The 117,440-nt window shown below is 44.5% G+C and overlaps 3 protein-coding genes across 7 annotated transcripts; 2 read left to right on the forward strand and 1 right to left on the reverse strand.

Moving 5' to 3' along the window:
- Nucleotides 1-9,207: 9,207 nt before the first annotated feature.
- Nucleotides 9,208-61,089, forward strand: PLS3 (plastin 3). Of its 4 annotated transcripts, none has more exons than XM_062006434.1 (16): nucleotides 9,208-9,283; nucleotides 39,995-40,073; nucleotides 46,950-47,113; nucleotides 49,539-49,668; nucleotides 50,102-50,234; nucleotides 51,408-51,489; nucleotides 52,132-52,297; nucleotides 53,452-53,594; nucleotides 54,896-54,991; nucleotides 55,483-55,678; nucleotides 56,287-56,365; nucleotides 57,022-57,136; nucleotides 57,250-57,383; nucleotides 58,197-58,320; nucleotides 58,810-58,934; nucleotides 59,771-61,089. In XM_062006434.1, the coding sequence occupies exons 2-16, from the start codon at nucleotides 40,007-40,009 to the stop codon at nucleotides 59,901-59,903; spliced, it is 1,887 nt and encodes a 628-aa protein (XP_061862418.1). In that variant the 5' UTR covers nucleotides 9,208-9,283; nucleotides 39,995-40,006; the 3' UTR covers nucleotides 59,904-61,089. The 4 variants fall into 4 exon arrangements, with proteins under 4 accessions (XP_061862418.1, XP_061862416.1, XP_061862415.1 ...); XM_062006432.1 differs by lacking the exon at nucleotides 9,208-9,283 and adding an exon at nucleotides 9,668-9,887; XM_062006431.1 differs by lacking the exon at nucleotides 9,208-9,283 and adding an exon at nucleotides 10,085-10,213.
- A 5,761-nt stretch (nucleotides 61,090-66,850) lies between these two features.
- Nucleotides 66,851-68,137, reverse strand: LOC133626552 (nyctalopin-like). The gene has a single exon (XM_062006292.1). It carries the CDS (start codon nucleotides 68,135-68,137, stop codon nucleotides 66,851-66,853), a length of 1,287 nt encoding a protein of 428 aa, XP_061862276.1.
- An 8,560-nt stretch (nucleotides 68,138-76,697) lies between these two features.
- On the forward strand, nucleotides 76,698-88,331 carry AGTR2 (angiotensin II receptor type 2). Of its 2 annotated transcripts, XR_009819657.1 has the most exons (4): nucleotides 76,698-77,233; nucleotides 78,946-80,299; nucleotides 86,657-86,722; nucleotides 88,288-88,331. XR_009819657.1 is itself a non-coding variant. In XM_062006720.1 (2 exons), exon 2 carries the CDS (start codon nucleotides 79,019-79,021, stop codon nucleotides 80,135-80,137), a length of 1,119 nt encoding a protein of 372 aa, XP_061862704.1. In that variant the 5' UTR covers nucleotides 76,698-77,233; nucleotides 78,946-79,018; the 3' UTR covers nucleotides 80,138-80,566. The 2 variants fall into 2 exon arrangements, 1 of the variants encoding a protein (XP_061862704.1); XM_062006720.1 differs by lacking the exons at nucleotides 86,657-86,722; nucleotides 88,288-88,331 and having other exon boundaries at nucleotides 78,946-80,566.
- The last annotated feature ends 29,109 nt before the right edge of the window (nucleotides 88,332-117,440 follow it).

Here is a 117,440-nt window from a genome sequence, read left to right on the forward strand (position 1 = left end):
GAGGACAGGTAACGCTGCAACAGCAACAAAAAGAGTAGGAAGAGAGCAAAACTTTTCACGCTGACAAGTTTAAACGTGAGATGAGATCTCTGTGTTACTCTGTCCTTCAGAGGAGCTTCTTATTCCATCTGGTGCATTTGCTGCTAGTAGCTCTTAGCACTGTGTGTTGTCTCCATCTGGAGCCTGGGAGATGCTGAGGTTGTGATAGCTGTAGCTACAGACACCACTGGCCCAAGCTAGCTCCAGTGCCTGGAGACAAAGGCTGGTGAGCACACAGCACCTCCTGCAAGTGTGGCCCTTGGAGATGTCTTGAGCATTCATCCCCTGTCAAAAAAAAGCTGGATCTCTAAAGAAATGCAGCTTTGGGCTTTTCCATTAGAGCAGTTGTTGGAATAGAGACACAAAAGAGATGCAGAGACCCAGCCTCTAAACCTTGGAGTGATAAAATGGCTGGGGCAGATGCTTTGCAGAATATCCTTGGCTTGGTGAGGCAGGGAGCAGAGGCCCACAGTGTCCTTCTGAAACCAGTTTACCCTTTCGGTACAGATCAGTATGACCAGGACCTGGATGTCTCAGGTATCCTCCACATGTGGGAGCTGAGGATCTCTCACTAGTTTGATTGCCATCCTTCAATGCCTGCTGCAGTAGCAGGGAATGTGGAGTGTCCTTGCTTGAGGACAGCACAGCCTGTTTTCTAATTCTGCTTGTGCCCAGCCCACTAGAGAACTCTTTCTTTCCTCACAGGAGTATTATTTTCTTCTGTTTTTAATCCACATTGCAGCCCTTCCATACCACACATCCCTATCAGCTCTAACAAAGGGAGTAAGATGGACTTCTGGGAGGAATTCATTTCTGGAGCTGATGCTGAGAAATACTTTTTATGAGCTGTTTACTGTCCTTTGCCAGTAAATGACTCTTTTTATAGAGCATGTTGGTCAAAACCTGCAGACTATTGTCAGGCTGACATGTGAAATGTCTGGACAGGGTCCAGTTAAAAGTTGCTGTGATGGAAGTTAGATGAGTGCAGAAGAAAAAGGTTTCTGTTCACCCATCTTAACTGGCACAAATGCTCTTCAGTGTCAGTGAATATCCTGCAAAACATGCTTTGATGTGAATTCATACAGAATTGCCCATCTAAATGAATTTTTTACTTTATGCAGCTTCTTTGCTGCTGAGCATTCTCTCCTGGGTCAGGATGAGGTACAATCCTGCTCTGGCTGAAGAGACACGAGAGCCTTCTGTGAATTCCTTTCACAGCCTGTCCCAAGGCTGCACACTCCTCGGAGGTGTCGTTGAAGTACTGTCTGCAGGACTGGGCTTGCTCTCAGAGCTGACAGCTGCTTTTAGAGAAAGGTTTTATGTTTTCTAAGGTGACTGTCATCACAGTAAAGCTGTCAGTTTGTCCTCATCTCATCCTGCCTAGGAAACATTAAACATTAGCTACAGACTACTGGCTGAGGAGGAGACATATGGAAAAGACTTTCTGCACTACTGGAAATAAGTGTGGTAATGATTCCAGAATGCAGACCAGAGGGAAAATGAGCTGGGCTCTTGCCACATGAAGGCCAATCATTTTACAACATAGAAACGAAGTTTTCTTGTTCTTTTTGAAGGAAATATTCCTTGTTTTTAAACAAGGGGGTTTGATGCTGATTAGTCATCATTCCAAACAGGTCTTTAGTGGGTTACCAGCCCGCAGCCCAATGCAAATGATTTCAGCAGCTGACAGTCACACACTGCAATGACCCAGCTACCTAATAACCTTGCCTAGAGTCAGGCACCAGGAGAAAAATTAATTTTAATACGTCTAGATCAGCGAAAACTAGAGCAGCAAGAGCTAAGCACAGGGAGTACAGTGGTGGGGTCAGGAAGGAGGAAGCATTGCTGCCAGCTGGATCCAGCACTCTGCACGCTGCTGCCTGGAGGACTGATCCATGCTCCTGTGCTGGGGGGATGGCTCTTTTTCTGCCAGAGGACTTTCCAACCAAATATCCCCAAGCCTGTAGTTTTGCCTGGGGTTGTTGTGGCCCAAGTGCGGGATCTGGCCCTTGGCCTTGTTGAACCTCATACAATTGGCCTCAGCCCGTTGCTCCAACCTGGCCAGAGCCTTCCTGCCCTCAGGCAGATCTATGCACCTGCCCAGCTTTGTATCATCTGCAAATGTATTGAGGGTGCACTTGATCCCCTACTCCAGATAAAGATGTTAAATAGAACAAGCCCCAGCACTGAGCCCTGAGGAACACCACTGATGACCAGTCATCAACTGGGTTTAACTCCATTCCACAGCACTCTCTGGGCCCAGCCATCAGCCAGTTTTCCACCCAATGGCAGGAGATAAGGCCAGAAGGGCCTTGGAGAGAATAACTAGGATGTTCCTTGCCCTACAGTGTGATGACTTGAACCTAGACTGATTTTTGTTTGCCTTGTCTCTGCAATTCTCAAGCAATTCCTGTGCTCTCTGGCCTGTTTCATGTATCAATTACCACAAAAGTCTCATTATTTTCAGCCAGTTCTTTCTTTCCTGCTGTTACTGTAGCAATAAAGCTGAGGGAATGAAAAGAACTGATCTGTAAATGTTGGCTGATGTATCAGCACCAGTTGAAGCACTTCCCCTGCACTGTGGAGGCTGGCACCCACCAGAGCCTCCTAGTTCTGATGCAGCAGGATCAGCCCTGCCTCAGCAGCACTCAGGTACCTGCAAATTCTATGCAGACCAAGAGGGCAAGGCAGCTCCCTCAGGTCAGCAGATCTGCCTCTGCAATGCCAGCCTGCAAGACCTAGCCTGAGCTCTGCTCTGCAAGATGCAGGAGTAGGCACTAAAGCCTTGCAGTTACTAGATCTGTAAGAGAAGCTGCTCTGTTGGGTTTATCCCGGACACTGCATTGCATTTTGTGCATGCTGGGCCCAACTGGAGCTACACAGGGTGTTTAGTTTGGCAGGTGTAGTGCAGCCTGGCCTCTGAGCTGGGAACAGTCACCCCCAGCAATAGCCTGGCTGCAAAACTACACAGCAACTTCTGTGCTGGGCACGGTGCAAAGGGGCTGGGCATGTGTCACAGGTATACTTCAACACTTTATCCTGCTGCCTTTTCCACCCAACCTATGGCTGGGTAGCGAGATATGCATTTAAGGATAACCTATTATTTCTCCTTGGTAAATATCCTTATCCAGAAACAGCTTAAGGGAATTCTGTGAGTCTTATCTTGTTCTGCAATTTTCCTGCTTTACACAGTCACTAATAGCTCCCTATTTATTAGCACTGGCACATATCCATGCTGTCTCCCAAGCCCTGGGTTTGCAGGAATGCAGACAGCCCTGCTTTGCTTCTGCTCACTGTGGATTTTGGAGGCTGTGGGATGGCTGAGTTTTGTAGGAGCTGAGAGAACTTTGTGCCAGCATGATTGAAATGGAGGAGGTGGCAAAGGGTAGAGGGGCAAAAGAAAATCAAGAAGAAATTCAGAGAAGGCAAGAATATTCACAAGTATATTCCAGACTAGAACTACAAAGAAGTCCAAATTAGTTACTAGTGAATGGGGAAATATTAGTAACACTAGAAACAGTGTCCTTGAGCAGCAAGAATGATTCCTCAGTTATAAAGCACAGCCTCCTGCTCTCAGCCTGTAGCAGATTAATGTTATTCATTAGCTGCCTTACAATCTCTGTGTAACTCATTTTAACTTCAGCTGAGCCCAGGGAAGAGGAAAGCAGGCTCATTGCTGGCAAGCCTGACTGGCATGAAGATCAGCACTGTGCAGACAAGAGTCCTCCTTGGAGGCACTGTACACTTTCCACTTCGTCCCATCCCAAGCTCTCTATACCCCAAGCAGAATGGCTGCGTCAGCAGCTTTTTTGTTTCCTGCCTCCAGGCGTGTCCCAGAGTAGAACCTCCTGCATGAAATATCAACTCAGTCCTAATTTGCCAAACCACCAGGCTTTCCCCCCTTCAAACTCTTCCTAAAAACTCATTCCAGGGTAACATTGTCCAGCTCTGAGGGCATTGCCAAGATTTAATGATGAGAAGCTGCATGCAGAACATCAAGCCACAGTAATAACCAGGTTACTGCATGCCAAATTGTCAACCTAGACAAATGACCAAAATGACCATCAGATGCATGGGCAGTGACTGTATTTTCCACACTTTGCAGCTAACTCTGCTTGATTCTTCGACCTGAAACTACTTGAGTTTGACCTTCTGTGTCTCACGCTCCCTGGAAACATGTTTTTCTTTGGAGACAGTTGTTTGTACCTTAGCTGGGAGAAAGGGAGTGTGGATTGAGTAGATGATGAGATTCCAGTCTCGATGGGTTGATAAATTAAGTAAAAAGAAGATACAAAAGCATTTTCTTATTGCCATACTGCCCTTTTCTTTTTTTCCCCCGATCCACAACAATGGAGGAGGGACGTTCACCCTGTTGATATGCACTGCAAATAAAGTCTCAAGTCACCCACTCTCCTGCATGCTTCAAAGGTCAACGAGTGCTCTGGTAGTTCAGCCCATAAAAAGCTGTAGTTAAAGGTTGTACAAAGGCATGATGTGGATAACTCTGGCTTGCCACTGCTGGGTTGGAACGGCAGAGCACTCCATAGGCTGCATGGGCAATGGCTAAAAACCCCTCCTTGACAGGAAGGAACACAATTTTAAACAAATAAAACTATACTGCAGAAAAGAAGCTGCATCAAACCTCTCACCAAAGCATGAGCTTGCCTTACAGTAGAATAAACAAGAGGCACTGGTGGTTTCACAACACAGTCCAGAGTCCCATGAGGTGAGCTGAGCTGTTATCTGGCAGTCAGGACAGCGAGAGGGAAGGCAGCTGGCAAGCAGTGTGCCTACAGCCTGGTGGGTAATAACTTTGGTGGATAATCTACAGTTGTGTGAGGAGTCTTACAGTCTCTTTTAGACTTTTAATACAGATTCCTTGCATGGGCCAACCTTGCTGGATAATCTTACTGATATTTATTTCTCCAAAGTTGTTCTTAAGCAAAGAAGTGCCCAGAATTATTAGAGTAAATGTTTCTAGCAGGAGGTAAATTCAATTTGCTTTACTTCAAAATGCAGATTTCCATCTGCTTTCTTGCAATGGAAAAAAAAAGAGATTCCAGCTTATTAATCCATTCATAGCACCACTCAGTTGTTCTCCTTGCTTGACGACAAGTGCTTTTGACGTTAATATCCTGATTCTTAGATTCTGTTAATGTTGTGGGCAAGTATTTGCAGAGAACAAAACAAAAGTCTGGTTGACAGCAGATGCTCTCATTCTAATGGAAGAACTTCAGACAAACCCCTTTAAAGCCTGTTTCTTTACAGGCTGCTTCTGAACTCATGTGTTTACCCCTCCCTCAGAATGTTTTGCAGTTTCTCTGTCTCTTTGGCATACCACACATCAGAGACACAAGTTTTTAATTAGCCCATCAGGCTTCCTCCCCTTGTTCCTGATTGTCACCACCCCTCACTTATGGTCTATGATGATCTTAAAGCAGCTAGCTTACACAAGGGACATCAGGCAGACCTTGCAGAGATGCACACCATATGATGTTTCAGAGCATCTCTTAGGATCATTTTGTTTCTTGTGAACCCTTTTCAAAAGGCACTGCCTCCTCTTTAACACACAATGGATGTTATCCTTGTTAGTGGTGTTGGCAAGAACTCTCCATCAGAAATGAGTTAAATTGCCACTGAGAAGACAAGCACTATTTATTTTTATACTCTCCAACTTCATTTTATCTGAGCATTGCCTCAGTGAGACTCTCACAGGTAAGTGACCATATTATTATGATAAAAGCCACGTAGTATTCAATAATCCAGCCAAGAGCAAAGTTGTGATACATAACTGTATATATAACTGTTATAGAATGGAAAAGCAGTACAGGAGATGTATTGCTAAGCTGCCAGATAAGAAGCTTAGTTTTAAACAGACATAATTAAAATTCATTTTACTTCTAGAGGCACAGAGTCACCAGCACTAATCTAACAGTGGCAGTCTGTTAAGGGCCAATCTGACTTCCACTGGAGTCAATGCCAAGGTCATCCTGAAGGCAGGGTCAGGAAAGCCCTTCATCTGCCTGGTGGTGATTGTTACAATAAACTGCATTTATGGAAATTCATACCCTTAGAGTTAAAAATATTTGACACATAAATCCAGCAGGCAGTCCTTCCACTGGGGCTGTACAGCCAGAGTGCTTTCTGATACCTGTTAAAATCGCCATTCTCCGCAGAAGAAAACTGATGTAGCACTGGTTAAACCCATCTTCAAATAGTGTGGCTTATTTCCTTTCTCCTAAGCTGCTATGTGCTAGTGGTTTATATCTCAGTCAGCATCTCAGAGAGCATGTGTTCTACAAAAATCTTTTACTGCACTTCTATTTCAAAGTCATGTTAAATGAAACTACTGATGTCATATGGCACGTTGGAAACACTTGTCACCTGCCTGGCCCTATCCTCTCTGTTAATGCATGCCTTTATGTGGAAAGTCCCTCTGTGCCAACAGGGCTCTTTGTCATTTTCTGAACAGCAATCTTTTTGAAAAGGCTTTTAAAATGTCATAACCAACAATGTCAGGCACTGGTTGGCCCTGATATTCCAGATCCACCCTGTACTTCAGCCTCTGTTTAAAACATCCATGGGATTTTTCGTAAGGGCATTGGTTTTCCCCTGTGACCTTTGCCAAAATGTCACCTTTCCTCCCCTAGCTGCATCACCTGTGGGTGCAGTGAAAGAAGAATCCAATTGCTGCAGTCAGGTGCTCCTGAAAAAGTTTGTTCACTGATTCACGAAGCAGTTATTGTGTTTGTTTTTCATGAGAAAGAGAAGCAAATATCTGTGTCAATGAGGGGTTTTAACCATAAATAATCACCTAAGAATGTGCAGTTACGTGTTTCTGCAAAGAAAGCATTTGCTACTTATGTGTAAATGAATCTCCACATTTTGACTTCTCACTCTGAATGTAGCAATTACATTGAGTATGCAGTAAAAACCTTAAACTGAGCTCCATGACTATATCAGGGTGCTTAGCAGTGGTTGTAGCTGAATTAATGGATTTGTCTACTGCAGCTTAACTTTCTTTGTGAAGAAGACATGGGGGAATCCTAATAAAGAGGCAACTGATAAATGTTCAATATGTTTAATACTTTTCTCCCTCCTTTGGAGAACAAAGAGTTGCCTGTTTCATACTACTCATTTGGACAAAAGCAGGGCACAGAAACGTGTAATCTGCATTCTGTGAATAGTCAAGATCTACAGAGATGATTTCATGTCTCTAGCTCTTTTCTGTTGACATGCCAGCAAAATCTGACAAAAAATAACCTGAGTTTATGGGGTGGATTTTTGTTGAAATTGACAACCAGAATCAGAAACATTCACAGTTCTGTTTGCAAGGCCTTGTAAAGCATTGGCCTAATCTGAGCACAGGACTTCCACCGGAGAGTGGAAAATTGAACTAATCCTTTAAATCAGTATCAAATTGCCACTCCCACTTCCTGAGAGCTTGTCTAATAAACTGATGAATATGGAAGAGTTTCTGACATCCAATGAGAAATCCAACGGTATAAAAAGAATAAAAGCATGAAGGGAAGAGAGTCTAATTCTTCTCAGGAAGTTGCTCTTGCTAATGTGATGAGGAAACTCCCACTGTGAACTGTGCTGCTTCAATCATGTGGGACCACTCTGTGAGACCTTGTCATTTTGTAGCTTTGGAAAATTCACTGCAGAATGATTTTTCCCTGGTGGTTTTGACAACTGAATGTGTTTCGCTTTATTCTGTAATGATTGGACTGACAGTCTTTCTGTAAATAATTCATACAAACAACCATAATGTGTGACTCTGCAATTCAGATCCAGAGATGTGCACCTGTAACATTGGCAACATCAAGACATAAATACCCATTACAATGGATTTCATGGGCAGCTCTAGTTAATATGCCCCTCATTATTTTTTAAAGAGAAGAGGAAGAATGATCTAATACTGGTGTGCAGCTTATCTGTTAATAGTGTGTTAGGTAACAGTTGCCTTTCTGCAAGTTTAATTTTTCTGATAGTGGTGGAAAATAGTTAAATACACCAAAAAATGGGGCGTGTGCTGTTACTTTGTACAAGGGCTAGCATCTTGCATCAATGTCCCTGCTTTTATGTCTGAATTGATTGCTTTGTGCTTTTCACATATTGGCTTTTCTCCCAAAACCAGAAGGTGCTGATAGCTGAATCCATGCTTTCACCTGATCATGGTGGAAGTGGCAGCATCAGGCTACTGGGGAGTGTTTATCTGGGGAAATGTTTCCTGGCCTGGCTGTGCAGTACTGCTCTGTGTCCCTGGCTTCTCTCCATTCACCTCCTTCTTCCCACAGAAGGTTTCTGCATTTTTTTTCCCAGTTCAAGACTTTTTTTGAATTAACTTCTGTTCTCCACCATTTCTATGGAAAAAGTGTCCCTAAGGCCCCTGGTTTCCTGAGCCCTTCTGGCAATTTTCAACATGAATGTCTGTGTGGCAAACATAGAAATTAGGACAGTTATGAGGCCACCTCTCCCAAACTGGCCAACTGGGGTCCAGGTGGGTGGGAAAAGCTGTAACAATCGTCTCTGTCCAGAAGCAGAGTACAGGCATGCAAGGGCCCAGGCACTCACACCCTACTTGGTCCCTGTGGGAGCCAGGCTTGGGACCAGCCCCTGACTCCTCTCTGCGGGCAGCTCTTTGCCCAGTGTGCCCACCAGCACCAGCTTCCTCTGGGCATCTTCAGCAACCACCCAGTGGAGTTGCTTCAGGGGAGACAAGGGGAGATTGTGAAGGGCGTCCAGAGCTCCTCTGTCTGCGTGGCAGGGCTGAAGGAGCCAGAGCTGCCCACGCATGGGAGAAAGGATGCAGGGCAGGAGGGACACAGGGATGCTTGTAGTGAAGAAGAGATGCCTGCTTGGAAGAGAGTTGCATACAGGGGGAGAATCAAGGATGCTTGCAGGTCAGGAGGAATGCAGGCACGGCAGGGGAGATGCGCGCAGGGCGGGAGCCGAGAGACGTGCAGGACACGAGAGGTGCCGCAGGGCAAGGCAGGGGAAGCGAGCGCAGAGCAGCCCGGCGCGGACGGGGCGCGTCCCGGCCGATCCCACAGCTCCGCCCCGCCCTGACTGACTCCACGTCCGCCTAATCGCCGCTCCGGGAGCCCGTGATGGGCGGGCGCGGGGCCCAATCGGCCCGGGGCGGCGGGGCCGGGGCGCGCCGAGCGCGGGCAGTGGGGCTGGGGCACGGGGAGCGCGGCGGGACGGCTGGCGCGGCTCGGCTCGGCACGGCGCAGGGGCGGTGAGTACTTCAGGGCTCTTGCAGCACGCTTCCAACTTGGGCAAAGTTTCCGGCGCTCGCCCCGCCGGGCAGAGGTGCCCGGGCCGGGCGGAGCATCCCGGTGGCGGCGCGGGAGGAGGCGCCGACCGGCTCCGCGGGGCCCGGCCCCGGCCCGGCCTTCGCTGCCGCCCCGCTCCGCGCCCTGCCCGTGGGGCCCCGCGCCGCTGCCTCTGCCGGGGTCCCGGGACAAGGGGACGGGCGCGGAGCGGGGCAGCGGGCGCGGAGCGGTGCCCGCCAGGACCCGGAGTACGTGTCCGCTGCGGCCGCCCCTTCCAGCCTCCCTGCCGCGACGGAAAGGCACTTGTCTGATTCATTCCCCTGGAAAACTTCCCCGCCCGGGCTGAGCCGGAGCGGGCCCGGCGCGGGAGCGAGAGATGCGCGTCCCCGTGGCCGCTGTCCGCGCGTCGGTGCGGCCGGGCCGTGGGCTCCGGCGCGGGATGGAGCGGGGCGAGCAGCGACAGCCCCGACCGCTGCGGAACTTCGGGCTTTGTGCGAGCGGGTAGAAGCGGAGCTCGGCCGGAGGGGAGGGGACGTGCCGGTCCCCGCTGCGAGCTCCCGCAGAGCGGTACTTAAAAGGGATTCGCTTTGCATTTAACGTTTATCTTTTGTGCAGGATGGTGTTCTCAAATGCATAACAAGTGAGGAAATTGGAGCCGACTTTTCATCTAATTGAAGCGGGGTGAAATAAAATGAATTAGCGGGACAGCTGTGGGGGGTTATTTTTATACATTTCTAATTTGGACGGGGAGAGGAAGTGTCACCCCGCTCCCCTGAACAATGACTTCTTGTTGGGAGCCTTCGGAGGGAAGGGGAAGGACAGGGAATTCTTCAGGAGGTGAAGCTTTAGACTTCCCTTTGCATAGGAAAGGCTCGAACACTCTGACACTGACTGTAAGTATCTAATGGATAGCGTCAAATCCTGCTGCTCGGACTCTGCAGTCAAGGCTGTTGTCTGGTTGTAGGTTTTTTCTCTGAGTGGAAACGGTGGTGAGACACGTGGATGGAAATCTAACCTCCCGTTAATACTTGGGACAGGCTGCGTGTGTCTGCTCTGCAGTAGCATCCATACCTTCAAGCAGGGCATCATCACTTGAACTCATGTATTTTCAGGAGACCTGTTGGTATAGCTCTGAGCAAAAGCCATTGAATCAGCCTTCGAGGTTGTTATTGCTGTTACACAATCCCACTGGAATGCATGTGCACACGAGAGCTGGGCTTCCTGTTTTTGGTCAGCCTGTAAAAGAGACTATAAAAGATAATAGATATCTCAGATAAATCGCTTTTGCATGAGAACTTGGAGCCGTTGTTCAAGCAGTAACACTTGTGGCTTCTCCAGTGAGGCCTGGTAACCTGATAAGAAAAACTCCTTAATGCTGGGAGACTTGGTCAGAAGACAACAGCTGGAACCTGGATATAAAGAGGGAATAGTTACAGAGATCAACATATGTTAGTGCTGTGCATAGTGATATATAGAAATTCAATCTGTTTTGAAAAGAAGTCTTGTTCAAAGAGGAGCTGCTGGTAGTTTGTTAGTGGAGGGCAGTGTTTCAGGGGGGATTAGTGGACTCAAGGCGAGTCCCCTGGGTGCAATATTGTGCCGCTGATTTCTGCCCCGAGGGTGTCTGGTGGCCTTCTGTGGGGTGTGTGCAAGCAGAGAGCTTAGATTCCAAATCTGGTTCACATCTCAATAACCTCTTCTAAAAGTGTGTTATAAAATAATTTTGTAAGAGAAATCTTTTTGAAACACTTCTTTTATCACAGCCTGTTAATCTTGCCAAAAGCTTAACAATTTGAGGATGTTGCTTGGTTGTAACCAAGCTCCTTTGAAGGAATTCTCTGCTTGTGAAAGATGAATTACTCATTCTTTGTCTGGGTTAAGAGATCATAACGTGATTATTAAACTCAGTTATTCAATGGTAGATGTAAGGAATTACGCTTAACCAGGGTCTTTGTTCTCTTATCAAAGCTCATCTGACCAAGTTTCCCCTCCTATAAAGCAGGCAAACATCTCCCCAGATTAAAGAATGCCCACAACTCCAGAAACCTATTTACTAGTTTTGGCTAGATTAGCTTCACAGTGGGGAGAGCTCTGGGGATTGGTGACTTCATTAGGTATTCGTCTGCTGGATGCTCAGATTTGGGATAAAGGCAGAGGAGCTCCTTCCCCTGAGGCTCCTTTACTGACTTCTCTGCTCCCGGTTTCAATTGTTGTGAGATTAGGATGGTGAGTGAAGGAATTGCAGCCTCGTTAAATGGGTTTGCTGTTGAATCCACTCATGCAAGATGTACTAAGTCTTTCCTGTGTTTACTTGTCTCTCTAGTGCAGCAACTTATCAGGCTCTGGAAGAGTGGAAATACACCAGACTTAAAGGAAGCAAATGAGAATGCTATTCGATTGATTAAAAAGGATGTTAGGGGCAGTAATTCAGTATTTTTGCTTAAGCAGCTGCCAATGAACAAAATGATCCAAGTGCCTTATGAATAGCTTAAATAGAGGTAAATTTCCTCTTGGAACTACTGTCTTTGTAAGTGCTTCACTCCTTGGAGTCTCAGTGGGTGTGGTGTGTATGTAATGTGTATAGTATAAAGCATCACTAGAAGAGAAATGCTTTTTGTACATAAATGACTGAGTTTCAGGAGACTGTGCCCATCATCTTTCTCTATTTTAGTCTACTTCCTTATGGAAATAGATGGTAGTGATCAGATACACTTGGTCTCTTGCAAGAGCTTCATTTAGCACATGGGTTGGTCTTGGTGGTGATATTTCAGGTGGTAGTAGTTTGTGTGGCATCTCATCACAAACATACCCTGTGCTCCTGGTAGCAACCTGTTTTACATAGCATTAAATGATAGGTGGTGAAACACAAAGGGGCTGTGTTTTCAGCAAAACCAAAGACCCAGTGAGTTCTGCTTTAGAGGACATTCTTCAGTTGTTTTGCTTTGGTTTTTACGTTACAGTGTTTTGCATCTCTTTCCTTTATAAAACTGCTGAGTGCTGTATCCCAGAATCCTCTGGGGACATTTGTCACTCGTTAGGTACAGCCCTGTTAGGTTAATTATTCTGCCTTGGGATGTGCCTGTGGCAGAAGAAGTGAGGCAAAGCAGTGTCTGGCCTGTTTGTGTTATTCCTGGTGTAGATCCAGCCAACGGTGCTCTGCAAAGCACTGTCCCGGCTCACTCTTGGTGTCCCACCGTGGTGCTTGAGGGTGGCTCTGACCTGCTGTGCTGGGAGGCAGGTTAACCCTGTGCAGGGACGTGGCAATGCTTCTGATCAAGAGTGTTAGAAAGCAAATGTGAGGAAGGAAGGACAGAGATGTCACCATCTATGGTGTTGCTTTGGGGTTGGCAGAGAGTGGGACAGGTGACATTTGTGCTGCCACCACTTGGGTTTTACCTGTGTGCCACAGAGTAGCAATAAACACCAAAAGAAACACAGTTTACTGTTTGAGGTTTGAATGTTACTGTTGCCTCCATGAGCAGTAATTCAGCACAGAAAAGCAGATTCTCATCTCTTGGCGACAGCTGTTTAAACACGTGGCTGCTCAGCTATCAACCTGCATGGTGTAATAACAGATATTAATTTTTAACTTGTTAGTTACTACAGAGAAGTTCCTTCTCATATTGGGAATAGCCACAATATGCTGTGTCAATATTTAGTAACTAATTACTGACCTTTGCATACTCAGCACATTTTGAGCTAAGTGCTATTGTGTATTAAGTATTCTGTGCATCTCTTTGGACATTGAGCTCATGGACAAGTTCAAGTTGCTTATTACATCAAAAAAGACAAACATGAATCCAGAAACTTGTACAGGATCTATGTGAAAGGTAAATACTGAATTTAAAACGTTTCCCAAATAATCTTCATGCATATGCAGAGTGAAACATTCCTGAATGTCTTTTCAAATATGTTGCAAAATTGAGACCAACTCTTTTACCAAGGGTGATGCAAGGTTGGACTAAATCAGTGTTTCTTGGCTTACTCGAATGAATGGCACAATATCACCTTTCTCTTTCCTGTCTCTGGTCCACAAACTCTTTGATAGGCATCTGTCACATGCATTCCTGTTGGTGCTTTGGGAGCTGGATTTGTGCACAAGCAGCAGAGGCTGTGTTTGTGATGAGCAGGCCTTGGCTGAGCTCTGCCTTCAGCACTGCTGATGAGGGGGATGTATGGAATGACTATTTCCCCTCAGGCAATTCCAGAATATTGCTCAGGTTCTATCACAGAACCAATTTTCCCTGCTTGTACCATTAAAGCCCTTTTCCAGCCCAAAGGTACCTGCTACTCTTGCTGCTGGTAGATGAGTAGCTGGAAAGGGTGAGAGGTGTGATCTCATGATGGAAGGCAGTTGGGTGTTGGTCTGACATCTGGACTCTAGATCGTGTGGCTGGGAGAAATGATGCTAACAGGCCATCCTTGAGTCCTCTGAGAAGGGGCAACTCAGCTGACAGTGACTGGGCAGCTGTCATGTCTTTCAGTTGTGTGACTGCTGCTCATGAATGTGCTGCTGTTGTGTTCCCTGCTCTGCATGTTCCTGTTTGGTGTCTCTGTTGGATTTGCTGGTTGATAGGGAATTAAAAGTAGATAACTGTGGTATGATCTGTGCTGGGAGCTGGATATGGGGCAGGTGGTGCTTAGTCACAGCAGCATTTAGTATTTCAGTCTTACCAGATGCCTACTTAGTGTTCTTCCATGCTGAAGTTGTAGGTGATGGGTCAGGCATCACCTGAACATCCTCATTAGTGTTTCCTGTCCTGGATGTTCTTCCTGCCTCTAGGTCAGGTTTTTCTGAACTAGAGACTTTGATAACACCTCTTCATCACCTAGTTTGTGCAAACCCCTTTCCCAAGTGAGGGACTAGGTTAGGTGTAGATTACCTCGGCTCTACCAGCAAGCATCACGAGCCTGGCTGGGTGGCATTGCCACACTCTGCTCTCAGCTTGGGGATGGGGAATCCCAGCTCTCAGAAATCCTCCTGCCCCATCTCACTGTGCTGCAGCTCCCTGCCCACCCATTCTCCCTTGGCACATGGCACCAGCAAACCTCCTGGGGTGAGTGTGCTGTGGCAATGAGTGCATGCTGCCTGTGAAGGGTGATGAGTGCCCACCCTTTTAATTGATGATCAAATAGGTGATTTGGTTACAGCCATAAGATGAGACTCATGACTGTTTGTGGCTGCAGAGCCCAACTCTGGGCAGCAGGTGCTGTGTTTGAGATTTCAAGTATTTGCTGTGCCCCTGTGTGATTAAGGTGGTTGTGGTGTACCCTGTGGGATCTGCCAGCCACATAAAGAGCAACCTATCTCCTTGTACCAGCTGAGGAAGAAAATGTGATGAATCAGTGGAGCTGGAAGACAGAATTCTCCACTTAAAAGGGCCGGTGAGTGGGGTGGGAGGAGAGGAAATGTCCATTTGTCCTCTGCTAATACCACATTGTTTGATCCAGAGGTGGTGGCAGTGGAGGTAATCAAGCTCTTCCCTGTGGTGGGTACACCTGACATCAGTGCTGCCTGGACAGCAGGATTGATAGTTTGGCCCAATCTACCCTCATCTGGCAGGTCTAGTCCCATTGGAGGAGTGTGGACCTCCTTGGACATGATACTGAGCTGTGGCAGCCAGTGCTGTGCATGGCCAGTGCACTCAGTCACCTGCTGCTCTCTTGGGAATCTGTAATCTGTTGGCATTTTTGGTAATAGATTAAAAATGCTAAGAATGACAAGCAAGTCCTGTCTGGCCCGCTTGGAAGAATTATTATCATGTGTGCTTCTCTTAACTAGTGTTTCCTGTCTGGGTTTTGTGGGTTAATGCTTGGACTACTCGAAGCAGGTTTTGCCACTATGTTTGTGAGTGGTGTGGTGATGAAGAGGCAGCCTCCTTGTCCGCAGGAGAGTTGCTATCAACAGACAGAGCTATTGAGAACCATTCTCTCCCTTCAGCTTGTTTTGCTGGTTGATTTCTGTTAGTTTATCTCCACCTTTCAGCAGCTGTGAGCCAGGAGGATGACTGCTGCTCATGTAAATGCAGCATTCCTGGCAGATGGGCTGCTTGCCTTGGGTCCCCTTCCTTGTGTCTGCCTGTGCTGGCTGGTCCATCCAGTGTCCTGTGATGTGCACATTCCTGGGGCAAATTGGCTCCTGCAGCATCTGGATTGTCCCTGTGGGTGTGGTGACCTGTGCACTACTGACATTTGGGAATCAGCATGGAAGAAATAAAATAATTACTGGTTTGACATGCATCTGAGGATGTGGGGAGCAAGGCAACTGTCTGAGATGGGAAGCTCTGGTTAGAGCTGCTGTCGATTGCTCATGTCAATCCATATGGGCCATATGCTTCTAACCAGGCTCCTTGTCTCATTTCCTTCTCTGAAGTGCTTACAGCTGTTTTTCTTGCCTCTTCAGTAGGTTTTTTGTTCCTGTAAAAAGAGTGACAGCTCACAGATGCTGCTGGGAGTCCCCACTGCATAACTGTGAAGAGAAGCCATTACTGTGATGTTCAAGAGAAGATAAGGTGTAGTGTCTCTGCAGGAGCTGTAATTTCTGGTGTTTTGAAGTAAGCTTTTTTTGTTGTGTTGTGTTTTTCCTTTTAAAGCTGAAAATACTACCCTTTTTCCCTATGACATGCTGCCCTTAGTGATGGAAGTGAGAGAGCAGGTAGCTGGTAATGTCACTTTCGGGTGGAACAAGGAAGCAAGAAGTGATGTTGGCTAGGAACATGTTATCTAGTGTTAAGAGGCATTCAGCATCTAGTCTTGCTTCTATGCTTATAAGATCTAGGTTGAACTTAAGTGTTGGCCTTTTTTTCCCAAGAAGTCTATGACTGAAATGACAACAGTGCTTGAGGTTCAGTGTTGTTGGTGCTCCACCTAGCCCAGTGTACTGTCTGCTCTGTTCTGTCCTTTTGCATTCTGACAGAAGTAGTTGCTGTCTTCTGTAAAGGAATTAGTAATCCAGCTCTGGTCAGTTGAAGAAGGAGCTCAAAAAATGCAATGTCTATGTGAGTGTTTCACAGTTTATGGATGGGTGGATGGATGTTAGAATGGCATCTGAAGACAGTGAGAGAAGCTGTAGGCTGTAAGTACCTTCTTTTAGACAAATGACCTGTATATGGCAAGGAAGGTGGGATTAAAATGGTGAAGTAAATGACCGTGTTGGCTTGGCTTGAATGCCAAGTTGAGACAGTGCCTATAACCAATAAAAACTAGACATGTGTTTATGTAGGAAGTCTGTGTGATCTTGGGCTCATTTAGATGCTGAGAGCATACAAAACATCTCTAATGTTAACGAGTTGATTGTGTGATGGCCAGAAACCTTAAATGAGCAAAACTTCTCTTATTTTCCAATCCTCAGTTCACTTTGGTGGCTCTGCTTTGCCTTTTTTTGCAGTCCCAACATCACAAGACAATAAGGTATCCCAACATTTGTTCCATTGGTTTCTGAGATAGGAAACCTTCTGTTATTAGCATGTGAGTGCTATGTCTGTGACTGGTGACCGTTTTTCTGCTTGATGCTCTGAAGGATCTCACTGCTGTGCAAGGAGCCACAGGTTGGCTGTTCCTCCTGTAGAAAGTATACCCAAGCTACACTCTTCTCAGCCTGTGTTATAAATGATACTTCATGAACTGCTGTAGGAAATGGAAAGTAAAGCAATTCTGATATATATGTGTTCTTTTGGAGCCCTGTTCTTTAGACCAAAATACACAGGATAAGTCTGGCCCTTCCCTCTATTCACTTTTCATAGCCTCCTTTGTTTTTAATTTATATATCTTTTTATTCTAAATTCCTCCCATCCCCAAAATAGAACAGACATCAGCCTGCAAGCAAAGGTTGCCAGACATTGGTCTTGTGGATTATAGTGGCTTTTTGGCCTGGTTGGAGACTGAGCTCCACCCTACGTAGGCTTGGATTAAAAATAGCCTTTCTTTTCAGCAGGCTGAAAACTGTACACAACTTGTTCACATCTTGGTTTCTGGGGCACTGGCAGCTATGGGAAGCCCTTCAGCTGTTAAATACACCAGAAAATTTGTTTGCTGCTAACTCATCCAAAAAGGTTAGTGACTGGTGTCTGGGAGGTGTACAGCCATGCAGTTATTGTGGGTACTGAATAAAGGTTTAGCCATTCTTCTTGCAGGACCTGGAAGAGTTGTTGTCCACAGGCTCTGTAGTCCAGCAGCCTGGAAAGAGTCTCTGGTCCATCCTTGTTGGTGAAGAGAGATGGCTGGGTGGGATGTAGAGATCAATGGATGTCCTATCACTGAGCCTTGGGGCAGGAAGCAGTAAAGGCTTTTCATTCCTTAAATGCCTATCTTGGCTTAGGCAAAACACTGGCAGAACTCTAAGGCTTTGTTACCTGTGATGGTAACATCTTGGCATGATAGAGAGTGAGGTGTCTCATGGGTGGCAGGAAGACCCTGAGGCTCCTCTCAGGGTAGTGTTTAGAGGTGGAAGAGGTTCCTAGATGGGGAGGTGCTTTCACAGAGGAAAGTCCAGCAGACTCCTAGATCAATAACTAGGAAGGCAGGACAGGGCTCTAGCTGGCTGAAAATACAGGCAAGTGCTTCCTGCATTTACTCTAATACATCGTTTTATGAGCTTGGCAAGGACTTGGATGAGAAAGGGCACGTGTGGTACTCCAGTGGCTGGAGGCCATGTATTCAACTGGAGATGGCAATCCTGGCCTTGAAAACACAGCCTTTTATCTTCCTGCCTTCATATTGACCAGTGTTTTGATGCCCAGCAGGAACAGCAACGTTTTGGGACTGTGTTAGGCTGCCAGTTTAAGTGTGTCCCAGCTCAAGAGCCAGGAGACTGTTCCTGCCCCACAACCTCCATCTCAATCTTGTCCATGCAGACCTGAGCTGCACATTCTTCCCTCTTGTTATAAAACAGGAAAAAACATTAAGGACAAGGAGCTGACTGGTATCTGGTGTGGTGATCTCATTCCCTCACTGCCTCTTGGAAAAGCCAAGCCTCAAACCCAAGACTTCTCAGGCAAGTCCGAGTGGTTGGCCATGGGATAGCAGAAGAGGATCTCTTTGTCCTGTGCATCTGTTTGATGCCTTGTAAACCTCAACTGTTGACTTCTTGCCTTGTTTAATTTGTTGTCTACTGTGAGGCAGCAAGTTATTTTACAGTGTGGTAGGGATTGCCAGCTGTTTGCAGGCTCTTGCCTACTGCATGGGGAGGGGCAGCACTGGGCACGTGGAAGCAGACATCGTGCTGCCAAGCAATCAAAAGCCTCCAGTTTAACCTTAAGCCTCTGCGGTTGTTTAGGGCTGGGATGGGAATAAATGAGGAGCAGAGTGTGACAGGAGGAGGGCAGAGAGGCTCAGCTTGTTGTCTGTGTCACAACTCTTTGTCACTGTCATGCTCAGTGGGCCTGGAATGGTTTATGTGACCTTGCTCAAATGTCTCTTCAGGTTTTGTAGACTCAGCCTTAGCCTGTTCTGTTTCAGGTTTTTCTATCCTAGACCGAGGCTGTAAAAACACTTAAAAATGTGAAATATTGTCTCTCTTATAAAACCTTTGTAAACAGTCATAGAACTGGCTGTAGGAGGATTTTGTTTCTCCCAAAGCCTAGGGACAGAGCTTTCAGCCTTTGTCTAACTCAGTTGTGTGCTTTTACTGTAGTTATGAGTGAAGGGGCTGTTTGTTCCTATCTGAAGTTCTTAAAGTGTAAAAGCTGACTCCTGTGGTTATGTCTTTACTACAGCCATTTTTTTTGCTAAAGGAAACTGAATTTTTCCAGAAAAACAAAGTTGCTAACTAGGCTGCTTTTAAAATTGTCTTAAGTTCCTGTATTTATACCAGGCAATGAGAGCTGTTGCCTGCTGCAGGGTCAGGTCAAGACAAGGAAAGACCTGCAGAACACTGGTGTGAGAAAAAGCCTAAAGAAGAAAATCTGGTACTCTGGGGGATGGGACAGGCTGAATAACATCAGAAGTGCTGCTGTCCTGTATCGGTGTTTCTGGTATCAGATGCTGGATGAGGCTGTGGTTGAGGGAGATGTGTTTTGCTGGAGATGTCGGTGACCGCTGGTGCAGTAGCTGGGGAGGGTTCACCTCTGGCATGTGGTAGGTAGTCCTGCCTGTGACCCAGGTCCCATTAGTGCAGCTCCTGCCAGAGTTTTGTTTGCTAGAACTGCTTCTGTTGCCTTAGCTCCAGATGACAGGGAAACTGTCTTGCTAGGGAGGAAAAAATGAATTAGTCTCCCTTGCCTTTTTGTTTCCTGAACATTGATGTACGAAAAGTATTTTGACAATAGAAGGAAAATAGGAAGGCATGTGATTCCCACTCAATTTATGTATATAGGATTGATTTTTTGCCAGCATGTTAGGAATGAATTTAGGACTTTTCAGAGCTGAGCAGGTTGAACATCTTGGGTAATAGAAGCTTGTACCCTCTGTGGATTAGATGAAAAGTGATGTGCAGTGTGATGTTGCTCAAACAAGGTTGCACAATTGCCTATGTGCCATTTACATGTTCTTCCCTGCCTGTTGTGTTGGAATTGGAAAACCATAGCTAAAGTCTTGCTTTTTCTATATGCCCTTTCCATCAAAGTGTCTTTGCAGCTCGCATTGCAGGAGCTGACTGGTTGAGTGAGATGCATGCTGGAAGTACCACTTAATGCTCTGCTTTGTTAGTGCCAGAAATGGTGGTACTAACACACTAATCACTCAGAAAGGGGTGATGCAGTTTGTGTCAACATAGAGTGGTGGTTTTGCTTCATAAGAGCATCCCATCTCTGATGTACTCATTAATTTCCAATGGAAACTGGAGACTGGAGCACTTTGGGATAGCACTTTGGGTTACCCTATTAGTAGCAATGTGTGTGTGTCTTCTTAAATTTGATCAGACTGCGTTTCTTTAAGGTTTGTATTGCTCTTTGCCCCAGTAATGTTGCTAATGTGTCCCAGCCCTAGCTGCAGAGGCTCAACAGGCCATGCTCAGAATTACAGGTGAGAGGGATTGCTGATCTTCTCTCACTATCTCTCCAATGCTACGAGGTAGAAGAGTGTCTTGCTCTACTTTCACAAACAGTAGGACTGATTTGCTGCCTTTGACTCTGCTCTGCTGGAAGCATGGGGCTGGTGGGTGAGTTCCCATGTTTTCACAGTCACTGTCTCCGTTTTTCTGGGAGTGCTCAGCACAGCCTCTCCCGGCAGGAGAAACTGCTGGGTGAGCACCAAAGCCTTCAGTGTGTCCAGAACCACGCTAACCCAGTGGAAACTTGAATTCAAGCTACCCATCCCTGTAATTGGCATTCATATTTTGTGAAGCAGTGCTTCAGCTCCATTGCTTGCATCTGAAGGATCATAAATCCTGGGTCCTTGTTTATGCTGCCATCGCAATCTTGTGCTCCTTCCTGCTAATCAGCCAGGAAGGGTCTGTGGAGCGTTGTTTGGGTTTGGAGCACAGCTGTGGTTTTGAGATTCCAGGATGCTGAGTCTCATCCCAGGGACAGACTTGGATGCTCTCCTGCCTTGCAGCCTCTGCAGCAGGGCGCTAATGAGCAGGCTGATACTTCAGCCTCTCACTGTTTTCCTTGGGTTAAAACAGTGTTTGCCTTTTGCCATAACTGCTGAGCAGCTGCAGTGGTATATGCATATATATATATATATTCCTCTATAAATCCTGTAGTTAAACATTTGCTTGACCCAGCATAGAACAAGATGCTTGTCTCCAGCTGGTCGCAGAAATGGAGGAAGTAAGTTACAAACCAATACTGCAATTAAGCATTTTCCTCCTGAATTCTGCTCAAAATGTTTTGCCTCCAAGAATAGCTTGTGAGGACTTTATTTTAGGGAATACATGGGGTGTTGTAAGTGTATGTAAAGTTGTCCTGTTATGCACAGTATTGTGCAGACAAGCAAGAAGGTTGAGCCTTGCTTTTGAGAACTGTTTCTGAGAAAACATTTTGAAGGAGATCAATAGAAAACAATGGGAAATACCTTTACAAATGTGTTTGTGTTTTCTGTGCTCCTAGAAGTAATAAGCAAGTTTCTTACTTAGGTAGAATTCACCTTTCCATCAGGAGGGAGGAAAAACAGAGCCTTCTGAAAACTGAATATATTTTGAATAAATGTCTGACCTAAACTTTAGCCTGTTCCTTTCTGCACTGTTTGGCCAAGGTCTAGACTAAGCTTTCCTTGGAGACACGGATGGGAGGTTCCAGTGCAATTCTGCCCCTGCCCTTCTCTTGCCCATTCCTTTGTAATGTTCTTGTTGATCTAATTTCCATCTGGGTTCTTGCCACTGTTTTATTTAAACCAAATGCTCAAGCAAAGGCAGCATGATCAGACTTCTTTTTGAAAACTTACATTGCTTTTGCCCAGTTAAGAAGCTGCTGGAAGTTACTGTAGCTCTCCTGGACAGGTGGGTATGGCATCAGCCAGCCTAATGTAGTTAGATCCATTGCTAATGGCAAGACCTCTTATATCTCCCTCCCCATCTTCCCTTTCCCTAAGGAGTATACACCCTTTTTCTGGGTTATAAGGTGTTGTTTTAGACAGTCCCTTTGCTCCCTGTCTTCTGAAGGTCTTGAGATGGAAAGCCATGAAATGGAGTAAGATTCTGCCCTGTACTAATGGCCTTGAAACCTCCTGTTATGCAAGAGCCTTTGCAACCAGTATCAGTCAATAATTCACTTTAGCAATTAAGGCACTGTGCATTGGGTTGATACCACCTTGGCATAGAGTGAAGTATTGCACTTCTGTTCAGCACTTTACCCTTTCACATGTAGCACTCAGCTAATATTCTGGATCAGCATTTGGGCTTGTGTAATCCATTGTATCATGTAGTGGTGGTGTTCCCAGATGCAGATCCTCCTTATCGACAAGTTTCTTCTAGCCTTCCAGGAACTACCTTGCCTTGCTTAGTCCTGGCTTTGTGTAGGATCTGTAGATGCATATTGAGTTTGCTTTTGAATTTGGAAAGATGAGAGTTTGCAGGTTTTTTTTAATACTAATTCATAAAGCACTAAACTCAGCAGCAGACTTGGGAATATAAGAAATCTGCAGTCAAAGCAAAGACTGGCTTCACAGTATAGAAACCAGTCTGCTACTAGTGACTGATATTTTTTATGGCCTGGAAAAAGTGAGACAGCTTACTAATTAGCACTAATGAGGTGTATGATGAAGATTGCACTCTAGGCACCTGAAGGCTCTGAGTGATCACTTGCAGTGTATGTGTGAGTTGTAATCTGCTACCTCACCTTTCTACATATCTGGAAAGAGTGTGGTAGTTGTGGGAGCCCCTGAAGTTACCCCCTCCAGCAGGTCCATGCTACAGAAGATTTTCTGTTGGTATCTGAGACAAAAAGGAGCAGTTATGGGGAAAGCCAACAAATTCAGGCACGAGCTAAATACCAGGCAAAGCTTCAAGGTCCCTTGATATGAGATTCTGGACTAATCAACACAACTTAATTTTTAGGCCCACTTGCACAACATGATGAGCCTCATGCCAAAATCTTCTACCTCCAGCATCAAGCAGGACATCCAGATGGGACACCAGTGACTCCTTAAAGATCCTCTTAGGCTGAGCTGAGTGCATAGCCTGCTGCCCAGGTTGGTCTGTGACTGTACCAGCTCAGCCTTGACTCCCTGCCCAGCACCTTTCTCCTGGTCAGATTTCACTGCAGGTGGGTTGTGTGGGACCAAAGGGCCCCCCAGTGGCAGTTTCCCACAGCCTCCCCACTAGCCATGAGTTGTTTGCAGCAGACTGGTCTCAACATTAGTCAACATGTGGGTGAATGTCCATTTGCTGGTCAGAGCAGGCTGTGACTGCGGTGGTATAACCCCTTCTTGCGTATAGGTGGAAGATATTCAAGTGGTTCCTGACCTCTGATTCTGCATAATTGCCATTCTTGCTACAGTCCACGGATGTGTTTTTTAAGCCACATCCTTTCTATTGTTGTAATCTTATTTTGAAGAGTACAACAACTTTATTACTAATATAACAGGCTGTTTCTGTAGGGAAGTCACGGTGGTGGTGAGATTAGGGATAGCTCTTGTTTGCTGTGACTTCTAAAATCAAAATAAGATCCAGTGCTTGGCTTCAGTAACATTTACATTTTAGTATTTGGAAAGTGAGTCTTCTCAGGGGGAAAGTCTGTCTTGAGTAGCTGAAAACTTTGAAAAGTTATTACTATTGCTCAAGTTTCAGAGTCACTGACAGAGTGAAAAGATTTATATGAGAGTATAGAAATCTTGTGAATAGAACTGCACTGCTGCCATTTGTTGTGGTACAGTCTGCAGTTCAGAGGTTTTTTTTGATCTCTTAAAACTTTTTCCCCCCCTGCATGTCAGAAGAACTACTTTCCTATTAAATTGCAGCTTTTGCCAATTAATCTGAAGTTTATTTCACGAGGATGCAGTCCACGTGAACGCTTTATTCTCTTCCATTGTAAATGTGTCTAAACTGGATGTTGTCAGAAAATGTTCAGAAGCCTTGGGCAGTCACTTGTGTTACACAAGAGTGGAATTCTAGTATAAAACACTATTTTCTTAAGTAGTGACTTAAGGTAGATAGTTGTCTGGAGTATCTTCTCCAGGTGAGCAGAGGATTAGTCCTTGGCATAGCTTAGGCAACTTGGCTGTTGAACAGACCTGGCAGCTGAGGTTAGAAATAGAAAAGTATGTTTTGTGCTTGCAAGACCCTCCTTCCAGACCTTTCTCCAGTGGCATGATCTGTGCTGTGGCTGAGCTGGTTTAACTGAGGTGCCATGCAAGGGTGATCCCTCTCTGCTCTGCTCCTCCTTCCCTATGCTGATGTCCATTTGACTACACAACAAGATGGGTTGACGGGACTGAAAAGCTGAGGAGGAGGAGAGGGTGGCATTTGGATGGTGTCCTGCAGTGATGTCTGCCCTGTGCCCAGGTCAGCTTTGCTTTGCATGCTTTGTTCCTCATCAGCTTCACCTCATACAGTTGTAATCACCCAAGGAAAGGTGTTTTCTTTGGGGTGTGATAGGGGCAAAATGCACTTCATGGTGGGTCAGAAGGAGCTGAAAAACTGGCTTAAAAATATTCTCTGCTCCAAGTTCCTTCCAGCAGCCTCTGTTTTAGCTCAGAGAAGATGTAGCAGAAAGGATGGGAAACTCTCAGAACTGGAGCATCTTCCTCATGGGGAAAGGCTGCAGGACCTGGGGCTGTTCAGTCTGGAGAAGACTGAGGGGGATCTCATTAATACTTACAGATATCTAAATGGTGGGTGTCAGGAGTTTGGGACAGCACTTTTTTCTATTGTATCCAGTGACAGGACAAGGGCTAATGGAAGAAGCTGGAACACAAAAAGTTCCATTTAAACACAAGGAAAAGCTATTTAACTGTTGAGATGAGGGAGCCCTGGCCCAGGCTGCCCAGGGAGGGTGTGGAGGCTCCTTCTTGGGAGATTTTCAAGAGCTGCCTGGACACGTTCCTGTGTGACCTGATCTAGATGGGACCTGCTTTGGCAGGGGATTTGGACTGGATGATCTCTAAAGGTCCCTTCCAACTCCTACCTTTCTATGATTCTATGAACTGATGATGCCCAGCTCAGCCCTCAGACCTGCCTGTGGGCCTGACTGGAGCAAACCCCAACACTACCACAAACCCCTGCAGCATTTTCAGCCCTGGCTTCTGTCCTGGGAAGTGCATCACATCTGGCATCTGCATTTCCAATGAGAGTGCAGAGAGGTTGCCTTTGGTTTCTCTCTCCTTTTACAGAAAATCAGCCACCCCTAGACTCTCCATTGCCCATGATCTCAAGGGAATAACTTGTTCTTTTTTTTTTCCTCCATGTATTCCCCCCTCCACACCCACCTTTTGTGTCTTTCCAATTTAATAAAGTGAGTGACTCAGTACTAAATATAAAGCCTGTTTCCGGCATCATCTGCCTGTGGCTCATTTCCTGGAGCTGACATCAGTGGAGCCTCCGATTTCCTTATGAAATGGCAAGACATGAGATATCCTTTGCATGGTGTTCTGGGCATACTTGCTGACTTTTTTTGGTGACTGCATGGCTCCCTGCTCTAAGCTGTGAATAACTAGACAGTTAATTACTAAGCTGAGTGCTGTTGGAGGATGGGGTAAATTGGGCGAGTCCTCAGAACTGTTTTGCACTGCAGAATTGTACTCTATTTTGCAAGCATTTTTTAAATAAAGACCAATTTTCAATCTCTATTGCATATGCAAGGTTTTTATTAAATAAGCATGAGCCTGACTAATGTCTTGCTTTCTTCCTGATGACAGGCTCACCGAAAGAGCATCTCGGGAAGCTTTTAGGGGGGAAATTTAGCAAACATAGACCTCTTTTTCTTTAAAAACACTAATAAATTGAGGAGTTGAGGATACATGCATCATCCTCAGTTGTCAAATCTTTCTGTAGCTGTTTACATTGGTGGAACAGACTCTGCAGTTGATCACAGCTGAAGGTGAATGGAAGAAGTATATAAAACCTCAATTTGTGTTAAACACAGAGGAGAGCCTTTCCATCCATCTTTTGCCTTATTTCATTAAAATCCTTATTTTTAAAAGAGAATGTGAACAGAACTGGAGGAAGGGAGCATCTGGCACAGAGTAAATGGTCACTGATCCCAGTCCAAAATGGAATGCTGGCTGGACACTCAGCTTTGCTCTCCAAAGCCCCGATTCATAAAGTGTGATGTTTTCTTTCAAATGGAGCAGACTATTTAGGTTGCCTGGTTTCTCTTCCAGCTAGTTGCTCTTGTGGCCTTGTCCCCTCTCCTGTTTTTGTTTTCCTTTTTTCTTCTAAAGATGCAGGATGCTCCTGAAAGTGCCTGATATGCAGCACCAGAGCAGGCTCACCAGGCTGAGCCACATTTGCCTCTTACAGACACCCACCAAGGTCTGCTGATGCTCTGCTGCCTCAGGATCTCCTGGGGCTGGTGTGACCAAGCCCTCTGGCCATGGGAATTTCTCTAGCATGGGGATGCTGGAGAGGGCCAGCATGTGCCCTACACCTCCTTGGCTGGATGACAGTGGAGCTGGTTATATCCCATCAAACAGCTTTTTTAGGTAGGAACTAGAGATGTCTGCAGGCAAAACTCCTCCCAAAAGTCACTAGGACTGGTGTAGCATGCCTAGAGACTTGGGCATTGCCATGGGTTTCATTAGTCATCTTGTATAGCTTTCAGTATCAGCATGGCATCTCTTGGCATGGGGTGGAAAAGTGGGCAGGAAAATCTGGTGTCCAGGAGCAAGTGATTGTTCTCTCCTAGGTGGTGAGATGTACTGGGGAGAGCTGTAGGGCTGCACAGCATACTGTAGCTGAAGGCCAGTGCCTTGGATGTGTTCTCTTCCTCCTCCAGCACTTTGCCAGAGGCTAGTGGTGAGTGGAGTGGGACAAAGTGATTCCTGGATTTACCCTCTCTGCTCCCTCATCACCTGGAAGGCAGCAGCTGCCACTCCCACAGCTGTTATTGAGTCATCTCTGGAGAGCAAAGATGTGTTAGCAGCCTTCCAGTGAAACCTGGCAGCTGGAGGTGTCCTTGTGCAAATGGTGCTCTGGAGGGATCGTGTGAGTTCCTCATGTCCTTGTGTGTAAACCTCCATCCCAGTGCTCTGTGCAGGGCAGAGGGTGCATCGCCTGAGCAGGGTCTCCTGACCACCTTGAGCATCTTGTGCTTCCCTAAAGGCTTTCTTAAAGAGAGAGGAAGAGGGAACTACACTGGTATGCTGGCTTGGCTGTAAAACTTCCTATTTTGGAAGGGTGTGGGGAGTGGTGTGTGAGCAGCTGTGCTGAGGAAGTGGGCTGGGAGTGCCCAGGGAGCTGGCGCCCGCTGCCTGCCGTCACTGCACCCCGGCAGGGCGAGGCCCAGGGCGTGACGCAGACATGAATGGTGCTGGCATTGCCAAAGTGCTATTTTGGGTTTGAGTGTAATTGCTGGTTGGACTGACAGGACTGGATTTGGAGTATTTGGTGAGCAGAGTGCTCTTAAAGCTGTGGGAAAACTGGCTACCAGGGCTCCTTTATGAGTGTGGAGGGACAGGTATTTCATGTGCACTGTGCCTGCACCTGCTGAGTATCTCCTCACGGTGGAGCCACTGAGGACCTGTGCTGACCAGTGACAGTGGTTTGCAAGGCCCTTTCCTTTCCTGGCACAGCTGTTGGCCCTGTAGGATGCATTACACTTACCTGAAAAAAAGAGAAGTCTGAAGACCCACGTGCTGGTGGTTTTTAGGTGTCTGCCTCTGCAGCACCCATCTGCCACCTGCACATATGCAGATCCTGCTTTTCTGTCTCAGCAACATGGATGCCAGAGACAAGGAGGGGAGGTTTCTCTTTTCCCTCCCCAAAGCAGGCATTGCTCCTGCAACAACTCTGCTGTTGATAGCAGGAGTTACCACCTAGTTTGTAACTAAGCTGGGCTTTGGCATGCTTTCCACAAGACCTGTCAAGCCCCAGAGCCTTAGCACTTCCTTACAGGATGAATTTATATAGTGCAATGTGCTCATCTGTAAGCCAAAAAGTGAAGGAACTAAACTTCCTGAAATGAGTTTCTTCAGTTTTGTTGCCCATTTGCCCCAGGACTGCACAAGATGAACAGAGTCATTGGTTTGGATCAGAGCAGCCAGGTGTGCTCCTTGCACCCAGGGGCTGATGTGATGCAAGCTGGAGCACAGTAAAGTTGTTTTCCCCTAAACACCATCTCACAAGCAGGCAACCTGGTCTTGGTGGAGTGCAAAAGTGGGTTTTTTTTCAAGCTAACTTCTTTCCTCTTAAGGTGCAGATGCAGTTCTGGGCATTAAACCCTCTCTTTTGGTTTCCATTATACTTACCTTCCTGAGGAAGCTGGCAGGTTGTGGGATTGTGGTTGTTTTTGGGTTCTTATGCTTGTTTTTTTTTATACCTCTTCAATTCTCACAGCTGGAAGCTCAATTTTCAGATGATGCCCAAGAAAGGAGACTCATTTTCCTGGCTGACATAATTTTTAGACAAACAGAAAGCCCAATGACTCTATTGCTCAAATATTTTTAATTTTTAGAATGGTCACAGGTTCTTAAAATTCTTTACTAGTTCAAGTATTGTGTTTATTAGTGACATCCTTTCCTCTCAGCTATGGGAGGGCTCACTGAAATTTCTGAAATATGTGATTATAGTTCAGAAATGCCACTTAACCTTTTTGGTGATTGATTCTGCTCCTTTGCATTGCATCAGCAACAAACCTAGTACATGATGTTCCCATTGCTTGTGTCTTCCTGGTTGGTAGCAGATGTCTATCTGTGTTTCACGTACAGCAGACAGGGATTAATTGTTGAGGTAATGCAATATATTACATTATGGACTAGCTTTAAACTCTGTATTTGCTACCCCTTCAGATGCTTTTTTAATTTAAGCTTGAGGAACTGTGGGGTGAAATAGCAGGCAGCATCCTCCTCCAGCATGGACTGAGGAGAAATAAGTCTGGATCCTTGTGTTTGTGAGCTTCTGGTGATGTTAAAGAGATACCAAAAACAAGTACATAAATCAAAATCTAAGCTTCCTGTCACTGTTTGTCTGGACAAGCCAAGAGCTAGCAAAGCAAAATGCATTGAATTTATTAAAGGTAAAAGAATGTTTGGGGTTGTCTTTAAATCAAAAAAGTTTGCTTTCCTAAAAGCTTTATATCTCCCTGCCTCTCGTTTCCAGTAAAACCAATCAAAGAACAAAAGCGAGTTGCTGGGGGAAGATTCCCTCATCCCCACTTCGTCTGTATGTGATGCTTCGAGCCTGTCCCTCAGCCTTTCTAAACCATCTCCTGCGACATGCCGGCATCCCGCTTTCCCTGGCCCTGGGGATGAGACCTCCCCTTGCCTGGGCGGGGATGGTGGGAGGATGTTGGCCGCCCTGAGCCGGGCTGCGGGCGGGCGAGCGAGCTGCGGCAGCGCTGGGGCCGGGGAGCGGGCGATCGGCATCCCGGGAGCGGGGGCAGGTAAGGGGCTCGCCCGGCGGGACGCTGCCGGCTGCTCCCGGGGCTCTGCCCGGCGCCGTGCGTGCGACCACACGCGGGACATGGGCTGCAACGACTTGTTGTGCTTTTGTTTTCTCTGCAAAACGTCTGGCGAGTCCCGGTGCTGTAGGAGGTAAAGGAGAATAGCTGTAGGCGGAAGGAAAAGGTTAACTTCAGGTTTAAATGCGTTTTGCATTTGGAATTTGCCTGTGCACCTGACTGAGCAGCGCATGCAAACAGAGCAGCCAGTGCTGGGACTGAGTTTGCATCACCGAGTAGTTTTTGAAGTGAGGACTGAGGGTGTGCCTTCTCAAATATCTCAGTCTGGGGCATGTCTTGCCTCATCTCAGACTGCAGCAAGCTTTTAAAAAGCAGAACTGCTTAAACTTACGTGTTAGAAGCCTTTGCCTGGCAGAAAGTGTGAGGAGCACTTGCCTATTTTTGGGAAGTGGCTGTAGGCTGTTATGGCTACCTAACTTTTGTCTGGAGAAGCTGGGCTCTGAGTGCTGCTTGGTAGTTCTGGTAAACTCCAGCCTGGCATGAGTTTCTTTCCAAACTGAGGATTTTATCTTGCTTGCTACGTTTTCTGCTGAAGGCTGGCTATACTTGATCCTGGAAGCTGGTGTGGACCCTCTCCAAATTCTATTACTCCTCGATGAAACACTTATCTACCAAGTATTTTTAAATATTGGACTGAAATGCTGAATCTGAAAACCTGTAAAACACATGTAGTGTAGCTTCTTAAGGTTCTGATTTTGTTTATACTGAATGTGTTGCTCTGAGGTTTTTCTTAGTTATATTTTACTCTTGTCCCGTGTTTATTCAGCAAAACATCTGGCTGTAAAGAATTGTTTCAACACCTGGAGGACTCTCACACCCTCCTGAAATTCAGAGTAGTAATGAGGTTGCATGCTGTTTATAGTGAACACATCTCTTTAACCACTACATCTGTCTTAAGGGTATGGGACACTGGCTGAGCTGCTAAACCAGAGCAGGCAAAGCAGCTTGAAGGCACCCAACCAGAAGTTAGTCCTGGGCTGCAGGAGTGCTGGATAAAATAAATCTTGGAGATCCTGCCTGGTCTTGAAACCTACTAATTAGGGTGTATTTTGCAGAAATTATTAATGCTTGTCCAAAATGCAAGAGTCACAGAGTGGAACTTGGCTAATCCTGCTCTGGCAACTGCTGCCTCTTGCTCACTATTGCTCCTCCCTGTATTAAGTTTAAATTACAGAGAAACGTGGGGAACACCCTGCTGTCAGAGTAACCCTGATTTCACTGTCATGGCAGCCTCCTGGGAGGCAAAGACAGCAGCTCTCCTGTTCTTCTAGTGGTTTCACATTAATCTTTGGGATTAATGTCTTTGGTTGTGTTAAGGATAGAAAGGGTCTATACTGTGTTGAATTTACAGGGATTTTTTTCTGCTTCCAGAAGCCACTAGGACAGGGATGCAGAGACACTGATTTATTGCAGTCTAGGGTTGCTTTTTTTTTCTCCTCTGAATCAAATTATTTTGAATTCTTTCCATTTTCCCAAATGCTTTCTAAACAAGATTACAAGGAGCAGGAGGAGGATGGAAAAAAGGTTTTTCTTCTTTTATCGGTATCTCTTTTTAGTACGACATCAGTTACTCAAATTGCTGGGTTTTAAGAGACTTTTAAAACAATTCCAATGCTTAGAGTATGGTTTGTAGTTTCTAGTGGTTTGTTTCTTATTTAAGAAAACATTCATTGACACACTTCTCTGAGTGTTTATCATCTGAGCAGCAGTCGTCGGGCTGTCAGGATTTCAGCCCTGGCTGTGCCATTTCAGGACAGCTCTGTTTACCTTCAAACTGATAAAAACAGTCTGCATAATTGTTCACTGCAGCTGTACCTTCTAAAAGGCTGCACGAAACCCACCTTCCCAAAATTAATTGCTGAAACTCCCTATTGTCCAGCTCACCAGGGATTGGCACCGTCATGCTGCATGTTTGGCTTGCAGGAGCTTGTTTGCTGGCATTGAATAAGCAGTGACTGTACTGTGATTTAATTTAGGGATTGGGTTGATTCCCCCACCTGGGCGGGAGGGAGGTTTAATGGACTGAGTAACACTTCTTGCTTTATCTTGGCAAATTGAGTATCAATTGCTTTACCTTCCAAACAAAGGTGCTACCTGAGAGCTGGAGGGTGGAGGCTCTGGGCTGCCTGGCCTCAACACCCTTCAGCCTTTCAAGGGCCTTATCCAGCTGCTGGGGGCCAGGGCACAGGCTGAGGTCTGCAGTGCACCCTTGTAAGGTACTGAGCTCCTTTTGGGCTGAATATTGGGAAATCAAAACACACATGCTTAAAGCATGTTAAGGGGAAGCTGCAGGTCTTGGCAAGCAGGTCCCAGTTGCCTCTGGGGAAGGAAATTCACAGTGATTCAGCCTTGTGACCCTTATCCCTCCTTGCTTACGCAGGCAGGGAACCCACCGCCTTTCCTACCATTGCTCTGACAGTCCTGTCATAAAATGAGGGATGCCTTATGCCTGAGTTTTGTGATGGGCAGTAAGAATTGGATCCTTTCTTGAAGTCATTTATGGTTAAGATACAGAAGAAGCAGAAGGAAGTGTTTAATGCTGCTCTTTATTTGGAGAGCTATTCAAGAATAAGAATTAGTATCAACACAAGAATTTCCTGAGAGGCTAGCATGGCTTTTCTGTGCCTGAGTCAGGAATTTAAATTAAGCCTTCTGAGTCTCAGCCCATTAGCTGGTATCTGCCCCCTGCCCCCTCCCTCTTTTACCTTCTTGCATTTAGGTTTAAGTTATCTCTGAATGTTACTTGCTTTTGCAAGTTCCAGGCAGGATGAATGTTCAGCTTTTCCTTTCCTTAGAGGTCTTGAAAGGATCACCTGTTTCACTTAGTACTAATTATTAATGGGGAAGATTGCTTTTTCAACTGATGTGAACAAACTGTTGAAATTCAGAAGTGAGTTAAACCAACACAGTAGGCTATGGTCTCAAATGTGCTCTGATCCTGGAGTAGTTGCTCTGCTAAAACCAGACATCTGCCAAAATGCAACATTTAGGAGGAATATTTTCAAAGAGGCTTCTAAGGATGGATTCATTGGTGCCTTGAGCAGTATTGTATCTGTTTTCTACTGAGCTCTGCAGATTGTGAGTCGTCTGTAGATCCAGGTGATGGAGTTGGAGCAGTGAGGCAGTTGGTATGCCGTATCTGTGAGTCTGCAGCCTCATGGGGTGTGTGAGTGCAGCTCAAGATCAAGCAGCCAGCTGCTCTTCTCCTTGAAAGTCAGCACTGCCTCTGCTTTGACCATCTATCCAATCTACTTGGCCCTGATCTTCCGTGTCAGGAGCTGTCAGAGAAGAGTATAGGTCTGCAGAGAGCTTTCTGTGCTTCCATTTGAGTCCCAAACAGTTTTATGCTTCTGTCAGTTGAGCTTCCTCACGAGCTGGGTCACGAGGGAAAGCAAACTCCCATCCACTCCAGGCCTGCATGCCACTCCTTAACGTGCATCAGAGGCACCTCTGGCTCATAGTCTTTCAGGGCTGAATGGGGATGTGATGGGGAGAACTGTATTGAAGGCTGGGTAAGGTGGTTTTTTCCCCTTTCATGTGCAGTATGTGTTACTCCTGTTTGTGCTCCCCTCCAGCCTCTGGGCAATTGGATGTCACGTGGCTGAGCATCCTCAACTGCTTGCTGTCTTTCTGTTCTCTTTATCTGGGAGACAGTGGGATTTGTGTACTCAAATCTCTACAAATTTCTGTGTCATATCCCCATCTTCCAGTGATGTGGATGCTACCCTGGAGGACATGGCTTTCCTGGGCTTTTAGCAAGGAGTTGATTCCTATTTGGTGCTGTGAATGGGTTTGATGCTGAGTTTGGGTTTTCTGTGGGTAGCAGCTATAGTTCAGTTATGAACCAGGGTACTAAACATGCTGACTGTTATCTGGGCCTGGCTGTACCCTAGAAAGCCTCCTTGTCTGTGCAGGGGAGTCAAAGGCATGTGAACCGGGTGACGGGTCAGCAGTTGTTTTTTTAAGGATTTCACATGATCAAAGCCAATGAGTGAGGTTCTGTCTTGAAGGGAGAAAATATTTTGAACAGCAGGCAAAAAGTGAAAGATCAGGTTGCCCAGGCTGTCCAGGGACGTTGGGGCAGCAAGTCTAGGCAGAAGGTATAGGAAAACTGGTTTGCCGTGGTTGTTCCTATTCCATTGGAATGACCTTACCTCTGTGCAGCCCAGATCCCTGCTGGGCATCTACCCAAGCACTGCTCAGGAAAATCTCTGACATCATTCTGTGCAGGTCTAGGTAGGAGAAATTGAGTTTTTAACCTGAACCTGCTGATGGAAGAGGGTGTGTGTCCAGAGACACTCCTCTAAATCTGGAGAGAGCTGCTGGCAAGCCGAGTTCAGTGACTAACTCCAGGATCTGTCTCTGCTACTGATGGGTTTGACAGATTTTTTTCCCTTGCAGCATTGGTGAGTTGTGTAACGACTGGAACAAAGTCTCACAGTCTGCTCTCAGGTGAAAATAAGCGTAGCAGGGAGCCTGTGTCTCCCAGCATGACAATTTCAGGGATTTGAAAAAGTATAAAGCAAAACCCACTAATGAGACTTATGCTGATTTAGAGATGCTTATAAAACAGCAGCTGGAGGTAATCTCTACATAGGATTGGGAAGAAGTGGTGCAAAAGGTGCCTGTGCAATGGGAATCTCTGCCTGCAGTCCCAAGTCCTTTCCCTGGGATGCAGGAAGTGGCTGTATAACAGCTGGTGGGCTGCACAACAAATCAAAGGGTGTGCTCTGTGTGTACTGGGTGTATGTATGGTGTGTAAAGGCAGTAGCTTGAGGAAGCTGGAAATGTGGAGGTAGTCAGTTTAGCAAGAGGAACTTAAAGAAGTTCAATATAAAAATTGGATTTGTGTCTAGCTGGTCCTTGGCCTGTCTGGTGCTGTGCATGGATGAGGAGAGATGGATTAATAGGGAAGTAAAGCTGAGTCTGTGTGATTGCTGTTCAATAGCTAAAGCATTGTAGGCCTTGACAGCAGAGCTGTAGTTACCTCGGTGTTGAGGCCTGTATGCATCCGTCTGAGAAAGTTTGGTGGAAGGGAAGAGAGATTCAGCTACTCAGCCAAGTCTGGCACTGCAAAGAAGTACCTGCTCAAAGCTTTGCATGCCCCTTTCCTCCCGAGATAGGGGAAACAGCTAACTGAGTCAACAGGACACTTCTGTGTTTTGCATGCATGAGTACTGCAAAGCGGAACAGCAAAGTCATTTCTGGGGGACAGCGGTTTCTAGCAGTGTCACGCTGTTGGTAAGTGGTGCGGTGTCTGTGGATGGGGTGGCATCTCCCAATCCCTGCTCTTATCAGCACATCTGTCACCTTGTGGAAAGACTAAAGCAGAGTGAAGGTCTGGTTTCAGCCTCTGCCTCTGCCCAGTGACTGTTGGAATTGCCAAATAGAAGTTTATGTGTTTCCAGCAGCCTGATGTTTGCTAATAACCACAGGTAATGAGTGGATGCTGTTTCGGAGGAAATTGATGAACAAAACATTGTTTGAAACACACAAACTGATTATGAGCAGGAGAGGATGGATTCTTAGATAGGTTTTCATTTACAGGCCATTGATCTCAACTTCCCTGTCTCTCCCCTAAAGCAGCAGTATTTATCTTGGAGGACTCATCAGACCAAGTCTCTGCACTGTAAGCTTTGACCTCCTGTCACTGTTAAGTTTGAAGATGTTGTCTGTAAAACACCAAAGGCTTTGCTTGGACTGGACCAGAAAAAGGAGCTAGCAGAGCTGCTGGGTGTGTCTGAAAGTGGGAAAAAGGGAGTGGGGGTCTGCAATATGTGTGCCTTCTGCTTGAAAGCATTTCCAAATGATGGTCAGTGCCCATGGGCAAAGGTTCCTGCAGTGTCAGGAGATCGCTGCAGCATCCCCTGCAGCATCCCAATCATCTGGGAAGGGATGCAAAGAAAACTCAGGCCTTCAGCCCTTACTAGAGACTTGCTTCCCTCACTGCTTTGCCCTGAGCAGAGTGGCTGCTCTGGGCTGGCCCAGCAGCTCTGGAGCCTGCACAGCCATGACATGATGGGCACAGTGCTCTGGCTCAGTGAAGGGGGACTGTGTGGCAGTAATGGGGAGGCTGTTGCAGCAGGGGGTTAGAAAAGACTTTGTGCTGACCAATGTTCACATGCCTTTCAAAAGGAGCTGGGGGGATGGGGAAGAATAGGGCAAGGGAAGTAAGGGAATGTGGATGCCCACCTTATTCTCTCATGCGGCTCTTGGTAGGGCCCAGCCCTACCAGCAAAACAGAGGAAGAGGAAGATGGGGTTGAGCCACAGGAAGCCTGGGGGACAAATCCTACCTCAGCTGAATCACCAGAATTCTCTCCAAATTGAGGAGGTGGATGCTGCAAGCCTGGGGGCTCTGGCCGGGGAAGACACAGAGTGGCTGTCCAGCTTGTTATTCCTGAAGCAAGACTGATATGTGCTGGGTTAGTGGTCAGAGATATAAGGGTTTTGAAGTATTTTTAATTAGCTAATGCTGACTGACTTACCTTCTTATGTCTTGTCATGAAAAGGCAGCAAAACCACAGGTTCCTCTGAAAAGAGGGATGCACAGGGGGTGAGTCATTGCTCCAGACTAGGCCTAGCTTGCTCTTTTTTAAAAAAAATCCAATGGAAAAGGGCATGTGAATACCTTTTTGTTGACACTTTAATGTGTCTCTGCATTTGCCTGTTTAAGTAAACAAATTGATGCTCTTAATCAGTCATTTGTAAGGATATGAAACTAGGGCGGGTCTGGGAGGGACAGAGCAGCTCAGTTTTTCAAAAACTGATGTGGAGCTGCTAAGAAAGCAAATTCTTTCATTTGGATCAACAGCAAATTCCAGCTCTGTTTCTGTTGGAAGTGTTCAAGTGGCTGTCAGGAAATACTTGGTTGCCATATGCCTTCAAAATGGAACTAATCTTCCAGCTTTCAGAGATGTGGGAATGCCTGAATGCTCCTTTCCTCTCCCTGTTGCCACCCCCACCCTCCCATTTTCCACCAATCCTCTATTCAGGATGCAACTCTCAGGGTATCCTCTCTTGGGGAAGAGCCTTGAGACCATTTTCTCTTGGGTTGAGTGTTTTTAAGTTGCCATCTGAGCAGTTAATTCACCCAAATGTCCTGCTTGGCTTCTGGCAGTTGTGCTGGAAGTGCTGCATGCTGCAGCAGAGCCATCCCTCTGGTGTCAGTCCCCACTGCAATGGCCTGTCTCCAGGTGGCTTACAGCTGTTAAAACACACGGCTGGGGCAGCTTGATTTGACCTGCCCATATTGCAGTTCTGTCTGGAGAGCAAATAAACTAACCTCGATTCAGTGACTGTGGTGTGTTTAGAAGCCATAAAACTTGTTTGCACAGAAACTTTATACAGCCCCTCTCTGGGAAGGGAGTTGATATTTGAAAACCTGAGATGTACTTAAAGCAGCTCTGATCTACACTACACAGGGAAGTTTCAGAGGACAGAAATGGGCTGCACTGTCTGCCAGCCACTCTCTTCTGTGAAGCTGCTTTTTTGCATTGGTATGTTACAGAGCTGCCTTTGGTTTTCTTATGTGGGGTGAGGGATGAAGGCAGGAGCAAAAAGGATCTGGTGCAGGAATTGCTTCCTTACGTGCTCTGTTAGTCTGTGCATTGACTGATGGACCATCTGTTACCTGGGTGTAAAATGGGTGTGTGTCACTTCTGTTTCTTATTTTCTCCTCAGGCTCTCTTCTTCCCTCTAAAAAGGGTCTTTAAATGTGAGTTTGTCTCTGGCTGTCATTGCGTGCCCTGGCAGAGGCTCTGCTGGCGGTAGAAGTGAGTGACGTGGTGCGGTGTGAGCAGCGGCGCTGCATCCCCACAGGGCTGCGAGGGAGGCAGCTGATCTGTGATCCCTCTGCCAGGGTGATAAAAGGGCTTTTTATGTCTGTGAAGACAAAGCCTCTTGTTTAAAAATGCAAGTGAATGAAAAACATGATTCTGCCTGCCCTAGACTCAGCTATTAAAAACAAACACAAAAAAAGAGTCCCACACATCAAAAATCTGGGAAACCCTCGTGCCCTCCAGCCCAGTGTGCCAGTGTTGCTGTGATACCTCTCCATTGCAAGAAAAACTCTATGAAATTGGCTTTTGCAGCCTGGCAGTCCTCATCAACTTGTGACTTTGTGGCCCACTAACCTTTTCATATACTGTTTTGTTACATCATAACATCCCTTCCCAGACAGCTATAACAAGGTCAGGTGTCTGCTCTTTCTCTGTTGGTTAATATTCCCCCTCTCTCCTCACAAGCAGAGAAAGAGAAGCGATATGAAAACTGAGAGGTAAACCTATTTTGTAGACTTACTGATGGAGCTGGGGCTGGAAGGGAAGTGTTTTTAAGTGAAGACTCACACAAACAACTGCAGGGCGTATCCAGTGTGATATAAAGTCAAACAGACAAGCTTTTTTTAAAAGCTCTTGGTTTATGGTGGTGTTTGGGTGTTAAAGACAGTGGCAGCAAGTTAAATTCCAATGAAATGCTTAGATAATAGTGCTTTTGGAAATCCCTTTTTTAAGGAGAATCCTCACAGTTTGAAAGTGAAGTGATGCAAATGGAGAAGGCAGAACTAGTGAAGGAGAGTTGGCTGAATTTTCAGTCTGATAGCTGGGTCTCTCCTGCCTGGCAGCTCATGCCACGTGCCTGCTTGCGTAGCCAAAACTGCCTCTGTTCCTGATGGTGTTCCCCAAGTGTTTCTGCCAGTTGTGAAATCCACCTCCTGTAGCGTGCACTGAACTTGCTCAGAGCTGATTTTCTTGCTGAGCAACTCCTTTATCCCCTGGAAATACCAGCCAGGTCTTGGTGGCACCAAGGCTTGGGCCAGTGGGGCAGCCATAGAGTGAATGGGGGTAGGTACCAGCCTGGCAGACTGGCCACCTGGCCAGTTGAGTAGCACAGCACACAGCATTCCTGCATCTTGCCTTAAGGGGTTGTGTGGTAGCATATCCTTGGCTAACCAGCCTAAGGTCGTGAAACAGAGTAAAAAAATTTCCCCCTGTGCCTTTTCTCCCCTGTCAGTCTCCTGCAGCTTTGCTGCAATTCCTCCCCCTGCCCCATCCTTGCTGTATGAACCCAATGATAGAGTTGCCTGTCTTGCTGTTGGTGACTTTTACTGCCTGTGAGAAATCTTGTCCTGTCTGCTGGCAGATGTAGGGAGGTGGGGTCTGATGAGCTTTCCTTCATGTCTCTGCAGTGATGCAACTTCTTGTTGACTTGCTGTGCTGCTGGCAGCTCCCTGAGCTGCGTTCCCAGGCTGCCACACCTGCCCATCGCTCTCATCTCCAACCGCTTCGTCCTTTCCAGACTGAGTGAAGCGTTACAGAAAATGAGCGTTTAGAGCTACAGGCAAACTTGTGTTCTTAAGCTAACAAGTGCTTGTAGAGGTAGCTGGGAGCCTGAGACAAAAGAGGTTTGCTAATCAGAGCACAGGCGTTTTTGAAACTGAGCCTCCTGTCCTTTGAGCAGTGAGCCAGCCTGTTCAGGATCCTGCCTTCTGACGGTCTGTAAACCTGAACTCACCCTTCATCTTCTTGCTTTCAGAGAAGGAGCAGCTGTGTCTGTTCCCGTAGGCTGACGAGGAACCTTTTATTTCTCAACTGTATGGTGATTGTAGCTAATAAAAGTGGGAGCTGGAAACTCTTGGGATGCAAGTCTCATTTGAAGTTGCACTGAGCCTGCCCAGATCCCCATTTTCAAAGACCCTGAGCTAGAGCTAGCATGTGTTCTAGAATGTGCCAACCAGTGCCTGCCTTTTTGCTCGTGCACAGAGGTTGCCCTGTTTGCATTGTTCCCTCAGTCGCTGAGCTCTCTTGGTGAAAGTGCCAACAGGGCATTTGAAGCTGCTGTCACAAATGCCATGGGAAGGGGACATGGGCAGGTCACTGGCCTTTTTCCATCTGCATGGTGGTACTTCCTGCCCAGGCTGGCTGGGTAGCACCTAACCAGTACTTGGAAAGGATGATTACAGCAGATGGGTGTAGGAACTGTATGCTTCCTCCTCTCTGTTTCTTTAACACCATGTGATCAACGGGGAGTTTCTGCATGTTCAGGGTTTGAGCATGACCGATGCCACGTTCCTGCCAGGCCTTGCTCCGGAGGGTGGAAGGGGTCAGTGGCAGCGCAAACAGCCTGTTGCTTTACATGGCTTACTGAGAGACTGACTCTGGGGAAATAGGCAGGTGTTTATTCAAACCATTCTCTTGTAGAAAAGAAGGCTATTTCCTTTCTACAAACAGTATTAGGTATACTACTTGCTGCAAAAAGACCTTTTTCAGATACTGTTCAGAATCTTTGGCTTTGGTAGCTGTGTGCTCTTGGGGGACAGACAGGCAGAGCATTCAGCATCTCTTGCATTCATATTTTTAACTCTAGTTTCTGATTTTGTTCAAAGTTGTGGAAAATCCCTGGAGATGTATTTCAGACTTGAAGAACACACTGGTAGCAGGTACCTTAGTGTGTGCAGAACAGCATAGCCCATAAAATAAATACACAGAGCTAAATATTAACAAGGCTAATGGGACTTTTGACTTGTAAAGGGGTACATTTCCCATATTCTGAGTTTCACACATCTCTTTTCTTAGTGGAAAGATAAATGTGGCTTTGAGAACTGTAGTGACCTCAGTACGAATTGTTGCTATACTGCTGTTTGAAACTACAGCCTGGTTTCACAGTATCCCTTTTCTCTCTTTAGGTACTTCATGAGATGGCCAACACCATGCAAATCTCCAAAGATGAGCTGGAGGAACTCAAGGAGGCCTTTGCCAAAGTTGGTGAGTAACAGTGAGGAAGGACTCTTGCTCCTGTCTGCTGTACATTTGAAATGGGTTTATCCCACCCCCACGAGCAGTCGTGCTGGCAGGATGTGGGCAGTCTGTGGCTTTCATCATCTTCTTCGTGCCAAGGAGTCCCTTGGCAGCTTTATTGCTTGTGGCTTGTCACTTCTAGCCAAGGAGCACAAAGAAAGGGACACAGGCAGTCTGGCTGTCAGTGAGCACTGGCAGACAGCCTTCTTCTGTCTCTACAGGGTGGGCTTTGTTGGTTCCTGATGGCAGAAGAAATGTCCAAAGAGGTATTGCATTATTTTTAGCCCAGACAGCACTCGAGGGCTTGCTCAGTGCTTGGTTCTGGTGATACTGGTTTTGGCAGACTGACTGAGCTGTACAGCTGCTAAATGTAGGTGTGAGGTTTGTGGTTTGTGCAGGTACATCTGAGGCACACGGCATTTGGTGAGCTTGTGGGCAAAACCTAATTAGCATCTATTTACTTGGCCATTATGCAGAGACTTGCCGTGACAATGAAGTGCTTTGGGGCTGCAGTTCGTGCGCATTGCCCGCTGGTGGCTCTGTTTCTGCTCTTGTCCTGACCTCTCTTAACAGGCTTCCATGCCCCAGGGCTCACATAGCCTGAGCTGCTTCACCTGCCTTCCAGCTTTCCCCCTGCACTGGCCCTGCAGAAGCCTCTGGCAGACTGCTCTGGGAAGCTGAAATGGGCAGAAAACTGACATCATGGACAAAATTGCTTTCTGCTGGTTTAGTTTCCTGATATGAGGAACAGAGAAATGCCAGGGAGGGGTGGGATGGGAGCTGGGCTGAGGTCAGTGTATGCAGCTGGGCAACCACACCCGGGACTGGCACTGCCCAGGGATGAATTGCACAAGGGATCAGAGCCAGTGTTTCGTTTTCCTAACTGGACATTGGCATCGTTGGAGCACTGGTTATAAATACAAATTGCCTCACATCTGTATCGGGTAAGCTGCCCTCTAGAGTAGGGTGGCTCTTAGAACTCTCACTTGTTCTGAATTTGCAGTCTGCAGAGAGAAATATGAGTTTCAAAGACAAATAATTATCACAGAGCACTACCCCCTGTTGGGACTTGAAGCAAGTTGCATGTTAAGCAGTTCCCTCTTCTGTTCCTACTCTTTTGGTAGGTAGAATTGAGCTGCCACAGAGGGAGACGAGTGACCTTTTTGCTTCTTGCTGCCTAATGTGCCTCTGAGTGGAAACCTTAATAAAAATGAGATGCAGGCAGGCTGCTCTGTCCTTGGATAAACCTAAAATGATTAACCTGGATGGAATGTGGTGGCTTTTTGTCATTAGTGTGGGGGGAAATTATCAAGATTAGATTGGCTGGTTGCCTTTGCACCGGAAACATAGAGAAACCCAAGTCAGATCCTGGCATGGCTTAGGAAACCAGCTCACCCTGCTTAGGAGGTGGGACCCTGTTTGATTTTAAATTATAAAAGCAGTGTAAAAACTTAGGTATTATTTAGAAATGTGATAATTAGCCTGGACATGCCCACAAGTGAGATGAGATCTGCTAGTCCTTTTCAACTGCCTTCTGTTTTGTGTGCTTTAGGCATGGCAGTCCACAAGCACTTCTTTTCCTGAAGGAGCCATATTTGCCCTGGGATATAGAACTGGTTGCTAATTGGGTGACTTTCACAGGAATCTCCTAATGTTATCCCTAGTGGTTGTGAAGAAAAGTTAGACTGAGGCTGCTATTTAAACTTTTCTTTCATCTTCCAGCTATTTGGAAGACTTGGAGCACAGCTGGGAAGTGTGGTTATAGCAAAGCTCAACTGACTGTTGTCTAGGATATTGTAAAGGAGATGTGGAGATGAGGAAGCATCTTGCAGGGTGGTTTCTGCTCATGAAGATGTGTCCTGCTCCAACTCGTGGCTGCATGGGCTTCCCGGAGCCTGCTTTAACTCTAGCATGAGGCAAGTTATTGCTGTGGTTGTGTAGATTGATGGTACTTTGAAGGTGAGCATTTGACCAGCTTTTCTGTTTGCAGCTGGACTGGATTGAGACATCTGGTGATGCTGCAAGGTGTGTCACCACTTGCCTTCCATGCCAGTTGAAGATATTCCCTCTCTCCTGTGCAGCTGCTGTGCTGTTCTCTGACAGCTAGCAAAAGGCAAGAGTCTCACAGGTTATTTGCTGCTTACTAGAAGCAGTCCATGGGTGAGAAACCATGGTTTAAGGTTAGCACAAAAGTCAGCTACAGCTTAGACGTGCAGCTCCTAGCATCCTACAGCCAGGTATTTGTATTGGAAGTGATCCAAGTGTTAAATAGTAGTGGAGGGAAAAAAGCATCTTGACATCTGAGAAAAGTAATTAAATGGGGCATAAGAACCGTCTAGGCTTTGAATGACCCACAGGTTAGTGGGAGAAGAGCAAGCTGCTCCAAATCTCAGCTGACCTCTGAATTTGCCCTGTAGAACAAGTGTGTGTATGTATGTACTTGGGCAAATGGTGGCACTTTATAGCAGAGGCGTGGCAGAACAAAATCTGTAAACTTGCTCTGTTTATTTGTCTTCCTTCTCCCTGCCCCTAATAGCAGAGATAAGCATCTATTCTGGAAACACAAAGTATTCCAAACTTGTAACCCAACTGAACACTCTGTTCACTGCTGCAAGGTGGTAAAACAATGCTCTGAAATGTTAGCTTAAGGCAAATAGGGATCTGTGATCCTGCTTGAGTGTGTCCTGCTGAGCATATATCCTTAAAAGGAAACATGTGGGTTACTTTCCCCTCTAGCATCCTGTTATTTAAGCTATTTTAAGGGAGGAAGCTGAGCCAGAGCTTGAATCAGCTTTTGGGTTTTGTTTGTTGTGGCTTTGCTGCGCCACCTGCATCTGGGCAGAAGATGGTGCTGGGCATCGCTGCGTGACCTTTCGCAGCTTTAGCACGCTGGCATGCATGCATCTTTCAGGAGAAATAGGAAACTTCAGATGTGCTGTAGTTTCCTTTCCATCAGGCACATTCTAATGAATCCAGGCTGTAGCTGGTCTGTTAAAACAATTTTGCTGTCTTCCATTAGTAGTTGCGGGCTGAACGCCGAAACATTTCAGTTGGGATGGTTTTTATTTTGACAGGCTCCTCAGCTGCTGCATACCCTTTCAGATACTGTTAAAGAGGGGTTTTAGATCACCTTGCATCTGAAGTCTGGCCCTGTGGCAGGACATCCAGCAAAGTACCATATGGTGGGCCTGCAGGAATGCTAGAAATTATTATGGAACTTGCTGGTGCTGCAGAAGTGACCGCTTTTTATTTTGATGATGCTACTCTGTACATTTAACTGTGATGTCAGAGGGGAAAGTGACAGCAAGAAGGGAGGCAGCTGCCCTGTGGGATAGGAGTCTCAGGCCTATTTGTCATATTTACAGGGTTCATATATTCCACTACACAGTCAAAAACTTGTTAAGGTTACTGGTCTCTGCTACCAAGCCAAAAACCATGGACTAGCACATCCACCAGGCTTTAACACTTAAATCTGCCCTTCTATAACCAAGAAGCTAAAACTTGACAAGAAAGCATCTTCACTGCAAAACCCCAGTAACTTGATGTGGAGTCTTGCAGCTGAACCAACAGACCTATCTTGCTTGTAAATCCTACTCCCAAATTCTCTGGGGGATAGATGCCCTTTTAGTCTGTGAAGTAAACCAGTGATTACATTTTTTTCCCCAGGATACTATCACCAGTAACTCTTACAGATGGGTGTTTGGGATACCATTAAGGGTTGGAAGAACTTGGGCTCTGAGAGAGTTAAGGTACATCACTCAAAAGTGTGTGCATCACCCTTTATTACATGCCGAGCTCAGCGCAGGTGCTGAGAGCCACTGGTGTGCAGCCCCTCCTGCTGGGCACTGTTTTTCCTGGTGCCACGCTCCCGAGTCACACGTGTGTGTTTCAGATGGTTTTTTATGCAGCACAGCTGCTAATTTTACTTCTATTTTTCCAGTGAGCAGAGGTAGATTTTCTTTGAACTAGACACAGCCAGAGGAATGGGAAGATGCTGCTTTGCAGGGGAGAATAAAACCTTCAAAACAGGCAGATGTTGACCTAGGCTGCAATAAATTGCTGATATCTGCCCTGCAGTCACCGTTGATGCTTTCAGGCTGAGGCTGAGGTCTGCTGAGCAAGCGTGGATGGAGCAGACAATAGCCTGGGCTAACTCCTCAGCTGCATTTCAATCACCGGTTTTAAGTTATGATTTCTGTTCTGCAAGCAGACAAATATATAAACTCAAGGCTGAGGATTAATTCCTTGGATTAGATTGTACCCTTAAAAGACACACAGGGCTTCATATATAGGACTGGGCTCTAAACAGATTTCAGCATCCTTCTACCCGTGCATCCCTCCCATATATCAGAAGTGGAGACTTTGGAGTTTGGTTCCCTGTTGTCTCATCCAACAGGCTTCTGCCTCATGAAATACCATATATTGTGTTTTTCCCTTTAACTTCTGACTAGGCTCAGGCATGGCACATGCAAGCCTGGTTCAGAAACACTTCTGAGTGCTTAAGCCAAAGGAAAGCTTTTACCTAATCTGAAGTGAAACCACATCTATGGTCCTACCAAGGATACAATATGTATTTTGAAGCCTCATTTTTCTCTCTGTCCTTTGCCTACTAAAATTTGGGTAAAAAATAGAGTTTGAAGTGGTGGATTAATTGGAAGAAGTGATGAACAGGTGTTTCTGGCTTTATCTGCCTAATTTGGCAGCATGGCAAGGAACTGTGGTCAGTTCAGTCAAGCACAAGCTAAAGCAATGGGTGTTGGCTGTAGGCATGTTGAAGGTGAGAATAAAAGGTTTGTTTCAGGTCCATAGGCCCTGGAGATTAGCAAATCCCTTGTCTAATTTTCTTCACTGTGAGACAGGGAAGACATGCATGTTACAGAGTTGGATTTAGTATTATGAAAACTGTGACAGAAGAAGCTGTGATTTATCTAAAGGGGAAATAGTTTGCTGATGATGTCTCAGGCTGGGCTGTTTAATAAAACTTGCCTTTGTAAGCCTATATATTTTTGGAATAAAATTCTGAAATTGAAGGCCAGGCAGCAGACTGTTGCTATTGTTAATCATTGGCCTAAACCACTTAATTTTGTCAGCATTATTGTAAGCACTGACATTTAGTTTAATATGTTTATTAATCCACTGGAACTGATGCTCTTCTTCAGTTTGAGAGCAAGGAGCTAGGACGTAGGAGGGACTACAGGTTTGCTTTGTGTTACTTTCTGTGTTTGCCAGCAAGCATTTGAATTTCACTTTTCTTGCTGACTTACAAAAACAAATGTAAACCCCCCTGGAAAAGGAGGAATGTTGGAGTGGTGGTGCTGGGGACATACTGCTTGCTGGAACATTGCTAAGAAATAAAACCTAACCACCACCATTGACATCTCATGAAGAGAAAATTGACTTTCAGAATGTGCTTTAAAGAAAAAAAAAGGAATTTAGAGCTATCCTGATTGTCTTTTGTTCTTGAAAATAACTCCCTTTAAGTATAAATATTGACCTCAGTGGCTGTGGTGTGGGGTTCCCTTTTGAACAGAACCAAATCCTGGGGCTGGTGCAGCTCTTCCATCACACAGCCTGAGAAACAGACAGCTGTAGGAAACTGCCCAGTCTGTGCCTCCTCAGCCCATCAAGGTATTCCTCACCAGCAGCAGTAATCAGGATCTCCTCTGGGAAGGAGGTGGCAGCTCAGGCACTGAAGTAACTTCCCTGGGCTGTCTATACTACTTGCCTACAGCAAAGAGATTTTAACATCACTGCTGAGCTGGTAACAGCACAATGTGCCCTGAATCCCTGTCTCTCCAACCATGCTGGAGGGTCTTGGGGTGTGAATCTGGGCTGTCTGACTGCTTCAAATGCTTTGACTATTGATGGGCTCGACTTGGCTGAAGCTGTGAATGAACCATGCTATCTGCTCATCCTGGTTAACCCGAGGAAGGAGGCACCCAACCAATGCCTGTCCATCCTGACAGAAAAACCTCACCTGCCTGAAGAAAGGCTGAGGCTGTTGCATTTGCCATCTGGAGTCAATAGATGTGATGATGTGCCCAAAAGGGTTGGGATCTGTTGATGTGAAAAGCTCTAGATTCACATGAGATTCTTCCTTTCTTTCTCTGTTGGGTGATAAGGCCTCACTGAGCATGCAGTGCTACTGTGGCTTGGTGCTTGAATGTCAAAGCATTCTTGTGCAGCATTAAGATATCTGCCTGTCATTTTCTGTCGTTGATAAATGGATAACATCATCTAGATGGTAAAAAAATGTAAATGCAGAGCTGACTTAGTGTTTTCTGTTCAAAAAGCGAGAAGTGCTGCGTTTCATTCCTGTCTGCTTTTAACATGCAAAGGCAGCTGCAGTTAGATGTGAAAAGGAACACTCAGGAGAGCATTTATGAAAATGCAGATGCTCTGTTGTGAAACTTTTACACCAGGCTGGGTCAGGCTGAGAGCCATCCTCATCAGCTCTGCTTCAAAGCTGCCATTGCCCAAAGCTGGAGAGATGTCACAGCTTGTGCTGGGACCCTGTCTGAGGTATACTACGTGTATTTACTGTGTGCCTTTGGTACCTGGTGTGTTCTTGGTGGTGCCCATTGCACAGTTTACTGCTTGGTGGTTTTGTTGTGAGCTTTGAGCAGCTCTGTGCCATGTGGCCTCAAAACAGATATGCTGTGAGGGGCACAGTAGGAGATTCCTCATTACCTCCATGTCTGTACATGTGCCTGGTGTGCAGGCTGCTTTCCATAAAGCTCTTTTAAGCATGGGGAATGTGTTTCTGCCCCACTGTCTGGGACTTGGTCCTGTTGGGGTACTGGCACACTTCTAAAACCTTCTCCTGCCTGTTCTTTTCCTCAGACCTCAACAGCAACGGGTTCATCTGTGACTATGAGTTGCACGAGCTCTTCAAGGAAGCCAACCTGCCTCTCCCTGGGTACAAAGTGAGAGAGATCATCCAGAAGCTCATGATCGATGGTGACAAGAATAAAGACGGGAAGATTAGTTTTGAAGAATTTGTCTATGTAAGTGGTATTTCTGTATTTCCACACCCTGGGGGGCTCTTTTAGACAAAGCTAAGGAAGCAGACAGAAGAGATTGAACCTGGCTTCTCGGCCATTTACCTTAATCTTAGTTTTCTTCCTACACACTGATCACTTCTGAGGGCTTGCCATGTATAAATCAATTCTTTGTACAGATCTCTGCATCTGACCAGTGTTTTGTGCTGTTACTGCAAACCTTTGGATTTTGACATAGGGGAAATATATTGGGTTTTAAGTGAAACCAAAAAAGAATCCAATCCATGTGCTTTTCCTATATAAAAACTTTGTTGGAAGCTGAAAGACCATTTCCACATGAGGTAACAACTGGAAAAAAAGACTTCCAGTTCTTCAAGCTTACAGCATTGACTGGAAGCTACTCAGTTTACCCAGGAATATTGATGAATACTTGTTTTCCCAGTGAAGTAGTACAATTTCCTTTCTCAGTTTAATGACACTACATGTATTTGCTAAAGACTTGAGAGGGCGTTTCAAGACAGACTTGGAGATTAGTCCTAGTTGTGGATCTAGGAAAATTCAGATCCGTCTGTTGCCTTAAAAGGGAAGAACAGGAGTAAGGAGATGGGAGAAGCTGGAGGATGGGTCTAATTTTCAGCCTTTTTCTATAGAAATAGATCAGAATTTTGTGGGTTTTTAAAATGTTATTAAAGCATATCTCTCCTGAGATACTGCTTCAATATCCATCTCTTCATCCTTTTTTATACTCTGAATGCTGAAAAATGTAATACAAGCACATGCAGTACATTGAGGGAGCTGTTTTCATGCCAGTTATGTTTCTTGGTATCTCTTAATTTATCTTCACCTTCTGTTCCTTAATTGTTTTCAGACCCTCTGAACTTTTGAGTTCGGAGTCAACTAGTAAGTTGGAGTTTGTCTGCAGTTTGTGAACACTTGCATGCTGGGTGCATGTTTCAGCTGTTGGTTTGAGCTGGTCCATAACTCTAACTTTGCACTAGGAGGGAAGAAATAAATCTCTTTGGTCTCATTTGAATGGTACCAATGAACACGAAGTGTCTTGTGGGCAACTAGAAAAAGAACTAGAAGCAATGACTAGTTGTGGGATTTTCGTTAGCAGAGCTGTTGCTGATTTCAAATCCTCTGAGCACTTTTGCTGGGCTTTATAGTACAAAGGATGTGATGAAATGATGAGGTTGAGGCCAAGTGACTTAATGGTAGCTCAGCATTAAAGGACAGATTGTCAAAGATGTACAATAACAGTAGTTGGTGCAACAAATTCTAAAAGAAATAAATGTCTCAAAATCATTGTGTTTAGAACCAAGCAAATGGTAACCCCAAAACTTTTGGGCTCTTGTGTCTTTACTCAGCTCTACCTGATAACTAGTAAATGATCAGAAAATGGTTTTGACAAGGAAAACCTCGGTGTGCCATGAGGAGGTTTTGATGAGTACAACCCCACTGCATCATCAGCCTTGGCTTGTCACCTTCCCTGTGTTTAAGGGACGAGGAAGGTGAGGTGTGATAGCCAGTGGGCTGGCCCTGCCCCAACACCACTGCAGCAACATAGGCAGATCCCCTCCTCTCTTTTAATAGGAATACTTTGCTGTTCTGCTTCATTGCCTTTTTCTGGGTAGCATTTAGAGAACCTGCATACATTTAATTTGAATTTTCAGCGTGCTTAAAACTAATCTGTTTTAAGTTTGGAGGGAGTTCCAGCAGGCTTTCAAGCCACTGAATGGGCTTTTTTTCTAATAGTCCCTCAATTCTGGAGGAACTCAGGGCTACTAATAGTAAAACATAACCTGTGCAAATGGCACACGTAATCTTTCCTCTAAAGCATCTCTTCTGCTGTCAAATGTGAGGGTATTTTGTCACTTAGCCCAAGCCTGCTGTTGGGACAATGGGGGAATCCTTACGTGGAGTGCTTGTTGTTACACATTTTTGCAGATTTGACTGTTACACACTTAAAGAGAATGGTTTCTTGGGTTGTGGACAAAGTCTTTGGTGTCAACTGAAGTTGCACGAGCATCTGGCTTACACAGAAAGGTTAAAATTGCACAGTAGCTTTCTCAACTTTTGGTCCTGTGGAAACTGCTGCATGTGTTACCTGCTCTCAGACTGCAAAGGTTTCACCTTGTTTTTTCTCATGGTCTCTTGAAATCTACCTGAAAAGGTAAAGGTATGTGAGGTACTTCATGCCTGATGCTTCTATTTCAGTCAGCACTCGCAATACTGTGTTTTGGAGAGGAGAACAGCTCTCTGCCCACTGTCTGTGTTCAATTTAATACCACCACACCCTTGGCCCTTCACATTTGCTGATTTTACTACAAAGTTTGCTTTAAAGCCGAGAAGAAAGTAGCAGCATCTTGTGTGGTGCTTTCCTTTTAGGAAGGCAAGTTTTTCTTGTCTAATGGAGCATTTTAAATTGCAGATTTTCCAAGAAGTGAAAAGCAGTGATATTGCTAAAACATTCAGGAAGGCCATTAACAGGAAGGAAGGGATCTGTGCCATCGGGGGCACCTCCGAGCTCTCCAGCGAAGGGACGCAGCACTCCTACTCAGGTATTGTTCTGCCTTTCAGCTCCTCTCTCTCTGGTGAGTGGAGGCTCTGTGCCAAAGCCAGTAGATTTCTGCTGCCTTGCCATGAGCTTTGCTTTTGTTCTGAAGAGTTTCACATCAAGGTGAGAGCAGGACAGAATTAGAGGTTAATGCAGGGTTAGCAATGTGTAAATGAAATGTGTGCTTACTTCTTTTGTTAACTGCTTGCTGATGAAGTCCTTGTGTCACGCTTGAATATGATAAAGGTGTTGAGTAATGAGTAAATAACAGGAATATTCTGGTCATTGGAAGTAAAAGCCACATTTCTTTAGACTTTGTAAAATACTGTGGTAAATATAGTGGGGTTTTTATTTCCCTGGGCTGTTATATACTGATTCTTTGCTATGCTGTGAAAAAGCCTGTATTAAATTTATTTTGGTTAAATTGGTTATTTTAGAGGAAGAAAAATATGCCTTTGTCAACTGGATAAACAAAGCCTTGGAAAATGATCCTGACTGTAGGCATGTTATTCCAATGAATCCAAATACAGATGACCTGTTCAAAGCTGTAGGAGATGGGATTGTGCTATGGTAAGTCATGATGGCTTCTGAAGGTAAAAAAAAACCAATTTCAACCACCAAAATAGCTCTGTCAGACTGTAGTTTTCATCCTCTTCTAGGGTGGTTTTGAGACTAGTGTGTGTTCCTAATGTTTTGCACATCTAAAAAGGAGTTTGGTCACCCAGGCTCTCATTGTCATTGTGTGATGTTTCAGCTTTGATGCCAACTTCACAAGCCAGTATGTTTGTCTGGTGTTTTTATATGGGCTTGAGACCAAGTTTGATGAAGGGAAGAAGGTACCTTGTGGGAGCAGAAGTTGTTCTGGTGCAAGCCTGATGCTAGGTAGCTTGGAGGAGAGCAGATATGTGAAAGAACACATTTTCTTGGATGTTTAGACAGAAGGTAACCTCTGTGGCATTGTTAGTGATCTTACGAATTAACCCAGCAGTGGATTTTCTGGCAATCCTCATGTTGAGTTTGATAATAGCTACACTAAATTAGTAAAGTAACTTCTGTTGCTGCATGCTGAAAACAGAAGGCATCCAGGGCTGCTAAACTCCAGCTGCTTTCTATGCATGAGGTTTCTTTTAGGTTTGTGGGTTTGGCTTGTTTTTTTACATGTGAGTGAATGACTGTAGTGGACAACTGGATCAACCTGGAATTTACATAACTCTGTATCACACACAAGATCTATTTAGTGAGCTGTGCACAAGCAAAAACTTGTCAGTTTTCTGTTGAGTAAAAATGCATTGTGCTCACATGCCCCTCACTGAGCTCTCAAAGTCTTTGCACTTTTTTTGGGGCACTTTTTTCTTGCCACCAGTAGTGCACCTTTACAACAGGAGGAAGCTCATTGTCTTAGTGTTCTCTACTCTGTTGACACTCACCGCAGTGAGTCTTCGCTAGTTCAGAGACTGCACTATGAATAATTGATGTGCTCTTTTAGCTCCAGCAGCTGAGATCAGTAGTGGCCAGTAAGATGTTTAAGGTTTCAGGCTTAGCTATTAGTTACAAATACATTCTTGATAACGTAAATATTAACTTCTGATTTACACAATCTTGATTTTTGTCCAAAAAACCATATAATATATAAAACCAAAACATAGGAAATGGACTGTAATGAGTGTTGCTGGTAACAGTACATTGAATTTTGTTGAGATTAAACATGACACGTTGTTCAAATGTTGTTTTTCCTCCTCCCAGCAAAATGATCAATCTCTCTGTTCCGGACACAATTGATGAAAGAGCAATTAACAAGAAGAAACTCACACCGTTCATCATTCAGGTACATTTCTGTGTTTTTGCTGAAAGTCATATTCATGTAGAATGAATGGAAACAGCGTGGTGGCTCGGGGTGTTATTGTGGAACTCTGGAAAGGAGCAAGTTTTATAACTGCCATTTAATTATTAGAGGCAGGTTTTGTACTGTGAATAATTGACAGAGCTATGGGCACAGTTCAAAGGACAAAAATGCTGATTTCATGAGAAAATGGGTAAAATGTCTGAAATGCTGTGTGCACCTGATACTGGTGTGGTGGTTAGATACAGCACTGTCCTTTTAAAACAACGTGGCCACTGATGTTGGCTATTGATGAATCATTTCATAGCACAACAGTTGTTTTTGCAAGGGTGCTTGTGTGTGTCTGTATAACTTAACACTTCTCTAGCCTTATTCTTGTGGACACCACTAGATGCAACTAACTCAGAGGCTGAAACTAAATACCAGAGGCTGAAATTAAACCCTGGTGCTTAGTGCAGTTCTTACCAATTCAGCCTGCTGCCAGCACAGTTCTATTAGAACTTCACCTGGAGAGAGCTGGGAGCATTTCCTCCGAGCTGCTGGAGCAAGGACAAGGGGGAAAATCTCTGCTCTGCTGGTGCTGAATGAAGGGCAAAGCTGCATCTCACTTGGCTGTGCTGTTTGCAGGAGAACCTGAACCTGGCATTGAATTCTGCCTCTGCCATCGGGTGTCATGTTGTCAATATTGGCGCAGAGGACTTGAGGGAAGGGAAACCCCACCTGGTCCTTGGGCTCCTCTGGCAGATCATTAAGATCGGCTTGTTCGCCGACATCGAGCTCAGCAGAAATGAAGGTAAATGAAACTCAAGTGACTACTTGTAAAGCATGAACACCCCATTGCTTGTGATCTCATCTCCAGCCCCACCGCTGCCTCTTCCTGCTCCTCTCTGCTGAAAGGGGGGGTACTCGCCTTCAGGTTTGTCAGAGCTTGTGGCAAGCTGAGTGCTCTCCAGCCTGTTTATAGCTGTGAAGCAGGTTCAGGTAGGTGGGTTGTGCCACCCTGGTAATGTGTGTCAGCCTTGGCTGGACACAAGTGTGTAACTTTAGATGCATCTTGACTCAAGCCTTGGGGTGCAAATGAGTGTGTTGGTTCGTGGTGCCTCGGGCTGGGCAGGTGCTCCCAATGTACTTCAGCTGTAGGTACCTGCTGGTGGTGGGAGGTGGCAAAAGCTGCCTGCATCCTTTTAGGTTTATAGGCAACCACACATCTTCCTCAAAAAAGTACTCCCAAAAAATCCCAGTGGAACTCTTTGGGAACATGTTCACAATGATTTGATTCTCCCGAGATCCCTCTTGTTGCTGTCAGTGCTGTGGCCAAGCTCTTGTTTTGTTCTTGGCACTGTGATGCTGCAGCTCTCCCTCTGTGCTTGCCTGGTCCTACATGAAAGCCTCCAAAGCCTGAACTTTTCACATAATAAAAAAAAGGTGTTGTTATTCCTGCATGGGCTATCTGAGCACCCAGATGGATGGAGAGGCTTTTATTTAAACTTCCCAGTCATGAAGTGGTGACATTGTTTGGCTTAGATTGAAAATTCACATTGGGGGAAGCACCAGCCAGCTGAAAGAGTGCTTATCTTGTCTTTTCTGTCTTTTTTTTTTAAGAACAATGCTTATGAAACTGCTTGGAAGCACTTTTCCATTGAGCTAGAAGTACATTTGGTATTTAGCTTACTGTCATCAGCTTAAAAGACTGCGCATAAAATCCAGAGAATTTTGTTATGCAAGAACTTGGAAAATGTTTTTTACACACAGTTCTGTAGATCATTCATACTCTGTGTAACAGCCCACTCAGGGAAACTCCACCAATACCCAGATTATTTTGACTTAATCAGTAGTTGGTGTTGTCCTCCCCCTCTCCCTCTGAAATATTGCTGCAGCTCTAATACTGGAATGCAGGTTTGCTCTTTGAAAACACCTTCCTTCCCCTCACAAGCATTTTTCTTCTAGCACTGGCTGCCTTACTTCGTGATGGTGAAAATCTGGAGGACCTTATGAAACTATCCCCAGAAGAGCTGCTCCTAAGATGGGCCAACTTCCACTTGGAAAACGCAGGCTGGCACAAAATCAATAACTTCAGCTCAGATATCAAGGTACAGACATCTCTTCTGACCTGTGTGTGCCTGGGAAAATGCTGGGAGCCAGCCAGGGCTGAGTTTTGCATGTGTAAATTAGGTCCTTCATCTGCAGATAGGATCTTTCTTAACCTTAATGCACTGAGTGGGCTTAATGGGGATTCAGGAATGGTATATTTAAGGTACCACAGTAGTGTTATCTCTTGCCATGAGGTTGAGCCCAGTGTTGAACTGGGTGTTTCTTCCAGTGTTAGTGGAGTCTTATTGCAAGGCTGTTGTTTATTAAAACATGGAAACTGGTACAACTTGTGTCTTTTTTGATGAAAATAAATTGTCAAGGGCATGCAGATGGCTCAGACAGGGTGAAATGCTCATTTGCATCCCTGGGGAGCATGACTTCCACACACTCTTGGCAGGTGATGGCATTTCATCCTAAACATTGTGGCCAGGAGAGAGGAAGGGAAACAAGATTCCTTAGTCTCTACACTGGGCTGAGTAGAAATGGGAACAGGGAGCCTGTCAGGTCTTTCTCAGATGTTAAGGGCTGGCTCTCTTCTCTCGGCACTAGGGAGAAATGGAGGGTGGTGACTCCTGGTCAGTGTGGGGTTTTTGGACACCAATCTCAGCAGGTTTCTGGAGCTTATTTACATGGCCAACAAGACTAAAGTGGATTCCAAGATGGAGTGGGAACAAACCCCAGATAATTGTGGTGCATGGGGAGCAACCTATAGGTTGCCAGGATAAGCTGAGGTCCTTAGTGCTGAGGGCTAAAACCACTTGTAGTTGGTAAATTATTACCATAGCTATTTGCTCCTCCTAGTTTGTGACCACCCATAGCCTTTATGCTATTGTAGTTAATAGGCAGGCACAGGAGAAGACATTCAGAGTTGTTGTCATCAGTTTTTTGCCTGGACCTTCTCTTTGCATGCTCATTTCCATTGTTGTAGCAGTAGGGATGGCTGCCTTGGTTCAGGGTTTGGGACATCTGGGTGTGGGGACCATGAGAGCTAGCAGCATAGGGTCACTGCCTCCAGCCATGGAGAGGAGACTGTGCCACCAGAGCTTGCAGCAAAGGCACTTTTTAAACAGTTAAACCCCACAGTTTTAAATATTTCTAACCTTTTCTCTTTCTGTTTCCTTTTCTGCTGCCTGGATTTCTGCCATTATGCTCTCTTTTAAGCTTACAGATTTTGGTAATTCAGTCAAGGTACATAAGCCAATTATGCACAATGTCTTGTTAAAGATGATCCTGAAATGAATTGTTATGGTCTATTCACTGCTGTGCAGCAGACTTCAATTGTTTTTCTTGTCCATTTCAGGATTCCAGAGCTTATTTCCACCTCCTCAATCAAATCGCACCTAAAGGGCAGAAGGAAGGAGAGCCTCAGATCGATATTAACATGTCAGGTTTCAATGTAGGTATTCAGGCTGTCATGTCCTCATGCTGTACAATTGCAAACTACCTGTACCTTCTAATTGTCCCATGGTATCTAGGTAACCTGGTATCTTAATTTCTAGAGCATGTAAAGTGTCAGTGGGCATGTGCACACCTCAGGTATGTGCCAAATGAGTGGCTGTTGCAGACCTGATCACTGTTCGCCAATTGACATGTCTGATTGAGAAATTGATTGTGGTTTGCTTTTGAACCACCAAGTTCAAAAAGCAGAGAAGTTGGAAAGCACATGATCTTGGCAAACAAGGGAAAATAGCAAGACAAACTGGGACAGTTACAGCCACAGCAGCAGGGATTAGAATGTGTCCTTTAACCCTTTGTTTGATTAGCCACAGATGCCTAAGGAAGACAGATGGAGTTGTGACATTGCCCCAGGTAGCAGTCAGGAGCTTCCTATCTGCTTTGTAGCCCAATCTCTTCCATGACAACTCTTGTCTGTTGCATCCCTGGCAGGAAAAGGATGACTTGAAGAGAGCAGAGTACATGCTTCAGCAGGCGGATCGACTCGGCTGCCGGCAGTTCGTCACACCGGCTGACGTGGTCAGTGGCAACCCCAAACTGAACCTGGCCTTCGTTGCCAACCTCTTCAACAAGTACCCAGCACTTACCAAGCCTGAAAATCAGGACATTGACTGGACCCTACTGGAAGGTAATTAAAAAATTAGCAGGAGGGAAATATCTACATTAAACACTTGTGTGATAAGAGGCTGTGGCCGGTATCTCCATTGAAGTAACACCTATGATTTGAGGCTTCCGTGCTGTGGTGATTATTTAGGGCAGATGGGATGGGTACTTGAGAGCCCAATGAGCTGCTCTGACCCTGCTGTGGGGCCTGAACCTGCCAGAGCACTGCCAGCAGCTCTTCAGGCCCCGTGCCAGGCTTGGAAAAGAGTTTTGCCATTTCCTGCCGTGGACTGGAGCACCTCAGTAATGCAGTGAGACCTTCAGGGGAGCACTAATTGTTGGCAGAATAGAGATTAGGCCTTTGGCTGCTCTCTCCCATTAGCAGTTGACTAATGCCTATGTGAAAGACCTTCCTGCTACTTTTTCTTCTGAGGCCTGGAGAAAACAAACTGATATCCAAAACTACATATCAGGGTAATCATCTTCCTTTGAAAAAGCTATAGTAGAAAATAATACCTCTTCTGCTCAAAAACCTAATCAATGAGCTATGCTGCTCAAAGCTCCCTGGAAAAGGGAAAATATGTGCAGCTTGGAGCACATAGAAGTTGCATGAACCTGTTGTCTCTTGTCTAGGAGAGACACGTGAGGAACGGACCTTCCGCAACTGGATGAACTCCCTTGGCGTGAACCCCCATGTAAATCACCTCTATGGGTAAGTGTTAAGCTCTTGGGAGACATCCAACTAGATCAGACTAGAGATGTGCTCACACTGGTGTCCTGTTTCCCACAGGGCCAAGCAAAGAGCTTGAGAAAGGATCATGTTAGAGAATGAGAGATGCTCACTGCACCACTCCTGCAGTCTGTAGCTTAGGGATTGTTGAGCCAGCTCTTGGCACACCAGCAATTGCCTTTAAGGGCCAAAGACAGTTTGGTTAGTTTTCCCCTGTCTTGTATAAATTGGTACCCTGAGATCCCAATAAATTTTGATCTGCCTGAGCAACTGCATTAGAGCAATTGGAGCTAAGTTCTCTGTCACCTCATTTTAGGGCTTAACCAAGGCATCATAGTTAGGAGGCAAGCTGCCCTGGGTCATCAGAAAGAGGTGGCTACCTTTGGATTGTATGTAGCAAAATTCTTCCCTGGATCTGTTACTGGTTACCATGCTAAAACCTGCTTTAGGCTCAGCAACTAGCTGCTGTTAAGCATGGAGCTTTTCTCCTGCCCTGAAAACTGCAACATGTTTGGAGTGTTTTTAGAGTTGTTGAAATTGCCACAAGCTGTAAGGAATAGTAATTATTCATGATGTGACAAAGTCAGGGTGCACTGAAATCTTGAAACATTAGGCTTAATCAATGTTTTCCACTTCAGTGATCTTCAAGATGCACTGGTAATACTACAGTTATATGAAAAGATCAAAGTTCCTGTTGACTGGAATAAGGTTAACAAGCCCCCATACCCTAAGCTTGGAGCAAACATGAAGAAGGTAAGTGTTTCAAAAGACTGTGAAATAAGCCATGAATGCTAACATTTCCTAATTGAAACTTCCAGTGAGTGCATTTATGAGCAATTTTCTGTTTAAACTCTTTTCCTGTGTAGCTAGAAAACTGTAACTATGCTGTAGACTTGGGAAAGCATCCAGCTAAATTCTCCCTGGTTGGCATTGGAGGACAGGATCTGAATGATGGGAACCCAACGCTGACACTCGCCTTGGTCTGGCAGTTGATGAGAAGGTAGGAGCCACCTCAAACACATAAAACTTGTGAATGGAGTACAGAGGTTGGGAAGTTGTGTGCCATGAGAGCACTGCAGCACTGGAACAGGTCACCCAGAAAGACTGGAAAACCTCTGTCCTTGGGAGTGTTTCTTGGACACAGCTGGACAAAACTATGTCAGAGCTGGTCCTGCTGCAGGTGGGAGGCTCCAGAGAACTCACTGATGGATCTGGGAACATTCTGCTGGCCAGGATCACCATTCTTGCCTGCCCAAGTCTGGTCCACATGCAGAAACACACAACTGTTATGTTCTAATTTTCATTTAGAAATTGAGAGACAAACATTCCAAGGCTGCTTTGTAGCCCCCTTCTGCATTAGAATAGGAGGAAGAAAGAACTTAGTGACAGATCAAGTTGACTGTTCTTTTTCTTATCTATCTCTAAAGAATTCTGCAATGAATAAATGATGCCAATATATCATATGTATCTACAAAATAGCTGTATGGTAGCTCCTTATTTGACATTAGAGATCAGAATGCTCACTCATTAGTTAATCCCCACACTTTAGGTGATGTGTTACAGTTTAAGAAGTGTCCTGACCCCAGGCAATTTTCTGAGCTTGTAGTAAAGGACTTGAAAGGATAGAAAGACAGAATGTTTTAGCAGAAATCACACATCAGGTAAGATTGATGATTCTTCCTTTTGTAAAGGAGGGTTTTTTAATGTGAAGACTTTCCCAGGTGCCATGGGCTCACATTGCATCCTGGCTATGTGCTCACCAGGGCTTAGCCCAAGCTCTGGGCCTAATCTTGTTCTCTTTGCTGGTTCTCAGGTACACGCTGAATGTCCTGGAGGACCTGGGCGATGGTCAGAAAGCTAACGATGACATTATAGTCAGCTGGGTAAACCAGACTCTGAAAGAAGCTGGCAAGTCCACCTCCATCCAGAACTTCAAGGTGCAGGTTCCCCTCTTGCATCTAAAAGGAGATAGATGCCTGTAAAGTTATTTCTTTGGCTGAAGGAGCAGCAGGGGCATCTTAGAATGAGGTTTAAACAGGATAGAATTCAGTCTGTGCTGGGGACAAAGTGACACAAACTACCAGAGATGAGAGATTTAAGGGCTCTGCCCATGGTGGCAATAGTGCTGGGGCGAGAGAACTGATGGAGTGGCAGAGGAGGGGAGGATGGTCAGGCTCTGGGGCAGAGGTGGGGGCTGAGATGCTGGCAAGCATAAGGATTGGAGTACATTGGAGTAATGGTCTTGTCCTACTAGAAAAGGAGAAGCAGCAGTTTGTTTTTCCCTGTGGTGCAGCTGGGAATAGTCACTAACACTGTCCTGTTTAAACCTTGGTTTGCTGCACGTGTCAGAGCAGCTGAATTGAGGTGAGAAACATGCTTTAAGGATCAGACATTCATCTCTACTCATCTCTCCCTGTGTTCTCTAGGACAAGACTATCAGCACGAGCTTGGCAGTTGTGGATTTAATTGATGCCATACAGCCTGGTTGTATCAACTATGACCTTGTAAAGACTGGTAATCTATCAGAAGATGACAAACAGAATAATGCAAAGTAAGTTGACTATCTTAAAAGTTGTTTTGCAGTGAAAGAGTACACTTTCTATGCCCGGGCCTTCAGCTGCAAGTCTTTTCACCACAGTTTACTACTGTGGTTTTCAATCTCTTTTCAACAGTGTACCTTTTAGACAGGCAGCCCGTTTTGAAATCTGATTGCTGTGCTTGCCTGTAACGCTGGAGGGAGCAGTTGGCTGGAACTCTCTTGCTTGTTCAGAGAAATGCAGAACAGCCCGAGCAGTTCTTACCAGTGAGATTCTATTTCTGATCTGTTTGTTCAGGCACGTGAAGAGCTCAGCTGGTGGCTCAGGGTTTTGAAATTGAATCTTTTTATGTCTCATGTCTTAAGTCTCATTGAGTCAGTGTAGATTGTCAAGTTTAAAAGATATCTGTTAAGAGATGCGTTTGAAATGTGTGTTCTGCAGTGGCAGAATGCCAGCAGAGTTTCTTGCAGGTGATAGTCTTTACCTGACTATTCTTAAAGATAGGGCACATATAAATGTTAGCTGATTAACCCTTGGTTATACATGCTATCTATTAGCCCTAACAAATATTAATGACAATTTTTTTACACTGTTGGTAAAGTGGACTTTGCATTAAAAGGTCATTTTGCTCCTTAAAGACATTTTCCTCTACTGTGAAAAAGGAGTACAGCAAAAGATTAAATAAATAAATATATATAAAACAAACAGATGTGTTGTGATTGGACTGTTGCAACATCTTGAATCTTAATTAAGAAGGTAATAGGTGAAATTATGTTGGATAGGGCATGAGCTGACTTGTTTATTAGTAGCAGTCTCTCTGCTGACCCACTCATCTTTCCCTGGTGCATAGGTACGCTGTGTCCATGGCAAGAAGAATTGGTGCCAGAGTTTATGCTCTTCCAGAAGATCTTGTGGAGGTGAAACCCAAGATGGTCATGACGGTGTTTGCCTGCTTGATGGGCAGAGGAATGAAGAGAGTATAAAAGGGTTGGTCCATGTCAAGAAAAACCACCCAAAAACGCAACAAAAACCCAACCTGCCACCCTGGGTGCATGAGTAGCAGATCAGCTGTGACCACGTGGAAACGTGGTTGGCCTAGGAACTGTTGAAGTTCAAAGGACTTTGTTTTGCTTTGCAAGACAAAACTCTTACCAAAATTCTCAGGGAGAGGAGTTTTAACCAACAGACGTGCTCTTTTCCCAAAGGAAAGTTCAGCTTATCAAGAGCTCACAGAAATGCATTCATAACAGACCTGCATCTTGCAATTCTGCTCTGGAGCTGTTTTCACTCCATTATTTCTCAGATACTTGGTGCATGGATTTTATACCCCTGAGGGCTATGAGGGTGGTTGGTATGAGTTGTAATGGAAACAAATCTACTTTTTATCTTCAGTCCAGTTTTAATTTGTGTCATATGGTCCAAGTGTATTCTAGGTTTGAGCACTTCCTTAACTCTGCAAATAAAGCTACAGTACAAGTTGGGACCTGCAGGCCAGCTCGCAATGCTAAATGAGAATTGTGTATTTAGGAAGATGGATCTTCCTCTGGTATTCTCTGTACATGGTGCTTTTTTATACATCTAGCTATTTTGATTACTTTACAAGTAAAGCATGGTAGTATTTTCTCTTGCAGCAAACAAAAGGGCAGGGGGGGTTGTTATTTTTGGTTTTTTAAGTTCTCTTACATATGAGAATACCACCATCCTTGGGCCTCTCCAGCAGCACCTGACGTTGGGTTGCTGGTGGCGTGCTTACACCTGAGAATGGAAGTGAATGCATTTTTGTGAATGCATCTTGGTTCAGTTCTGTGCACCTAGAAAATAATTTTTACCAAAATCTGCATGAAAACTATAACTTTTTTTTATTTAAAATGCTGTTGGATATAAAACCATACTACATTGTGGGGAGGTTTTGTGCAGGGAAGAAGCAAATGTTATACATAGCAGGGTTCAGTGAAGTGAACAGCAAATGTGCTGGAACATAAAACTATTTTTACAGTTAAAAGGAAGCGTTGTCACCAAAGAAGGAAGATGCTGTATCTATAGAACTTAATATTATCTTGCTTTGGCAAGCTGTTTGCTATATTTTGAGATCATATTGCTATTCCAAGCTATTCAAAGTGATGTAATATGGTGGCAAAGCATTAGTTGAAATAAAAACATTTAAATACACACTTCTCTCCTTATTTACACTGATCCAGCATGGCAGCCTGTCCTCAGTTGCTTTTAGCTTTAATTTGGTTGATCTTTTGGTGTTGCTCTAGGTCCATTAATCTGTAAGACACCTTATCATTGGGATGTGCTTAAGTAGCTCTTGCTTTTTAAAGTGGGCACTGGCAGTGCAGTTATTCTCAACCTGTGTTTTAGTAAGGCTTTGCCTTTATGGTAGCTGCTGGGAAACCTTGCTCTTCAAGACTTGCTGTGTGCCCAAAGACAATGTCTCAGAGTTTAGGGGAAGAGACCTGTTAATAAAAAACCCAGGAAGAAGAAAAGTTGTTTCCTGTATCAGGGACATGTCATCCAGGCTCATTTCCAGAAACCACAGGTCTGAGAGCATAGTAGCAGCTGACACAAGTCTGGCATTTTTTGAGTCTCGGGGTGCTGTGGTGAGAGAGGAGATACCCAGCAGCCAGGACTTGACTGGGGAGATTTGCCTGCTCACTGTGTCCAGCAAGGCTGGAAGAAGGCTGTGGGTGTTGGAGGTATGTGGGGTGATCTCAATGCTCCGCTGCCTTCACTTGTGCAGCCCATGGATGAGAGCCTGGGTGTCTGGTGAGCTTTGCCAAGACAGGGGCCTGGTCCCCAGCATCACCAGTGGCTTTGAAGAAAATCAAGAACCATTTGTGTGAGACTCATGTAAACAAACTTCTGTGACCTTACGTACATCCACCTAGTCCAGGCTGTCCCTTTCCTGATCTATCTGGAATAATTTTTGCCTTTTTCCAGTGGTGTAAACAGGTAGGTGTGTTTCATGCAAGAGGCATGTTGCAGCTTGTCTGCTGCTGACAGAATGGGGATGAGTTGGTGTGTTTACAGGTCTGTGCCCAGCCTTCAGTTTGGGCATCACCTTTGCAGGGTATCATCTTGGGTAAACAAGGTGATACAGCAGTGACCTTGAGCAACTTCAGAACTCCCCAAATGCTTGGAGGAGTGTGGGAACCCAACTACCAAGAATGTCATTCCTCATACCTAGCTCCAAACAACCCCAAGGAGTGAAGGAGCTCTGTTCCAGTGCTGGGTTGCCAGTGCTCCTAAACCATGAACATGGCTGTGTCCTCACTTTGTTTTTAAAGCAAAGAAGAAAAAAGAAAAACCCGACAAAACCAAGCCCCTTAAGCTATGACCTTGTCCTCCATGAGAGCCTGCTGCAGAAGCAGATCCTGCTAGAAAGTTATTTCTGTTGAAGCAGATGTTACACAGATCATCTGGAGGCCATGGTAACAACTGTATGGCTTCCCTTTGTTCCCCTCTTTGGGTTTTTTTTTGATAATTAACTGTAATCATCTTAGCAAGATTATTTGGGACCTGCAAGACTACGGTCGGGGTGCTGTGGGTGTCCGAGTGCTCTGTGGGGGGCACAGATGCACTGTAACCACACAGGTTGTGCATTAGAAGCTTCCACCCCACAAGGGCATTTTTTTGGCTGTATGGGTGTCCTGTGATGGAGCAGACAGCGGATGTCTGTCCAGCACAGGAGCAGGAGGTGGCCTGGGGCTGAGGAGCCAGCAGGGCCAAGTGCTCCATCCTGCAGCCAGAGCGTCTGTATTTGAAGTGGCAGCTTCTGTACCACGATGCCTCATGTGAGCTTCACTGGTTTAAGTTTATATGATGACTAGTTGAGTGATAGAATCTTGTTCTATTTATAGGAGCAAGTGAAAGGAATTTGGAGAGGGGCTGGTGCACCTTAGAGGAGACTTGCAGGAGTCAGGCTGTGGGATGGCACAAGCTGGGAGGGCTCGCTGCTCAGAGGGCCAGGAGTGTCAGCAAACCCTGCAATGATTCATTGCCAAAGCCTCACGTACAGCCAGCTGGGAACTTTCCACTGGTACAATTTTTTCATAAGAAAATATGTAAACAAAGCTTCCCACAGGAAATGGTGTGTGTTTTCACTGATGATGGAGTGATACACCCTGAGCAGAGTCACATCCATCCCACTGAAACAGTGGTCTAGTGGTTTATAGAGCTGGCTGGAGATATGGTATAATGAAGGTAAAAATTCTTAAGACTTTGGAAGTGAGCACATGCATCTGTCTCCTTGACTGTTTTGCCTCCTGGTACCAGGTTAAAGGGGAGAAAAAATGGGGACTCTGACAATTATCTTGTGCTGGATGTGTTTAGGAAATGGGCTAACTCAAAGAAAAGGTTTTAATCAAAGCAAAAGAGAGATCTCCCAGTGAAGGTCCAGTGCAGTGCAAGCAGGATGAACCCCAGTGCTTTCTCAAAACAAAGCCCCTGGCAAGCAAGCTTTCAAAAGACATTGTTTTGTCAAATGCCTAAAAGTTTCAGGCAGGAGCCAGAGATTTGAGCTTTAGCACATTTCTTTGTTCCTCAGAGTCTTTTTGCTCTTTCATATTAAGTTATTTGTTTTGTTTTGCTCAATTACTTGCTTTTGTTTGTTCAATGACATTCTTTTGTTTCCAAGGTTGTTTTAGCAGTCAGTTCTCTTCATGCTGAAGTGAACTGCACCAATCTCAAGGATCTCCTTTAGATGTCTTTCCAAACCCAGATGCATATTCAGGCCCTGAGTTATTTGATGGAAGTTTTTCTTTTATTCCTTGTAAATGTCTTTTTCTTGTGGATGAAAAATGGAGCCACATCTCTTCCCAGTGTGCTGTGTACAGCCTGTTAAGCATTCCTATCACTGCTCCATTATAGCACAGAAGAAGCAATTTAGTTGCTCAGTGTTTAATAAGGTGGTGGCATAAGCCTGGAAGGAATATTTGCTCTAAGCATCCAGAGGCCACAAGGATGTGGCCATGAGGCCACAAGAGGCCTCTCCTGTAAATTTTTCACCAATTCAAGTTTTATAATGGAAAGAGTCGAGTTTTGTAGGGACTCTAGGAAATTGCTGAGGTAGATTGTTTTTACTTCTGCCTTTTTCTGTTTCAGATTGATAGCAGAGAGGAATGCAAATGCCAGAAACAAACTGGAAGGGTTTTTCCACTACCTCTCAAAGTATGTGAAAAAATTGTTGACCATTGAATCCTTTGTACAAATCTGATAACCAAGAAGACACAGTGTGTGTGGTTTTGTTGTGAAGCCCCAGTTTGTCTCTTCACTGCTGTGACAGCAAAGGTTGGTCTTGCTCCACAGTGGGTTTCCCTTGTCAAAATGTGCTGGCTTTTGTGTATTCAGCACTAAGTAATGATTTATTTCTCTCTTACCTCTTATCACCTTGGGGTAATTCCTCTAAGAATGGGGACAAATGTGGTATGTCTGCCACGTGTTCTGTTGCTTCCTTCTGTGAGCACTCAGTAAATACTGGGCATATCTTATGGGAAGTGTTTCTATAGTGATGAATGTTAAAAATGTGGTTATCTCTCTGCAATGTCATCTAGGTGTTCTTGCTTTTAGATGTCAGATGAGAAATAATCACTGAAAGCACCTTGGAGAAAAAGCCAGAGCTGTAAAGAACATCATTGCTTAGGCCTGGCTGCAAGGGCAGAGTGAGGCAGGCAGCCCTGGGTGGCTTCAGGAGTTACTGAGTTTCTCAGATCTCCCAAAGATGGAAAACAAAGAGACCCTCTGAGTCACAGATTCTGTCTGTGCAGATTGTGTCTTCTGCACAGCGGCAGACAAAGCCAAGGCAATCATAGAATCCCAGAATGGTGGGGGTTGGAAGGGACCTCTAGGACAACCCACTGCTAAAGCAGGTTCCCCTCGCTCAGGGGGCACAGGAACGTGTCCAGGCTGGTTTGGAAACCTCCAGAGAAGAAGCCTCCACACCCTCCTTTGGCAGTCTGGGCCAGGGCTCCCTCACCTCAACACCAAAGGACTTTCTCCTTATGTTTAAGTAGAATTTGTTTGTGTCCCAGCTTGTGTCCATTACCCCTTGTCCTGTGACTGGAGACTACAGAACCAAGTGTCACCCACCCTTTAGGTATTTTTAAGTGTTGATGAGGTCCCCTCTCAGTTAAAGGAGAAAGGTATCTAAAAATAATATTTCAATGATGTGTCTACATCAGTGGACAAGGGAAGAGTAATGCATATGATCTCTCTGGACTTTGGTAATGCCTTTGACATGGTACCCCAGAATATACTTCAGTTTGAATTGGAGAGATGCAGATTCAATGGATGCACTGTTCAGGGAATGAGGAATTGTTTGGATGGTCACATCCAGAGGGTAGTGATAACAGCTAAACGTGTGAAGGGAGAAGGCTCCAGGGAGACCTTATCAAAGCTTTTCAATACTTAAAGGGGGCTTATAAGGAAGATGGGGACAAACTTTTTAGTAGGGCCTGTTGCAATAGGACAAGGATTAATGGTTCTTCTAAAAGAGAGTAGATTTCCACTCTAAGGAAGAAAGTTTTTACAATGAAGGTGGTGAAACACTGGAACAAGTTGTCTAGAGAGGTGGTAAATGCCCCATCAATGGAAACATTCAAGGTCAGTTTGGATGGGGTTCTGAGCAACCTGATCTAGGTAAGATGTCTGTGCTCATCATGGTGGGGTTGGACTAGATGACCTTTAAAGGTTCTTTCCTACCCAAACTATTTTGTGATCCTGCACCAGCTTGAGGAAGGCTGTGCCTTTGAACCTTTGTGCCTTTGTGTTGCTGAAGCCTGTGTGACCTCTCTGCATTGCTGTGCCACCACAGGATGCTTATTTGTTAATTTAACTGACCTGAGTAGGATGTTTGAAGTGGCTGTGCCAGGGGATGGTGAGTGAGGAGCAGGGAGGAGGTGAGGATGGAGGTGAGACTGTGATCAGTGTTTAGTCACTGAAGAGGATGTAGTTTAACCTTGGCTCTTGCACTGAGGAAGTTCCTCCCTAGCCATGTGGCTGCTTGCTGCTCTGATGTGGCACACAGAAGGTGTGGGCTTTCCAGTGGAGCACCACATGGTCCACAGCAGGATTTGGGCTGTTTTAAATACACTCATAAAAATGGAAATTTCCCTTAAGCTGGATGGAGAAGGCTAATCTGTGAGGGAGGAAAGAAAAGTGAATATCCTGCGATGGAGGCATCATGATGACCTGTTAGTGTCTCCCAGCAGCTGAAGAGAGGTGGCTCAGGGGTATGGCATTGGTGTGATGCCATACTAGAGCTTGTAGACAAAATGTAAGGAGGCAACTCATACAGAGCATCCCTGAGACAAATGATCTCTTTGCATGGGTAAATGCAGAGCTACATTAGCTGAGGCTCAATACTGTGAGCAGCAGCTGAGCAATAGAATGTTGTCCATGGTGACATTTTTACCCATTTCTCCAGCACTGTTTTATATTCTGACAGCAAAGCCTATGTGTGTGGGGGAAGCTGTCATACATTCACAGAGGTGCTGCTGAACTGAGCCTTTTCTAGGGACTCCAGATGTGCTGGAACACATTGCAATTTATTTCTGCTTCGTTGGTACTCACAACATCCCCTGTATGGAGTGAGTGCAGGAAGGCAGCCCCTTCCCTCAGAGATCAGCCATGGCTGTGGGAAAAGAGGACAGAGGCTGTGGTAGGGCCAAGTTCCCCTGCCCCATGTCACCCAGCACAAGCCCCAGCCCTGAACTTGCTAACATGAGCTTCTCCTCTGCATGTGAGCATTGACACTGCATTTTGATATTAGTGTTTCAGATTTGAGCGTTGCCCATGAATGAAAGCATTTATTCTCACATAACAAAGTCCTTCCATTCCCATATAAAACCCACCTGCAGTCAAAACCATCCTTTACAAACAAATGGCAAGAAAATAAATCAGTGCCCCCTGCTTTATAACTTCAACATTGTCAAAATGTGGCCATGGCGGTGTCCCAGCCCCTCACAAAATACCCCACGTGGCAGAGAACTCCCAGCAGGATGACTTTGCTGGGGAGCACGGGGAGCTCGGGAGCCAGGCTGGCACCAGCCACCCTGCACTTGTCTTCCCTTGCCAGCTCGGGTGGCACGGTGCAGTCCGTCAGGTCCGTGGGCCGGGGCGCACCGGGCAGCGTGGTGTTGCGAGGGCCCAGGAAGGCACAGTGCAGGCCTTGGACGGCTCCGCGCCGCGTCGCGCTCCACCGCCAGAACCACAGCATCCTGCAGTCACATTGCCAGGGGTTGTGGGCTAAAAACACGTACCTCAGCTTTGGCAGTTCGGCGAACAGGCGGATGGGGAGGGAGCTGAGGTTGTTCTTGCTCAGGTGAAGGAAGTGCAGCTTGTTTAAGTAGGAGAAAGCGGAGTCTGAGATGGAGGAGATGTGGTTGTTGTTCAGGTACAAGTTTCTCAAGTTCAGCAGGTGTCTGAAGGTGCAGTCCACAGCAGCGATTCGGTTGGCTTCAAGGTGCATCGTCTTGAGCTGGATCAACCCGTCGAAAAGCTGATTAGGCAAATCAGCAATGAAGTTGTGGCCTAAATTTAACGTGCCCAATCTGAGGAGCTTTGCAAAAGCGCCATTTTGAATGATCCATATCCGATTCTTCCTGAGATTCAGTTCGTACAGAGTTTCCAGGTCCTTCAGGGAATCCCTGCCAATGGCTTCTATGTGGTTGCCCTCCAGGGACAGCCTTGTGAGGCTGGAGAGGTTCCTAAAGGCTTGTGGCACATACCTCATGTTATTGGAGGCTAAATCGAGCCTTTCTAAAGAAGGCAGGTGAGAAAATAGAAGTGGGTGGATTTCAAAGATATTGCAGTGGGACAAATCCAGGCTGATGAGGTTTAATAGTCCTCTGAAAGTGTTTGCATGCAGGTAGGTGAGGCGTGAGTTCCTGCTGAGGTGCAGCTCTCGTAGCTGTCTGAGAGCATGGAAGGTCCCTGGGGACAGGAAAGTCAGATTGTTTCCATCTAGCCAGAGGCTGTGGAGGAAAGTCAGGTTTCTGAAGGTGTTGGTGCTGAGGATCCGCAAGTAATTGTTGGAGAGGTTTAGAGAGATAGTGGATGCTGCTATTTCTCCAGGGAGGGCTCTCAGTCCGGCTCTGTTACAGTGGATGATCTCTTCGGGTGCACATTTGCACATGCTTGGGCATGAATCAGATATGTTCAGACTCAGCCCAGCCTTTGCTGCACAAGTAAATATAAATATAACAAGAAAGAACATGACCAGCCACCACATCTAATACCTCATGGATAGCAGAGAAGGAGGCAAGAAAAAGAGCGTGTACCTTTTGGATAGGTGAACCGTGGGCATTGCAGGGTCGGTTGGGCTGTGCTTTTAGTGCAGGGAAAAGGAATTAGCTGGTTCTGCCTGCTGCAGCCTAGTGGGGATCAAGTCTTTAGGCAGATAAAAGCCGATCAAGCACCGCCCTGCTCTGAGGAGCATTACTGAGAGGCAGGGAGATTTCTCAGCTGAGCATTACTGAGAGACAGGGAGATTTCTCAGCAGAGCATCACACTTTGACAATGGTTTTTCCCAACTCTTGTCCTCTGCAAACAGCAGCAGGTAACCAACTTCCCTCAGGATCTGTCTGGGAGAGGCTTCTGCTCCTGGGTTGATCACTGTATTCAGGATCTGCTTGGCAGTTTATTCAACCCCCCATCTTGTTTTGGAGGGGGGGAGGATTTTTGTGCTTTCCTTCAGCTGGTGCTTCAGCAAAGGCAGCTCAGAGCTGCTCTGCCATCAGGACGTGAGACAGGGACTCTGACCCTGGTGTCCTGCACTTGCTGGCAGATGCCCTGTGCTCAGGTTGTGAGTGAAGCTGGGACTGAGCCCTGAGCACAGCCCTGTTGATGGCCAAAATTCTTCTGGAGTAAAATAGGAGACTGTCAGGAGCTGTGCAAGCCTGTGCTGGGAAGAGCTGTGTCCTGGTGGAGCCTCCTCTCAGGTTAAACCCTGAGTGCAAAAAATGATCCCTGAGCCAAGCACAGAGTACCTCGAGAGCTGGCAGTTCCCAGGGCACTGCCAGTCCCCAGCAGGTCTGAAGGTTGCCACTGAGCTGGTCTTGGATCCCTAAAAACCCATGTCCTTGGGCCCTTCCTGGTTTTTGTCCTGTATCCAGAGTGGAAAGAAAAAGTGTTGTCAGGGGGCTGATTGATGCACCCAACAGTCAGGAATCTGCATTCTGCAGCCTGGTTGTTTTGCTTACTGTGCCCAGAGGACTAGACCTGGGTCTTGCAGCTGATGTGTCAGCAGGGCAAGCAGTGATATGGTTGCTGCTCTTGATTTGTTTCCTCACTCTTTTTGTTTCCCTCCTCACCTCTCTTTTGTTGTGTTTTAAGCTCCTTTTCTCAGACCCCTTCTTTCAGGTACATTTCCCTGCTCTTAACTTCTTTATCTGTCTCAACTTTTTTGTTTTCCATGTTTTATAGATTTGAGTTTCCTTTCTCTCCCCTGCTCTGCCAGACACTGGCTAAAATCCCAAATATATAGTATGCCCAATGGTAAGTATGAGCTGGACAAACTTCTAGGCCTGTGTTTTTTTTCTCAACAGAAGCAGATTGGGTTTCTTGTGCTGTTGGTTTCAGCTAGTTCTGTTTTCTTCTTCATTTTTTCAAGCAACAACTCTCCAAAGAACAGCTTCTCCCTGGAAGCTTGGCTGAGATGGCTGTGTTGTGTAATGGATATCATCTTCCAGCTGTAAACAACATCATTTATTTAGTTAGACAGGCTTTGCTGCAGCATTAATAAGGGCCAAAAGCTGTTTTTCACCCTTAGAGAATTGGTGATGGCACCTAAAGGGCTTGTCCTGGGAGCCCCAGAGGAAGATGGGAACATGTGCTGCCCACCTCATCCAGTTACTCAGATTTGAGGTCATGCTGAAGGTTTTAGTGGGTGAATTTTTACTTTCTGTATTCCTGGCTCAGCTGGGACTGCTCCTTTGAGGACATTGCTTTGGAGGGGTGGCCACTGCTGGGAACTCCACAGCTTCTCTTGCTTCCTGCTGCAGCACAGCTATGAGTATCCATTGCTCCATGACTTTGTGCATCCCTGTGAAGGAGATAGGTTTCTACTGGTCTCTGTGCAGGATGAGTGAGCTGCTCTGTATCTGCTAGGAATGGTCTCATCTCAAGCTGAAGTTTTATAGCTCAAGCTGAAGAAAGTAGAACTCTTGCTTTAGTGTCCTTTTTACTCTACACAGGCTTTATTTCTGATTTTAATTCCAGCAGTGTTGCAATGTTCTAGCCCTTGTTAAGCCCAGTGCTCTCTCTAATTCTCCTTGATTTCATATTGGAAATTTTCAGAGACCAAAAGCATGCAGCTCTTGGAGCTCATTGTTGCCAAATGTTGCTTAACTGCACTAAAACATAGGAGTGAAACTGGACCACACAGCTGCAGAATATCTCCTTGCTTCGGAGCCTGTAGGCCCAAGGAAGCCCCTAAGCATCAAAATGACCAGATTTTACACCCTGTCTTGGGTTTGACAGTTCCAGCTGCACCCTGTGATGATTCCACAGTGCACAGGAGGTGGCAGCTGCCTTGTCAAGATTTTGTCTGTGGCTGCTCTGCCAGGGCCACACTTAGTGATGGCAGCTCTGGCTGCAATCTGCTCTTGGAGTCAAAGCAACACAGCAGTGTGCCATGCTTGACACTGTGGAGAGCTGAACCTTTGCTGGGGGCTGAGTGTTGATCCAAGATAAGGATTTCAGGTGTATCTTGAGTGTGCTGCAGTCCCAGTGCTCCTCTGCTAAAAGCTCTCAGCATTGCCTGTGCTGCTTCAAGTTCCTGAGCATCACTGCTGCAGTCAGCAGTAGCCAACATCACTACCACATCAGATGCTACAGAGACAAGGTAAAGACATGGTCCTTGAGAAGAACAACCACATGACTTTTTCCTACCTACTTTTTTAAACAAGTACTTTCCATTGCTCTCCATTCTGTTATGAGCATTCAGCTCTTGTGCTGTCTTTCCCAGGCTAAGCTCTTCATGCTCCACAAGCAGGGATTTGGGTTGTCTCACTCCCTCTGCTAGGAGGGTTTTCTGGCCTGCATTGTGTGTTTTGGCTGAACTGGCTCATCCTTCTGGCTTTCATGGAACAGCTGAGCCACTGCAGGTCTTCTGTTCAAATGTATTCCACCCATTGCATGACCATGATTGTGTTTTGTCTTTTCTTCAGTCACTGATTTATCTGACATTTGGGATTTATAGCCCAGCACACCCACTTCAGAAATTGTTTGTAGCTGATGTCAAGAACCTTGCCTAATACTGTAGATTTGAAAGAGCTGTATTCTCTTTACAGGATCGAGGTTTGATATGAGCACTCTGAACTTCTATTCTGGGGTGGTCTTGCTGGTCTAATGAGTTAAAGGAGCAAAGTTTGCCGTCTTTATACTTTCAGGTTGGCAAAGGTGGGATGAGCAGAATCACTTAACAGAAGGAATAAATAAGTTGTAATACCCAAGTGTCAGGAATATTCTGACTCCTCCAAAGCTTTATCTAGCTGAGGAACTCTCATGTGTAACTCAACATTTTTGGTACATAAGAGAAATTCCTAACAAAAATACTTTGAAAGTGGGAGATGATTCTTGCAGTGAGGATAGTTCAAAGCAGCAGAGGAAGGAAGATATTTCTTTCTAAACAATCTCTGTAAAGAGAGCTCCTGGGTACTCTGTAGCTCTATAAACCTGTCCACAGAGCCTTAGCTCTTCCTAATAATTCACTTTGAGGCCCTGAAAGGAAATGTGAAGTATGCTCCCACATCCCTTAAATGCTGGGTTATATACAGATACATTAATACTAATAAAACAGAAGTCAGACAGGAGGGAGCTGAGCTCTCTCTGACAAGCTGTGGACATCAATGTCTTGACTTCTGCTGCTTGTTACAGCAACTGGCCTGGGGGAAGTGAGCAGGAGAAAATTACCTGTGATGATAAATTGTTCTTTACGGAAGCTGAACGTAGGTTCTTGTTGTGATCTGGCTGAGCAGCTCTCAGTTGCTGAAACTTGAGTTTCCCAGCTCAAGAGAGAGGCAACTGCTGCAGAAGGTCCAGTGAAGGGCTACCAAAACGATGAGAGAACTGGAGCGTCTTTCTTATGAGGAAAGGCTGCAGGACCTGTGACTGTTCAGCCTGGAGAAGAGAAGGCTGAGGGGGGATCTCATTAACACTTACAAGTATTAAAAGAGTGGATGTCAAGAGGATGAGGCAGCACTTTTTTCTGTTGTCTCAGGTGACAGGACAAGGGGCAATGAGCAAAAGCTGGAACACAGAAAGTTCCACTGTAACACAAGAAAGAACTACTTTGCAGTAAGGCTGAGGGAGCCCTGGCACAGGCTGCCCAGGGAGGGTGTGGAGTCTCCTTCTCTGGAGGTTTCAAGACCTGCCTGGACACGTTCCTGAGTGGCCTGATCTAGATGGGTCTGCTTTAGCAGAAGGTTGGACTAGATGATCTCTAAAGGTCTCTTCCAAAACCTACTGTTCTGTGATTCTGTGAAACGCTGCGCTTCAACCACAGCATCATCAGTGGGATGTAGACTCTACACCTGCTGTGAGCCTGCTCTGGTGCCTGCTGGTTTATCTTTATCTGGGGCCATGGCTTGGAGCTGTGCTCAGGAGCAGAGCTGTGGCCACGTCCTGCTGCCTTCAGCCTTGGTGCTCCCCCCAGGAGCAGGCAGCGGTGCTGGGCTGAGTGTGCACTCATCTGCCTTGAATAGCAATGGGTGCAGTGTGCTTTCCAAGCCACTTATGTGCTTGTTTTCTTTACTACTTTTAGCAACTTGTAAAATGCTCACGGCCAATTATTTGAACAAACAAAGTCATGGAGGATAATCTGAGTCTTGGCAGCGCTGTTGGCTGGACACAAACAGCTCATAAAATAAATGCTTTGGAAAAGTTTTCTGCATGCTGCAGGTGGAAAGGGTGTCCCACTTCCCTCCAGACTGCCTCTGCCATACTCCAGATGCTGAACTGCTTCAAAAACTGACTCCTTCCAGCATGGAAGGTGCATTGAATGGGACTAGAGGTCTCTGATGTGTCTGGCCTTTGTGTTCACCACTGTGCTGCTGCAAAGTGGCAAGCAGGGCTTTCCTCAGGCCTGCTTACTGCTATTATGTGAAACTGGCTCCAAGAGGGAAAGTGAAACATTGGCCAAGATCTTCCCTTCAAAAATGCTGGTAGTTCTCCCCCCTGGCCAAAACGGGGGGTTTGTGAACACCCACTGTCAGAGCTGATCATGCCTCAGTGGTACATGAGACAGTGTGAAGACCCAGCAAGAGCCACTGGTGCTGAGTGTGAGCAGGACTCCCTGCCTCAGCCATGGATTTTCAGCTGGTCACTGCTCACAGCTGTTGCCCTCCCCAGGGCCCCAACAAGGGCACCAGAAAGCACCCTCCTCTGCAGGGATGCCCTGAGGCTGCCCAATCTTGCTTGTAAAACTGAGCAATGAATTCCTAAAGAAACCCTTAAACAAACAAACGTGGGAAGGAGGAATGCTTGTAAAAGTTTATAGAGTGCTGGGGGAGCCCAGCCTCACCAGCAGTGTGTGAGTGCTGGCTCCCCAGCCCCAGGAGCAGGGAGTTAGGGCATCCTGCTGTAAATGAGCACCAAAGGAGTCAGAGCCTTACTGATCTCCTTTGGGTTACGTATCTTGGAGAGCACATTATATTTGGCACCTTGCTTTCTCCAAAAGGAGTAACTCAAGCCCTTGAGTACAGCCTGCATCTGGATCCCACCATGTTTGGAGGACTTGACAGCTTGGCAAGGTTTAATCTCAAGAACTGGCTCTGACAGTCTGCTGGTTCAGTTGGATGTGCTGTCTGTTCAGAATACTCCATCCCTGACAGCAGCTCTTCCCTGCAAAACCTAAGGCTTAGGACTTGGAGTGCATGAATCCTGCTATCTTTTTTTAATTTGCACAATGGATCAGAAGCTGCTGCTTGAATTAGGGGGGTGGGGGAAGGTTTGGGTTCTTTTAAACACTAGAAATGTTTCAAATAAGTTCTCTTTATGTGCTTGGGCTTGAGAAGGGTAAAACTGAGTGCTGTGTGTTCACATGCAGCAAAATTTCATTCTTCTCTTGAATTGTGATTTAGATTGGAGCTGAGGAAGAACTTTTTCCCCTGAGAGGGTTGTCAGGCTGCCCAGGGAGGTGGGGGAGTCCCCAGCCCTGGAGCTATTGCAAAGCTGTGGAGCTGAGGTGCTGAGGGCCATGAGTTAGTGATGGGCTTGGCAGTGTGAGGGGAGGAGTTGGACTTGATCTTAAAAGTCTTTTCCAACCAAAAGGATTCTCTGGTTCTATGGCACAAGGCTGGCTTGTACATGGCCAGCTTGGGTATCCATATGGGGTGTGCCTTCTGTTTCACAGCCATTTGTGTACAGACAATGTTCAGAACCAGTGAGAAGAAAGGAATTGTGGAGGAGATAGGAGCATCTTTGTACATTGATGAAATGGAGCTTTGGAGTGAGAGCTTGGGATCAGTTAAGGGATGAGGTGCATTGAGCACTGGTGAGAGGAAGAACGGGAGTAGGAGTTGGCAAAGGGCAGCCTGAGGTATGACCCCCATTACACTAGGTGCATCAGGCCCATGTCTCATCTACTAAGAGGTATGAACCTAACACAAAGGTTCAAATCATTTTGGAGGTAGAACAGAATAGGCACAGTATCTGTGAGAATCAAAAGTGCATCTGGAGAGGAAAACTTTGTATTTAAACCTAAACAATTTGTGTTTGTTATCTCTGCAAAATAAACAGTCATGCATTTGACTTTTCCCCTGCTTACAAAGCACACAGGATGTTTGATGAAGGATAGAGCAAGATCTTTCACTAGCTGTTTGTGTGCAAAGCAACTAGCAGCAAGAATTCCAGGCTGAGGGTGTTCTGTCACATTCTGTTGGTAAAAAAAAATCAGAGTGAGTGGTGACACCTTAAGTCACCCATCTGAGAGCCAGCAGTCCTCCAGCCACAAGGCAGGGTATGTACAGGGTGGATTGGTCCTAAAGGCACATTTCTTCTTTGCAGGAGGACGTTAGACCTCTGCACTTGCACATGCCATGTGCTCCTAGTGACATGCTTGGTAGATGTTTGTTTTAAAGAAAGGACAGAGTTCTTGCAGCATGTCTCTAGAACGTACATTGTCTGTTCTATGCCTCTTGGACAAAACAAGAGCTCTCCTGCTTGTTGTTGTACTGTGTGGGAAGCATGTGCAAACATTAAAGAGTTTTGGGTAAGTTTTCACTTTTTCAGCCCCCCACTGTTCTAGGATGGTCCTTTTTCCTTTACAGATTTGCTTTATTTTATGTTGAACAATACATATTCCAGTGGCGCCAGGGTGTCTCCCCTCCTCCTCTGCCTTTTCCATGACAGCCTCAAATGAGAGTGGGGAGGAATGAATGTGAAAAGGAAGAGGAAGGGACACTCCAAAATCAAGCTAAATATTTATGGAATGGGTAAGTGTGTGCATTGGGGAGGTTCATATCTATATCCCAAGATAACAAGTATGTTCTAACATGTTGTACAACTTTGTCTAACTGTGTGACATGAGCCTTTGGGACAGATAAGCTCTGCCATCCTTTGCAGTGATTTGGTGTTACCCTCCTTCAAGATATCTGTGATATTTGGGTCTGTTTCTGTTTGCTCTCAACATGTCATTTCATTGAGCTATTTCAGCTTTCTTTCCCTTCTAGTGTTTGCCCCAAGGACAAGCACTGTGCACTCTTGCAGCCTCACAGTTCTGACCACTGACTGCTGTGTCACTATGTTTGTGAAGCAGTAAATCAATTGCACTGCAATAAATAGAAATGCTGCCTGGGATTCCACTTCTTTAAATAACTCAGTGTCCTTTTGTATAGAAAATGCCAAGACCATACTCATATTAAGAGCCAGATAAAGCCAAAAGCTGCCAAGGACTCCTCTCCCTGCCTTGAGAAGTAGTACTCTCCTTCAGGGGATGTATCTGAGTTTGCTGATGAGCTTTCCTGGTACACTCTACTGTCAAAGACACAACTGGGCAGAAAGGATTGTTCTCCACAGCCTGCTCAGCCCTTGATTCCTCTGAAGATGCTGGGATAAAGCTATTTTTTTCTGTTTCATCTCTCTCCTGGGTCATCTTGGTGTAAGCAGAGATGGTTACAGAGTCTGGGATGCCAATTGCCTCTGGTGTGCTGCATAGTCCAGGAGCAAGGGCCAGCACTGGGATTCCCCCAAGCCTCCACAGTTGGATATCCTTCAAAGTCAGACTGTGCTGGTGTTCAGAGAATGGGTTCAGCCCTGGTAGGTGATGGGGACACAGCCAGCAGGCTCTGGCTGGGGCAAAGGGATGTATCACTGCCAGGGATTTCTGTGGTAGCTTTCCATCTGGCACGTGCAGCCCTGCCTGGGGAGCACAGCACATGTCCCCAGTGAATGAGTTGCTGTGGAGATCGCAGTCAGGATATCAGGGCAAATTGTTTGAGGCTTACAGATGCTTGTTTTTCACCAATATTTATCCTCCAGGAGCCCCCTTGGAGCTCCTTCCAGGGAGAGGAGGCTGGGGCCAAGCAGAGCATGCGGCGCGCAGAAGCAGATGTAAGGACTCAGCTGTGTGTGAATGGTATGAGTAGGCAGCTCTGCTGATCTGCTTGCTCTAGCCAGTGCAGCCTCAGAGCCAAGCCTGCTCTCTGCCACATGGATTTGTCCTGCTGACCTCCTCAGTTTGAGCAGCGTGCTTGTCTTTGCAAGGACTTGGGCAGTGGCTTCCCCATCCTACTAACTGGGAGACAGGAGCAGCCTCCTTACACAGACAGTGCTGATATGAATGCTATAATGTTCCTCTGCTTTCTGTCTCTGTGTGCTCAGCTTAGTCAGACTAACAGCCTATTCCACTCTCAAATGTCTTAGCAAGTGCTGGGTCTCTACAGAGTGCATGGGAATGCCCCTGTCCTCAGAGATGCGTGAATCCTTGCATGAAGGCTCATGTGTTGCATGTACATCTCAGGGGCAGAAGGGGCTTGCATGTGGGTGTATGCTTCTGGCCCAAGAGCTGCAGCAGAAAATCACCGAGATATTGGTGTGAATTTCCTCTTTCTTTCCTTCTTGGTTGTCTCACTCCTCTCTCCTGATTTACTGCTTGTGCTCACGTGGCCTTGGAAAGGGGGGTTCTCAAACTGTTTTGCTTCCAAAAGGAAAAGAAGCTGGCAGGCGTTCATATTTCAGTTCTGGAGTTATGTAGGTTAAAGTCTCCCAGTGGGAACACGGAAGATATGAGAGAGCAGATTGCTGGAAGGAAAGCAGAAAAAAGGAGCACATCATTCTAGAGCCACATCCAGAAGAATGTGAGGTTTGAAAGGTATGTTTTCTGTCTGCTGTTAGAACATAATTTCCATTGATTTGATTCAATTTGTGATAAAAATGCCTTATTATGTCTTAGGTAACCATAGGAATGACTGGTTTAGAAGCAGATTTTAAGCCACTGCTCGTTCAAATGCAGAGAAGGGAGCTTTGGCAGTGAAACTTTGTTCTCAGTAATGCAACTAAAATGAATTATGGTGGGGTCCCTCTATTAGAAGTCACAGATATAATGCTTTTTATCAGAGATATAATACTTTATTTTTTAATCTCACAACTAGTCTGTGAGATTTCAGCTTCTGTAGGTTAAAGTGAGGAGCTCAAGATATGAGAGTTAAGGGCAAAATGGGGCTCCAGACTCTCTCTCAAATCTTTGTCGTCTGCAAACAAAAACCCTTCCTGTGCTTTAAGACCTATTTAATTACAAAATATGGGCTTTTAATCCAGTGCTTGGGACTTTAAATGCCATCATTCTGCAGAAATGTGCTGTAATATTCTCCTAGAGCATTTTAATTCTTGAGACAATATAATTAAAGCTAAATTTTTGTCAGTGTATTCGAGATAGCATATTGCACGTTTTGCATTAAGCAAATACTTAGCTACAGTACACTAAACTGTTAACAGAAAAAATGTTAGAAATGATCAGTTGCCTTCTGTTAAATCAGAGATCACCCCTCAACTCTGCTGTCTTGTCTTGGTTAAAGTTTCTGTTGTTTTTAGGGCCCTTTGAGAGGTCTTAAATGCCTGACTGGTTTAATAAGGACCTAATTAAGAAGGAAGTCTCTATTATGTGAAATAAAATGTTTGAGTATGATATCTTCTTTATTGACTATAAAGTCTTAAAGTTTGAAAAATGCCCTGCTTGTAAGCGAACTGGAACAAAGACAGACCTGTCAACTCTCTTATTTCAGCTGTTTTGCAGCTACATTTTTTCCCCTACTAAACCCAGTCCTGATCTTTCTAAATGAATGGCAGATACTCCTGTTAAATCCAATGCCTGCAAGGACTGAGTACTTTACTATCTATTGCTTGTATCTACATTGAAAATATTTCTTTTACTCTTCTGATTAAAAGCCATCATGAGGGCAGGTTTGCTTTGAGAAGGACTCTGACAGTAAATAGCATTTTGCAAAGACCCTTCAGGGTCTTTGGATGCAGTGCTGTGAGTTAAAAACCCCAAAAAAGTCACAGCTTGCTTTCCTTGCTTTTCCTAGCCTTGTTAAAATGCTGCTTTCAAGCTTGTGAAGTCCCAAAAGACCCTCAGGTGTGAAGTACCTTATCCCCACTGGCAAATACTGCCTTTCTACATGATTTTAACTGTGCAGAGTGTTGGAAATAGTATGAGAAAGCTGAGAAAAGGATCATGAGGAGCTTTGGTGCTGTCTTTGGTCACAGAAGTCCCTGAAGTCTCTTCGACTCCTAAGTCAATAATCTTTCTGCTCTGCTGCCCACAGAAAGCACCATCTGTAATCACAGATAAAACCCAGCTGCTTGCTTTTCTGCCAGGCTAATTAAAAAAGTGCTGTGACCTCCCTAGGGCTAATTGTGTCCTGTCAGTGGGATGGAGGAAGGGAGTCCAGCAGGGTTGCCTGGTATTCCAGCACTCAGCTTACTGACTTCACTTTAAATGGTTTTTATTTCATTGTGACTGTGTGATTCCAGAGCAAAGACAGCTGCAGAGAGTATGTCTAACGCATGGTTTCTGATCTGCAGGTGAGCAATGTGATAAAGAAGTGCTGCTAGCACATGAATTGCCTGCAGAACCTTCCTTTCCACCACCACCACCATGCAGAGCAACTACTCCGTGGTCATCACCACCAAAGAAACTCTCCAAGTCCTCTATACAGCAACGACAAACTCATCGCCTGTGTTCCACTTGCCCCCTCCCTGCCCACTTACCTCTTCAGATTATCAGTTTTCACTAATTCCAGCACTCTTCTCTGTGGTTTTTGTTCTGGGGTTGGTTGGAAACAGCGTGGTTGTTGTGGTGCTTTGTCATAACAGTGGCCCCAAAACAGTCGCTAACACCTACATTTTCAACCTGGCCATGGCGGATTTGCTGTGCCTCGCCACCCTTCCCTTCTGGGCTGCCTACTATGCACAGGGCTACAACTGGCTCTTTGGGTCTCTCATGTGCAAAATCTCCAGTTCTGTCCTGTGCTTGAACATGTTTGCAAGCATATTTTTCATTACATGCATGAGCATGGACCGGTACCATGCTATTGTCCATCCTATTCGCTCTCAAAGAAGAACTCCACAGCAAGCTTATTTGATAGCACTGGTTGTGTGGGGCCTTGCCTGTTTGGCCTCCCTCCCAACTTTTTATTTCCGTGACACTGACTACATTGAAAGCTTGGGGGTCAGTGCTTGCATTATGGCCTTTCCTCATGAGAGTTATGCAAAATGGTCTGTGGCAACAGCCTTCCTGAAGAACGCACTCGGCTTCTTCATCCCCTTGACAGTGATCACCACGTGCTACGTCTGGATCAGGAAGCACTTGCTCAAAGCACAGGAGTTTGGGAAAAGCAAGCAGAAGAGGGACAAAGTCCTAAAGCTGGTGGCTGCTGTTGTCATGGCCTTCTTGATTTCCTGGCTCCCATTCCACATTTTAACCTTTTTGGATGCCTTAGCTCATATGAACATCATTAACAGCTGTGCTGTGACGGGGATCATTGACACAGCGCTGCCCTTTGCCATCTGCATGGCATTTGCCAACAGCTGCATCAACCCTTTGCTCTACTGCTTTATTGGCAACCAGTTCCAGGAGAAGCTCCATCGCTTGTTTAAGCGACGAGTTTATCAGTTCAACAGCCACCAAGAGAGCTCTTCTTTGAGGAAAGGGAGCTGCTTCAGAGACACTGAGACCCCTGTGGGCAGGGAATGGGGACCTGAGTCCTTGCTGTAGGCACTGAGGCATGATGTGGGACGATGGCAATGCAGCTGGCTGGCACTGCAGTGGTGACACTCTCTCCTGTTCCCTTTGTTTTGTGCCCAGTCACTCATCAGCTGTCTGAAGGAGAATCCGTTTTTCTCATAACTGAGGATTTGTTCTTCTGTCTTTTCCATGGTGAGCGCTCAGGTTTTAATCAGATGGAAGATTCTGGCAAATAAATGTATTGGTATAATTTTAAATATCAGCTTGTTTATGGCTGACAACTGGTGAGTGTTCAGTGGAAAAACAAAATATACCAAAGGGCCACTGCACAACAGCTACAGCTGCATAGGTGCTGACTATTACACCCTGAGCTGATTTTCTAGAAGAGATTCTCACTAGAGCGTGTATAAATAAAGCAGTGCAGGCACTTCTGTACCTAGCTGTAAGAACATGTTTTGACTTTTGAGATATGTGTATATTATTTAAAAGTAAAAAAAATACCTATGGCTAGAGATGTTGTATGTCAAATGCATCAAATACTCCTTCTGCTTGCTTAGGCCTGGGACCGTGAGGACAGGTTGAGACATGGTTCTGCAACTTGCTGGAGTCAGGAGAGTGTTCTTGAGGAAAAGTAGAACCATGTGTGTGTTTTATACCTTTCTCATAGCAGGCAATGGATTCACAGGCCAAACAGTCATAGAATCATTTGATTCAGTATGGTCCCTTTTGACAGTAATACCCCAGGAACAGCTATGTGGGTGAGCTGAGTCCCACACACTGTCCAGCAGCCTTTGAGGGAAGGATTTGCTGACTGTCTGGATTTTCTGTGTTTGAAATGCTGATTACTACTGTAATTTTGGGGTGCTGTGTACAGAAAGCCTAAGTGACTCTGTCTTGACACCCAGAAGCAAAAGCATGGTGTGACTCCTGACTTGGCCACCTCTCAGTATGGAAGTTTACTCATCTGTAAATAAAAGGAAAGGGGGAAAAAAACCCAAGTATTTGGCAAGTACTGATTCTAGTTTGAGGTCACTTTTGATGATGATTTGAATTTTTCTTTTGCTAGAGAGGGATCCCTTCAGAAAGGATAATGTCTGATAGGCTCAATCTAAAGGAAGAATCAGCCCCTTGCTCAATTGCCAGCAGGTTGTCCCCAGGGTGGGTGACCAAAAGATCATTAGCTACAGGGAATTTTCTCTCTGACAAGTTACTCTTGAGGCTTACACTAGCAGTTTTGGGTTAGAATGAGTAACCAGGAGTCTGGTCTCCCTGCAAGTCCCAACAATGCCTGGATGTGATGGGAATCTTGTGCAGGAACCATCCTCCACTGTGTGGAGAGGGTAAGTTTTTTCACTGGTGCCTTTAAAAACAGATTAGACAAGAAACGTGCCAGTCTTAGTGTGATGTGAGGTGAAAAGTTTGCAGAACTTGGCAAAGCTGAGGCTTGACCACAAATAACCACTTCTCCTTGTCCTGGTTTGGTGTTCTGTAATGGGGTAGCTGGAGAGATGCTGGTCTCAGAAAGTGAAAGAGCCACTAATGCATCTCCCCTGGAATGTTTTTGTTGAAAATGTTCCGAGGAGTTAATAGTGTCTGGGGCAATGGATATTTCTGGAAGGACAAACTTAATTGCTTAGCAATGAGCACAACGGAGCCATGCCACAGCAAAACAAATCAGCAGGCTAAGAAAATTACCAGGTGTTCAGAGTGACAGGCTCAGAGGACTAATAATAGGTTGTGGAGGCTTTTTACCTTTAGTGCAATGCAGGTCAGTAATGAACACAACTGTGTCAGTAATTGGCATCTTTGTAGTCTCAAAACAAAAGCTTGAACTACATCACCTGACCCCAGTGGTACCTGTGCTTCAGCAGTGCCCATCCTGAGTGTCAGCATAGACTGCATGTGTTCTGTGTGTCAATTTGGACCTCTGCAGGTAGGGAAGTACTACAGGAATCTGCAATCCAGCTCCAGTTGCATTTACACCTGTGAGAGGCTAGAGAAAAACAAAGACAAAGCTTTCCTGGGGAGAGAGCAGCAATGGAACATCTACCACTCTGTAGCTGGGGGACAGGGATTGATGACCACTTGGCAGGGCTGAGGCAGCTGTGCTCGATGTTTCTCTCCTATAAATAGGGAAACAAAAACAACAAAAAGAGCATTAAATGGGAGGCAAAACTGAGAGGGGAGGAAAAATCCTTCTTTCGAAATGCAGTTTCAAAAGAAGTCTACCCTGAAGGTCACATTCTGCAAGAGTGACAAACCAAGTGACCCCAATGTGACAGATTTCTGCTTGCCACATCTGCCTTGTACCCCCAAGAGGGTCATTTGAGTAGTGTGGTTAAGCAAACATCCGAGAAACATTGTCTGAGGGACCTGAGGTGGAAGTGGGGGAGGTGCTGTGTCAAGGGGGTTGCTTTATTTTTAGAGCAAATCAAATAATGCTGAACTCTATGAATTTCTTTCACCATGTTTGAGTTTCTCATGGGATTTTGCAGGGATTTTTAATGGAAAATGGGGGGGGGGGTACACAATTTCAGCACATTGTGCTTAATTCTTCAGGATCTTCTGAAAAAGAATGCAGACAAAAATTTAAGCAGTGAAGCTACTTATTTTTCTTTCCTGGAGAACATTTCACTGATAATTTGCAAACAATTCCAATAGTTATGCAGTGCTACAGCCTCTGTCAGACCCCAATTCCCTCCCCCATTCCTGGTCCTGTGTTCCTTTAGGCACTCCTAGAAAATGCAGATCTTAGAGTGATTCACATGGTTTCAGTGGGGATGTTGGGAGTGTGTGTGACTGCTCAGTGTCTTGCTCAGTCTGCAAGTACAGTGAGTGAATTTATGAGCAACAGCTGGATTTTGGTTGGAGCTACATTCACTCTGCCCTGACATGGTGCAGCCAACGTCAGAGGAGAGGAAAGCCTGTGGAAGGGATGGATGCTTGGTGATCTACCAGGTGGAAATGCTGGTGGATTTGGAGTCAAAGTTGAGAGTGGTATCAGGGTTCTTTGGAAAGGGGAATGTCCTGGAGCACTGTGAGCCTGTCGGTGCGTCTTTCCCCAAAGAGAGATGGAAGGGGTGGTTTTGTACAAGGGTTGCTTGATCTTGGTCATATTTGCCCAGTAATTCCTGTTTGCACCTTTTTTAGCTAAGGTCAGTTACTCTCAGCTGAAATCAATTGCAGAAATAGTCTCAGTCCAAACTGAGCACCCTGTGTGTGTCCCTGAGCTAGCTTGACTATGCAACTTCAGTGCATGAGGCAGAGAAAGTCACTGGCATTTATTAGCATGAGCAAGTGCTGGGTAGTGAGCTAAATGCTTTGTTTATGTAAGATATACAGTAAGAAATGTTTGGTACAGCATGTTCTCCCTGAGCCATCAACACAGCCTGAGCCTGTGCTGGCACTAACTCAGCATACTTGTCTAGTTCCTCTGGCCAGATTTGGGGCAGGAATATCACCTTGCCACCCTGGAGCCAACTGCCACAACCTTCCTGCCCCTCACAGCCCATCCCCTTGTCCTGGCTGATGGATGGGGAGGTGGCATGGAGCAAGTCAACTGCTCAGGTTCCCCATGACAGTCTGGACTTTTGGATAGTGCGTTTGAACAGTGCTGTCAGGAAGGCAGGAAACCCAAAGCATGGGGACCAAGGAGGTCTGGCAGCCTTTCCCCATGCTGGCAGACACTGCTCTCAAATCTCTCTCCCTTGGAAAACAACTGCTGTTGTTGGGAAGGGCTTCTCCATTAGGAAAGGTCCTGGGCTGTGCCTGCCTCACATCTGCCTGCTGTGGGATCCAGCTGAGTGCAATAAAGAGAAGCTTGTTGCTCTGGCACATGGGCTCTGCTGGGAAGGGTTTGTGAATGTCCAATGGCTTTGTCTTACCAGATACCTGTTCACAGAGGGAGGCCAAAGCTGTTGTCTTCAACATCACATATCCTGTGGTCTAGGTACAAGAATCAGCTAACTGCCTTGCTGTTTGGCAGAGCATCCAAGAGAGGCACTTGGCTGAGAGATGGGTTTCATTAGAATCAAAAGAGGAAAGAAAAAAAACCCAAACCCAAAATGGAGATTTGTTTATGGAAGACAAATGTGTGTGTATTTAAAAGTAAGTAATGCCTAACCCTATGAGATACCCAGATGCCAGCAGCAAGCCTGTGTGCATTAACCTTGCCTAACAAGATGTTTGCAGACCTTCTTTGGCATTTCTGCATCTGTAATCACCACTTTGCACTATTGAGGTGCCCTCAGCTTCACCGCCATGGGGAAGCAGGGCTGTGGGGTGCTGGGCCCATGTTTCAGTGGAGGGACACTTGCTACCATGGACAGTAAGGATGGAAATCTGGAATGGTTACACCTCCTCTGCACAGGAAGCCCAGAGGTACCTCCCACAGCACTCCCGTCCTTGATAACCCAGAGGCCACCCCTCCCTCCCCTCCTCTCTGTGCTCAATCCTGACTGCTTCAAGTGTCAGCCCCATCTGTCAAAGCCCATGGATGGTGATGTGACTCATTCAGCTTCCCAAACCAGGTTTTTCACCCGTGCTGTCTGTCTGCCACTGGGAGTGATGTGGGGCAAGGAGTCCCAGGTGATTGCACAGCCCTGGCTAAAAAGTTTCTGGCCCTTGATTTTGGAGTGGAGTGCTCTGGGACGGGGAGCAAGCCAGCCTCTCTCATTGCCCTCTTTCAAATGTGTACTTTGCATTTCCTCTTCAGCTGAGACAGAATCTGAACTTGACACAAGAAGCTTCAGATAGAACACTGTTAATCCCCAAAACATTTCACAGGGACAAAGCAGAGTAATGTGCAAGTGGATGAGGGTCACAACATTCATTTTCCTGCTGTGGGATACGTCACTCTCTCTTCCCCACTGACAACCAGTAGCTCTTCAGTTTAAGCAAACACAAGTTTGTGAAACTCAGCTCCATGCCTGTAAAATGAGCAGTTATGGGAAGCCTGGATCCAGTGTGACTTTTAAGAGTTGTTCATTTATTCTATTGTTTTTACAGCAAATAAGAAAATCAATAACAGCCAACCTAATGATCTGCAAGAGTGCAAATGTGACCCGTCCAACACAGATGCTGAGTCAACATGGCACAGAGCTAAAATAAAACAGAGGATGAGGCTGTCTCTAGAAATCAGTCTCACCTTGTAACAATTGTAGGAAGCCTTTCTAGCAGGAAGGGAAATGATATAATCATTAAATGCCTTTAGACAGAGATTTATTTGGCATATAAGACAATTCCTGTTGAGTGATGTGTGGGAGAGCTTGCAGAGACTTAATGCCATGAAATGGAAAGATACCACATTCATATAATATATCCACAAGGAAGCAGAAGCAGTGCAGTATTAGTGCTGCTTAAACTTTGGTTTAACAGAATCTTCTGCATTCCCCAGGGATGCCCCTGGGGTTGTGCTCTGAAGCTATCTGCCCACACATAATGCAGTTCATTCATCATGGGGGAGGTACGTACACGTAAAGCTGTTTGCTGAGCTGGAAGCACAGGGTTGAACTCTGATACAACTTGTCTGTGCCCTAACATTGCCCCTTTGCTGCAAGATGGCATGTGAGCAGGTGGCATGTGAGCCCTGAGGCCGATCAGTGGGCAGCAGCCATCCCTGCCCTAGATGTGCCAGGGTGCCCTGCCACACTACACACAACCTCCTTCAAAAAGCACAGTAAAATATCTGCATTAAGCATTAGGACAGCGTCCAAACATGCAGCTCTTTCGCAACAGGAAAGTGAAAATGAGGAATACAGCATGTGCTTGGCATGCAGCTGGGTCACAGCAGAGCAGAGAAAATGGAGCAACTAATACTGTCTCTGGAGGAAACAAAACTCTTAATCCGTCACTGCCTCCCAAAGTCTTTGATGAGGTGATGTTTATGTGGCATGCAACTATGTCAGCAAACATGAGCCAGCAATGTGCCCTTGTGGCCAAGGCCAATGGCATCCTGGGGGCATTAAGAGTGTGGGTGGCAGGTCGAGTGAGGTTCTGCTCTCCCTATACTCTATCCTGGTGAGGCCACATCTGGAGTCCTGTGTCCAGTTCTGGGCTCCCCAGCTCAAGAGAGACAGGGAACTGCTGGAGAGAGCCCAGCACAGGGCCACCAAGATGATGAGAGGACTGGAACATCATTTATGAGGAAAGGCTGAGGGACCTTGGGCTCTTTAGCCTGGAGAAGGGAAGGTTTAGAGGGGACCCTGTCAACCCTTGTTAAATACCTAAAGGGTGGGTGTTGAGAGGATGAGGTCAGTCTTTTTTTCTGTGGTGGCCAATAACAGGACAAGGGGTAATGGGCACAAGCTGGAACACGGGAAGTTCCACATGAACGTGAGGAGAAACTTCCCTCCTGTGAGAGTGAGGGAGCCCTGGCACAGGCTGCCCTGGGAGGTTGTGGATTCTGGTTCTCCAAACCCACCTGGACCTGTTCCTGTGCCCCTTGAATGAGGGGAACCTGGTTTAGGAGGGTTTGGGGCTGGATAACCTCTAGAGGTCCCTTCCAACCCCCACCATTCTGTGATTCCAGGATTCCATCTTCTCTTGCAGGGGAACGTGAGAGCTTTTCTTTGCAGTTGCTGAGCAACACTACTCTGTATTGTTTGACTTGCTCTGGTAAGTGCTTTAAGGAATTTTACACATAATGAAACAGATGTCATGACTCTCATACTTTTGGCATCTTACACTGCCAACACCTTAACTGACCATAGTGAGGCTTCTTCCAAAGTAAGGACAGTGCAATTGCCTCCTGACACAAACTTCTACTGTTGTGAACTCCAGGGTTTTAGAACATCATGAATCCCTTTTTATCACAAAGTGGTGAATATTCTTGTTCTACTATATTAACTGTCTCTTTTTAGATGAGTATGGTGTGCAGAATTTGTTCTTCAAAGTGCTTGTGCCTCTTTGGAAGAGCATTCCTCCATGTGCAATTCCATATACAGTAAATACATTTGAAAGAGGTCCACTGAAGAATGTACTTTCAGACCCAGATAGACTTTGTAATGTAATCAACATGTTTAATAGTAAAAAGATTTGTTTTTCTTTCAAATCTGTGATATTAGACTGCTGCAGTTTGGAAGATGTGGGCTTTTATTAGGGAAATGATAGAGCCCAAGGGAGTTGTTTTCAAGGACACGTCTAGGAAAAAAGACTTTAGAGAATGATACTAAATGTGCTCTACTAAGTAGGGAGAGCCCCATGGACATCACTGGCTCTCAGCCTGATATCTGGCAGTTTTTCATCTGATTTTATTTTGGTCTTCATATCCTGCAGGAATGCAAAGAGATCTTTCTATCAGCCAAAACACCAAAAAGAGAAATTACCCAGAAGAGCCAGGAATGTTGATTCCCTGCAGGTCTGAGATCAGCTTGGATCTGAACTACAAGACAACTAACTGCTTTTCTAGCTACTAGCTACTTCTCTGCTGGTGTTTGATTACTCAGTAGGTAACTCTCTCTAGGATGAACTGGAAACGCAAACAAGCAACAAAAACAGGTAGAAAAGTTCCTAATGTTGGGTTACCCTGTAGCTACCTCAGCTGCAAGGGTACCTAAAGCAGGCTTCATGCTGAAGGCAGGAGCAGATCTTATCCATACCCAAGCTGTGTGGGAAATTATGTTGTCAGTTGCTAAGACAGCACTTGGGTTAAGCAAGACTCTTCTAAGGCATACATTGGAAAAAAAGATCAGCCATTTGAGAAAATGTCAGAGGTTGATGTGGAACAAACAGGGTGGATTCAGTGTGAGGGTCTGTTGAAAGCCTCCAAATAATTACTGAGGAATGTTCCCAGGTTTTCCTTGGGTCGCAGAGCAGGTGACAGTGGTAAGGACTTGCTCTGGTGCCTTGGGACACTGGTAACACGTGGCCCAGTGAACCAAGGCAGATGCGGTTGGAGACACATGAAGAATTGAGAGGTTGTTCCCAGAGCTCTCTCCTACTGTGAATCCTGTCATAAATCTTTGCTGTGTTCATGTTGCCACTTGTGCCTGTCCTATAATCTTTGTGATAACATTACTGCAGGTATGCATCTTAGACCAGCTGAAAATATGATGGTAAATTTAGTAACATTTCACATCCTTTCTGACCAGCTCATAATAAAGTAGGATAATTGTAGTAATTAATATCTACAGCTGTCATGTGAAACATTTCACTTGCCCTCGCTCCCTTTTTGTTTCCAGGCTGTTTATTAAGCTGGAGAGCACATAGAGGAAATCTGTCTTCTGCTTCCTTGGGGGCTTAAACCCTCCCTGTCACTGGTCCAAGAAGAAAATATTCCAAAGCAGCATTGGAGCTAAGTCAGAGGTATGTCAGTGCAGGATAAGGGGGAGCTATGTGTTCTCCTGTATGGGATGACAAAAACAAGTGACTAACCACTTTCCTCTTCACAAGGGTATCCATGTGACTCCCCAGAGAAGCAGCCTGGTCTAGATAGCCCTTGTGCTGGCTCTTCATGTAGTGGCTCTGCATGCTCCAGTCTTTATTCTCTGACTGATGTGAAGCTTTTACCTGCTCTCTAAACAAATGCGTCCCATTTTTACTGATGAAGTTGTTGCTCAGCCACACCGTGGCAAAACATGTTTTATTTCCTCATGTGATCTCATAACAGTACATACTGCTCTAAAGGCTGAATGTGCTTGCAGGCATTTGTCTAGCATAAAGCTTATCCCACAGAAGCACAGTGGTTTTACAATGCAGGGATTGTGCTTTCTGTGGTTGGGAAATACTGAAAGGCAAATTAAGAAGCCCTGTCCTAAAGCCATTTTGCCAGAGTGCTCTCTTGCTGTAGGCAATGCCTGGTTCCCTCCTCAGCCTCTTCAAGAAAACTAAATGCTCCAATTAAACTGTTAGCTGCTGCTCTCTGCATTAGAAACCTCAATTCCATTCGATTTTTTTACTGTATGTGAAAGTTTCTTAAATGTTCCAAGATTCATCAGAGTTTTCTGCCCTTGCAGCCCTCTTGCAGAGCATGAATTGTGTCAAGGGGGGAGGTAAGGCTCTAATTGCTTTTTGTGATCTCACCTGGGAACACCTAGGCAGAGTAGTGAAGAGTTACTATTCTATCTTCACATCCTTTTCCCTTCTGTATGCTCTTGCATCTATGAGCTGGATGAAGGGGCATTGTGGGGGATTTTTCAGGAATAAAACCTCCTTGGAGGTTGCTATGTGGTTATAACATTGTTCAAAGCTCGGGCTGGGAGCCAAGTTACAGAGATCCAGTTCTGTATTCTGAGTTACAGGGAATGTGGTCCAGTTAGGAAACAATGAGCTGTTTTGCAGTATTCATCTTAAACCCCTACTGAATGAAGTTTTGTAGATTTGCTTGACGATTTTTTTGGTTAACCCCTTAGATGATATAACGACACAACAGACCTTCTCTGAAAGAAGAAAGGGGCCACCTAGTGTCGAATTACAGAGTGCTGCAGAAACCCATCAGCTTGGCAGGTATGACAACGTTACTTCAATGTCATCATGATACTACTTGTGGTTTAGGGGAGAGGGAAAGGAGGAAATTAGATATTGACAATCAGATTGCAATCAGCTGTACTTTAAAGCTCACACTGTCTGTTTTGTAAGTGGATCTACTGCTTATCATGAAAAAGAATGAGATTTGGCAATCTTTAAGTTACTGAAAGTTCAGTTTAGCACTTAGAAGATGAGTTCTACTCTGTTTGGTAACTACACTGACGTATCTGGAAAAACCCCACTACTCTACAGAGTATTATCAAAGGTGAGTGAGAGGTGAAGGGTAACAGAACAAATGCTGGTGAAAGGTAATTGATGGGGCCAGCCCAACTGTTAGGGCACTACAGAAAAAAACCCATGGGCTGCTCTCTTTGAGCAGAGATACAACCAGCACTGCAGCTTCTCTGGCGTCCTTTAATCGGTGGTAAAAAAAGGTGCCACAGCAGTTTGCTTCATATCTTATAAGTCCAAGTTGCCTGCTACCATTGGTCCTTTTTCCACATTGACTTAAGAGAGCTTAAAACTACCAGTATGTTTGGAGGAGGATCTAAATTTAGGGGGTTTAGACCTAATGTCCCTTTGTTGTCCTCTGAGGCTTTTTGTGTGTTGTATCCACAAGGAAATTGGGCTCCTAGCTGTCTGTTCTTAATCTCACTTGGATTGGATGACAGGAGTAGCTCCCCAAGGCATCTCTGTTAAACATTAGTCTTGGATGCTCTAGGTGTTCAGTCAGGCTTCCAGTGACACTATTGCTTTCAAAGAGAATCTGCAATCTACAGGGTGCAGGGTAATCTGGATACACAGAACCACTGTCAGGAAATGGCTGTATCCATCTGGAATTAGTCTGCCCATATAATAGGAAACAATTGCCTTGGGAAAAGAAAAAAAACACTTTTCCATTTCCCATTCTGAGCCACAGAGTTGTCCAAAAAGATGGCTGAAACAATGAAAGTGCTTAAGTTTTAGATTTGGGGCTTAGTTTCTCATGAATTACTGGCAGCTGGAATCTTCTCAAAGTTTAGTACATTCCAAATGAGACCCTAAGTATCTTTGAAGCCTCCAGAAACAGAGGTGCCCTGGATGAAAGATTGTGTCTGTGAACTCGTGCCCCTTTTATTGCATCCAATCAGTATAATGAAAGTACTCTCTGCCTACAAATATTCATTATGCACATCTTTATTTTAGTGATGCCTGCAAGCACAGGGAATGCTAAGCATGGGGCTTCACAAATCAGCTTATATTGCCCATATTGTGGTCCCCAGTGATGTGGAATTCCAGTAAGGTCAGGTTTCTTACATAGCTGTAATAAGAGTTGCTCTCTGGTGTACATGACTTCTCAGAAAAATATTCTACATAGGAGGAAAAGATAAAACAGAAGACAAGGTAAGATCCCATTGAAGATTACACCTTGATGAAATCAGGTTTGTTCTGTGTTTGAGACATTTTGCTGCAGGCATAAATTGCTGTATTCCAGATTAGATGGGAAGAGCAAAAATGACAATAATTTTTCTAAAGTTGCATAACTTCAGTTAAAAAAACACCCCACATTTGGAGGACTCAGTGTGACAAACTCTACAGATATGAATATTGCTTTATACCTAAATGAAATACCCAATGTCTTTGGAAAATGCTTGTGGCAGTTTCATGTGGCAATTCCAGCCCTTTAACACATTTCAGTGGCAGCTCTAACTCAGTCTGGCACCTCTGTGGGTATTAAATTAATTTCAGAGCAAACAAGTTTGTTTTCTGTTTGCTGAAATTAGTCATAACTTATTGGGAACAGAAATTCTCAGTGCCTGGCTTTAATGCCTCCCAGTTATTTTGCTCCTATCAAGTCAATCCCAGGTGTGCTCTTAGATATGTCCTCTGTTCATGAATAGGACAGTTCATGTAGGCTAGTGTGAGCTTGAGTTTTTCTCCATGTCTATCTGAATCTGAAATGTCTAGAGTTGAAAGCAGGGGGGATGTTTATAATTGTCCACTCTTATCTCCTGCTCAAGACCCTGGTGGATTAATTCTTGTTTCAACCAGGGCTTGTGGTTGAACTGAATCAGTGGTTTTCTACCTCTTTGGGTACATGAATCCTAAAAATACGAAGTCCTATGAAAGTGCCAGCCCAAGAGCAGACTGCTGTTTTGTCATTTTCTTTGTACAGCCTTAGAAGTAGCCCAGTGGCCTGCAGGGATCATGGACAACAGACTACAAACCACTGAACTGTGTTTTTCAACACACTGGAAAACCAAAACATATGTGATTCAATACCATTTTAACATCTAGCATGCTTGTGCTGAGATGTACACATGCAAACTGACACACTTTTAAGCCAAAAGTATCACAGGCACTAATGCCTCTTACATTTACAGGCTGGTGCCTCTGCCCACGAGCCACTGATGTCAGTATTACTTTACAAACCAGTTAGGTTGATCATGGAGAAGAAAAACACTCACTGCATGGAGGCCATCAAAAGCTCTCAGGAAATATTTTGGGTAAATACATCATTTTTTGCTGGTCATGCTCTACCTGCAGGATATTTTCTTGGTGTTTTGTTAACTTTGAAAGCAACAGCAGATTGTATCTTCGTGCCTCCTTCCAAAACTCAGTCCAGGATTAGTGCAGTGTAATTAGAGTCTACAGATGGTGTGTTTGACAGTGTGCTCATTGCAATGAGCAGTCTCTCCTCTGGGAAACTTCTGGGCTGTAGAGTCCCCTCTTCAATACATAAGATCAAAGGCAGCAAATTTGCTGTGTTTCTGTCGTATCTTTAAGAAAAGCTGTTCCCTCTTCTTTCTGAAGCAAAATGATTGCTTTAGTAGGTAAATACCACCTGGTAGACTTGTCAGCAGCTCTTTCCTTTCAGAGTACCTCACTTCTGCCTCCAGAGTCCTCCAGTGTTTTCAGTCTTGTGAAACTGAGGAAATGTTCCTAAATCCTTAAGATACAAGAACTGAAGAGCTTTTCTGAGAAGCTTTTCTGAGCTTTTCTCCAGAGCTTTTCTGAGAAGTTTGAAGGTTCCTTGTTAGAATTAATGTCTTCACTTTCCAAACTTAAAAATATCCACAACAAAACAAAGAAAACCAGCTTAAATTTGTACACAGAACGAGCACACACAGACAAAAAAGCCTTGTCTCAGCTAAGAGGGAACATCCTTCTGTGAAAGTCTTTTTAAAAAGATCGTACTGGATTTTTTGCCATTTCCAATGAAAGCTAAAGCTAATTTTGAGAAATCAGATGCTGCACCTGAGTCTCAATCATTGCAGTAACTCCTGATGAAAGAGAAGTGTCCAAAGTTTCACTTTGCTTTCCATTTTTCCCCCTCGTTTGCTTCTGCTTTCTAAAAGCTGCCAGGTCAGTGTTTTGGGGCTGAACCTGATCGTCCTTGCCCTGAGTAAGGCTGGAGTCATCTGGATTGGTAATGATCTTGTTGGTTCCACTTTTTTTCAGCTAATCTCTTCTATCTTGCAAATCTCTGACCATCTCTACTCACATATCTTCCTCTCTGCCTCACAGCTTTTTACAGAGCTTTAGCACTACATTCCTCACAGCTGAAATTAGATTTTTGTGTCTGATTTTACTTGTTTTGTCTTCTGTGCCACAGTTACTGCCTTTCTCTTGACTTTCCTTGGTTTCAGTAGAACTGGTTAAGCTTTATTTTTGTTTTCCTTGTAATAGAAAACATGCTTTGCTGAGTGATTTTGGGTTTAACACAGCAAGTTGCATATAGTCAGACCTGGTTGTTTACATTGAGTTTCTTCCAAATTTGTTAACCTTGTCCTCTTCCTTCTCTCAAACCCTGTTACACAAATGACCAGTGTAGTGCTGGGATATTCCTGGCACATGTAACTGTTACAGAACTTAATATAGGAATGCTGCCTTGTGTTCCATGAAACATTCAAGCATAACACCTCCTTTGGCTGCTGCTTGATTTACAAAGTGGGAAGCCATGGCTTCTGGCTCTTTCCTTCATTTGAGCTTGAGAAACTGAAGCTTCTTCCTGTTGGTAATGCTTGGTAATATCAGTAAAGCCACTAAGTCTTCCAAAAGAAGAAAGAGTGTGGGTGGGCTGTCAAAGCACCTTCGACCTTCAGCATTGAACCGTCTTTCTCTCTCCTCCAACATGCACAGAAAGATCTTATAACAGAGCTTCCTCAGGGAAGAGGATCCACTCCAAAAGACTTGCAATGCAAATTTTCTTACATTTTAGCAAATACCTTTCTTTAAAATACTGAACTGAGAAAAATCCAAGGAAAACCCTACACCAGCCATATAGTAATTTTGCCTGCAAATAAATCTGTCAGAGAGTCTGCATTGGAGAAGAAAACACCTCCCCTGAGGATCTTTCTTTAGTTCCTCTTGTCTTTCTGTGTTATTTTTTTATCACTGCCTGATGTAGGAAGTTTAGTGATGTTTGTCCAAGATTTTTGATCCAATAGCTTTCTAAGGGTCCATTCTTTTTTGTTTCACAGCCTTCTAAACTTCTTGTGTGAGTCATAAAAACCAATTATTTCTGCAGGTGTAACTCAGTGAATGTTTCTCTGGGTCCCTGAACAGAAAAACTACCCCCTGAAATTATGCCATGAAAAATCTGATGTGCTCCCTGAAGAACTGGTCAAGTATTGTGGCAGTGTAATCCTCTAAACATTTCGTGACGGATCTTAATCCTCTGAAGAGGTATCTAATTCTCTGTAATATACTTAGGGACACCATCCAACACAGGCAGATCAGAGATTTTACTGTCACTTGTTTTTGATAGGAGGGAAACTTGCTGGGAGCACTTGGGGGGAAAAATAAAGGGGCTGCTGTCGTATTTACCTTTGGACAGAGGGAGAGAGAGAGGATTGGTCAGTGATTGCTTTTGATCTGGCAGCCAATGGGTCCCTGGTTTTGTTCCAATTCCTTGCAAGGTTTGTCTCATACAATCACAAAACTCTCCCTAATGAACAACAGATTTGTTTGTCCTCTGGAGCATGACAGAATCACAGCTACCTTGAAAATGTCCAGCTGGAGCACAGAACAACCACAGGGCAATGGACTGATCAGTGGAGAGATCTGCTCAAGCAATGTGGTGGGGATGACACACTGCAGTCTGTGTCTGGCTGCTGCCCTGTGCTCAGCTGGGAGGGCTCCAGCACTAGTTAAGAACTGTGCATACCAGCCTTGGTACTAGAACACAGAGCCCATTCTGATCATACTGGGTGTGATTCCTAGACCAGTCCCAGCTGAATGGGGATGCTTCTTCGTAGCTACAGCTATGTATGAGTCAAAGAAGGTCCCACGGGTGCTTATTAGCTGAGCAGTCTGAGGAGAAACCTTTAAAGGAAGAAATTTCCTATATAGGAGGAAAATTCTCTGAGTTCTTCTCACGGTTGTGTTACAGTGGGGAGGTTACTGTGCCTTGGCACTCTCACTGCACACTGTGCCAAACTTTACCACAGCCCTAACATATGGCCTAAGTGGGTGGGCTCCAGTCTGGTGGAGGGATGCTTGTGGTTTTAACTTTCCTGAAGTGCAGAGCCAGAGGCAAGTCCTGAGAGGGGATGAATATAGTGGGATAGGGGCCAGGGAAGAAGGAGGAAATATCAGCCTCACCTTTACTTTCTGCTGAAGCAGAAACAGGTTTGAAGTGAAGTCTTCCTCCTCTTCCTCCGCCCATTCAGTGAGGTTGCTGTAGCTGAGGAATGTGTACATGAGTTTTGAGAGGGAGAAAAACACTCCTCTCCCACACCTAAATATAGACCTTGCAGCCTACACTGTCTTAAGACTTAATAGCATGTCACCTGCTGGTATCATGATAATTTAATGAAAGATTAAACAGTATCTTCTGTTGCTAGTACTCCTCCCCAGTCTGGTCTGGGTCTGCTATCAGCTTCTGAGAAGATGCCAGAAGTTCAGCTTTGTTATTTTGAAGGGTAGCAAAGTCCATGGACATTCCCCTTATACGTGGTCTTGATATTTTTACCCCCAGTGTGATCGTTGAGCAGGCATCAGGGAACATGCTGGCAGCTGGTCAAGCTTTGCTTTCAGACAGTGTTCTGCAAATGTGTGCCAGCATCCCACAGCTGATCAGGTACCTGCTCCCAGGCTGTGCCTGTAATTTCAAATTCCAGGGTAAATTGGCTGATGGGTGAAGGGAGGAGGAAAGTTAAGGAAATGCTGCTTTTGATCACAAGATGGAGAACATCTACCTCTTTCCTCACTGCAGATTCTGGGAGGAACTAGCAAGGGTTCTGGGCTCTCCCTGTGTTGATTAGCTCTTAGGACTGAGGAACATGCACATCTATACATACAGCTTTTTGGAATGACCACACATAATCTTTAATATTGCACTAGTCCTACTGATAAATCAAACAGGTGCAAGGTCTTGAGTTGCTCTGCACCACAAAATGCTGCTCAAGGATAATAAGGGAGATACATAGCTTAGTAGTTATCCCAGTTTTATATAAGAGGAAACAGAAAGCTGAAATTGCCCTCTCAAGCCGTGTGTCTGCATTCCAGGCATATCCCAGCCTCCCACGGGCTCCCTGACAGCTGTGCATGAGAAAGAAGATGGAAGCTGGTCATCAGTGAGTGTGTGTCAGGCTCAGGATGGATGTTTGTAGTTTCAAGTTCTCTGTTCTGTCTGGCAAGCTATATGGTCTCTGCTTTAAAATTTGTAAGAGTGCACTGTAAGTTATGAGAAAGTGAAGTGATGCCAGTCATTGGATTAATCCCATCTGCTTCTGCAATGTGACAAAAGAAGAACATTTGTCTGCCTAGAAATTCTGAGAATTCTCTTTTTGTGGAATCCTTATGAAAAGCTGAGGGGCTTTTTAGTTTACTATTCATATTTTTTCAGATAGCTTTTCCTTCTTTAGAAGGAAACAAACCTAAAGACTCCAAACAACCTACTTAAAATGATGGGGTTTTTTTTACTAGACCAAGTCACTTCACGACTTCATCATTGCAGCAATGTTAAAATCAAGATTTTTAATGGACTGAAAGCAACATTAAGATGGAATTCATTTAAGTTGAAACAAAATATTTCTCCAGAGAAATGATACAAAACTAATGCTGCCAAAGACCCATTGCACAACTCTACCAAGTTACTCCTTTTTTTTGAATTGTTCTGTGGGTCAATTTCTAGCCAGTTCTAACAATAATTGCAAGAATGAGACTGATGGGCTTTTCCCGTTGTTCCTAAATCTTTAAGGCAAATAATTTCTACAAGGACATTTAGAGAGCAGCTTTCCATAGCAATGTGGTAAATACAAGCATAACATTAGGAAGCAAGTAGTAGAACATCTCACTCGGGCAGTTTGATTTGGCAACTGCCAGTTATTTTTAAAAGTAGTTTCTGAATTCACCCTTGAAACTACTGTGGGCATGGTGTTATTGAGAGCTGTCCGTGCCCCTTATGGGAAGGGCAAATGATTGGTTTCTCTGCAGCACTTGTCCTCTGCAATTGCCTTGGATCCAGTCATGTGCTTGTAGGGCAAGAGTGACTGTTTTGGTATTCCCGGTGGGAACATTCAGACTGTCTTTTCCTGGAGGTGATGAAATCCTCATCCTGCAGTGCCAGTTCTGTCTGTAGATTTCTGGTGAGTGTTTTTGTTTGCCATCCCTGGTCTTTAAGCCCTTTCCAATGAATCAGGTTTGGTAATTATGACAATGGGGAATTCCAGTTCTCAAGAGAAGAATGGTTCTCACCTGCCAGTTAGTTCTAGTCTTTTCCCCATATATTTCCTGAAACATCTCATCTTGCTCTCTCCCCAACTTTGATATTTATTTTGTGATTATCTGTGGTCTTCAGAAGTATTTCCTTGCCAAAAGCCAAACCTAATTCTCCTTACCAGTTCAGTGACATTTTTTTTCAGTCAACACATCCCTTTAAACAATCAGTAGTGATTTGTTTTAAGCTGCTTTCTGCCCACAACTCTGTAAGTGGCTTCATACAACGTCCTTGGTTAAATATTGTTCCCTCCCAAATTTCTAACCTAATCAACACATTCTATAAAAAGATATCGTATTTGACCTGAGAGATTGAAACTCGGACACAAGCTCTGGATTGCAGTTCAGAGCTATTTCTGAATTTGTCTCATGGTTCTACCTCTGAACTTGACCTTGTTTCATAGTTGTTGTTATAGGAAGGCCAGTTTATCTGACATCTCATCCCTTCAGAGAATAAGGGAGCTTACAGTCTTTCCTCTATGTGCACTCCCAAGAACAGCTTTTGAATATGAAACTTGAATTCTTTATAGTTCTGATAGCCATCCTAATGAATCTGAGCATTCATTAGGAGTGTTTTCAAGATGACAAGGGAGTACTGTACACCTGCAAACACCAATCCTGTGCTCAGTAATCTTTGAAACAGTGATAACTTTTTTTAACAGTATTTAACTCAGAAGACCATACAGGTAGGCTTTTAGAAGTTGCAAGTACAGAAATACTGCTGTATTAATACTGATTACAAGATACCTTCAATGTACTCACTGATCAGCACACTGTCTTTATGCAAAGAGCAAGTACACAGTGGCAAAGTACACTTTGGACTGAGAGCTGAAATACAGACACACTTTCCTATAATCAGCAACCAAAGCATCTATGTGCATGTAAGACCCAAGCAGAAGCATGGGCATTGCATCACAGAAAGGAAAAGCTCTTCATTACTTTTGCATAATATGTAAGAGTTTGCACAGATTGTAAATCATTGCTTGAACAAATTGTTCATCGTGCTCTGTGAATTCCCAATCCCATTTTCTGCTTTAGCTCCCTGTACCTTCAGCAAAAGTGAAATGTCATTTTAAAGTTTTACTAAATCTTAAAGAATTTTCACTTGTAATACTTATGAATATTATAAAGCAGTGCCTTTGCATTAGAACGAGATATTAAAATGGAACTTAAGGAGCAGTTGGAGCCTTTACCCATGAAGTTGATCATACTGCTGGATTTCCAATCTATAGTGAGTTGTGCCAGGCTAATGGGGCTGACCTCCACGTGCCTTATGATATGGTCAGTGTCTTCTACCTCAGAGGCTTCTTTCTGATGGTGTTGCTGTCAAAGATTATCCAGTCAGAAAGCCTATATCTTGAGAATCCTATGGAGTAGAATTTGGGAGGAGTATAATTAACACTGATCTTAATGACTAAGTAAGCTTGACAGCAACGAAAACTTCCTGATTAAAAACTCTTTACCAGCTTATAAAAGACATTTCTTTTTGATTACACATTCTGCTCTCAACAGTATGTTTATGTGTCTGTGATCTCATATGATTTTTAAGGTACTTCAAACAAAGTTTGTATTGCATCAACATCACCATTTAAGTTTATGTAATCCTTTCCCTTCTATATGTACCTAGGTGTAGCACCAACAAAAATCAATGTCAGAAGCAGAAGTGGAACTAAAATAGCAAACAATTAAACTCCTATAACTGATGTTGCTACATTTAGTAAAACAAGAGTGAGACACATACCAACCTTGACCTGAATGCCACAGTGATGGTGATGATAGTACAAGAACGGGTGCTGCTCCCACGTGAGCTGACACTGAACACTGCCACATAGTCCTACAGCCTCTGTATTGCTGTGATGAATCTGCTCCTGTTGTCTACATTTCTTTAGCAGTACAAAGATATTTTTCCTCCTTACAAGAATGCCTTTTGTTTCATCAACTGCAGTGCCACTGCAGAGAATGCAGGAACTGATGTGCATTACATATGCACCAGTATTTTCTAAAAAATAAGCAATAAGCACCCCAAAGCATTTATGTCCTTAGATGATAATTGGGCTGCAGATCTTGTGAGATCAAGCTTTCTTCTGAGACATTCAGTCTATCTTTTTCTTCTATCATTTCTTGGCTACTTTAAGAAGCCAGTGGAGCAGAAGGTCATCTGTGTGCTTTCTTCCCAGGTATTACATGTTTGCTACATATTAAAGTATTTCATATGTCGCTGTTGCCCCAGCAAGGGAAGTGTGGCTTGGATCTCATTTCAGTGTGTGTGTTTGGTACCTAATATTGCTCTGATCAAAATACTTTAGAAGATGATTCATACTTCAAAGGTTCTTGATTCTTAATCTTGATATTGTGGTCCCTTTTCCTTCCAGGAATCTTAGATGTGGCCATGTGCTCTGTATGGTGTGAACTGCCCTTCACTACATGCTCACATGCTCTGGCACTCAGCATGGTATGGTTGGGTTTTCCGGGTCAGTGTTATAAGCACTGCAGAAGCATATGCATGGAAAGTTTTTATCTATGCAAATAAAGAGATCTGCAGACAAGGGGCTGACTGCTCCGTGGCCAAGATAACAGTGTTTTGTGCCAGATATTGAATTTCCTCTACCAAGTGCCAACTTCTCAGCACTCTCAGGCAGCAGCTGCTGTCCAGCTCCTGTGCACACACTGCCAAGGTGTCCAAGTCCAGGCAGACTTTAAATGAGAAACAATATCTTCAGTGGTGTCTGTACTCCAAAGCATGTGACTTCCATGATCCTTCTTTGTTCAGTATGATTTTCGATGTGTTATTTTTTCAATGTGCAGCCTTTCTCTAGCAATAAGTAGTTAAGCTAATATTATAGCTAATAACAAAAAGAAGCAGATTTTAATTGTGGTAAATCCTAGAGCGAGATCAGGCCATAGCAAGAGCAATAAGAGAAAGAGAGACCAAAATGGAAGTGAAAACTCTGCTGCTGACACTTACGGAAGAACATTGAAGGTCTTGAAGGCAGTGCTGGAAAGGAAGAGGAAGCTGCTGGAGGGAGTGCAAGGAGAGATTTCTTTGTAGCTGTAGAACAAAATTCCTTGTGTTAGTTGATACAGGAGATTCTTCCTATCTGAAAAGAAGGAAATTGAAAGAAATATAGACCCAATCAGTAGGTGAAGTCATGCCTTGCTTAAGTCAACAGAGTATCTTACTCTCTGCATGTGTGATTTCTGTAAATGACAGGAATTTCTAGGCTGGTGGAGTTAGTGAATTTGATACTCCTGTACCTTGAATCTTCTTCCAAAGAAATCTGTTTAAAAAACAGAAATCACTACTTCTTACAGATCTTTCAATGTGTTCATGTTGACCTTGGAAGTGTTTTACTTCAGGTAGTTTGAAGTTATTACGAGAATATACTGCAGTTTTGAGTTTGAAGGAGAGTGCTGTAGACAGATAATCAAATTATTAAAGATGCTTCTAATGTTGTCAAAGTTTTGTTTATATTGTAGAACTGGCTATCTAGATTTTCCTGAGCAGAATCCATAATGAAAAATGCCCGGTTTGGAGCCCTGCATTCAGACTCGACTGCTGGTATGAGCTTCCACCTGTACAAACAAATTTGAATCTAATTCTCCTCACTGTAATCTCTATTTAACCCAAATTTAGGAATGATCTTGTTGCCTGTTTTAGAAGAAAAAGGCAGCAAATGGTCAATACAACTAAGGTGCAGAGAACTAGAAGCAAGTTTGTACTAAGTGCTAACACAGAATGAGCTGTGAGAGATGTATACGTTTTCATCTTTGTTACTACAACTGTACCCTAACTCCGGTGACGTTCTGTCTCTGAACAGGATGAAATAATGGCCTTCTGCAGTAACTGTTGTTGTTATTACACTGTTCTTCACCTGCAGAAGATCTTTATTGCAGAAAGATGCCCCATTAAAACAAGAGACTGCCTTTGAACAAGGGGCTATAATGATTTTATGATTTTGAAAATGACTTTAATAAAAAATAACTGAAACTAAGCACTCAAAAAATTCTGGGAGGCATTAGAAAACATAATTACATGGAAATCCAGCTGAGGAAAAAAAAAGTCAAATCATCAGATTAAGCAAGAGACAGACTAACTAGCTTAATAATTTTGAAGTGGTAGAAGTAGTAATGAATATGACAGATGAAGCTATCACTTAAGACAGGCTACAAATTAGAAACAGATGCCACAGGATGTTACCAGGTAAAAACAGAGTCCAAGTCTAATAAAGGCAAGCTTTGTACTGTAGATTTTTTTAACTTCATAATTAGAAGGGAAGTTATTTTACATTAGAACTGACTGATGAACAAGAGTAGTTACTATGGGCTTGCTTAGACAGCATCCACGATTCTCAAAGATGGTAGAAAATATAATCTCAAAATTCAGCAGAAGATTCAGTTTTTCTGTTTCCCACGCAAGATACCTGAAAACAATTTTGACTGCCGGTTGAACTAGCATTGTCATTGCTTTTGCTTTCCTTTGTCTATTTGCTTGAATGAGGATTTTTATCTTCAAAACCAATTAATTTTAATTCAAAGCTGAAGTTTTTCAGTGTGTTTTTGTTGTTGTTGTTTTAAACAGAAGTCCAATACTTTTGCCTTAGGATGAGAGACTTGGGAATTCTTTACCTGTTTAATACCACCAACTGTACAAAATGGTACAAACCCATACAGTACAGCCCTCTTCACAGCCTCTGTCACCTGGAGCTATGGCTGAGGCTTAAAAGGACAGAGAACTGAAGGGCCAAGATCAGGCTCTTGTGCCAGGGGCGGGGACAGAGCCAACCCTCCTGAGTCCCACTTGTGCTTTTACTGGAAGGGGTGTGTATGACAAAAACTTGCAGTTAGCAATAGAGCACATTCCTCTTTACTGAGCTTGACTATTTCCTCTCAATGAAGTGTCAGACTCAATCTTGTTTTCAGCTTTTTGCTTCAAAGGCTGGGCCAGCCCCATGCTGTGCATCTGTATTTCACAAGGCTCTGTTGACCTGATCCCAGACCTTTGGGACAGGACAATGTTACCTACTTTCTTGAACTTTTCACTGGTTGGCCTTTACTCTGGGACTCTGCAGGTGGAACTACGCCCTAATCCTTTTATGCTTCTTCCTGCTCACAAGTCGATGGGAGGAGAGCGTTCGATAAAGGCTTTGAGTAAACTTCTCTTTTGGATAAAACAGAGAAGGGAGGGTTATCTTGGGTTATCTTTGTGTCTAAACTCCAGTTACTTATGTAAATAAATTACCTTCCTCAATGCCAGGCCAAGTAACTTTGAGGAAAGTTTAAAAAATAAACCCCACACCTTTGAAACAAACCCACCACAAAACAAAAACAGAGCCAAACAATTGATAGTATCTGGGAGTTGCCTCTTTACACAGCTCCATGACAGATACTAAAGCCTCCTTCATTTCCACCTGCCACAGCTTTGCAGCAAGATATGTAGTTTGGGAATCGATGTGCAGGGAAAAGCAAAGCGGGGGCACGGCAGGAAGCGTCCTGCTGCAGACATCTTCCTACCGGGCAGTCTGTCTTGCTGCACATGGTGGGCATGAAAAAATAGAGCTCATGGCATAGAGAAATGGATATTTTTAACTAGGTATCCCTGCTCTTCAGTCCATTTTCTGGGTATTTTAACTTGTGAGAACTGCAGTGTGTGTGGAGAGCAGGCAGGAGCGCAGGAGGTTGTGAGGAGGTTCAGAGGAGAGGCATGGCCAAGCAAGGACAGGAAGTGCGTTTGAGGCGCTGGATGCCACCTTTCTCCTGCCATCTCCTCCCATCTGACAGCATGACACTGGGAGCAGTTTTAAGGCCTGATGTGCCCAAATGAAACCACAGCTTTGGAGGAACACAGTCATTGACACTGCATCTCCCAGTATCCTCCTGCGTAAACTGTCCAGCATACCGCTTGACAAGTCCATAAATGCGTCAGGTGAGCAACTAGCTAGAAGGTTGGGCCTAAAGGTTCGTAGTAAATGGGGCTACATCAGGGGGGATTCCCCAGGGCTCAATTTTAGGGCCAGAGCCCTTTAGTGCTTTTATAAATTGTTTGGATGCAGGAATAAAATGTATATTAAGTAAGTTTGCTGACAATACTAAACTAGGAGGAGCTACGGACTCTCTCAGGGGTAGAGAGGCCTTACAGAGAGGTCTGGATAGACTAGAGAGCTGAGCAATAACCAACCGTATGATATATAACAGGAGCAAGAGCCAGATTCCAAAGTGTGTCCATGAGAGCATAATGAGCCTAGTGGAGAGTCTGGAGCACAAGTCTGATGAGGGAACTGGGGGTTTTTAGTCTGGAGAAGAGAAGGCTGGGAGGAGACCTTACTGCTCTCTATAACTACCTGCAAGGAGGTTGTAGTGACGTAAAGGTCGGCCTTTTCTACCAAGTAACAAGTGATAGGAGAAAATGAAACAGCCTTAAGATGTACTAGGAGAGATTTATATTAGATATTAGGAAAAACTTATTCACTGAAAGGGTTGTTAAACATTGACACAGGCTGCCCAGGGAGGTGGTGGTGTCTTCATTCCTAAAGATACCACAAAGCCATGTAGCTGAGGTGCTGAGGGACATGGGTTAGTGGTGGACTTGGCAGTGTGAGGTTGGTGGTTTGATTTGATCTTAAAGGTCTTTTCCAACTGAAACGATTCTTTGATTCTCCAGCTGAGACAGAGTAATCCTGGTTATACATACAAACTAAGGGCTGAGCCTAGAGACCAGCTATGCAGGAAGAAATCTGGAGGTTTGTGTTGAGGACAAGTTAAATATGAGTCAGCACTGTGCCCTGGCAGCAAAAAAGGCCAACTGTCCCCTGAAGTGCATCAAGCATAGCATCACCTAGTTGAAGGAGGTGCTTGTCACACTTGACACTGCCCTGGTGCAGCCCTATCTTAAGTCTCAAGTGTGGCTTGGGCCGCTCACTAAAAGAAGGACATCAAACTATTCAAGTGTGTCCAGAGGAAAGTGACCAAGATGGCGAAAGGCTTCCAGGGCAAGGAGCAGCTTGGTTTATTCAGCTTGGAGAAAAGAAGGCTGAGAGGTGACCTCATGGCAGCCTACAGCTTCCTCAAGGGGAGAAGTGGAGGGGGAGGTGCTGATCTCTGATTGTCAGTGATGGGATATGAGGAAGTGGAATGAAGTTCAGATTGGATGTTAGGAAAAGGTTCTTCTCTCAGAGGATGGTTGATCACTGGAACAGGCTCTCCAGGGAAGTGCTTCTCAGAGTTGAAGGAGCATCTGGGCAATGCTCTTAATCATATGGTTTAGCTTTAGACATTCTGGTGAGGGGCAAGGAGTTGGACTCAATGATTCTCATGGGTGCCTTCCAACTTGAGATATTCTGTGATTCATTTAGCCCAGCACTGACTTGCAGGAAAGGAGGCTTTTAAGTTTTCTTGTGTTTAGGACTTGCTGACAGAGCCAGGAATACAATTATTTGGAAAAACAAGGAAGAGACTTTAGCGTCTCACTTTGCAACCTAAAAGATTTGTCTTAGCTTGGCAGGAAGTTACTGCAATCTTTAAAGCAATTAGCAAAGCTTCATAGGGTCCATTTTGTAGCTTTTGTGAAAATCTATCTAATTAAATGTAACCTAAACTAGTCTTTGGCAACTTCCATGGGGACCTACTATGCCTTATTTGGGAAACATTTGGGTGATGGTGTAGTATAACACAGATTTAGAACAAGTTTAACATTTCCTTCCTGGTCTAAATAGTCTAAGCCATAGAAGGCATACTAGGCACAGACATATACAGTTATTTGAGGTTCTCTTTTAAAAAAACCCAGAAACTAAAGAATAGGATTTAATGGGAGAAAACAAAATACTAAGACAAAGAAAATTATGATATTTTTTCATTTGGAACAAATACAGGAATTAAATCATCACATTCTCTTAGAAAAGCTATATACATCACTTGACCACTAGCTTAGGCCAACTTTCAGTGCATTGCTATCTGACCGCTATCTTTCCTCTAAAAAGAGAGAGGAGAAATCTTCTTTAGAAAGGATGTCTTTGCTGAGTGAGACTCTGATTGTATCAAAGTGTTTTATCATAAAAAGAGCTGAAAGGGGATAGAAAGGAAAAGATGTATAGAAAAAACATGTTTGACTGTTTTCTGTTTATGTTTTGCTCTTTTGGCATTTTGGTGTTTTACTCCACATGATTTTTGGGCTGTAGTGGCATTTTATCCAGATGCTGACTTGCTCACAGACACAGCCAAATAGCATACGTAGGGCTTTATTCCAATACCAGAATGTTGCTACTGAACAAAAGGCCTTATTCTAAACCACCTCTGAAAAAGCTTCTTGCTAGAGCAAAGAGCCATCGTTCTCAATACTGAAGGGCTGCTCATATGAAGCTGCCTCCTTGGCAGTGGCCACACTTAGCAAGCTCCCACACAAGGTAATTAAAGTTGGATGCCCAAGAAAGAAGGTCCCAGATCATTGCTGAGACTTGAAAACTTGGAGGAGGAGGAGGAGAAGGAGGACTGGTCCTGTCATGAGGAAAACCAGCCCCATGGGTTTCAGTATTGTTAACACAGCTTGGTTTCTTCAGCGACTATAAACACGATTAATCCTTCCATAGCAAATAGTTGTTATGGAGCTTCTGGGAAAGGAAGAAGTAGGTATTTATAGAACTGTCCTGGAGGTCATCTGAGTGTCTTTGACCAGTGTGACTGACACAGGCTCCAAGGCTCATGCTCATCTCAGTTTGGCATATACACAGACTAAGCTTGGCATCCCGTTAGAAGGGTGAGGAATGGAGGTAGTGTTAGTCAAACAAACAAGTTACACTTGTTATCCTTCTTCCACAATTAAGCTTGAACTTTGTCTCATTCTCACCATCCTGCTGTGAAACTGGAATTTCTATTGTGATTGCACGTGTCTTAGGTTTTGTGTATGCTGGTTAAATGTTGCCTGGGTTACTTATCAGTCAGTGCAAACTGGAAGAAACAGGCACACATGCACAAGGAATTGGCTGAAGAGAGAAAAGGAAACAGCCAACACATACACACACATAAACACACCTTATCTTCTGCCTCTGCAAATTCTTCTTCATTCATAACACAAAACAAGTGTGGCCAAAAACCTTAGAATCTGGCAGATTTCAATAAAGGTCAGAAATTAGGTATCATGGTCTCACACAGGAGACTTTGAAATATATTTCATTCCAATGAGGACAGATACAGCAGATTGACTTGTATAATTGCAGAGGGACAACTGCAGGGTTTGGATGGCATCACAGAGCTTTATTATTCCATTATTGTAAGGTGTCATAGTGCCACCACAACATTTGTGTACGTGATAGGCCCACCATATTGCCTAGGCATGGGATAGAGAACCGTGACTGAGCTAATAGTCGCTGTGATCTCTTGTTCTAATGTCTCCTGGCAAATATTCAGTTTACAGTGTCACCTCAGCAGAAGAATTCAGGGCAGGCGAATGATTGGGTTATTTATTGGGTTTGGTTTTTTTCTCAGAAGCAAAGTATGTTCTATTTTCATGCCAATAGTCTGGCAAGAGTTTGTGTTTGATAAGCATGAGGAGAAGAGCTATGTATTGCTTTGTACATACTGAGCCTGTGAAGTGCCAAATTGCATCACTGGGCTTCAGAAACAGTATCTTTTGTCTGGCTTTTCCTGTTGAATTGATTCTCTATGGCTGTCAAAGCCTTGTCTTTCTCATTTTTTCCATAACTTTAGATTACTTTAGGGTGTTAGAAGCTTTTAATTGCTTTATTTCAATATTGTTTCTTTCACTTCCAGCCTTTTGTTTTGATGTTGATTTTTTATGCACTGGAAATGTTTCTGAATTGCTCATTTTCAGAAGTCTCACTTGTATTGTTACTGGTGTTGATTAAGCAGATCTCAGGACTTTCAGCAGAAATGTTTGTGGTAACAATATTAAAACAGGTCACCTTTGATAACTTCTGTTCAATCTGAGACAAGGATAAGCCATTTACCTTGTCTGGCTTTTAAAAGAAAAAGTATTTTCAGTAGAAGGGTCAGATAATGCGAGACCTAAGTCATTGCTTCAGCCTAGATCTCCAGTACCTCTCCAGTAGACCTCCTAGATCCTCTCCAGTACCATAATAATATTCCAACTGCAGAGGTTTACTTCAGTTCATATGAAAAATGCAAAAAGCCCATTCACCTCATTCACCTCATAGGCAGGAGGCTAAGTTGTTCTGTGATTCTAAATAGTGTATTTCTCTGTTCTGTGGTTGAACTAATGCAAATGTTCAGGTTAATTGAAAGAAGAAAAAAAAATGCAATTAAAACCATTTTTAAAAATAGTTTTGAAAAGAAAAAAGATTGTTGCAACAGCTCCCCTCCCACCTTTTTTTAACAAAATGTTCTACCTTTTTTTGCTGAATTTGAGACTGTTTCTAGTCCTTTGGAAAATCAATTCTAATGGAGTTGCTGTTTTACAAAGACATGTGCCCTACTTTCAGTGACTTCCACCCAGACACTTTTCTCTTTATAAAACAGCCTAATATGATCTAGTCTTCTGCAAACATAGCTTAGCTTGTTTTGTCTCCACTGGGAAACTACCTTCAAACATTAACCAAAGGTGGGCCTTAATAAATACATGTATTAAAGTGATAAAAAGTTACTGGTTCTGCTTTATCACCCTCCTAGGATCAACAGCTTTTCAAATGACTGGAGAATGTACCTCTTCTGTTTGGGATTTCATGTAAACATGATGGTTAGATTGTCTTCAAAGATTGCATCCTTGTCCTCACTGCTCTTTGTCCCTTCCTATGGTTACCAGACTGGAAGAGGTGCAGTGAAGGGATGCCAGAATAACCAGAGAAACTCAGATGTGATGAGAGGAATTTGCTTTCTTTGCCTTAGAAATATCAAAGACTAAGAGGATAGAATAGACAAGGGTAAAAGGAAAGATATGAGAAAAGAAGGGGAAGGAGGAGTTAGCAGCAAAGGAAACGAAAACTAATTAGCCATGAGTACAGTTGTTAAAGTATGTTTGATCTTCAGAGGTGTCAGGTTGTGGAACAATGCTCTATCAGGAGTAGCAGGGGGAAAACCACTACTGATTAAATTGAAGTTGAGAGGGCAGTGGAGTGATACTACTGTCCATAGTATATTGGATTGCGTGACTTAGACCTGCCATACCCAAAAGTCCTTCTTTATGTCTTCTGACACCTCAGTGACCCCTCCTACTAAAGAAGCTGACTATGATAACCCTTTTCTAACAAATCTTTATAGAAAGATTTACCCTTTTTCTTTTTAAATGAGCCTTTAATAAGAATGCTTAATACCTTCTTTTGGTAAAAAAGATGCAAGTGCCAACTTGGTAAGTACCCACACTGTTTTGGAGCAAAGCTAGCAAGTTAGCTATTTGCAGTCTCTTTTATTGTTTGTGACCTTAGCGTGCCTGTGAAATCCCTGAGCTTGCTCAGAGTGCCATGTGTTGATTATATTACTGTGTTTATCTTTCTAAGTGAAACCTAAAAGAAGAGTCCATGACATTAAATATTGTTCTTGGAAGTGTTCACACTAGTGGAGGTGTTATCTGGCCTTGATTTGGGCAGATAAGGAAGGACCGGACCTCGCTCTTTATATAACCAGCCAGCAGCATAGCAGTAAATCTGTGTGCCAGCGTGGCAGATTGAACTCTTCTCTAGGGTGCAGTTTCCTCTCCACCATCCACACCCATTTCATCAGCTAATGCATGCCCATGGAGAAAGCATATTCCCTGTCAAGTGAGCCATTGAATGCTGAAAAGCCTTTGGAAACAACAGAAATATACCAGAATTTCTGATTGAATTGGTATCACCAATAACCTTTTAGTCTTTGATGAGAAAATATTTCGTTCATAACACCATCAACCTCCTTTGAATCTCTCACTACAATGTCTTGAGACATCTGTAGAATGAAGTGATGTGGGATTAGTTAATGAAACTCTGCAAAGTGATGATCAATAAACATAGGATCTTACAGTCTGGACATGAATCATGAAAGTTAAAATGAATACTCAAAAATTATTGTTTCAAATGAATCTAATTTCTCCCTACTGCAACAGCTCTGGAGAGTTTGTACTATCTTGGAGCACCAGTTCAAATCACAGAATCACAGAATGGTAGGGGTTGGAAGGGACCTCTAGAGATCATCCAGTCCAACCCCCTTGCTAAAGCAGGTCCCACCTTGATTAGGTCACACAGGAAAATGTGCTTGGAATCGGATGGAATAATGGAAGGAAGCTACCCAAGATATGTGTCCCAGGCTTCTTGACACTGTGCTCTGCAACTGGGAAAATGATGGTATTGTGGCACAGTAGGACAGGACCTGCTTCAATTAAAGCATCTAATCATATTACTTGATTAGATTCTTTATTTGAGGCAGGTCCTCTCCATCCAAGAGCCTGAAAATTTAATGTATTTAACTGGATACCTTAGGCTGCTGTAATATGATAAATATGCCTAGTTATACTGGCATGGGAGGTATGGCTGCAAAGCATGTGGCTCAATATGCAAATATAATCTGGGTGCCTATTTCCTGGTTTTGAAGGAGCCGTTCTGTAAACTCTGGGGCTTGTCACTATTTTTATTGGCGATGAGGACTCAGCAATAAATATATACAGCCTCTTCATATGGTCCTAAAAGCAGCTTCATAGGCTCAGTAACAATTCTGGAGACTTTCCCATTGTGAATAGAAAATCTGGTTCTCTCCTCCAGCTTTTACAACTGCTTGTAAAATAGTTTGTAAAAAGCCCAGAGAGAAGATGAGCCTTTAGTGATAATACACTGAGCATTGTACAGCCATCACAACCAGATTTTCACTATAAATCAGGGCATTTCTCACAGCTAGTTTTCCACATATCATTCCTTGTTATCTGTCACAGATTGCATGTTAACTTTCCAGGGGCTGCTCAATCCCCTTTTTTCAGGAGTTGCTGCTGCTGTGACGTGTCTTAGTGTTCCCTGCCAGGTACATAAGCACACCTTCATGTTCCTTGCTTCATCACACAGAAAGGACATCTTGCACTCCTGTACAAACTTTACTCCCTCGCTTGCCAGTCAATGAAAGGTTCGTAATGAGCAGTGTGGGAGATTACAGATTGCCAGACCAAGATTATGCAAATAAATTCATGATGGAAGAAAAGTTTGTGAAGCTTCACAGTCCATAAGTATTTGGATGAGTGCCATCAGATGCTGGTAATTGTCCCAGCTTAAAGGAAAAGATATGCCTTAATAATACTTCCTTCATCTGAACATTAAAATCAGCTACAGAAAATGCAGGTTGTTTGAGAATGAAAAAATACCAGTGTAAAACTCAACAGGTTATGGAAAAAAAATCAAACCTCTTTGACTTGGAGGAAAGCGAAGTCTATTTTTTTTATCATCCTCTGGAGTAAAACATTTGTACAAGTGATCATCCTTTACACTGCAGAGAAACTGGAACCTAGTGGAAACAAATCGTTAACATGCTAATACTTTTAACAATTAAACAATAAAAGCATGCTAATACTCTTAACAAGCCAGCAGAGCAGAAATCAACATTATTCTTGTAAAGTCTTCCCAAAAATTTGGGAGTGGTAGACATACATTTTTCCTGCTAACAGTTGCAGAAGAATATCTTTCAATCTCTTCTTATATCTGAAGTAATAATGACAAAAAGCTTGCTCTCTTCATTGTACATTGATGCTTGCAAAGAAGGGACTAGAGATAAAACTCTGCTTGTTTCATCTGGAGCACTGATCTTACAATGAAATGTGACCTAAACGAGCTGAGCTGCCAGGAAAGATGAATTTTTACTCTGCATTACTAATAGCAAAGTGTCTTCTGAGAAATTTCTTTCAGGTACATGTCTGCACTAAGACCTCACATCAGGACTGTACTCAGTTCTTTACCTTTCTGTACTGAGACTTCACGAAGTCTCACAGAGATTTTGGCCCTTCCCTGAAATAAATTACCAGCCCAGAGTAGCAATTAGGTGGAACTGTAATCAAAACCAGGAATCCTAGAAGCATCATGCTGTGATGCTGCCTAATATGTTTAAACACTACGGGCCCTGAGTTTAGGCATAGGAAATCAGGCACCCTGGAAGACTCTGAGATTCTTCAGTGTTGGCATCTCTGAGTGGCTTGATTAAAATCAGTGTTTCTTCAGAGAACAGCATCCCTTTGGCTGATGGAGTAGTTGCTCTGGGGGCTTGTGAAGAGGATGCAACTCCAAGCAGGTGTTGCCACTGACGCCTTGCTAATGGCATAGCCACGTGAAGGGAGGAGTTGCCTTCTTTCTCCTTTCACCCAGCCCTGGCCCTTTCACTGGGATTTTGGGGCCAGTATATGGTCGTTCCATCTGATACTGCTGGAGAAGAGGAGGTCCTGAAAGGTAAGGATGGGCTGCTCTGAAAAGCTTGAGCCAGAGGGAGAGAGCCTTAGGGCCTAGAAAGCCAGGGGAGTGGCCAGGATTGTGGCAACCAGGGTGTGTGTTGTGAGTATTGAAATAACTTCTGGTTCTTCTAGTTAAAGCTTTTTCCAATCAATTATGGATTATCTGGAGGGTGGTGAGCTTTGTTCCCTGCTTGAGGGGAATACAAATACACTTCCTGGCTTTGAAGGGAAGGAGGTCTTGTGGTGAGAATAACAGAAATTATGGGTTCTGGGTTTCATTGGGTCTAGTCCTTGTCTCTCTTGCAGGTCATGTTTTCTGCTAAAGAGACAAAATACTTGAGCAACCTTACCCCTACTCTTTGTAAAAAAAGTGTAAAAAGAACAATTGCTGTTATAAAGGATTTGTAAGCCAAGTGATGGAAAGAGCTGTAGAAGAACTAGATAGTAGAAGGAATATGTCTATGGTTCAGAATTTATATATACACATATTGAAAAGAATATGAAGGTATTCAGCTAAGTAGTTGTTGTTCCAATGTCCCTGTAACATTGTTTGCATGTAGTCACGGAGAAGTACTATACTGCAGTGGATATTAATGTATGAATCTTGCTTTTTCCTTTTAAACTTATAATTGTGTTATGTGCCAGGTAATTTTACAGTGTTATTACTTGATGTCAGGTTGCTTTTGCTTATGTGAGAAGTCCCACTGACTTGGATGAGCTATTTCTGAGAGCAATTGCTAATCTGCAGGAACAGATATCACACAAAGGAAAGTGTTGATGGAGGTATTTCCCTTCTTAAATGTCTGCATGGCTAACAGCCTGGCTTTTATCCTGTTGTGAAGCAGGACAATCACAAGTTCAATTCTCTTAGCGATCACATAGCAGGATTGCATGTTAATATATAAAATTACCTCAATGAAAGGTGAACTGAGCTGAAAGGTCTTCTTTTTGCTGTGTAGTAGTCAATGCCTGTATTTCAAAGCCTTACTGTTAGTCAAAAGCTCTCAGAAATATGTGTTTATGTTATCTCCTGTGAAAAGCAGTTTGTGTGTAACTAGTGAGAAGGTATGGAACTTAAACCCTGCCGCCTTCCAGCATCTCCTGGCTTTGCTGAACTCCACAAATATTGCCACTTGATACTAGAGTAAAATTTTAAACTGTTAATGAGATGGATGAACTCAGTTCAGCATATTTGGGAATTACTATTGTATTTGTTCCTAAGCTTTATTTTATTTCAATTAAAAATGAGTCATTAGTTTCTAGTGGCCACACCTCTGAAATATTTCTTAATAGGCAAATCATTATATTCTGACACTTATGTGCTCCCTGATCATTATGTTTTGAGAATTGTATGTTCTCAAGTGTTAGTTCTCCTATACTTTATCTCTTCCTTTTTATTAGTTGTATCTGGTAAGCTTTCTACAATATTTAACTGAGGGTTTCCATTCACACAGTGTTTCAGTTGCTCAAAGGGAAGTTGAATGTGCTTGGAACATGTCTCTAGAGTGGTCAGGCAGAGGGCAGGTGGAGTGAGAGCTGCTTGATGAGTCTTGAACAGGCTTAGATGTTTGTTTGGCACCAGGCTGCTTTGTCCAGGGAAAGCTGAGATGCTCTGGGCCATATGCAGAAGCAGAACTAGGGGAATTAGAAGCCCTGGTCCACAAATGCAGTTGTTCAGGGTACTTTGAGAACTCTCAAGCAAGTTGGTATTTCAGCAGAGATTTTTGAAGGCTTGCACAGTTGATATAAACATCTAATCTCTGTTCCATCCTACTTCAAACACTTTTGTCCTGTTTTTTTTCATGTTTGCCCTGCTTCTTATTCTAAGTGGAGCTCCATGTTTGAGAAGTATCTCATATGGCAACTGTGGTAATATCTGACATGTCAAGTTCTTGGGGATTGAAGGCAACCAGAACTACAAGGAGGGCCACGTTATCCTGGAAAGAGCTTTGGTCCGAGAGAGCAGTGGATTAAAGGAGCATGTTCTGTCCAATAACTTCTGAGGATACTTGAGTCTCTTCTCAGATTCTCTTATATCAAAACTGAAAAAGAGTAACATCGGCTAGCATGGAGATAACCACTGTAGATGCAAAACTGCCAATCTTGCAAATATTCTTGAAAACACTTTTATTAGTTTTGTGCCTGGAGACTTGTGGGTTCCTTCTGAGTGACTGGGAGAGTAAAGTCTTTTTCCAGACTCAGTGTAGTAGAAGAGCAGTACTGTAGAGCCTTTCAGTTTTACTGATTTGAGTGTATTTTTGTCTCTTAATTTTTTCCCATGTGCATATGTAGACCTTCCCCACCACTACCTCCACTAGTGTGCATTATGTTAACTGCAGGTTGCAGCCTGCTAAAAGTGCCCAAAGGCAAACTTGCTTTCCATATGGTTTCAAGTCTCCGCCCTCAGATACAGAAAAGGGATTTTCCATGGAGCATGACTTATGCATTTTGAATGCTTTTGCAAATGTAAGGAGTTAAATAAGTGGCTGAGCTCCCAGCTGCCTCTTTTGGTTTATGATAGCAGATTGCCCATAGAGGGAAGTAGCTCAGCAGGAGTCACCTTGCTTCACTTCTTATCTCTGAGATGGCCACATACATGAATCCAAAAGTGCTGAAGTTGGAGAAAAATCTGATCGAGCACTAATTGTTGAGATAAGGTCAATTCAAGTCTTTAATATAATGCATAATAGAGTTCATTGTTATTACATTAGGGAACTTAATTCTTCAAATGCTACCTAAAACCTTCAATGCCCCCGTTCTAAGTTTCTGAATCAAAATTAGAATTTCCATTCCATTAAACCTGTACTGAAAATGAACTTGTGGCTTGAGAACAGCATGGAATATGTCTGTGCTTCTCCACGGTGTGTTGAACAACAGCAATGAACACCCCAGCTATGCAGAAAGGGCAGGAAACTGGTAAAAAGGGAAAATAGATTCATGAGGAAGGATGTATAAAAGCTCGTATTTCCTGGGAGCAAAATCTCACTTCTCATCCATTGGCAGGGTTGGAAGCAAAAGTGGCTTCATATCTCACTTCTCTGTATCTTATGACCTGTGGGATGGGGGCCATTAGAACTAGGCAAACCAGTATTGGCACCAGGCCCCCAAAGTAATCGTTTTCCATTCTTTGTGTTTTGCTACAGTCTGTGTCCACAAGTACCCCTCTGAAGTTGAAGATGGCTACTTCAGAAGCAGTTGCCTTTGTCTCTGTAATTTGCATTGCATCCTGTCTTCTGAGCCTGAGGCTGTTTTTTGCTATGCTGCCCTGCTAGACACAGTTACACCTTGCTTGCAGTTGGCACATAGTGAAATAATACATTTCTTCACAGCTCAAGAGCGCTGCCTTGCTTTTATGGGTTACCTGACCCATGACTGGTTTGGGGTTTTTAAAAATAATTTAATTTTAGTGGTAAACATTTGGTCTGGATCATCTGCAGTTCAGTTCACAAAGCAAACCGGCTCACTCATTATCACTTGGCTTTTAAATCAAGGCTTGCTTTCTTAAGCAGAAAGTATTTACATGTGAACTGCGGGGCTTGATTCTTCTCATCTGTAAAGAGAAGATAATACCTAATGCTACAGGAGCCAACAGCCTAAAATTTCTGCCTTGTTTTATCTGTCAGTTTATAGCAGTCCCTTCTGGCTTTCTGACCTTCTCTTCTAGCAAGTGCAAGGTGGCTGTGGAGTTCTGGATGAGAGCGCTGTTGAGGGATAGTTAGATGGTTTAGGTCATCTTCCTCAGATTTTGGAGGCCAACATGGTATGATAGTTTTGTTTGGTTTGTGATTGTTTTTTTCACTTTTCTGTGGGATGTTTTGGTTGTTTTTCTTTCTGTTTGCATGTTAATACTGTTTAGTTACTTGATGTTTGTAGCTGTAGGAAAGCTGCTGTGCTGATGCTGGAATAAAATGTGAGGAGGCTGTTTCTGTCAGCCAGCAAATACAGCTATGGCACCTCTCCCATCTTTGGCTTCTTGGGAAGGTACCAACATCTGTCTTATTCACACTGGCACATGCCTCATAGTACAGAGGTGCAGAGCAGGTTCATAAAACCGCAGTGGGTACCACGAGGCATGTGTCATGCAGCTGCACTCACAGGCATACCAGAACTAGTAATTTCTTTTTACCACTTTAATGCCAGGACTAGTGCTGTTCTAAAGCTATTGTTCCTATTTGCAAAGTGGGTTTTCTGGCCTTAACTCTTCACTATTGGGAGTGATAAACAGCCCTGCCTCTGTCTGTGGAATCAGTTTTGAATATGTGTGGCAAGTGCCAGTATTAGGAACCACTACTACCACAGAAGATACAGATTAAGAAACAGAATTTACCCAGGTATTCTTAAGCAGAAATATTTGGTGTGCTTATTTCATTGCCATAGCTGTGTTTGGGATGGCTAAGGGAAATAACCAACATCTGATAACAGCAATGGTGCAACTGAATGGAAAACATGGGTACCTCATGCTGCTGGGAAATGACTGATTGCTAAGATTGTCATTACTAGTCTTCACCTTCCCCCCCCACCCCTCATCATCAATTAATAGTGTTCAGTAAGTGAAGTTCATGGGAATCTAGGGGTGATTTTCAAAGGAAAAAAGGTTTTTAGATATGTCAGTTATGCTACTGGTCAGGAGAGGTTCTGTGTCTCCTATGGCACAGCCAAGTTGGCTTTCCTTTGCTGGTTGTTATCTCTCTATTTCTAGCCGAGACATTCCAGTAGTAACTGCTCCCAGGGTGATTGGCTGATGGGTGAGGAACCGGCCTTCAGGGCTCAACCTGAAGAACTCAACCTCAAGCCAATGCAAATCAAACTGCTGTGCTATTCAGCTGCATAGCTAACAGGGGGCAAAATAAAGCCTTGCTTCAGGCACAATTACCTCCTTTTACAATACTCATCTCTCCACTGCTCACCCTTGGAATTTTGACCTTGTGGTGATTTTAATTTTTCCTCTTTAAATACAGAAAATTAATTAGAAATGAAATTTTCACATGGTCAGGAACAGAAGGCATCCCAGGAGTGGTACCTCCAGTATAGCTTTACTTTTAGTCATCTTGAGTTACACAGCGAGAATGCCACAGGCAGTGACTCTGCAACATTACAACATGCATTTAATCCTAATAAGGAGGGAGAGGCTGTGGCTAACAAGTTGTTTTTCATCTCGTTTCATTTCTAAATACGCTGATAGCCAGGTCTGAATCATGAGTTTGGAAGATAACTTAGTGCTTTTGTCAACCCCAGCACTGTTTAAGGGAACACTTTTGCTTCCCCCTTGGGAGACGGTGTCCAAAGGATGCTGAAGTTACCCAGACTCCAACCCAAAGCCAGGTCATCTCGTTTTATTTCAGATTCACACCTCAGATTGGGACTATCTAAAAGGTTCATTTAGTTTATGTACATTCCAGATAGACTCCAGAGGAATATTGGCTGATTTCTCAGCATGGCCTTGGTGTGGTGGGGTTTTGTATTGTTTCATATAGAACTAGCTCAAAGGGCTGTGTTTGGCATTATGGCTTAAGGGTCTGAATCCAGAATTTGCAGGCAGCCTTGGAAGGAGTCTTCTCTCAAACTTTATTTGTTCTCCCCAAAGCTTGTGTCCTGCTAGGACACTACACTTGTTACTTGCTTTTTGTTCCAAAGATAAGAGGATCCTGGCATCCTACCAGTTTCTGAAACAGAAGCCTCCCCAGGAACCTGCTGCACAGGGTGATAAAATACAATCTGATTTTACCTTCCCACCTTTCCAGTGCTGTCCCACACACTTCTCACTCCTGGATGGAGCCATGGTGGGTAACATTCTGCTCAACAAAAAGTCAC

Source organism: Colius striatus, chromosome 13, assembly GCF_028858725.1.
Source record: "Colius striatus isolate bColStr4 chromosome 13, bColStr4.1.hap1, whole genome shotgun sequence".
In the NCBI taxonomy this organism is placed as follows: Eukaryota; Metazoa; Chordata; class Aves; order Coliiformes; family Coliidae; genus Colius; species Colius striatus.

Bases quoted from the DNA above. Each gene is read 5' to 3' on its own strand.
- AGTR2 (XM_062006720.1), top strand. From the start codon at position 79,019: ATGCAGAGCAACTACTCCGTGGTCATCACCACCAAAGAAACTCTCCAA.
- PLS3 (XM_062006431.1), top strand. From the start codon at position 10,100: ATGACTTCTTGTTGGGAGCCTTCGGAGGGAAGGGGAAGGACAGGGAAT. The intron at 50,235-51,407 runs GTAAGTCATGAT...TCCTCCTCCCAG, and splicing joins GGAGATGGGATTGTGCTATG to CAAAATGATCAATCTCTCTG. The intron at 57,137-57,249 runs GTAAGTGTTTCA...TTTCCTGTGTAG, and splicing joins TTGGAGCAAACATGAAGAAG to CTAGAAAACTGTAACTATGC.
- LOC133626552 (XM_062006292.1), bottom strand. From the start codon at position 68,137: ATGTTCTTTCTTGTTATATTTATATTTACTTGTGCAGCAAAGGCTGGG.